Source organism: Pholcus phalangioides, unplaced genomic scaffold, assembly GCF_987345545.1.
Source record: "Pholcus phalangioides strain wild (caught in Gottingen) unplaced genomic scaffold, Ppha-v1.0 ptg000040l_1, whole genome shotgun sequence".
NCBI lineage: Eukaryota > Metazoa > Arthropoda > Arachnida > Araneae > Pholcidae > Pholcus > Pholcus phalangioides.
Genome location: NW_028301626.1, coordinates 688559 through 815457, shown reverse-complemented (window position 1 = coordinate 815457; position 126899 = coordinate 688559). Strand labels below are relative to the sequence as shown.

Here is a 126899-nt window from a genome sequence, read left to right as displayed (position 1 = left end):
GCAGCATGACTGTTTTCCTACAGAGCGTAATACGCCTGACGACAGCGCTTTACGTCAGGAGTGATTGGCCGACTGCTTCTGGAGGAGTCAACTGCGTCGTGCGCCGCCGTTTTGCCGATATTCTCTTCACTCTTGCGTGTTTTCTTTTCTTTCCCTTCAACCGGAGCATGCAGACGACGGAGTAGCTGATGCCAAGCCTATATACTATAATATAGCCGCCCTGATCTGATGCGCCTCGCTAGGAACACACAAACGCGTAGCGTGATTATGCAACACGTTTCTGTCGGCGCGAAATAGTCTAATTCGGTTAACGCTGCGCAACAAACCTATTCCTAGGAAAACCCGGCTTTAAGCCAGGTTTTCTTAGAAGCAGGCTTTCTGCTGCGCTTCCAGCGTGAAAACTGTGATTGGTCAAAAAACCTGAATTTCAGGTTTTAAACCAATCCAGTGGCGTCGGAGCCGGGGGTGCTGTGGGTGCTCGAGCACCCACAGAAGTTTGTAGAATGGGTCCGAGCACCCACAGAATAGATTCAAAAATCGAAATTTCCTACATGAATCTCAAGATGGGCACCCACAGATTCGAAACGCTTCCGACGCCCTTGAACCAATCAGCGTTTTCACGCTGCACACTGCGCAGAAATTTTACTCCTAGGAAAACCCGGCTTCAGGAGATGGTCATAGCATAGGCGGAAATAGATTTGGAAGTCTGGGGGGGGGGGACCAAGGTCATTATTGCTGGGGGGTACGATGATGATGATGTCAATTCACATATATAGATGTACATTAGATCAGTCCACTCCACCTTTGATTGCTGGGGGAGCAATGCCCACCCCCCCCACGCACCCCCGTATCTCCACCCATGGCTCATAGTAGCCAAAAGCCCTGTATAATTATTATTATTGTATGCTCTCCCCCCCCCCCCCTAATACTAGAAGCATGAATGTGCAATGTCCTTGGGAAAAAAAGAATGCGAAAAATTACCTTTCAATGTTTACTCTGCAGTTGTTTTCTTAAAATGTATTATAACGTGTTTCAAAGGGGATACACACTCGTGTTTCAGGCTAAATTTAGCAAGATAAGGTATCCAACCGGCTGATAAGGGGAATTTGCACATTTATGCTTCCGGCACAGAGGGCTTCAATCTTTTTCCAGCAACGAGCACGCAAGTTTGACATACGAATACACGAAAATTTGAATCCTTGAATACAATTTGTACAAGGTAATCAGTTGGAACGTTGATCGTGCTCGCGAGCATCAAATCGGACATGATTTGCTCTTCTGGGTGCTTCAGGGGAGCAACATGGTGCTCGCGAGTAACGGATTGAAGATGCCTGTTTTAGCATACCTTTTACCTCTTAGATACACGTATCTCTAGGAGGTAATGACGTGTGCCCCAACCCGTAAATGTTCGCGCTTTGGGAATAACTTCCTAACTCCATGCCTCTCAGGATTTTGGGGCGGGGGGGGGGGGGAATACAATTGAATATGTGTTAAAAATATTTCTTCTAAATTCTTTACAGAATTTTCTAATAGAGGTAAAAAACAAAACCTATACCGTTAAGAACTGGGCCGCAACTACAGCGAAGCTGGTGGGTCTGGTGCCCCGGGCGCTAGAGTACAGGGAACACCGAATTCATCCTTTAACTACTGCTTCTGCGTTACCCTGGTGACAACGTATCTAGTTCTAGATACCGCAACGTTACGGCCCTGGTTACGAACGGGGTTCGAAGAGCATTTCAATTAAAGCTGAGGAATTTCTTCAATGTAATTTGTGGGCCGTTATCAGTAACTTAGATATTTTGCTTGCTTTTCACGGCAGTAGCTCAATTATCCAAATCGTACTTATTGTTTCTAATTTCGGTATTTAAAATGCACCCGTAACGGTATAACTTCCCCACTTATTTCCACCACTCGCCCCTCCCCACTTATGATAATACAAGATATCCTGTAAGTGCTAGTGCGGCCTTTATCTCATCAACCGTCCGTCGTAAAGGTATGATTCCAGTTTAAAAAATGCTCAAAAGACGTTGAATGATTACCCTGCATTAGTTTTCAGAGTGAAAATAAAGGGTGTGTCACACAAAATAAAAGAATCTAAACTTTTATACGCCCTCCGTCCTCTAGTTTCCAATTAGAAAGTTGTTGCCCTGTATCTCCTGATGTCAACAGAAAAAAAAGTCCATGTTTCTAAGTACAATATTCGGTAAGATATTTGAATTCAAAAATCGGAGAAAAGTTATGAAAGAACAGCAAAAACTAACGGACACCTTTCCCTACTTTTTTCGATTTCTGAATTCGAATATCTCTGCGAATATTACACTTAGAATTTTTCTGTTGGCCTCAGGAGATGCTAGGCAACAACTTTCTAATTCGGAGTTAGAAGACAGGAGGGACCGTATAAAAATTTAGATCTTTTTATTTTGTTGCACACTGTATTTCCACTTTCGAAATTAGTACAGGGTAATTTTTGAATGCTTCTTGAGCAGTTCTGAAATTAAAACAATACCTCTAGGTCAGAGGTCTTCAACCTTTTTCTAGTCGCGAGCACTGCCTATATCCATCATCAAAAGCTAAGCACCCTTTTGGGCAAGTTCGACATACGAATGCATAAAATCAGGATGATTGCAATCCTGGAACGCAATTTGTACAAAGTATTTGATTGGAACGTTGACCAGTGTTGGCGACCATTCCGAGTGCTTCACGGAGCAGTGGTGCTCGCGAGCAACGGGTTGAAGATGCCTGTTCTGGACGGTTGAATGATATAAAGGCCGTATTAGCACTTACAGGACACCCTGCATATACTAAATGTATATATAGATATTTTTCCCATTTCACACATATTGCTTTTTTTATATATAAAAAACTCATCATCGACTCAGTATGTGACTATCACGTTCACCTTGGATGACCAGTTCTCTACATTTGTGTATATGTTTGTAAATTTAAAAAAAATATTCAACTATAAAATATATGAATTGATGCAGTTTTGTGAATATTAAAAGACAATACGGAGATCGTAGTTTTCACTTTATCTTCTCACGAATGAGAAGGGGAAAATAAGTTGAAAATCTATGTTATTGCTTGGATATCCAACTCAGAAGTAGGTCCGGCTGATTATTTTACATTTACTTTTTTTGTGATTCGTTTAAGTTTGCTAGAGAATTCTCTAAACGAACTTAATATTTTGGAAATAAAGCATTCAATTTGGATTTTTGAAATTATTGATGTTGCAGAAGATCCTTAGAGGAGAAATAAAGTTATATTTCTTCTCGATGAGAAGATTCCACTACATTTCCTCGTTTCTACAGTGAAATAGGAAATTTTAACATTGATTTCTAGTGGTGATCGTCCTGTGCCTGTCCAGGGCAGTCTCTATTCTACTGGTAGAATAGACGGCCCTGCTCTATTAACCCCCGGCTTGGACTGTCCCTGAAAGCAATGCTGATGATGATTATAACGTCTACGCGAAAAGCTTCATTGTTCAATTTTTTTATTGCTACCATCAAAATATGAGCTCGGTCAGTCCAGCGTCACCGCCACTCCAGGAAAATAAAATATGACATTATTTCAAAAGTTTAAATGTTTGTTGACGCTTGAGGGGATCTGTCGTGGAAAATTTGAAAGGATGGAACCTTTCAAAACCGAGCGAGAGCTTCATGGCGTCCCGGGCAAATTGATTTTTCTGATGCCCCCCTTACCTGACTATGATTTCTTACCAATTTGCACGCTTTAGTCCCGAAAATATTTACAAGATCTCATTATCATGAGCCCCGCACTTGAGGCACCTAGGCAGTGCCCAGGTGGGCCCATAAGTTAAGAGGGCACTGGTTGGAACCATCTGTGGAGAAAATCTTGCATGCAACTACTTCCTTGAAGTACCGTCATGGCTACTCACAAAGGCGGAGCTGTACCGAGAGCACGGTTCAATTCTCATTTTTTTTCCATATCATAAATTCACTATAGAGAGACCTGTGAAAGGTCTTAAGGGGGGTGATCCGCCAAAGATCAAGCGGGTCGTCACTGGAAACTACTATGAGCGAAAGGAGTGTGTATATGCACAAGACTAGAAACGAAACAACTCTCTGCCACTGAAAGCCAGTACCAATTTCGGCAGCCCTCGAAATTTTTGACGGAAGAAAGAGTGAATCTAGCGCCCTTCCTTGGTCCAGCAACAGGGCCACCAGAACATCCCCGTTCAGATAGGGAGGAGGTATATGTTTACCTTATAAGCAAATATCTCATCCTAGGGGGACAGAGGCGGATAAAATGGCAGGCGCACCCTGATTTCTGAAGGCCTCGAAAAACCCAAACTTTTTTCTAATTTAAGGGGCCCAATATATGTATTTTTTGCTCCCAGGGCCTCAACCGACTTTAATTCTCCACTGCTAGGTGCCCTGTTGCAGGATGTGGAGGAACGAGCACGAGTACCGTAAAGGCCAACAGCCGATACTATCATATGGCGATGGGGCTTTGGCAAAGCTGCATTAATCATCTGCATATTCATCTTTCAAGCGGCTTTGGTGCCTCTTTTTCGGCCTCAAAAGTATTTTTCTTTGCCTCCAGGAACAATCATGGATTGGCGCAAAGCTATTATTGGAACGTCCAGTGATAAAGAGCAATCACCATTTTACGGACCATTCCGCGCTCAGCGATTGGTACGATCAAAATCCGCGGAATATTCCGCTCTCGGAATATGGATTAACAACAAACAAAGAATATACAATTTATTTGAAAAGAAAAAGATTAACAACAAGAATAAATCCATATTGTTCCGCAATATTTTTTTTTGAAACAAATTAATTTATTTCACTTGGAAAGAAATAACAATCCAAACATATATTTAGTGCGACTAGCGAATTTTTACATTCCCGTGTCTGTATGACAAGCATAAACACTGAAGGCGGAAAAAATTTAGCATATATGAAATTATTATTTTTAAGAGTGTTTACCTCATGGGAGCACAAACTTGAGGAGTCATATTTCGCCCAGGATTACTCTTGTGGGCTGTATAAGAGTTCAATTACTTCTTTCATTGCCAAAATATATGAGTGAAAAATAGCTCATGAAAAGAATTAGTTCAGAGATCTTTTCAGCGTAATTAGCATTCATATAGTAATCATAATTCATATGCATATTAACTTCTCGACCTACATCATACTTCAAAATAATGAAATGTTTTTAGAATTAATTGCTTTAGCGGTGGGGCGTTTGATGAAATACTTGAAAGGTCCAGTTTGTGTACTCATAATTTACAGGGCAACTCGTATCTTCTGCAGTAAAATCTATATTCAAGCAGTGGAAAAGCTTTATGGCATAGAATAAACTTAAGGATGAACTTGGTTATGGTTTATACGGCTTTACATGAAACGAGTGATGATGAAAAATTTGTGAACAAGCTCAATCCAATATGCAAGTCATTTTTCTACAATTGTACACTGCCTGGCCAAAAAAAAAGAGCATATTCTGATACTCCACTGGATCAGCTTTAAAACGAGTAACACTCCCATTAATTGTAACGATAAGTTTATGAAAGGTCATGCCCTATATAACCAATTTTTCATTATTAATCTCATGGCTCACATTAGTGTTGAATTGAGTTCTTAGACTTCTTTCTGAACAATTCATAGGGGTAAACTTGTATCTGGTTCATGGGCTTGGGCCTCCCCCAATAATTTTTAAAGCCCTCTCAATATTTCAAATAACTTTACACCTATGAGAAAGTACCACAGATTTTGGATCAAACAGGTCTCGACTTAGTAGTGGCTAATCCAAGTATTACATCAAATGAAATACCTTTTTTTGCAGCTGATATATCATAGTTCGTGGCTAATAGATGTACAGTGAAACCTTGCTACATTGATATTCCATATAACGATAAATCCTTCTACTACGGTATAACTTCATTCACAATTGCTTTTCTAACTCTATCGCATCTTTAACAATTTCTAGTTGAAGATGTGATCTTAAAGCATGGATAACAAGAGAAATGATCAGTGACACAAGGTTTATCATTTTTGCCAAAATTAGTAAAGGAAATAAACGAGCTGTGTAAGAGTTCTCATTTACTAACTATGGTATATCACCCTCAAATGAATGGCCTAATGGAAAGGTTAAAAATGCTGGCAGATATGTTATCCATGTATGTCAACACAGAACAAAGAGATTGGGACTTTATTTTACCAAGTTACGTTTGGGTCTAATTTGACAAACAGGAAACAACTGGCTTTAGTCCATTCTTCTTCGTTCATGGACGTGATGCAGGATGCCATATTACCGGATGATCCCAACTGCACTCCCAGCGACTATACAGCCAAATTAATAAAAAATGTGAAACAGCTCGAGAACCTGCAACACTATAGGTGAAAAGATGCGAGACATTACGATGAGGCTCATCACGATGTACAGTAGAAGAAAGGTGATCTCGTCTGAATTTTTACACCAATCAGCAAAGTAGGTTTGTTTGAGAAGCTTCTAAAGAGCTACTTTGGCATCATGTTTTGAAAAAGCTGTAAGAGGTCACGTATGGAGTGGAACCATGCGAGGAGTTCTGAAAGAAGCGGAAATTAAAGGATATCATTCATGTGTCACGAATGAAGTCATATCAGGACTCAAAAGAGCAACAAGATGATCTACATCCAGAGGAGCCAAGCATCACACAAGGAAACGTGAGCCAACATTCAGATATTTGTAATCTTCCTGAACCTGTGACGAGGTGTCGGACCAAGCAGTTGCAGTGAGCCACTGAAACTCTTGACGGTAAATAAATGCAACGAAAGACAACACAGACCGGTATAGCGTTGTGGTAGTGTAGGTGCCTCTTATCCGCAATTTTTTTTCCAGTTGCATTTGTGTTTTTTCTAGAATGTACAGTAGGAACTCTCTACAGGAAACCCTCTCTGTAGGAATGTACAGTAATTGTCTCTCAAACCGGAAATATGTTTGATACTGATTTATATACTAGTTTCTGGAACATTCCAAGAGCCATATATAACCCAGCACTGAACGATTACTAGCACACTCAATTGTTCTCTCCTCTAACGATTTCTTGAGTGTTTGAAGATTAAATCCAGTTCAAATTAATACATATTTCGTTGTTAAGCCTCCGTTAATTCACGAAACTTCAACAATATTTTTTCAAATCTTGTTTGGAAATGTCTATATATTCTAAGGTTAAACTGCTGCTTCTGAGATAATGATAAAGCTCTCTACAACAATATTTTTCCTTGGTCCACAGATTATCGTTATATATCAAAGTTTCACTGTATTTTAAAAATGCAATCACATTTAGGATATCAAATATTGATTAATAGATAAATTTTATTAAAATATGCGGAGATTCTTGACTGACTTGATTCAGTTTCTGCACAGCATTGCTGAACCTAAATCAGGCTGAGATCATATTACTTACATCGGAGGCTTGCATGGTACAAACATTGGCACAGCCCAATAAAACTCACCTTTTCATTTTTTTGGCCACACAGTGTAATTGGAATGCATATACACAAACAGTGTGTTATTAGCTAAATCCATTATAGTGTTAGATTTTTTTTTCTTCTTCCCATATCGATCACACTTATTCGAATAAAAAACGGTATAAATAGCACTGTTTATCTTTTTCTACAGCCTTTGATTACCTATAAAAATACAAGTGAGGTTGAGTCAGTACAATAGAATATTTCTGAATATAATTCTTTTACTTTTTGTTCCCATTGCAACCTATAATTAATCACAAGAAGGAAAATAGTCTTCAGATTACCATTTTCATGTAAAGTAGACTATCGATTATCGGACACACCCTAACACTTCACCGGTATGAAAAGCTAAGAAGTAATGGACAAAATATCGTATTTATAATCTGAGTATTTGAAAAAAAATGTAACTATATGTTTTTTTAAATTTCATTTTACAGTCAAAGCCATCTACAATGAACTCCAAGAGAACAAAATTTAATTTGCTATATCTGATGTAAGAAGAGCACACCCCTATGAGAAGGCACCAAACATTCCATGTGCTATATCCAGAGTCCCAATACGAACTAGGGTTCACTGCAGCAAGATTTGACTGTGCATTTATTCATAATATTTACACTTACAATCTAATGTTAATACACTTAGAGAATTGTAAGTGTTCTTGTGCCTTCCCGTACTCCCAATTTCGAAAGTGTTGGATAACGTCCACTGTGTATGCAAGCAATTTTTTAGATATAGAATCTGTAGATCAATATCTTCACTGCATTCAATAAGATGACCAGGTTAAACTGATCTTGAAACAGGATCATGTTTATGACATAAAAAACAATACGAGTGTCTTTCTAAAAAATATCGACAAGAGAAGTATGTGTGGACAGTCCACAGCAGTGCTTGCATAGCATACTGTCATAAAGTAATTTTTGCACGCCCCTGGAAGGTAAAGTCTCACCAGAATACAAGTTACTTGCAGCGTATATCACAACAAATCACATTAGCATGAAACATGTAAAGTTTAACAGAAAACATTACCGTACAACATACATGCTCAACCCAGGGCCTGTGGACCAAATATGGCTCCCTCAAGTCATTTGATATGGTCCGCAACAAATAACCAAACCACTCATGTGGCCCATGAAAGATTATTAAAATCACTTAAGTGGCCTGTGGCACATTTCTGTATTTTTTCAGTGGCTCACTGCACATTTTGAGATTACTTTGGTGGTTCAAGGCACATTTCTGGATCATTTAATCTACAGACAGCATGTATCCAGATCACTTTAGCTACACGTGACAGTTCACTCAAGTGGCACATGATACATTAGCAGATTACTTAAGTGTCTGGCCACCACATTTACAGATCACTTGAGTAGCCTGCAACGTACTTCAACATCACTTTAGCAGCCAGCGGCACATTTACAGTTCACTTAAGTGGCCCTTTGACACGTTTGCAGATAAATTCAATTCAATTGCCCGAGCCCCATTTCCAGATCATTTAAGTGGCCAACATTCAGATATTTGTAATCTTCTTGAACCTGTGACGAGGTGTCGGACCAAGCAGTTGCAGTGAGCCACTGAAACTCTTGACAGTAAATAAATGCAACGAAAGACAACACAGACAGGTATAGCGTTGTGGTAGTGTAGGTGCCTCTTATGCTGTGATTCCCTGGTATGGACAAAAGAAATTTTTTTTTCCAGTTGCATTTATGTTTTTTCTAGAATGTACAGTAGGAACTCTCTACAGGAAACCCTCTCTGTAGGAATGTACAGTAGTCGTCTCTCAAACCGGAAATATGTTTGATACTGATTTACATACTAGTTTCTGGAACATCATTTTCACATTTTCACATCATCCGACCGGTTCGAGGCATATTTCCAAATAACTAAAGTGGTTGTGGCATACTTTCAGATCACCCGAATGACTCGTGGCACATTTCCCGATCATTGAAGTGGCACAAGACACATTTCCACACCAATTAAGTGGCACAAGACACATTTCCACACCAATTAAGTGGCCCACAATCTCTCAAAGGTTGAGCACCCACGCTGTACAAATATACAGTGCTAACACCATAACCGCTTTGAGTTATCAATAATAACAGAAAAAATCCATTAGATAATGGCAAAATGCATCACTTTAGCAGATAGTTTTAGGATAAAATATTAACCAGAATAAAAAGTTTTCAAAAACGGAATAAAAAGAGCTTTACAATGATATTCAATGTTATGCGACGTGAAGAAGAAGGAAAATGTGATGAGTAAAAATATTTTGCAAATCCGGTTAAAGATCATTTTAAACCTATCAAGATAGTTTCCCAAATCTTATTTTTCAAGGTGAAGGATATTCGAGTAGAGTTTTTAAAATGGTGACCCCACAACCAGAGAAAATTTAAAAAAAATTTAAAGAACAAAGTGAATGGGATTATTATCCCCCTATTTTCGCCCTTTCTTTGTTAAAGTTTTTTGGAAATGTGCCAATTTAATGTCAAAAAAATAAAATTTCACTAAAAGCTTATTTTAGAATGTGAGGATCAGTTGAACAAGACACAAACACTGCGGGTACTAAAGTCCTCTTCTTCCTTTCTTCATAGCAGCCAAATCAGTATGCAAGTACATATATACATATGGGGTGTTCCTAAACTGTTTAGGAAAAATTGGAAGGGTCATAGTAACCATCAAGACAAATAATACGCACAATGAAAGCTATGGTCCCAATCCATTCAGAGTGTCAGAAAAGCGTAAAGTAAATTTTCCACATTGAAGTTGCGACAGTGGAAAAAAAAAAAAAGAGACAAAATGAAATCACAAGTTGTACAGCCCTGTGCAGATCAGCGAAGGAGGTACTCAAAGTGACGGTCCGAGGATTTGGTTGTACAGTTCACATCGGCAAACGAAAGACTGGCGCACTATCTTGTATAGAGTCCAGGTGTCATATTGATCTTGTCTGCTGCAACAAAGATTCTTAGATAGGATTCACTATAAATTTGCAGTCAGGGGAATGATTGACTATTGTTTTGGATAAGTGCGGTTTCTCTGGAAGATCAGAAGTGAAGACTTGTGCTTGTTGGACATGCTTCTAAGTTTTGCTTTTCTGACAATCTGAATGGATTGCAACCATAGGTTTAATTTCAAATATTGTTCTATATAATGGGTACTATCACCCTTCTAATTTTTTCTAAACAGTATATGTGAACACCCTGTATACAGTACAGTAGAACCTTGATTATCCAAAGCTAGTTTATTCTGATTTTTATGCACTATATTTTCTTTTCAAATGAAAAAATGTTTAGCTCTGAGTCGTTCTAATCAAAAAGAATTCTGTATTTTTGTATTTCCTTCTGATAAAGGACCTCTTTGAACGTTGACCAGAGACCAACACTGCTGATATATGCCTCTGCTCTTTGATGACCTTGCATAGCAATCGACATTGATTCTGTCAGACTGGCAGGCAGAACCAAAGTGTATTGCTGATCTCAAGAGCCCATGATTCTGTTAAGGTGTTCCTATAAGCATCGTAAAGCATGTCTCTTTGATGTATCAACTTTCAATGTATACTTGCAAGTATGACTTTCGTTGCTTATCTCATAAAACTGTCGTCACCTGCCATCCTATTCCCACATGAAAGCCCAGCAAATTTCTCAAAAACAACACATCGTATGTAGACATACCTCACCAACTTCTATTATATTACTTATCACAATTGGAGCCAAAAAAGGCACTATTTGCGGTCTCGATCAAGTTCATGCAGGCTTCCAATTCTTGCATCATTTTTACAGTAGAACCATTCGAACCATCGAAAAAGTGTAACATTCAAATTTTAAAGTATAGCTTCAATCTAATATATGAAACCTGTATCAACAACTTATTCAATTGTGCTCTAAAGTGTGCATAGCTGTAGGAGGTGATTATTTAAAAGAGTATCATATGTAATTTTACTATTTTTTGTTATTTGTTTAATAAAACTAACATTAGTCCTGGAGCAGAGAAAAATATGAGAAATTTTCTGGAACAGATCCAGCTCATTAGCCGAGATACCACTACTTACAGATCCTTGGCTAGTAAAAAGCGATATTAAATTCACATAGCAATAATACAAGCATTTGCATTCTCTAAAATGATACTGTACAATATTCCTAATACAGATGAGAAACATTCTGAATTGATTCCATTCTTTGAACTAGCAATGATACAACCTCAGAATAAACTATGTTTCTTAAAAAAAAAAACCCTCTGGAAGATCGAATGGAAAAATAGTTCCAGCTATTTCCCTTTATTTAGTTTACAACCATTTCAAATTCAGTTTATAAAATATGAGAATCTTTTTGTACATCATCGTTAAAATATGTGGAGAAAGAACCCACCATTGTCGTAATAATCACATAAAATATGTACCACAAAAATAAAAGACAGTGAGGTGTTACGTTCTTACCTCAACTTGTTTTGTGCATTTTATGAGCATTAATTCCTACGGGGGATAAAATTAAAGATGCCCATCATAAATAAGAATTAAAACTGACCATAATTTTTCTATACACAAATAATAAATGCATTGCATCCTGAACATATGGGTAAGTGCATTGAGTACACATGAATAAGATCAGCATCATTTTTTTGCAAAAAAAAAATAAGAGACCAAATCAAAACTTTGAAATGCAAAATAGGAGATGGTAAGCACTTTATGCCAGTGGTTCTATGTGTCACGACTCCTGGGGAACCTTACTCGAACGAATGATACTGAAATTAGTCCTGTTCACTGCTTTGAGCAGGTTCTTTTCTGGTCTATTTCTGGGAAACCGTGGATAAGCAAATGACTAGGGTAAGAGAGCTATGGGTGACAGAAGTTTGAGAACTATTGCTCTATGAAATCATTGAAAACATCTGCAGGTCACGTATGTGCCACAAATATGCAGGAAAACCAAAAATAAGTACAAAATAATAATAACGTCCACATGCGTGTACAAGCATGGATCCAGAAGGGGGGAAATCGCCCTTCCCAAGAGCCAAAAATATAATAAAAACTGGTCTGTAATCTATAAAACACTGGACCATCTAACAAACTTACACAATAAGTTACTCACTCCTGAAACTATCGCCCTGGAACCTTGCCTGTGTATAAATAAAAAGTTAGGCCGTGCAAATGAAAACTATGTTTCTCCCTCCAATTTTCGGGAATGAATTAAACTCAAGATACCACTATGCATCCAATGTAACTATTTAATTAAGGTAATTTCTTTTTCAAAGATTTGGTAGCTGCCTTCAAATAACAAACATTTCGAAACTATTGCTTATTCTTAACAAGTGATCAACATGTAAAATTGAATGTTGTGACAGACTCTGTATCTTCGCCTGCACTAGACTATATAGAAATTGACCGAAAACAGCATAAATCCTATGGGCTTGATAAAAAAAGTTACATTCTTAATTGTGGGGGGAAATAAATCAGATTAAAGCAGTATATATAAATAACAATGCACGTTTTCCATTACATTTAAATCCTAGATGTCGAATAACAAGAAATATCAACGGAATATATTACAGTGGAATGAAAACTTTCTGTATGTACAATACTTCTTTTTACCCTTTTCTAATAGCTCATATATTTACAACCAGATATCTAAATCTCACACAAAAATATGCTTCATATTCCAAGTGACATAATTGACAAACAGTCGTGATCGGGGGGATAAAAAAGAAATCCTCCATTATAAAAAATTTTTTCTTGTGATCGTAGTCTCAAGGAATGTTCTCTCTTTGGTGACAGCATGAACGTCTTTACTTACAGCACAAACAAAGGCATTCTCTGAATGATTTGTTTCCTCTATACTAGACATGTTTTTTTTCTCCTGTCGTTCCCTGCATGTGAATGAATGCAAGTCCTTTATAAATAAGGTTCATTCAAATCAATCCAAAGCCTTCGGATCCTTCTGTGATAGCAAGTTGTAACGCTTTCTCGAATTGTTCGAATGAATCATATCCTGGCAGACAGAGTTGGTTGAAACTGAAAATAAAATAAATAATAAAATACACAAGTACTGCAAAATCAGAACGCATTCACCATAACAAGAACAACAAATTTTTACAAGCATAAGTTTTTTTCTTCAAAAATTAAACTAAGGATGGGTTACTACCTCTTAGTAAACAGTTAATTACTTTTACTATTTTGTGAACATAACTTCAAAGCATTATTGACAGAGACTTTTCTGGTTATTATATCAAGGTGAACGCATAAAGTAAAGTCTACTATTCTCTGCCGGGAATCACACCCAGTTCCTTTTGCAATACAGGATAACTAATACACCATGAGAAATACACACACACAACCTTGTTTTTTTTATGATACTCAGAGTAGTGCAACACACTGAAGCAGTAGGGTTGGGTTTGTGCTGTCAAAAACTGTGGTTTTTAAACTGTTAAAAACCTAAATAAATGCTTTCAGATAATGTATTGAACAACTGATATATAACATGATGAAAAACTTACTTTTTTGCATATTACAATGTTTTATTTTTAAGCATTAACTTATTACATTAAAACAACATATTTATTTAATTTTCAATTTTGAATTTTTCGACGAAAAAAAAAGAAAAAAAAAAGTCTACTATCTTTTAATATATGTCTAGAACAGTGTTTCCCGACCAGGGGTGCGAGAGAGCATTTTTGGAGTTGCGAGATAGAAAAAAAATTAAAACATGTTAACTGATTATTCAGGAAAATGAAAATGATGATAAAAATTGAATTTTTCAATTCATAAAAAAAAAAAGAATTGTACCAATATTTTGATGTCTCATCTTCTGCTCGCAGAAATGTGTCATACAAATTTTGCTTTGTAGACGTTTCTTTTTCGATTAGCGATCGTATGTGTTTTCCATTTTGGTCGAGGGAAAAAAACCATTATTTATCTAAACTATTTCGTGGTTTGTTTGCATTGGTACCTCATGTTATTAGCATGTTGTGCTTAGATTTGATATTGTCGTGAATACACATGACTCAGGATAAACACAAAAATATTCAGTCAAGTGCCAAAGAAACATTAATTTATAGCTGTTGCGGCTGGAATCAGTGATGAACTATTCAATGAATCTTTTTTTTTTCCAAATCTAAAAAAAAATATTAAAAAATAATGTTTTTTTTAGTTTGGTTTTTTGAAGTATTTTCAAAAAACAAAAATTAAGCCTTAAGTATGGTAAAAGAATCCATTTTCTGTAATCAATTACAGAAAAAAAACCCTGAATTTTATAAGGGATAAAAATATCCACGAGGTACAGGAAGGTAAGCCACATTACTCTGGGGGTGCAGGAAGGAAAAAAGGTTGGGAACCAATGGTCTAGAACAGTTTCCAAACCTTTTCGTCCTATCGCCCCCCCCCCCCCCCAACGCAATCTAACCCATAGGATCCTATGTTATACTAGCTGCTTCTAACGCTCTCCAGGAACATTCCATCGCCCCCAGGGGGCATTAATGCCCACGTTGGGAGTCACTGGTCTAGAACATTAACTTAACGGTTTCTTTATCTAAACTACTCATTACCTGTGTTCAATTTACTAAGCAAAATAGAACTGCTTATTCAAAAATATGTGTAAGGGGCCATTCAAGTATTATGTAAGCAGATTTTTAGCCATTTTTGACTCCCCCCCCCCCCCTTCTTGTCAGCAAAATTTCGTCAGCAGCTTAGAATATTTCATATCTTTAAAAAGGGTGGTTGATGATGTAAGCAACCTCCAAACCCCACTCCCCCCCTCGATGCTGACGTAATACTTGAATGACCCCAGATGGGGCATCAGGGTTAGGTTTTTGACTTCAGAAACCAACTCAATATTGAAACATTCAAAAACTTATTGCCAATGTTGTCAAATAGTTTTTTAACCTAATAGATATGTTGAATAAGGAAACACTTTTATGTAGATTAAAGTGTTTTACATTTTGAATTATATATAATTACTGAGAAAAGATATCTATTTTGATATTTTAAATTTTCTGATCTGCCCAAAAATTACCATGTGTGCGCAGTTGGCAAGTCACCAAATGATGGCATGGCTGAAATCTGGAACTTTGGATTGAGTTCAGCAAATCCGCCAGGCGGTAACTGTGAGCATCCTGTAGTAAATTGCAACAGCCTTGCCATTTCTTCTTCTGTGAAATTTGACACTGCAGTCCAGAACCAGTCTAGAACCTAAATTAAAAAAACATTTCAGGTATATGCCAATCATACACTTGGTTGCATACTAATATTTCAAATGACAATTTATTCCAACTCCCCAGTTGCCCCACATGACATTCAAAGATCTGACACCAAAACCAACTATGATTCCTTCCCCTGCCCAGTCCCCCATATGGCAGTGGTTTCCAAACTTTTTGGAGTGCAATTAGCTTTTGACAAGAATTTTATTGGTCTCCCTGCCATATTTGAACTTCATTCGAAAAAAAATCAGCGACTGCACACAGCAGAGTTTTACAATTTATTCAAGAGAGAAGCTGTTAGAGAACCTTCCGGAAATAGTGGGATTTCCAAAAAGTCAGAAAGAATTGGTCTTGAAATCAACCGATGATGTCTGAAAAAAAAATTCAATGATTAAAAAGTTGATGATCGCTGACATAAGGCAAGGGGGATATCCTTATATTCATATGTACCAAGAAAGTATATAATTACCTTTCTAAATTCAAAAGTAGAACCAGTAACACTATGATTGGCTTTGAAATCAGCTATACTATAAGTATCCGTACCACACATGAGCAACTGAAATAGAAAAATAAATTAACAACCTTGCATGTATGAAAACCGGAAAAGAAAAATTGGAGAAAATTTTACAAAAATATATGTTCATGGACTGAAAGGCTTTGGTACAAGAATAGTCAAAGTGAATCTTAAGTTAACAAGTTTTGACACATTAACTGAGGTAATGAATATACAGTCGAATACAGTTAATTAGAAGATGGTGGAAATACAAAAATAAATACAGAATTCTTTTTCATTAGAACGACTCAGAGCTATACATTTTTGCATTTGAAAAGAAAATATATTGCTATATTGCATAAAAATCAGAATAAACTAGCTTTGGATAATCAAGGTTCTACTGTACTGTATACAGGGTGTTCACATATACTGTTTAAAAAAACAATTAGAGGAGTGATAGTACCCATTATATGAACAATATTTGAAGTTAAACCTATGGTTGCAATCCATTCAGATCATTAATGATTGTCATTATGGCAATGACAGCAAAAAAGTTCATATCATCTAATTTATTCATATATGGGTAATTCTCACAAAACTGGCTTAAATTGTGTCCTCAGCAGTCAAAGTTTATTATATATTTGGCACAGCATTTTTTTTTTCATCACTTTTTATTTATATTCCTGTTTCCATATAAAAAGTCACAACTCTATTCATAATTTTTTCATCGAATAGACACTTATGAAAATTTATTCAAGGAAATTTACATTCTTAAGGAAATGTTCTTATCTTGGCTGGCCCCAGAAATTTTTTTTTTAAATTTTAAAAAATGGTAGTTTTTTAACTTAAAACAAATATATTCTTTTTCTCAATAATATATACTTTTGGGACCAGTATATATATTTATATTTCATCTTTTTCGTAATTATAAATATTTCCCCACATTTCTTTTTCCACTGGTGACAATTTGAAAACAAGTCCAAAACAATTTGGTTCAAGTCATACAACACCAGTTGCCACCTAGGCATTAGGCTGCTTTTCTTCTGTCATTGATAACCAGAAGGAAGGATTGATCATAAGGGGTCATTAAAGTATTAAGTCAGCATCTGAATTAAAAAAAAGGGGGTTTCCGTGTTAGTTGACTTTAGATGACGAGGGGGAGGGTTGTTCGGATGATGATCAATCATCATCATGGTTGATGGTGATCATCAACCACCTCTTTTATAAAAATATGAAATATTCTTAATGACATCTTTACTGGATGTACCGAAACCGAGAAGAAACTTTCGTTAGTTTGTGGGCACCTGAACTAACATTCTTCCCATTGATAACTCCTCTATAGAACCACTTTAGTGATCTCTAAATGTCCTGCTATTCCTTGAAGTGAGCTGGAAATGAATCAGGATGCTCCAGTATTCTAGGAATGTGTGGTGGGCTGCTTAAAGTGCTCTGGAACTGTGCAGTGCATCACTCAAATGATCTGTAACTATGTCGCTGATCATTTAAATAATCTGGGAATGTCCCACAGGTAGCTTGAGTGGTGTAGAACTGCTCTGCAGGCCGCTTAAGTGCTACAAAACTGTGCCACATTCCTCATTAGGGATCTCTAAATGTGCCATAGATTGCTTAAATGTTCTGGAACTGTACCGTGGATCACTCAAGTGATAAAAATTAAGGAGTGTTGATGATGGAGGCAAAAGAGGTATAGTGCATGTTTTGTACATTTAAAGGGTACATTTAAACGGCTAAAGGCTCCTTTCCTTTTGCTCTTTATTATTATTATTATATAAAACAGGAAATCGGAACTCTCCCGCATCATATGAATGGCTATCGACGCCATAGCACACAAGTCACTTAAGCAATCTGTAAATGTGCTGCTTAGTTCATTTTTACAAAATTAGGTTTGCGATGGCAGGCCGATTCAGATAACCCCAAGGGTCACATTTGGTTTGTGGGCCATAATTTTTACACTTGTAGCTTAGAGGGTGGGTCGCAATGAATTTCTTATAAATTTTGAGCTCTTAAGCCTTCAAATAGCATTGGAATGAAAAGAAATTTATTATAACAACATATAACGATATTTCTTCCAAAATTTTATTTTGTTTTTAGATGTTTTTTGCATCAAAACAAAATCATGGGGGCATAGCAGGGCTTGCGCCACCTCCCCCAGCGTATGTATCTGATCCCAATATGCGTTAGGAGGTGGGGGAAGTGCTTTCGAAAATATGCTGGCGGGGAGGGGGTTAAAATGGCTAAACATCTGCTGATGTAATACTTGAATGGCCTCTAAGTAGGGATATGCAAATTTTGTACACTCATTGCCATAAAAATTTGCGCACCAAGAAATAATTGTGGGATCGAAACGAAAGTTAGCCTGAAGGTACATGTCGGGCAGATATGCAAATGATTAGAAATGCAGCGTGATTGCGCATTGCGTAATGCCACTAGAGGGCGTTTCTCCTTGGAGTATAAAACAGGTAAGCAGAGCTTGCTGGAGTGTATTTAATCGTTTGCAAAGGAAATGCTGAGGTAGACATGCCGTTACGCCGCCGTCGAAGACCATATCAGCAGTTGTCTGAGTTTGATAGGGGAAGAATCATCGGGATGATGGAAGCTGGGTGGTCAGCTTGGCGAGTAGCTCGTCAACTAGGCCGTTCTGATTTTACTGTGAGGAGTTGTTGTAACCAGTGGACAGAAGAGACGTCATTTACACGGCGACCAGGTTCAGGACGCCCTCGACAGACCAGTCGTCGAGAAGACCGTCACATCATCCGAAACGCACGCGTAGAGCCAACTGCCTGATTCGCCGCTATCCAGACACAGGCAGCAGCTTCACTACGGGCCCCTGTGTCTTCCCGAACCATCGCAAGGCACCTGGCTGAAGGACATCTGGTATCGTGGCGCCCATTACGTGTGCTGCCAATGACACCCACCCACCAACGCCTCCGTTTGGAGTGGTGTCGAGCACGACGGGATTGGACTGCAACGGAATGGAACCAGGTCGTCTTCAGCGACAAATCGAGATTCAACTTGAGCAATGATGATAATCATGTTCGTGTGTGGAGGCCCTGTGGTGAATGCTTCACTCCTGCCTTCGCTTTACAGCGACAGACCGTTCCCACAGCTGGTGTCATGGTACGGGGTGTGTAACGTATCGGGATCCGATCCCTCTATGTTAATGGTGATCTTGTTGTTATGTGGGAAATTCCTTCTTATTTTAGACCCCAGGGACCTCTCAGTTACCGGAAACCACCCGAGGACCCGCTGGCAAACCGGTAAGGGCCAGAATGTTCGCTTAGTTCGGCAGTCGACGGGTGGGGTCTTTCGGCTGTCGAACGAGAACGGGCTACTGATGTCCCACATAAATTAATTTCCCTCATGGCGACGATGTCGCTATTTTCGTGGAGGGGTCTGGTCCAGATTATGTATAGTTTGGGCGAGGCTTAAGGGTTTGCCCGGTTAAATAATTTTATTTTTATTAAAGAACCTCCCGGGGGAGTTGTTACAAGTCTCGTTGTACGGAAAATATAGTGTTGTACTCACTTATTTTCGGCGGGGGGCTGCAGACCTCCGCCGGAACATTTCATTTCTTATTGTCTTGTTGGTATTGTTTACATAATCGGGAGAGTCTGATCAGCTCTCCGGATTGTGTTATGTTGCCAGATTCCAATGTAATAATTCAATTGTAATGTTTATAATATAGTGACGCATGAATATGTAAATCCGATATTTTTGTTGAGGCGAAAAGGCCTTGCGAGGACATGTGGTCCCATATTTCTTGTGAAATGGGAGTATAAATTCCTCCCTCTTTCTCTCTCACACCGCGTTCATCCTTTGTTTGTTCTTTTCTACTGAAGCCCTCTAGTAGGACAGTTCACCGTCTTACTACCGTATCCATTGGCCTTAAGCTGATAATTAGTTAAAATGCAATAATTTACAGTGTTTGAATCCGTTTTCCGGCAGGTCCGGAATCGAAAACATTAATTAATCTTCACAGTCAAAGTTCTTCATTGCTGATCAAGGTGGTCTGGCCCTCAACCGAGAGGCCCCCTGGAGCTGATGAAGGTGGTCCGGCCCTCAACCGAGAGGCCCCCGGAACTGATCAAGGTGGTCCGGCCCTCAACTGAGAGGCCCCCTGGAGCTGATCAAGGTGGTCCGGCTCTCAACCGAGAAACCTTCTCTGATACTTGCGGGGAAAGGCTACGTCGAAGTGACTAACATCGGATGCCCGATCAATATAAAAGTTTGACTGTTAATGATCATCAATTGGTGAGCCAGTATCTTTCTGTTAACGTCAAATAGAGGGCTCCACATTATACTAATCTATTGTTAAAATTGATTAACTTTATAATTGAATTTAATAAATAATATTTCATGTGAAAGTTTATTTGCAATCATTTTCCACTTGTCGTTTGCCACCTTATTACTGGATATTTCGAACCGGGCAAGCAACTCCCATAAGGGACGTTGCAGGTGCCATTGCTTACGATACACGGTCACCCCTAATATTGACCATGGCACAATGACAGCCCAGCGGTACGTCCATAACATCCTTCAGCCACATGTGTTGCTACTCACGGCAGGGCTCCCAGGAGCCATTTTTCAACAAGACAATGCTAAGCCACACACAGCAAGGATGTCACAAGACTGCCTCCGCCACATTACCACCCTTCCCTGGCCTGCTCTATCCCCAGATTTGTCACCAATCGAGCATATCTGGGATCATTTGGACGGCAAGTTGGACACGCTATGAGGTTGGTCGAACTAGAGGCGCATTTACAGCAACTGTGGAATGAGATGTCTCAGGACATCATACGGAACTTGTATGCCTCAATGCCCGCTCGTATCGCATCGTGCATTCGCGCTAGAGGGGGTCCAACAGAGTACTAAAACTTCTGTTCATCTGTACTTTTTTCTGCAATAAATGATCCTTTTTCTTGGATTTTCTAATCACTTACTTATATCAATGTAGTACTTACATGTGTAAAATTTTGTTTCATTTTGACGACTTCTTCTGGGTGCGCAAATTTTTATGGCAATGAGTGTATTTACGAAATGGATGTAATAAATGAGAAATTTTTGTAAAACAAATGTGAAATTTGCAAAATAAATGCAATTAATGCAAAATTTGTGAATTTTGACAATCAAATGTGAAAATTTTATTTTTTCACTGCTTTTCCGTGAAATAGCGATAACTGAGTTTTGAAGCGAAAATTTGTCATAATTTTGCTCAGTACATGCACCTTACGTCCTTATGTGCTTAAAAGCCAATATTTTTTTGCAAAAAACTAGATCACCTTTTTGCTACAAATGCGGCCCATCGGGCCTATGGACATGTATTCACCTTTAAAAAAAGCACAATGTGATGCTGAAGACAGCAGCAGATAACTAAATCGACTCTACACACACCTAATGCTACAAATGAGGCCCATCAGGCTTATGGATATGTGATTGTTCTGCAAAATATGTGATGCCTGGTTCATGTAACTTCCTTCCTTCAGTTTTGAAAATGATGTTCTAACTCATATACTAATATGTTTAGTTGGCTTTTGTTTCTGAGTTCTGTAAGGCTGGGTACACACTCTCTTAGGAAAATTATGGATTTAATTGTCAATTTGGAATGACCAAAACACTTATTTATGCTAGTTTTGTGGAGTGAGAGTTAATGGTCTTGAAATATTTTGAGTGTCAAAATAAGGTCAGTTTTGAAAAAAAAAAGGCAAATGAAAATAGTGAATGCTGCCTGGCAGTCGAGTGGTTAGGGAACTAGCTTCTCACTGTGCAGATCTGGGTTCGAATCCTGGTTCAGGCACGGATGCCTACTAACCTAACACTAAGAAATTCCCTGGACAGATCATGCTGATTCCTTGGGAATATGTTAGATCACGTTATTTTAAAAAAAGCACAATATGATGCTGAAGACAGCAGCAGATAATTAATCGACTCTACACACACCTAATGCTACAAACGAGGCCCATCAGGCCTATGGATATGTATTTTGGACATAGTTCATATACCAAAGTCACCTCAACACCAACATCTTTGTACCCAAATTTATGACCGGAAAAATTGTCCAAAAAATATACTTTTTAAAGATGATTCACAGGATGGGGGAAACGAGTATGTTAACAGACAACTACTCTAGTGGTAAACTGATAGAGTTTTGGTTACGTCATGCAGGCTTCAAATGCTATCAGTATAACCCAAAACATGTGTAGCTTCAGCAACATAAATGTATTAGGGCACACATTATGTTCCTGCACAAACCAATCCATAAAAATTTCTCAGAGGAACGTTTGCAAATTGCATGTATGGTTAAGCGGTATTTTTAGTGGATTTCAAATACAGTAAAATTTTAATTAACCATCACCATCTAAACCAGGGCTGTGACGGATAACTGAAAAGACGGATAACAGAAATATCTTAATACATATGTACAATAACAGTAACGCAATTTCACTGCGGGCTTGGGACAAAAATTAAAATCCTTTAAAAATGAATGCATACATATTGCACTTAATTTTACAAAACGATCAATATAAGAGTAGTAATGTACAGAAATGTATTGTGATACTATAGTCTAGCGGTTCTCAACCTTTTCAGACCCACAGACGCCTTTCCGGTATATAATTTCTATGGCGGAGTCCCTTAGGCCTATTTGTTATTTATTCATCAAAGTTACTGACTTATTTTTATTATTAAAAAATATTAATACTTTTTTCCTTCAAATTTACTGGTTTTTTATTTTCCTCAAGCAGCTGCAGCGCCCCTGGAAGTTCCCGGTTGAGAACCACTGCTGTAGACCTACGTTACTTCAAAATAATCTGTCATCTCCTTCTGTGTCTTAATTTGAAGATGTCTGTCTGTTTGTTGATACTCATATATGTTTTTTAGAGGATGATGAATAACAGAAACTGATGGTTAATCAAAGTTTTACTGTATAAAAAATAATGTTGGCACTTCAGTTTCTAAGGGCCGCTATTAATTTCAATCACAAATATGTCATAATCAAAAAACAGCCATAATTATACTTGAAAAAAAATCAAGTTGTTTTTAGCTAACAAATGCAGAATTTTAGATTTGAAGTTGTCTTTTGTGAATAAATGCAAAATTTGCTATTTCAAAACTCTTTTTTTTTTTGAAAAATTTACTTATCCCCCAATCATAAGTAAAAGGCAAAAAAAAGCAACCAAAATTTAAATTTCTTGGATGCAACATCAAGCTGCAGTAATGTTTCCTCTTAAGACTTTGCTTTGAACTCTTTTGCTATGCTCTAGCAACACAGACGCAAATTAGAAATCTTTTGTCTCCATAAAATTGATGGAAAAAGGAGAAACGCAAATAAAAAAAATGCAATTGAAAAAAAAAATTATGCAGAGTATCAGTGCTTGTCCAAGTTGTAAATAAAGGATGGAAATATATGGAACATGTTGCGAGAGTCAAGCAAATAAATATCAAGTTAAATGCTGAGATAAGTAAAATGCCATGTCTCTGACAACATGGTTGTGAACTTAAATGAATTTTTTTCACCAGTAATTTTAAACAAACTTCACTGCTGATTTTATTTTATTCATCAGCAGGTAAAGAAGTGCCCCTAAGAATTGTCTTGATTTTTTGATTGATATTTCTTTTTTTTTTTTTTTTTTGTCCAATTTCATGAGAATGGTCCATATAGGATAATTATAATTCTCTCTTAGTAATTATAAAACTCTATTGAATGGCATTTACTATGCCAATTTCTCCCATTGATGAGACTAGTGTTTGTATAAGATGTAAACGATCGTGAAGACTATTTTGTCTGTACATTCGTTTTATTTATTTATTTTTTCTAATGGATGCTCTTAAACACTGCACCAAATCTCTTCAGTGTTTTGGAGAATGAAAGATGTGATTTTCAAACTTCAAAAGCCTTGTTTTTTCCAACATTACCCATAGCTTTCAACAGTCAAGTCCATTAAAGTTGCTTTCCATATACTTATTTTGGAAAAGAAAGTGCAGGAAAATGATGTAAAAACACTTAACATTGCAAAAAAAATTATGAACACAACATTATCAAGAGCTTTGCGTGTTTAACAAAGGTACTGCTATAAAAAAATAAGCAGTAATATTCGGAGTGTTGAAAATTGTAAGTACAGTACAATTCTTTATTTAACGTAATTTCACACCGCATTCGTTTGATATGTTCATTGCATTGTACAGTCATTTGAAATAACCTTTCTGCAAATGCATAATTTCCATCATTCCCATCTTCATAAATTTTATTTAACTTCAAAACTCTGATGAAGTTCATACTATTTGAGTTTTTGGTGAACTGAGGTAAATTTGGTTCACATTACCTCTGATAATTATTTGGTCTAGATTAATATTTAGTAAACTCAGTATTCTACTGTAATTCTTGCATTTACCATAGTGTCTAAAAAATCAATTTTTATTTTTTCATAAATAAATTTTTCCCATGTGATAATTTATTTTTAATTTTTCACATTCTCAGGAATCGTCTCTATTAACCAAGGATCTTATTATCTGAGGTGACTATGGACCTATTATCTCTTGGTTGATCAAGGTTTAACCATACACAATATGAAAGATGTCAGCCATCTTAAGCCAGCCATCTCATTCTTAAGTCAGCCATCTCGTTGAGCAATCTGCCTGTTGTGGCGTTGTATTTGTATTTGTATGTCTTAAATATGTCTCAAGCACATATTTTATAAAACGTTAACTAAATACAAAAGCAAATATGTAAGTTTTTCTCTTATACAGATGCTAAAAATGAAGTTTTTAAGCAATAAAGAATGAAAAACACAAGATTATTAGGGGTCGTTCAAGTATTACGTAAGCAAATGTTTAGCCATTTTTGACCCCCCCCCCCTTGTCAGCAAAACTCTGACCTCCTACCCTGTCAGCAAAATTTCGTAATCAGCTCTGCCTCTCTGAATCCTAATGCATATTGGTGGGATCAGAGACGTAACAGGGGGAGGGGGCATAGGGGGACTAGTGCCCCCTCCCACGATCAAAACATTATTTTTTTAATGCAAAAAAATATTTTTTTTTTAATTGAAATTTCGGAAGAAAATACATTTATATGTTATTATAATCAATTTCTGTTAATTTCAATGTTATTTGAAGGCTATAAACTCAAAAAATGTATCTTTAATAAATTTATTGCGACCCACCCTGTAAGCCATATAATGATAAATCGCATAAAGGCCCTTGGCCCGTGGGGGTTATCTGATGCGGCCTGCCCTCCTCAAACATAATTTTGTAAACAAAATGAACTAAGCACCACATCTACAGATTGCTTAAGTGTCCTGTGGTACAATTCCAGAACATTTAAGCGGCCCGTGGCACATTTTCAGATGTGAACAATGATCACATCAACACTTAAATGACCCGGGACACAGTTCCAGAACACTTAAGCGATCCGTGACACATTTAGAGATCCCTTGAGTGACATGTGACATAGTTTTAGAGCACTTAAGTGGCCCCCAGTGTGGTTCTACATCACTCATGTTACCAGCGGCACATTCTCAGATTATTTAAGTGATCAGCAGCATATAATTACGGATCCCTTGAGTGATGTGGGGCACATTTCCAGATCACTTGGATCCGCGAAAATTTTAGAGATCACTAAAGTGGCTCTGTAGGGCACTTATCAATAGGGGGATGTCACTTCAAGTGCCCACAAACTATCGAAAGGTTTTTCTCGTTTTTGGCGCACAGAGTAAGCCGCTCTTAAAAATATTTCATATTTTCATAAAGGGTGATGGTTGATGACGTAAGCAAAATCCAAACCCCCTCCCCCCTGTCATCAAAAGTCAGCAAATCGGAACCCCCCCCCCCCAATCGATGATGACGTAATACTTGAATGGCCCCTTAACCACAAAAGCATATTTTTCAATGGGGGAAAACTAAGAAAAATAACTAACCTCTAGCTCATTTTCATCAAAAATGCATAAGTGATGGATGGGAATCAATTCGCTTAATCCCTGAATAAAACCTTCGATTTCTGGCTTCGGGCAGATGGCTAATCTATATTCAGCTAATGCATTTAAGTATTCTATTTTGTTTTCATTTGTAACAATTATATTGGCACCATTCCCAATCAATTCTTTTTCCTGAAAGGTTAAAAATAAATATATGTTATTTCAATATCCATCGATTTTCTTCCAAATAAATAAGTGGAGAAAATAAATTTCATACAACTATATTGAATACCAGTTGCCCACCTTTACCATACATTTTCCTGCCTCCCAAATTGTTATTATTAGTATGCAACTTGAGCACTGAATTCTTACCTCTATTATTTGCCCATTATGATAAGCTACATCTGTGAAGGTAAGCTCCATTTCTTGGGGATCATTCCGCAAAATATAATCAATTTTTCTAATAAAAAGGTCAGGATCATCATATTCAAAATACTAAATAAAAGAAAAATGGTAAAATCAACAAATCAGTGATAATAATAAATTTGTATGTCACAAGATCATGACAAACATAATTATAATTGATTAAATTTTCAGGAGATACTGACATTCAAATTACAGGTAAAAATAATACTTTTCTGAGTAAAAATGAGTTGAAATTTATGAAGTTAAAATTTTGAATTGATTTTTATTTCAATTCAAATGAAACAGCAGAAAAATTTGGAGTCTTTTCTCTATTGGTCCACATCATCTTTTTCTGGCATGCAATAATGAAATGTGGAAAATTACTATTATGAATCACAACCAAAATTTTAGAAAGGGTTGATTGGTCATATGTACTAATGTTACTTAACCACATACACATATCATAATTCCTTTCTCAGGAATTTCTACCCGATTGGCTTGCACTGGAAAACATTTCTACGTGTGCATAACAGTATCTATGATTGCCTAAGGTGTGAGTATTACGGTGCTATCTATCTTCTCAACTAGAAGTGAAAGTGGCAGGGGTATAAATTTAAAGTGTTTTGTGATGATTTTAATTTTTGTGGGTTTGCTTGCGGCATGAAAATAGATACTACTAATACTAAACTGCACATGAACAAATCGTGCATTACTCTGAAGAATTTCGAATGAATCGGTGCAGCCTGAAAAACTGTTATGTGAGTATATGCATGAATATGATATATTTATAATGTTAGAATTATTTAGGTTTCATGTTTGAGAAAATTGTCAACCATACTGGAAGTGAAAGTGGCAGGCGACTGAATTTTCAGATACAGAATTCTTGTAAGGAGATACATACTGGTAAAAGTCTTGAACAGCAAAAAAAATTTCTATCAGTGTCGAAATTTTGTGCATGGTGGAAATTAGGATTATTCTATTCATCAGTAAGCACACTTGATTCAATAGTATATCGTTATGATGTAAGTGAAGTAGGCTTTTTCACTTTTAATAAATAACTTCTAGAAATATAGGGGAACAAAGATCTACGCTAAGTGCTGCAACTGATATCATTGACTTTTACATTGCATGGCTGTTTCCATTTTTCTATTTAGAGAACATTAATTTCACAGACAACTGAACAATTAAGTTGTGAAATCAGCCAATTTAAATGAAGGGGATGAGATTGACATTTAGATCTGCTAAATGAAGTAAATTCTTAAATCAGGTTGAAATGGACAGATATACATATAGACAGTGTTATCCATAAAAACAATTGTGAAGAATAATTTTACTTCTCCCCTGAATTTTGAGGGGTATTTTTGTAAAAAGACAGGTTTCTTTAAAGGTGAAAAATAACTTTCAATTACCATGCATGTTGTGCATCAAATGGTGAAATATTTGATTTTTTTAAATCATAATTTTTAAATGATAATTTGCATAATTTATGGCTGATTATGAAATTATGACTGTAAATATAAAACTCATTGCATGTATTTTTCATATTCAATGATTTTTTGGTGAATTACATTCTAATTCGCTGCATATATTTAGGGTTATTACTGGCCAAAGGTAGTTTTTAAGCAACTTCAGGAACAATTAGTGACTTTTTTTGGCCAAGTCCAGTGTTTGAAATCTATAGTAAGTGAACCCTTTATAACAGCTAACACTGTATCATTAAAAACGATAGATGGGGGAGGATAATGTTGAACGTGTGAAGTGTGGATAAGGAAGCCTATGTACAAGGGGTTACAAGTAGCTTAAAGTGCAGTGTTATAAAATAGGAACTTCAAATCTCACAGCCCTCATCATGGTGTCTTTTCACAGCATGTTTGCCTTAATTTAAAAAGTTCAACCCTGAATCTGGAGGAGCATTTTCACCCCTTAAAGAAATTTGGATGGGTAAAAATTAATTTTGATGCATGAAATATGCGTTTAGATGCATATTGAACAAAACTGTGAAGGAATCTATTGAACAGCCACTGAAAAGGAAGAAATGCAACGTGACTTTGTACTCGAGCGAACGAGTGATTTTTTGAGGAACGCTAATCAAATCAGTGAGACAGATGGAGAATTGATTGAGGAATGGTGTAGGAAGGTAGTTGTATTGGGAATGCCCATGTTAACGTGTTAAGTTCAAAAATAAAGTTTGCTTTTGTAATCGTTAGAGAGAACACCCGGAATACATTGATTTGAAGCTGCGGCCCCTGCATTAGGAGCCAACAATAGGAACCACAAAAAAATTTTGAATTAGAGGTCCAATGTATTTGATTATTAATTAAATGTTCAGCTTGAATGAACTGAAACAGAAAAAAGAAATAGCTGAAAAATGGTTGAAAAATCTCAGCTGAACTGCTTCAGAATAAACATCCATGTTATGTGTGAATATTCTCCACACACAAACACGATCCATCAACAATACCGTCTTAGATCAGGTCAACATTTTTGAGAGTAAGCGTGTAAACTGGTGGGAAGGTATTTCTAGCTCCAGTAGGAACCTCAGAGAAATCACTTAGCTCAGGAGCTATGATGCTCTGAAGACAGTCCTACCCATCTAGCTAGTATTCCAAGAAATTTAAAGCCTGTTTTCTTAAAACAAATTTAGGGCAACATTGAATTTTTTTTATTGACATCTTCGATTGCTGAATAAGAGAAGATAATAAATTATCACTGGTTTTTTCTGAACTGACCTTGTAGTGAACTGACAATCCAATGAGCTGAGCAAGGAATGAACGTGAAAACTTCGCTTTGACTAGCTGTCTGTAAGAACTTCCTAATGAAGACTCATAAAGGCACTTGCCCACAACTTTTCCAGCAAACTTGAAACATTCTATTGATTTGTAGGGTTTTGATCTCATCCATGTAGGTCGGGGATGAACCTACATCAAAATGGAACCAGATGTAAAAAAATAAAGCAACAAAATACATAGCTATTTTGTGATTTTTACATAGATTTGTGAGATGTTACTGTTTGCTATAACCGTATAATAAAGTCATTTGAAACAATATGAGGAACAGAGAATATAAGTAGATACTGGCTATTAAAAAAAGAAAAGTAGTTTATTTAAATAATGGAAATTAGTAAAACTTGCAGCAAAATTGTTTAAAAAAAATTTGTAATTCTGCATTTGTATTTAAAGAAAATTTAATAAAACAATGCATTGTAATTTTCAATATCAAAGAAAAACCTCAAGTATCTGTCACAATTGGGATAAACTTACATAGGTAAATCTACATTTTTGAACAATTAAATACACATCAATTTGAAGAGTTGTTATTAACTACACCAGATCTGACCAACTTTTTTCCAAGCCATGACACTATTAGTGCTAATTTTGATGTGTGTGTGCTACAATTCAAATATTAACTCATTGACAATATATCCTGTTTTTTAGGGGCACAATCACACACACCTACTCTCCCAAAATGTTTTGGCACAGCTTCTTCTTTTCATAGAAATGCTTATTTTGTCACTTTCTTGAATAAGACAAGGTCTTTTTCGACTTAAAATTTCAATTACTGTAATGCAAATCAAGTTACATTCATCGATAAAATTTCCTCTTACATACATGATGTTGAGCATAGGCACTGGAATCTGGTGGCTTGGAATACTGGGTCCTCCAATAGACTTTGTGGAGGGGGGGGGGGTAAGCATCAGGGCTGTATCATCCCTTTGAAGTCATGCCTGCTACCTTGACTCAGTGGGTGTGGTCTCAGAGATGCTGCGTGATGTTCACTGCCCTGATACTTTTTAGCACACAACTTCAATGTGATTTTTGACTTATTTTTATTGTTTATTTTACATTTTAGTCACTAATTTCACTATTTTAACTGAGATTTCTCATTCATGGCATTGTTTTTGTGTCACGGGTATGCACATGTAGTATTTTCACAATCTTTTTTATAATCTATATGCTAAGAAATGGATTAAATCTAGGCGAGTTATAATATCTTTTGATATTAGCATTCAAAACAATAATAAATTTAAACATTGTAAATTAGGGGAATTTCTTTTATATTTGCTTCCCACAGGGCCTCAGAAGTGTTTGGAACTTGTGTGGGTGTTAACTTCGATCTTTACATACATAGAAAATTTAGTTTATAGACTCTAGAAATGACGCTAAAAAACCTCATAAAAACACGCAAATCATACTTTTTAAATTGCAAAATAACAAATACAAATAATATGCAAAATAAGACAATAGAACAAAACAAAAGAAAACATACACTCTGCAGCTCTTAGGAACCCAATCGGCCCGTCCCAGAGCTTAATAAATTTTTTATATAATCAGAAAGCAACAGTAATTATATTATGTGTAAAGCTAAATGCATTTCAGATTTTTTTTTCTTTTCATTTATCATTATTTTTCAGTTTCATTCAAAGCTTGCCTTGAGCACTTATTTTATACTTTCAATGAATGCCTTGAAATTTGAGATAGAATTTGAAAATGTAAAAATTTTTTCCTTGAGACTTTTATTAAGTACTACTTCTGACAATTTTTTTCTGAATTTGTTACAAATGGCTGGTCCCAAGCAATTCATACTTTCTTGAATAAGGTATTTATGTGTTTTTGGTGTTGAATAAAAGAAATTGTACCTAGTTGAAGTTCTATCGTTGTTATTTATAAAAACATTTATGATTCTTTACCATGAAAATTATTAATTTATACACAGACTTGCGTCAGTTCAAGTGTTAAAACATCTGAATTAAATCGGTTTGGATTATTAAATGTTAAAATATTGCGTTTTATACGATTGTAAATGTTATTTAAATTTTTGATACTGTCCTCTCTTGTGATCGCCTCACTATTTATAGGTACGATCGAAACTTTGAGAAAAAGAATATTTCATAAAATTCTATTTTAGTTATCCTAATTAGGAGGGGGGGGGAAGGAGAGGGAGAAATCCCCTGGAATGTTCTCCTCCAATCACACTTCTTTGCGATAAACAGAAACCGGTATCAACTCCTGTTGCCAACAGAAAATTGCAATATTTTTGAAAGACCCTCTAAAAAACAAATTGTGCCATCTATTATCTATAGGTCGTAACAATATTGTCGTGGTAAGCACCTCCCCATACAGTTATTGTGTAAGTTACTCTTGATTGGATCCATGCATGGAAGACTGTCATAGGGAGTTCTGGACTTATGTTTCTCAATCTATATAATACTGCTATTTGTTTCCTAATTTTACAACATTGTTCGTGTGATTATTCCATTTCAAATCATCTGGTATAATAATGCCTAAATATGTATATTCTCTTACTCTTTCTATATAATTGCAGGAACAGCTTTGGGGAGAATATTCACAAGTGTGTAATTTTATTGATATTGGGGGTTTCAGGTTTTATATCTCTAGTTTTTAGACACATGAATTTTGTTTTCTCAATGTTTGGGAGAAATTTGTTTTTTGTTCGCCACATGTTGATCTGTTTAAGGTCATCTTCAACTTTAGTAATCAAATGGGAATATTTTTATCTTCTAAATACAAAATATAAAGATTTTTATCTTCTAAATACAAAATATAAAGATTTTTATCTTCTAAATACAAAATATAAAGATTTTTATCTTCTAAATACAAAATATAAAGATTTTTATCTTCTAAATACAAAATATAAAGATTTTTATCTTCTAAATACAAAATATAAAGATTTTTATCTTCTAAATACAGTATCATCTGCAAAAGACACTATCTTACCATGCAATTTTAAACGGCATAAATCATTAATGTAGATCAGAAAAAGAGTGGGACTGAGTACTGTTCCCTGAGGTATTCCTTTTTTTATTTCAAGATAATTGCTATTTTTGTTCATTATACTAACCGCCTGTGTTTGTCCATAGCAATACATCTCGAACTATCGTAAAAACTTACCACAAATTCCAATTTTCTCTAATTTATTCAATAGTAGAGTTAAGCCTACATTATCAAAGGCTTTTTCAAATCAATAAAAACTGATATAGAGTAACTATTGTTGTTGAAACTTTGACTTAGGTATTCATTTACTTTTGCGATTGCCATTTCAGTGCCTTTTCCTGTTTGAAATACATATCAATTCTCAGCAAAATAGTCTACGAGTTTCAAATAATTAATAAATTTTATTTTCATACTTTTTTCAACTAGTTTTAAAAAAATAGGGAGTACTGAGATTGGCCTATAGTTAGATAAAGGGATTTTGTCACCTTTTCTAAAAATCGGGTATACAATAAATACTTCAAGTTCTGGATAAAAAATTTCTTCAATTAGCGTGTATTAATCAGATACATTTGGTGAGGATCATTATTTCCAACAATACCAGTTATCATCATTGAAGACATTGATGCATTATTTTCAAAGTTTAAAGAAGCTCCTACATTGGACTTTTTATTAACTAAATTTTTATTTATAAAATTTAGATTAAAGTTTTCAGCCATTTGTTTACAATTTGCTGTATCTGGCAAGGTAATTTTTTTTAAAAATTTGTTATTGTTTGGTTTATGAGCTCTAATTGTTTACGAATATAATTATTACAATTTCAAAATTTTTTCCTTTTCCATTTTCAGGGCTCAGCACAGATCATGGCCTCAAAACTAGTGAAAATAGTGACCAAAATGTTTAAAAAAGTGACCAAAATGTTTAAAAGTGACCAAATAGTGACCAAAATAATTTTAGAAAGAGACCAAATGGACATTGAATTTTGATTATTACCAAATTGAATGAATTGAAATTGAATTTAGTTTTTACTAAACTTTGTATTTCAATGGAACTCATCGAAATTGCTTTTTTTTACATAATAGTGTGAAATAAATCAAACTCAAACGCATTCTGCTAACCAGAAAAGTTTTGAATTACTTATCAAATTTATCAACAACTATGTGTGAGAGAGTAACATTACATCCTTTCTAAGTAACAGTAGCAATGCCTTTCCCCCATGTTGCTTTCCACAACCCATCTTAAAATCAATTTAAGCAGGAAAAACGTCAAAACGGGAAAAAGTTTTCACATTCAAAAAAGGAAAAAAAAATGAAGTAACACAAAATTTGATGAGAGAATTTGTCCCATCTATACATTCTAGTGGATTTTTCATTCATGTTATGCTATGAATGACAGTATACAAAATGTACTCAATCTTTTTTTAACTAGTACAAATTTGATTTACATACCTAGGTTTGTATAATACGTACCAACAAATTTTAAGAAATTTACTATAATGATTTTTAAAAAAAACTATAAAATTACATTTTTAACAATATTTTAAATTATTAAAGTATTACTTAAATTACTGAATTAAATAAATTATTTAAATTATTAAATTGAATAAAGTATTTAAATTATTAAATTAACTAAATTATTTTAATTATTAAATTAACTAAATTATTTTAATTGTTATACGTTGAGGGAGGGCAATCCACCCCCCCCCCCCCCCCCAGCGTCAATGGCAGAGCCTACTGATGTATACATGATGTATATCAATTGTCATCTGCTGCACCCCTAAAGACCTGCAAGTCTATCTCCACCTATGGCTGAACTGGGAAGGGTGGGTGAGTCTACTCTTTTACAGGCGGAGGGGTGGGGGGCACCGAAATAATACTGCCCTTGGATGAGGGAGAAAATAAACCAGTTTCGAAATTGTTTGGTTTTTGAGAGAAAAATACGTAAATATATATTTTTCTTTTTTTCACACACAACATACACCCCTGCAAAACAAACATTTACTCCTTTACCCAGAAACAGTATAATTTTGGCCCCTCCCCCCTAATTTTTAACAGAAAAAGACTCGCGGCCTTCCACGGTAAATTTCCCAAGAACCTTGTAAGCACCAACGTGGCAACTTTTTTCCGCACCAATCCATCACCGTTTTGCGGTGGTCAATTCAAGATGGCTGACAAAGGGCACATAAATTAAAAATATATATATAATTTGTAATATGAATCAATCTAATATGTGCGAAAATCGATAGAAATATATCGAAAAATACGGAAAATTAGGATAAAATTAACACAAAAATCGAATCAACGACATACAGGGTTTATAAATGCTGTTGATACAGAGTTTATGGATGCTGCTGTCAGGGCTACCTATTTTAGCGCGGAAAAAAGTCGCCACATTAGCTCTGACTCCTCCCGTAATTTTTAACGAACAAAAACAATGAATTTGCTCCCCACCCGGGGCACCCGATTTACCATGGCCGTAATACGATATTTTTTTCTGGAGGGGAAACGTAATTTTACTGCCCCTTGACTGTGAAATTCGATAATTTTGCAAAGGAATTTATTGCCTTTTCTTAAATACACCATTCCATCAGAAATGCCGTTCGAGGCATTGCCCCCCCCCCCCAGTTTTGGATCTGATCACAGTATGTAGCAACCCGGGCCGCAAGTATGAACGAAAATTTACTATCGCCTGGGGCCGGTATCCATTTTTTTAACGGAAAAAGAGTAAACTCGGCACCCTTCCTCGTTCAACACCCATGGAACCAGACCCCGCCCTCTCCTATAGCGGTCATAACAGCGACTCGAGACAAAAACGTTTTAATAATTTCCGAGGTCTAAAAAGGGGATTTTTTTACACAACACCAAGAATGGAGCGCAATATGTCGATATTAAGTCAACAATCAGTATCGTGAAAATGCTCTAAATTAAGTTATGGCCAGAAGCGGATAAAGGTCAGTTGTTGACGGCCCCGGGCATAAAAAAAATTAATATTAGGCCCCTTAAATTAGGAAAAAAGTGTAAAGTAGGGGCCAAAGGCGAGCTCGATGTGCCCACCGCTAAATCCGCCTCTATTTACGGCTCGCATGCACGTTAACTGAGTTTTTATCAGCCTGATAACCAATTTTCATCTGATTTGGAAACCCTTGTGTTAAACTAAACGTTTAATTGCATGAATGAATGAACGCCAGGGTCTCTGCCACCGGACTTATCCCATTGTCGAGATCTCTTCCAGCCCAGCTTCGTGGTAGAGTCTGGAACAAAGTGAGTGTGTACACCTAACAGTCTGAGTGTGTAGCTAGTGTTGTGTATGATATTTCAGTGCTGCCATCTATACTTCAAATTGTGAGTGAAGTGCAATGATTGAATATTTGTAACATTGTAGGCCTGTTGCTCTCTGTGGCGAGACTTTTTAACAGGGATATCGGGTCGCATTCGCACCTTGAAGTTGGGAACCACAGAAAACCAACTTCAGCCGACCACCACTGTGGGGTTCGAACCCGGATCCTCGCATCACGAGTCCGTCACTATAACCACTCGACCACCACAGCGGCAACGTTTAATTGCAGGATTCTGTGATCTTTTCATAAATAGTTCTCCTTTCGATCATATCTGGGGCTACGGTTTCTTGCTGAGATTTAAATCCAGTTAGAAAAATAGTACGAATTTTATTTCTAGATAGATCGCGATTTTCAGTCGGATGATTTTTTTATTGTAAGTAAATTCAAAATACTTGTGAGCTGCTTTAACCTCGGCCAGCTACAAGAGTATTCTCCAAAGCGTATTAATACTAATACGCTTAATACGTATTAATAGTACGCCTCTTTAATATTCGTGCTTTGGCATTCTCCCGCTGCGTGTAAGTTAGTTTCTGCATGGGCTCTCTTAAATCGTCATTTCAAATATTAAAAAAAAAATTAACAAAAGTAACGATAGAACAAACAACAAATGTAACTTGCTCGATGCTCCAAGAAAGGAATTCGGCCCTTACTAAAAACATAGGACTAAAACTTTTTAAAACAAATAAAATAAAGGATCAATTTTAAAATAAGATGGAAATGAAAGAACGAGTGAACACGCGTGGGGAAATAAGAAAGAATGGTAGTAGAGGAGGGGAAAAAATTCTTTGTTGTAAATACGCCTTTTAAGCTACCTTTTTCTGACCAGGTTATGGTTGTCATCTTTCCCATAAAATGACTCTTTAACCAAGGAGCTTTCTTTCCAAGCGCCTTGAAATCAAGTTATGCTGACGTCACACGGTATGCTCCTCGGAAGATAAGACACCTTCATGTATAGGAATTCTATGGGAAGGGAGCTAACGATCGTAGTTCAATGAAGGGAGGGAGAAAATTAGCGACCTTGAACCGGTAAAGTTCCTCCTTGAAGAAAAGAAAAACACTGACAGCAGAAAAGCGTGCGACACCGAGTTTTTTTTGCTAAAAAAAGAGGAAAAAGTGACCTGAAAATACGTAATAAAAGTGACTAGTTTCTAAAAAAGTGACTTTTAGTGAAAAAAGTGACCCGTGCCGAGCCCTAATTTTTCACTATTGTAATCTCTTGTTTCAGAGCTTTGTCATAATTTTTATACGTATCTTCATAATCTTTAACATGGGGGTATTTTTTATGTTTTTTGCATAATTTTTCGTTGATATTTAATTACGTCTTTAAGTGTTTATCAAATTTTTATCACTTTTGAGCTTAATTTGTTTTTCTGTTTCCCATAGGTTTTTATTCAAAGTAATAATGTCATGAAAACGTTTATAATTATTATGTATATCATTTTTCTCATATATTAAAGTTTATATTTACGATAAATTTCTCAAATTCTTTGATTTATTTTGATTTTCTTATTAATTTTTTGGGGTATATTCATTTAAGTTTTTTTTACAGATGTGCCCTGGTATTGGGAAATGATCAGTTATTTTAGTATCGTGTACAATGAATTTTTGATATGTATTCCTTTTTGTTCTACAGTAGACATGATCTATATAAGTGCCACCAGCTTCAGATTCTCTTGTGATTTGATTTATTAATGGATTTAATCCATTTATGTACATTGTATCATTGTAGTAATTTATATCAGTGCTATCGGCAAGTATATTTATATTATAGTCCCCAATTAGTAACATGCTGTTTTTATTTTTTGTGAAGAAGATATTTAACTCTCAGTTGAATTCATTTGTAGTATACAGACATGATCTATAGATCAACACACAGGAGATACGTATCTAGTTTTATGTTATAAATATATACATTTATGGCTTCTGCTGTATTGAATTTCACTGATTTTTCGATAGCCCTGATTTCGTTTCTAATAAACATAACACCACCTCCAGAGTCTATTGTAATCCCTAAATTTGAAAAAACAATCATAATCATTTGTTATATGCTGATATTTCATCTTCTTGAACCCATATCTCTGTGTGAGGCATATTACATCAATTTCTACTTCAAGCGATTTTAAAAATACCAGAATACTTTGAATATTTAAATTTAAAAACGCAATAACATCTCACTACCATTACCTTCATATTTCAATATTTGGAAAAATTTATGTCTGTTTGAAAATCTATTTGTTGGATCAACATCATCAAATTGATCAGTATTAAACGTTTGATTAGCTGACATAATAATAAAATATATGTGTATTGTTTTCTGAAAAATTTTTAGTACGTTCAAATATAATTTAAAAAAAAAAGACGTATCAAGCATAACCATAGAAAAATTCAATGTCTTTTCAAAATTTGATTAAACACCTAGTTTTTAGTTATGGGGGGGGGGGGAATATATCAACAAAAAAAAAAGTCTGAATTATCATTTATTAACTTGCAAGGGTGTAGTTTGTTCCGATTGTACAAAAGCATAGCTTTCATTATCAGTAATTTGTAATTGACTCAAAAAATCCTCGTTCCATACTCGTATCACTCTGGATGATAAAGTTTTCCTAATGAAAATCTTCTTGTCCTACATCCAGGCAAAAGTATAGTTGTTTTTCACTTTGAATTGTCTTGCACAGTAGAACAATTTCTTGACAGCCACGGTAAATGTTCATTCATATATATCCTACGCAAGCCGAACTTTGGGTCGATATTTTCAGCAGTCAGATTCCCTACCTTTACTCAACTTATCAATTGAATTCTGGATTGCTCAGATGAGAATCGCACTATAATTGGCTTAGGTTTATTTTTTATTTGAGTTGAAACCTGGTGCATAACTTGTATAGGTGTTGATCAGGTATTCCTAATTCATATTTAATGGTTTCAACAATGTGTTCAATATTTTCATCTGTCCTCTGGCACTCCATTTATTTCGATGTGTTACATCCTCTGCTTTTAGTTTCCAATGAAGTTAATCTATTGTTCGTCTCGTACAATACTAGTTTGAGAGAATTGTTTTCGGCTTGTAAATGCAAGCATTTTTTTCTGTGTTATTCATCATTGTTTTTGTCCTTTTGAGCTCCTTTTCGAGGTCTTTTATGGATGCTGCATTGAAATTTATTGATTCCTTGATATCCTCAATATCCTTTCACAAATATTCTTGGCTTTCAAGAACATTGTTCATGGATTTGTCTAACTTGTAGATCATTTCATTCCTAAAGTCCTGTATCTGAAGTGCACTGAAAGTGAAATTCCTAGCACATGAATATCAACAATTTTCTTGACAGCTTTACTAATAAAAAATATTATACATTTATTAATAACTAAGTTAAATGCATAATGAAAAACATAACTTGGGATATTAAAAATTCATGGATTGGATGGAATTACTCACCAGTCCTTGATTATCACTCTTGAACGAATGGAAAAGTTCACTATTTGGACCAAACAATGCAGGACACAGTAAACTGAACCATTCTCTTCTAAGGCCTCCCCAATCTAGTCCTGAGTCAATAATAAGCAACAGTGAGGCCAAATTGCATAAAAACAAAAAACAAAATCTATTGGAAAGTTATTTGTCACACACGCTATAGCTTTTTAGTAAATAATAAAAGTTCATGCACGGCCGGAAAAAGATCATGCAAGAACGGGACCGATGAGAATCATTAAACGTGACAGACATGCAACCCTTCCGCAAATTGCTGCAGATTTCAATGCTGGGCCATCAACAAGTGTCAGCATGCGAACCATTCAACGATATGGGTTTTCGGAGCCGAAGGCCCACTCGTGTACCCTTGATGACTGCACGACATAAAGCTTTACGCCTCTCCTGGGCCCGACAAGACCAACATTGGACTGTTGAGGACTGGAAACATGTTGCCTGGTCTGACGAGTCTCGGTTCCAATTGCTTCGAGCTGATGGACGTGTATGGGTATGGAAACAACCTCATGAATCCATGGACCCTACATGTCAACAGGGGACTGTTCAAGCTGGTGGAGGCTCTGTGATGGCATGGATGGCACATGGGACGTGTGCAGTTGGCGTGATATGGGACCCCTGATACGTCTAGATACGACTCTGACAGGTGACAGGTACGTAAGCATCCTGTCTGATCACCTGCACTCATTCATGTCCATTGTGCATTCCGACGGACTTGGACAATTTCAGCAGGACAATGCGACACCCCACACATCCAGAATTGCTACAAAGTGGCTCCAGGAACACTCTTCTGACTTTAGACACTTCCGCTGGCCACCTAAATCCCCAGACATGAACATTATTGAACATATCTGGGATGCCTTGCAACGTGCTGTTCAGAAGAGATCTCCGCCCCCTCTTACTCCTACGGATTTATGGACAGCCCTGCAGGATTCATGGTGTCAATTACCTCCAGCACTACTTCAGACATTAGTCGAGTCCATGTGCCACGTCGTGTTGCGGCACTTCTGCGGGCTCGCAGGGGCCCTACACGATATTAGGCATGTGAACCAGTTTTTTTGGCTCTTCAGTGTACTATAACTCTTGAGTCACCGATAACTGGTTCTGTTTGTTTTTTAATAACCATATACTGCCTGAACCAGGGGTCTTCAATGCATGATCTGCCAAGCACTTTGATAATATATGTTTAGTATATATAGTGGCTAGAGCAAATGCTTCACAGAAATTCCTAATGTGGCAAATGTTGTTCGAAAGGTTGAAAAGGTGACTTGTCTAAACAATGAGGGCACAAACTTTTTGGATTTTAGTCAATTTTTCAAACACACATATACTTTAATGTGGATCATATAAGAACTATGTAGAGCCAATTTGCTATAAGTTGAATTCATATGAATCAAATATCTGTATTAAGCTGAAATTTTCATGCAACTTCAGAACCTCCCCAGTGTTATTTTAATATTAAAAATTCTCCTTAAGTTGAAGTTTTAGGGTATGAAATGGATATAAAACATTTAATCTCCAAGTGAGCAATAAAAGGTGTGAGGAAGTAATTCACAAGGAGAATTTTTTCCTTCTTCCTTCCACCTTTTCCAGTTTTCTAGACTCTACATAAAAGCTGACTGATGACAACTTGATCACCTGTACTTGAAATCTTTTGTTTCACATCTGGTCATGTCGAAATCACAATTTCGATTTTGCTCAGTTTTGAGTGAATGCAATGTTGAAACATCAGTACAAAACTTGATTGTGTGTAGATTTTTCAGAAATATTGAATCAAAAGTTGAAAGAAAAAAAAAAGTTATTAATGAAATTGGAAGAAATTAAAAAAAAAAAAAAAGACAGTTTGTAGTTAAAAAAATAAGGCAGCATCTGAATACCCTATCAATGATTAAAAAAAAGGAAATTATTTGTGCAATACTCTTTTTAAATTTTTACTTAAGTAGGTAGGCCTACTTATTTAAATATTTCTTTTTAAAAAAACATATCATGAATAGCTACATACGGCTCATACTCATGATACAGTAGCGCATGTTTTTTTATAACAAAATTCCTTTCAATAATCAAATAATATGATTGCATTAGCACAATTCATCTTTGTTGATTTCTTTATCCTCAGTAGTTTGATACTTTTTACTGATACGATAGTCATAAATAGCATTTTCATTCTGACAAGTCTTTTTCTCCACTGCTGCACATTCAACAAATCAAGATTCAACTGTATGCTACTTTTTCAACTGCCAAATGATGACAAAATCAATTTAAATACGTCCATTTTTACTACTTTGCAAATAGCTAACATTTAATTTTATGTCCTGTATTGTAGTTTGGAGCATTGAAATGTTTTTGAATTGCTTTAAAATGTAGATAAAACTTTTAAATGGGGAAGAATTTTTGCATCCAATAAAACTGTCAACAAAAAATTAAGAAACAGTCATTTGAGAATATATTGATAGCTTGTTAGTCAAAGTAATTAAACAGAAATTTTAAGGAAAAAAAATTATGACTTTTTTACCTTCTTCTCCTTCAAATTGAATCTCAAAGTTTTTGCACCAATCAGCCGTACGAAAGCTTTTCGTTGCATTGTATGACTACATAGAAACAGACATTTATAAAAAATATTCTGGATCACACTAACTTCAAAATTTCAAATTATAAGAATTTCAATTCAAATTATAAACACATTTTCTTCAATTCTTTGGTGAATAGGTAAAAATAAAGAAAGCACTAGATCTGCTCTTTCGTAATTAATGGTTGGCAGTAATAATTTATTTTAATCATTCTTTAAAATTCAAAAAGAAAGAAAAAAAAAAAGAAAAAAAAGGAGAAATGCATTTTACTTTAAAGCAGGGGAGAATTAGCGTTAATACTAGAAAAATTGGAATTTCCATCCCTCTTAGAAATACCGGAGCAGCCAAAAAGACCGCTATTGTAGAAATACATGATGCAGCTGTAAATGTACATTTATTTTTTGATTAAAACAAGTACTATAAGAACTAGGGTTGCCAGTAATGAAATATTGTCCTATGGGGGTTTGGGGGGGGGGGGAAGGGAGGAACCCCAATCTCATCAAAAAATATTATGTTTATATATTTTTTCAAATTTATATTGTGTATTATTCATTGATTTCAAAATTTTGGAATTTAAGCTGTTTCATGACAACCAAGTGATACCCCCTACTATTCAGGGGTTCCGATAAGGCAAAACAAGGCAGGGTTACTAGGGATACCAAACTTTTCATATATAACAAAATCAGTAAAACACAAGAAATAGGGTACGTGAATTGCTTTGAGTTTTTAAAGACTCAAATGACCTGAATCTATAGGGTTTTGCCACCTTCCCCTACCCCAACCCCAGCTGGAGGTCGAGATTTTGCTTTAAGCTGATATTCAATTTACTAGCAGAAAGAACACTAGATGTTATCACTGCAATTTTGTTGCTTTTGTTTTCAAGTTGTGCAATAGGCAAACCATTTTAACACTTCACTCATAATGGGAATTAACATCATGAGACTGAAATATTAGTCCTTTTTAAACAAATTCCCATTTTATAAAGGTTCAAAAAAAAAAAAAAAAAAAAAAAAAAAAAACTTCAATCACTGAATAGACTATATTTTGATTTTGTTTGAGACAGGTTTCCGTGCAAAATACAGTGTGCATCTTAAACAGGTTTCACTGCATAATGATGTCAAAATAGTTGTATTGTATACATGTAAAAGCTTATACATATGCGCACAAATATATTCAGTTACACTTGTTTTACGCTAATTTTTATAAAGCCGTTTTATTGTGCACAGAATACTCAATGGATGGTGCTTAATATAATTTTTGTATTCAGCATTTCTGGCTGTGTGTGTGGTCACGTATGAGGAAAAACTCAAAGAAAACACTGTTTATGAGTATGGTCACGTGTGATTTTATTCATATATGAATATATATTCAAAAGTCTATATATCTTTAGTTTAAATTATTTTGATCAGAAATTAAACAAGATATATTTTCACGCTGCCTCGTAGGAAAACTCAGAAGTATTTACAAAACGGCGGGACCAAAAGCGATCAAGCGATAGAAATGGAACAATAATTTTATATCACAAAATGCCTGGCATAGTCATCATAAAGAGAGAGGTGTGATTGGTTGGGGGTAGCTCCAACCAGATGTGAACAATAATATAGAAAATAATGGCTCTGTCCGATAAAATACAAAATTCAAGGTTATTGTCCAATAAAACAAGGCACCTGAGTTTACTGTACAACTTTCACTCTCCCTCCCCCACCTTTTGGCACATCAGCCTGGGGCTGTAAAATGCATGGGCAAAAATAAAATGTGATTCACCTCCTTGTGGGTGTGCCCTCATAAACTCTGGCACCTTTGTGTTCTATTTACCACCAAGTATTTGTACAATAAAAAATAGATTATTTAAATGCATTCTACCTCCTCTTTTACAATATCTACAAACTAAATATGGATCCTCCATTTTAAAACAATAATTCAACCACGTTATAGTTTTAAAAAAAATTTAAAACTTTCAACTTACGCTTTCTAAAATTTTGTCCCTGTTGATCTTGACCACTAGTTTGTCATGAAATCGCTTCTGGTGGTGCTTCCGCACTTCATGATGGAAGAAGTCTTGTTTATCTGAAAATGTTTCTGAACCACCTTCAATGAAAAAATACATATATATACGATTTAAATATTATTAATCACAGCATTAAATATCATTTTGATTATTGATAATTTTTTTCTCACCACTGTCATTTTCTGCACACAAGGGCTGATTAGACCAGAACTTACAATTTATTGCCGATTCTGAATGGCAGGCTTGTTTTTCTAGAGGTTCTTGTTTCGAGACGTTGGTGCACTAACCCTTTGATGGGGGACTCCCTATGGTAGAGATTTTTTCTGCGGTCATGCCACCGTTTTTGTTGTACCCCTGTGTCAGGAAAGTTTTCTGACAAGGATGAACCGGGTATTAAACTTGCGACACCTCTAAACATCTTTTGGTACTTTAGGTGAGTATCTTATCAACCTGGGTAACCACGCCCCCATTAAATATCACTCTAGAAATCAAAAAGATAATTTAAGTTACTACAAGTAAAAAAAGTGTCTAAGTTAGATACCTACAGCTTTATAAAAACAGTCCAAGTTAGAGAGGTGTACGTAAGATGTAGTAGAACTACGCTTTGTGAGCATAATGTGTTTCCTAAACATACTCTTAATCTGAAACATTCGCATATTGAATCAAACTTCCCCATAAGAAATAATGAACACTAAAATGGTTCCACAACCACCTTTCTCACACAATCCTTTTCAAAGATAAAGTGTAGGTTGATTTGTTTCATATTACAGCATTTTAGTTATCTCATATTTAAAGCTCGAATATTTTCGAGACTTGCATTAACAGACAACAACAGGGCAACCACTACTGGGGAGGACAGGGCTCTGGTGGCTTGGGCACCGGAATCAGAAGGGGGCTACTGCTTCCCTGTTCAAAATTACAGAGAGGAGAGCCAAAAATTAACACTGACCCAGGAGGACAGAAAATTTTTGTTTCTAGTTGTAACCCTGCACAACAAGAGGACGAGACAGTCTTTCGTGTGTGTGTGGGCATATGATATAAATTGTAGTCCCACAATCAGCGACATCTTAACAAATGGGGTTTATTTAAATTTAAGGGATCATAAAACAATTGAAGTTTTTAATTAACATGTATATGCATACAATATATATATTTTACATTTAGTTTCACGATTAAATTATAAAATGAGCCCAGAAAAGTGTTTTGGCTCACCTCTGAGCTCGTCAAGACAGCAAGAGAAAGCAAAAGAGCAATTTTCAAGTCGTCATCATGTAAAATCCAACAGATAATAAAAATATGTAATATTTACCAATGTTTCTCAACAAAAACTGAGTAAAAACTGCAGCAATAATATCAATATTCTTTGATTGTAGCTTCACTGCTGACTGACACCCATCTCTTATAATCAATGTTGTGTCTTGATGATTCGTTGCAGCATTTGGCAAGAACTCCAACTATTAACATATTAATAAAAATTCATGAGCTGAAATATATTAAACAAAAATAAATCTCTAAAAACAACAAAACAATTAAATACATTATTTATTTTAATGAATGGTCTTTAGTGAAAATTGATTCATGTCATATCCTATATTTGATTATTTAACAGTATGTATCAAGATCTTAGGGGAACCATTCAAGTATTAAGTAAACAACAAAGGAATGGGTTTTTTTTCTGTGCTTACTTTCGATTATAAATGAGAGGGAGGAGTTTGAATAACAGTTGAACCTTATTTATACATCACTCAGCTATATGAAGTTGACTTCGTCACAATTGGTTCCTATGCATTTTAATGTTATAATAATTCATTTACTTGACACAAAACCTTATTTATTCAACTTTTTAACTTTTACTTGAACTCCAAATACTAAAAAAAAGTCATTTACATTCATCAAGTGAGCGCAATTTTTGTAGACAATAAAAATGAGTTGCTGAAACAGTTCTTGTATATTATCACTGCAAAGCTATAAATTTTTGGGAGACTGTTGACACATATGAAAATAGCCATTGATGACCATTCAGAAGGACTCTTATGTGATCTACCTTGCAGCTTGATTCTGGAAATGTGCAGATGCGGTGAGCCCCAAAGAAACAGGGTTTAATTGCTTGAAAGACGGCCACACTTCATTTAGAATTTTTTCTCAAAATGTTTTTAGTGTTAGCCCCAGAGGGTGGGAAAGTTCATTGTAAGCACTTGGAAGGTACCAATGTGCCAATAAGGGGGCGCGGTAGCCCAGGTTGATAAGATACTCGCCTAAAGTACCAAAGGATGTTTAGAGGTGTCGCGAGTTCGATACCCGGTTCGTCCTTGTCAGAAAACTATCCTGACACAGGGGTACAACAGAAACGTTGGTCATACCACAACATACAGTCATAAAACCACGAGACAATCTCTCCACAAAAAGTCACGCCACAGAGAGGAACAGGCCTACAACATTAAAAATTATAAAATAATTACACTTCATCCATAATTAGAAAAAAATTGATGGCAGCACTACACATAACAAGCATTACACAAAAACAAACTTCACGTCAGGTTCACCACACATATACCCACATTCCAACATGTACTAATTTGTTAGAAGTTCCGCAGAGGAATATGGATGAGGTGCATGTCTGGTTCAATAATAATAATAATAGTCATAACACATAATTTTAGCACAGCAACGGTTTCTATTTTGAACCGAAACTTAATGATAAGTAATAAAAGGTTAATAATAGGATATTTAATGATATAATAATAAGTTAAAGTCTCTAACCTTTGTTGATGGACACACTCGAAAAGTCACCAAAGTAGTCCCCCACCAGCGGCGATAAAAAAGCCGCATTTGATTTTCTATAACAAGTTGCTGAAAAAAATATTTAATTTTTATGGTAATGAGAAGATACAACATAAAAGAAACATGATAAAAGTAAACCTAGAATGAAAACCAAAACATAATATCAACAATAAAACATTAGCGAAAAACATTATCTAGGATGAAACCTTTCTTGGCATCCGTCATGATAGTCAGAGTTTTTGGGTCTCCTCCAAATATGACCATTTTAGATCAGAAAATTTTTGCCCCTATGAAAACAGAACCTATATTGTTCTGAAATCACTTTTTTAAATGTCACTTATGTGGGTATGTTCTATATTTAATGAATTTTACAAATTTTGGCAATAAATGATAAAAATGCTTATGGGAAATTTCTTTCCCAAAAATAGGAACACGATAAATTATAATTATACGAGGTTTGTTTCTTTAACCCTTCAACCGTCGAAGACGCGCTGATGTGTCATGAAAATTCTTTTGAAAACAGGCAAGGACGTGTTGACGCGACCAAAAAATTCTCTCGAAAACGGGCGAGGATGTGTCAACGCGTCCTGGTCAGAGCAGTGCCTTCCCCTAGCTGCTTTGTCTGAGACTTGTCACCTATGCTGTTTGCGATCTCCTCCCTCTGCATTCAGTAATGCTGATCTCATTGTAGGAAGCTCTTCACTGGCATATAATACAGCAAGCAGACGTGAATAAAGGACACTGTGATCTCTATTATGTACTGTAGTTATTTTGAATAACAAAATCTCTCTGTACGTGTATGGGTGTGTTATTTGGGAGCATGATTATAACTGTGTGTTTGAGAAAACTTGTTCCTTGTACTTTTTTGTATAATATACCCAAAGAACTTCGGAAACATCGTAATATAATTGATTGCACTTGTTAAATACAATAATAGTTCTGACAAGTTGAAATTTTTAAACTTTTAAAATTAACATTCTTTAGAAATTTCATTAATATCAAGATTTGTTTCGCTAAAATTAACATTTCTTGAATAATTGTAATAACATGTATTTTAATATTTCTTTGATAATATTTCTTAAATCATTCTTGAGAGTTCGAGAATCATTTAAGAATTCACTAAATAGGTAATTCAGTCAGCGCTGCAGCCAAAAAATCGGCCAGCCAGACAACATGAATTTTGGCAGCCTCTGGTCCGTCACATCTTACTTGTTTCATCTTCCCCTCAGGTCCGTAATTAGCATTTTTCTCCGGGGAGGTGGGTGCACTATGATGATCAATTAGCAAAAAAAAATGTTTTTTACATTACGCGTTGTGGGAAAAAAAATATTTTCTTTTTAATTTTTTTACCTTAAAAATTGTCTCCCTTTTCAATCCCGCTTTTGGCCTGAACCCACTTTTTTTGTGTTGAAAATTATGACTTTTTCCAGAAAAATGGCTGATATCATAAAACCCTTGATATTCAATTTCTAAATCACTGCAAATTTTTCACCTTTATATACTGTAGTTTTTTAAAAATCGATGTAGTTTCATTACGTATGATGTTCTGATCGTATAAAACAATTCTTCCTTGATTTATACTTAATATATTCTACTATGTCAGCATTAATCCTGTGATTATGTTTGAATATCAGAAACATGTAACTTTTCATAGAAAACCATGCAACTCGTGGTAATGTAAGTTGCCGTATTACTCTATCATTATAGAAATTACACAATTGCATTATAATTTATAATATTATGAGGTAATAAATATAATGGGAGGGGAGATGTTGCAGCTTGTTATAAAAAAAAAAAAATAGTAATGTGCTCTCTCAGTTTTTATCTTTCATGAAGGAAATTAAGAGAGGGCTCCAGTTGCTCCAGCCTAGTTACCCGCCTGCACAATAAGTTATTTTAGTGTAAACCACACCTTTTTAAGACAATTTTTGATTTGTTATTAATTTGATATTTATTCTTTAGAAGTGCAGTCGTTGCGTGACGTCATTTTGTACACGATAGGATAATGAAATTCAAACAAATCCTTGAACAAAAGAAGTTTCTACAAACTATATTTCTGTAATTTTTCATGATTCACTGTAGTTTCATATTTTGTGATGGAAATCCGTAGAAACTATGGAAATTTCATAGTAGTTGGGAAGTATGCTTATAACTAGGGCTAGGATTTTCATGACCTAAAAACTGATAGAAAATGCTCTATAAAAAATGAATATACCCAGACAGACCGAAAATTTGACTTATGAAGTAAAAAATAATATGAAAAATTTATATATTTTTCTATTACAGTAACATTAATTTTAACAAAATAATATGAGAATGAATAATATTGAGATGCAATTAATTAATATTGCACAACACTGTATATAAAACAATGTTTTATGTAAAATTATCTGTAATTTTCTTTCCAGTGTGGAAAGAAAATTGCGGATTCCAAGAATAATTTGGATAATCGCAATTCTTTTAAATTGGGAAAAGTTTTGTACAGACGTATTTGTAGGTGACTAGCCGTGTATTGACAGAGAAAATGTCAGATAGGTGTGTAGCTAACAGCCATACCATGCTGAAAACACTGGTTCTCGTCTGATCACCGAAGGTAAGCAGCATCGGGTGCGGTTAGTACTTGGGAGGGTGACCACCTGGGAACACCGTGTGTTGTTGGCATCACTTCAGGCCCGAGTGGCATGGTGGTAAGATGCTCGTCAACCATCGTGAAGGTTGTTGTCAGGGTCCCGGGTTCGAACCCAAGGGAGGATATAGATAAGATATTTCCCCAAACGAACTCGAGGCGACCACCGATAGACAGCACCTTCACTTCCAACCCATCTCACTAATGGCAGTAAATTGCAATATAGCGATATGGCCAGAGTTGGTGTTTGGTGAAGTAGATAGGTGTGTACCTCTGTAATAGATAAACCGTTTCACAGAAATTTTTGAAAACTTTGTAAATAACACCCCCCCCCTCCCAAGTACATACCAAATTCTTCTATTGATTGGCTTATCCATAAGTCTATACAACATGGATTGAAAGTAAATGGAATTTTCTTATCCGTTGATCTGAGAGCTGTGTGTTTGTTGTCAGCAGCAAAGAGGAAAAACATTCTTTCATTATTATTATAGACGCATTTTACAATATAGTTTAGTGTGCTACAAAGCTGAGTTGAAAATACCTTTACTAGGGTTTGGTGTGCGAGTTTTCTACCTTTTTGAGACCATGTCCCAGTGTAATTAAAACAAACAAAGTCAGGGTTCTAAACCTTTTCTGTTTCACAGATCCTTTGTGCCAATAAAGTAAAGGTGGCGATATAACACTGTGAATATGAATGATATACAAAGGCCACCAGTACAGTATACAGCCAATGGCGGTCTTTGGACAGTGCGACCAAATTATAAGAGGTGTTGAAACAAATTGAAATATTAGATGTACATCAGTAAAAAATAACCTTTTTGGTTTTTTTTTTTTAAATTACCGTACAAAATAATGTATACATGTAAAATGATTAAAGATGGGGGAAAAAATTAAAAGTTTGAATAAATATTCAGTTTATTTTTTAGAAAAAGAATCTGTGAGCGGTACACCTATATATATATTACTGCCAAAGTCCGATTTGCGACAGTGCCGGCCAAGTCTCTGTCAGGGCCGTCATTTTAACTTTTTCTGGGGGGGAGGGGGGCAAAGAACATGTACTCAATATGTGTGTGAGTGTATATATATATGTATGTATACCATTTTTTGTGTATTTTCAAAAGCCCCCCCTCCCCCGAGACCCCCCCCCCCCCAAATGCCGGGCCTGGCCAAAATCCGTCTGAATTGCAGAAATGATTCGGGCTTGGACTGGTTATTTCGCAAAGTGGCCGGAGATCCCTGGTCAATGCTTGATGTGCTGATGTAAGACGGTCCGGTAGGAGCCAAATTCATTCTTTTTCAAATATCAACGTGTGGTACATAGTTATCTATATTGGATTAGTTCCATGCGATGAGAGAAAAAAAAGTGAAATTTTAGAGAAACTATAAAAATGATGGGATCCGGAAATTTCGTCCCTGATTTTTCTCCCCTAGAACGTTTCTTCCCATCACATTTGGTACCTGGTACGTTTCGCACCTGATACTTCACCTGCCCTGAACGCATGAGTGACCATATGTGTAACCGTAATAATGACCAAGTGAATTATCGGATGAGTAGCCAAGCAGGTGACCATATGAGTGACCGCAATAATGACCGTGAGTGACAAGTGAGTGATCACATGAATGACCAAGTGGGTGGCCTAATTATTGACAGAGTGAGTGTCTGCAAAGATAAGATGACCCCCCCTCTTCATCCCCCCTTATATGTCGGAGGCAAAGATTCTGTGAATCAAAAATGATCATATAAACATATAGTTTTTTTCTGCTAAAAATTTTGGAGACCTCAAATTACCTCATCATGACTGTGGTTTTATGGGTTGCCACGACTAACGTGGACATAATTACATGGTCCCCACAAGGGGTGGTCTGACAAGGCTCCAGCCCTGGGGTCCGGGATGATTTTAATAATTTTTTTTCACGCCATAAATTCATCATAAAGAAGCTTGTGAAAGTCTGGTTGGGGGCCCCGTAAAAGATCCCAGCCTATGGGCTCTGCGTCAGGATAAGGGGGTCATGCATAATTATCATGGAAAAATACGCCAACTGGACGATTGTTCCGAATCATGTCTTTTGTTGACCAGGGATCACCGGCCACTTTGTGAACTGGAAAGCCAAATTCCAAATTTCGGACACTGACCAGGTAAATATTTAACGTAATTGGCCAATTTCTGGCTTTGGTAGTAACATACATACAGTATAAACCATTTCGGTCGTGATAAAGCACACACACACACACACTCTTGAGCTCTTTTCGTTTACCCCTCAAGGAGATATTGGATAGCTTTCTTTTTCTTTTATTTTTCTGTGAAAAATAAAAAGAATAAAGGAAATCTCCTTCCATCAGAAAAAGACGAATTCTGTAGATATTTTCTGTCCTGTAATTCCACCACTTTTTTAGAAAAGGGTTTTGGTGTGTGTGTGTGTCCCACCTCTGCATTCTAAGCTGTTATCAGTCTGATAACAGTAATGTCAGTCTGAATGCAATCCCATCAATAGCCTACTTTGGATGAAGGAGAAGAAACTTGTTTGTTGAGGGATGTCAAGCTGTGTTCTCTTATGATACCCGAATAATCCTCTTACCAACGCGTTTAGTATTCGGGTTTGTCCTATCAAGTTTTTCCTACGAAATATCATTTATTCGTTTTGAAGGGTTTAAATAAGTTATATTTGTGTAGTTTTTTTATTTCATACCATTTTACACAGTTAAAGATGGCAAATGAGAAAGATATTGATCCTGAATTGCTGTCCAGTTCCGAAAGCGATTGCTCTTTTCATCGCTCTCAGAATCAGAGGATGAAATCGTCAGTGCAAGAGACTGGTGCCGGCTAAGCGTTGTAAATCCAACACCTCCACCTTCTTGATTTCCTTTGACCAGTACCCCTGGTGTTTGGGTTCCTCTATATAATGTTTCCAACCCGCTGGACTATTTTCATCTTTTTTTTGACGAGCAGATAGTTGGGAATATTGTAAAATGAACAAATCAGTTTGCTACAGAATACATTGAGAAAACTGACGTCACTCCTAAATCAAGAATTACCAGCTGGAACGCTAATAATCAGGAAATGGAAAAGTTTTTTTCATTACTAATGCTCCAAAGGATAGTGAAAAAACCAGAGGAATCACGCATGTGGTCTCAAAGGCCCATATTGAGTACGCCTCTGGTTGGCAACATCATGTCTCACAGAAGATATAGTCTACTGATGAAGTTTTTGCATTTTGGGAATGACGACGACTCTGAAGATACCAGTTTCCAGCCCAAATTGAGGAAAATTTGGTAATTTGCTGAATCCATGAGGGAAAAATTAACGTCAATCTATGCACCCGAACGCGACATCAGTATTGACAAAAGTCTTTTGTCTTACAAAGGGAGACTTAGTTGGAAGCAATTTATTGAATCAAAAAGAGCGAAGTTTGGGCTGAAAAGTTTTCAGCTGTGTGAATCTAGCAGTGGATACATTTCAAACTTTAAGATCTATATCGGCAAAGATACCTTCGGAAAAATGGAGAAAGGACTCTCTACTGAAAGTGTACTTTTTTTTAGTTGAAGATCTCCTAGACAAGGGGTACTGTTTAGCCGTGGACAATTTCTACTGCTCACCTGAGCTTGCAGAAATTATGATTTCACGAAAAACTGATATTATCGGAACCATACGCCCAACAAGAAAACTTTTACCGAAAGGATTTCAGGCGGAACGTTTGAAAAAAAGGTGAGATTGTCGCTTTCCAAAAAGGAAAAATGTGTGCCATGAAGTGGCAGGACAAAAGAACAGTTTGCCTTTTGAGCACTTTTCATAACTGTGAGATGAAAGTTGCCTCATCAAAGGGAAAAATTCAAAACAAACCACTCGCAGTGACGGATTACAACAACAAAATGGGAGGAGTTGATAAGGCAGATCAATACTTGTCTTATTATCCTGTGACCAGAAGCAGGCAGCGAAAATATTATAAAAAACTCTTTCGTCACATCCTCAACCAAGCAGTTTGGAAATCATTTGTATTGTACAAGAAAAATGGAGGTGAGTATAAACATTTGGAATTTCGCTTGGAATTGATAGAACGTTTGGTAGAAGAAAATTGTGAAATTATTCGTAAAGACATTGAACAAAACAGGTCGCACAAGCATCACTTTCGCCTAACTGGTCGGCATTTTCCCGAAATCATTCCTCAGAGGGAAAACCAGAAGAAATCTACCATGCGAAAATGTGTTGTTTGCTATACAAAAACGAATGAAAATGGGAAGAGGTGCAGAAGAGAATCGAGGTAGTATTGCGCAGAATGCAACGTAGGAGTTTGCGTAGCCCCTTGTTTCAAAATATTCCATACAGAGGAATATTATTGATTTCTTGTAATTTATGCCGTATTTACTTTTTATCATGTTCCGATTTTTTTATAGCGTATTGAAGTTTTTATTCTTCTTACTATTTGCATTAATGTATTGTACTATATATTTTTGTTTATTTTTATTTTTCAAACTTCCCTGGAAAAACAAGTTAAATATTCATAAAAATAAGTGAACAAAATTTAATGAAAAATTGTTATCATTATTTAGATTTTTTTTTAAGAAATTATTTCAATGAATTTCACTGTAGTGAAATATAAAATAGAATATCGTGGATATTGATATACACAATTGATCTTGAACAATATTGAACTGTTGGTCCGTGATCGACAAAAATCTCTTCCCGCTCCGTGAAACATTTCATCCAATTCATGTAGTCGCTACATAATTTTCGATTTAAAAGTTTGAGAATTCAACTTTAAATACTTAGTACTGGTATATTAGTTTTTACTCCTATTTTGACCGCCAGCAGAACTGCAAATTATTTCTTCCATTAGTTTATTTGTCGCAGGTGCCCAAATTATTCCTGCCTATTACTTTTATACTTTTTATCTATCCGTAAAATTATTTTACATATTTATTTTCGGTCGCCCCACAAATTATATCTCCCACTTGTTCTTTTTTTTTCTTTTAGCTAACACAGTAAAAACTGTATTGAATAAAATGAGATTATGCTTATATTTTAAACATGTATTGTCCTCATTAACGAATTGTACTTGTGAGAAAAGAAATATTTTTCTCCTTTTTTCTTCAAAGTTGTACACGAATAGGTACTCCTTTCTGTGTAAGCTCTTTTCCCCACAAAATACTTTCATTCGCACTGAGCCAGCACTCCCTAAACGAAGACCCCTCCCTCCTCTGTTCTTTATGGGAGGTGTTGATTGAACTCTTGATTCTTGAGTCCTGATAACAGGTAACTTTTAACAATGGCAAAAATGAACCGGTACTGTATTTTTATTTTTTTAAGACGATCGATACACGTGTGAATTCTTCACGTATTCAAACTTTGGACCAAAATGGGTAAACGATATACCCAATGTTTTGTACTAAAGATATTTTGCCTAATAGGGTGGAAACGCATAATAATAATCTTTGTTTTTGTTAATTTCGGTAATAAGCGTTGAAGCAGCAGATTCGTTTCATTGAAATCATTTTCTATTGAATCTTCTTCATATTCACTGTATATAAACGAAAAATTCAGTCAGGTTACAGGAGGGGTTCTCAACCGGTGCTCCGCGGAGTCCCAAGGTCTCCGTGTGCACCTTCCGGGGCTCCATGACTACTCGAGGAAAATAATATAAATCAATAAATTTGATAGATAAATAAATAAAAGAGGGCCACAAGGTTCTGCCATATTATATACAGAAAAAAGACTATTTGAGTAACACAGGGCTCCGCCATAGAAATTATATATTGGATAGCGCTCCGCGAGGTTCTCAAAAGGTTGAGAACCGCTGGGTTATAGCAACGTGTTTTTTTTTTGTTTTAACGTTTTAACCGTCACAAAATTCAATAACTAACGAATGTATACCAGGGTGAACAATCCATTCACAGGACAAATAAGCGAAACGAATACCGTTCGCGAGCTCTACCCCTCTCCCTCACACCTACACACATAAACAACGGTAGCGTATAGCATTCTCAAAGTGTGCTTCGCGATGAGCTCGTAATTTTTGTGCCTATTTATGCACTTTCAGGTGGCTCTTTAAAAAGTGAAAAAATAAAGTATCTACTAAATTAGTGATGAGCAAACTACGGCCCACCACAATATTCAAAATAATAGGATATAAATTTTCAATTTCAAGTGTTTTACAAAAATTCATTCCAGGGGTTGTTCCCTTTTTTGCGTGTGGAAAATATAGTTGTGAGAATTTTAATAGAAATTGACTCAAAAACTTTACACATGCAAAATAATGAAATATAATTATTTGTTTTTTCACAGTTGCAAAGAACAAACCATTGCCTCTCATTTAGAATAAAACCGCGGGAGTCTTCAAAGTCTACAACGCATTCCGCTACTTCAATTTAAGCGTAAAATTCCAATTATGAATCTATGTCCGAATATGTCCGGCCTACCAAAATTTTTCCTTTGTGTTTTTTGGACCGCTCCTGAAAAAGCTTGCTTAGCATTATACTAAATTATTCTGGGCAGCTGCAGGTGAACCATGAATTTCGGGCACGAGTGACAAAAATTTGAAAACCCACTGTCTTCAAAAAATGTCTGAGAACAAAACAAACTTGAGAAAGGAGCAAATGCTAAAAAAATAAAACTTACGTTAAATCAATCGAGTCAAAAAAACTGCAAGAAACGTTCGAATTATTCTATTAGCTCATTTCAAATATAATCATATCGTAACTATTGTTCAATAAAATATATATTTTTTAAACTAAAATTTCTCACTGAAAAGGAAGCAGTGACGAAGAAGATGAGGGCTTTCAGTTTTGCATTGTGATCAACGGGTAAAAGCATTACTGTTGAATTATTTACAGTAATAATTGAAATATAGCTTAAATTCTATTAAACGATTTAATCAGGTGTTTTACCAAATGTGTTAGTGGCGAAACAATTGCACTTTTGTTGAATAAAAACCATAATTGGTGTTATTCAGCGATGATATTCAGGAGTAACCAACACTTACCATAGAGATCAAATACCATAAAGCAGTGGCGCTCAAACTTCTGTCACTCGCAGTTCCCTTGCTGTACTCGTGGTTCATTGGTGGCTCCCGGGAAGAGTTTAGTAGATATTATGCATTCATAAAAGAACCCCTTCAAAACATTCATTGGCACACATATTGATACTTCCATCTCGTCGCAATGCCCCTGAAAAAGGTTACAGATGCCCAGGAGCGACGGCGCAAAACTTTGAGAAACTCTGGCATAAAGGCCTTACTTGGTCACTCACTTGGTCATTATTACGGTCACTCACTTGGTCATTATTACGGTCACTCACTTGGTCATTATTACGGTCACTCACTTGGTCATTATTACGGTCACTCACTTTATCACTCATACAGTGAACCACACAGTCACTCACTTGGAAACTCGAATAAGCACTCACTCTGTCACTCATTCGGTTATCCATATGGTCAATCAATCAGTAACTCCCTTGGACACTCATACCGTCACTCACCTGGCCACTCATACAATCATTCATAGGTCAATCACACGGTCACTCCTACAGTCACTCGGTTAGTCACTTGGACTTGTTCACTTATACAACTACTACACCACACATGTACCTCGTACATATTCCTCTGCGGAACCTCTAACGAATTGGTACATGCGGGAATGTGTGTGTACGTGTAGTGAAACCTGACGTGAAGTTTGTTTCTGTGTAATGCTTGTTATGTGTAGTGCTGCCATCTGCCACCAGTTTTTCTAACTATGAGTGAAGTGTAATGATTGAATAATTAATTGTTGTAGTGTTCACTTATACAGTGAATCACTCAGTCACTCACTTTGGAACTCGTACAAGCAATCGCTCGGTCACTCACTTTGGAACTCGTACAAGCAATCGCTCGGTCACTCACTTTGGAACTCGTACAAGCAATCACTTGGTCACTCATACAGTAAATCACTCTGTCACTCACTTGGTCACCCATGCAGTAAATCACTCGGTCACTCACTTGGTCACTCATACAGTAAATCACTCAGTCACTCATACAGTAAATCACTCAGTCCCTCATGTGGTCAATCACTTTGTCACTCATTCAATCACTCGCTTGGATACTCAAACCACCTCTCACTTGGTCACTCATATGGTCAATCACTCACTTGGACACACATACGATTACTAATTCATACAGTCAATTCCACACTCACTGTCGCTCACGTGGTCAGTCATTCTGTCACTCACTTAGTCATTTGTACGGTCACTAACCCACTCCTAACGTCGATTTCACACTCACTTAGTCAGTCACTCATACAGTCATGCGTTCAGGGCAGGTTAAATATTAGGTGCGAAATTTCCAGGGGTGAAATGTGACAGGGACGAAACATTCCAGGGGAGAAATTTCTGGATCCCCTTGTGGAGACCATGCTTCTGGTTCCTTTAGGAATTTTATACTACCGATTGAACATTAATCAATATCCTGAGGTAAAAATGTTCATAAAAATTTATTAGAATCATCGAAGCTTTAGTACTATAAAAAAAAATATTGGATTGGCCATGAGACGTAGAATTGGCCTCTAACTGGAGCTAAAAATTACAGGTAAAAGTTAAATAAAGCCCCGCTCTACCATGGGAAATTACAGCTAGTATTTATACATTTTTACATACGAATGTGCGTATCAGATATATCCATACAGTGATACATAATTTAATTATTGTTAATCGATGTTATACGAATATCAAATCATAGCAGATTTTGATGCTATGATATTACTTTAATTTTTATAACCAATATAAATGGGAATCATTTTGTGTGAAGTCAAAAAACAGGTGGAAATAAAGATTTTCACTGATGCAGGGGTGGGAAGTGACAAAGTCCATTTCGGAGCAGCAAAATTCAGGATTCGGAGCAGTTTTGGAGCAGCAAATTGAGGATTCTGAGCAGTTTTGGAGCAACAAAATATAGGATTCGGAGCAGATATTTTTAAATTGGAGCAGCGAAATTAATAATATTTTCGTTAACCCTCACCCCTTTTCAAAATAAAACAACTGCACTGTCTTTTGTTATCAAACATCTTTTCATCAGCTTGTTTTTTGTTTTTGGTGTTTCAGGCTTTTGACACCTTGTGTGAAAGAGTGGCTGTGATAAAATTTTTCGCACCATTCTATTTAAGATGGTTTTTGCTTACTCAGGGCACTATTTGCTGTCTGGAACAGCAGCCCTTCAAATGGGCTAAACATTTTCTAGTCTTTATAGATATTATAAATTTTTCTATATCAAGTTTTCAATTTTTTTATACTCAGAAAGTAATTGTTGCAAAATGGGAGAGAATTTCGGAAGAATCAACACGATGGTTGGCGATTCAGCACTCATTATTTGGCGAGATTAGCGATCTGACACTCGTTATTTGGCAATTTAACGCTTGTTATTCAGCAAAGTTTCTAAATTAGCAATCATAATTCGGCGGACATGCTCTTTTCACTCGCGGAATATTTTTTTCATGAAACATCGGGATTTGACGCAATGACGATCAACTACAGTAATTTCTGCTGCTTCCAGTGGAGACTTTTTTTTTTTGAAAACGGAAACTGACTCGCATTTGCGCTTTAAAGCTGAAAGATCATTGCAAACCATCCTCAGTTGCACGATCACGGATATTATTGAGGTTTTGCGATGGAAAGCCCGATGATGGGCCGATAGTTTAAATACGGCGATGGTTGAAGTACAGTGGAATAAAACAATCTCTTTTCGTAAAGAATCATTTCGCGGCAAGCAGGTTTTGACGCAAAAACTTGACGTCAATTTTTTGAAAAAATTGACAACAAAAATTGTAAAATTTTTTGACGTCCTTTCCGAAATTCCGGGCATACTGAAGCAAAATTCGCTATTTGGCGCAGAAAAATACGAAAATGCCATATTGGAGCAGGATGGCGCAAGATGTTAATTTTGGCGCAGTGCGGAGCAATTGGCGCAGAGTTCCCACCCCTGCTGATGGTAAACTTATTTCCTGAATTTCATAGACCTTAGAAAAACCTTTATCATAGATACTCAGTAAGGCTATTATCCATGAACTTACAAAAGACCTATTCATACCTTTGATATTATTGTTGCGGTGGGAGGAATCCTATCAGTGAAAATCCGGCACCCTACTGTTGACAGGTGGGGGAAGGCATCGTCTTGCCTCAGTAGGCCCTGCCGTTTTTCGAAGGATTTTAGTGAAAAGGTGCGTCCGTTTTAAAAGGATTTTTGTGAATATGCGTAACTGCCGAAGGGTTAATGTTGCAGAAGCCTTTATTACGACTTACGAAAAGTATAATACGTAAAAAGAGTATTGTGGTGTAAATGCAGCAGATTAAGATTTCTAAAAACTGTAGAATAAAAATGACTATGACTAAAAAAATTAAATATTTTTTACGGAATTGAAAATAAATGCTAAATGCCTGTTGTATAATCATCAATTCACTAATTTGCACCATCATTTATGAGTGAGTAAAACAATGCAGTCTATTAAAAATTAGGGGAAACTTTCTTTTTTAAATGAAGAAAAAATATATAAAATAAAACAGTTGAAAGTAGTTATGAACTAGTTATTTTAAGAACTAAGAAATTAAAAAATGACGTACCTTTGGTGTAATACGGCAATACAGTGCCTGCTCCTGCTTATCAATATTTTTCTGATTTTGAAAAATCACTTGGCAGTTATACTCAGCTGATTTCTTTGCAACATGCTTTTGTACTGTGGCAGATCCTGTTTCTGTAATAATTATGGAAAAAGAATTGGCTTATGAAACATTTGATCATTTTTTTCACAATGTGTTAATTTTCTTCACATGAGGGCTAATTAGACAGGGACCTACAATTTATTGCTGATTCCAAACAACAGCTCTTTTATGTTTATGAAACAGGGTGATGAGAAGAATACGATCATTTATCTTGAATTTTGTCTTGTTATTGAAAATTAAAGGACCTGAGATGAGAGTCTGGTGTTTCTCAGTCTCTCATTTTCACTAAAAAAAACAAACAAACAAAAAAAACCAGTCTACTACCATAAGGTATTTCACTATAACTTTATTCATGGTTTATATACAAACACATACCTTCAAAATAACTTAAGAAAACCTGAGATGGGAACTGAAATTATTTTTTTTCCTTGAGTAGGAAGTTTTGAATTAACTGCATAAATCCAAATATTCATGAAAACAGTTTCATGCACCAATGGAATAATATGCTTCTGCTGAGATTGGTCTACTACTATGGTTATGTAAATGTTAGATGGTTTCTCTCTTGTATAAAAGTCAGCTGAGAGTCAGTGTCAATTCAGAGAGGTTTATTGTATAAACTTGACTGAAATTATAATACAACCCACCTTGTCAAGGGTTAAAGCAATAAAATTTTCATACAGAAAATAAATCAGTATGCTGGTACCAAAGAAAAGATATTTCATCATCAGGCAATTAAAACAAATGGAATTTCTTCCATTTTAAGACTGTGCATTTTATTATGTTATGGGGGAAAAAATCAAAAAATAGTGGCTGAACAGAAAAGCATAAATGAAATGAATCAATCAACGGGCTAATATGAGAATGGCTTGTTCACCCCAGGTCACAAAATTTGTTGGGGAAAATACTGATTTTAAATACTTGCTTTTTTTGTTTGATTTGTTCTGTATCAACAAGCATGAAAAAAAGGGAAATTCAAACTACACAGGGTGAACATGCCCTGTTCGGCTAAACAAAAAGGGGTGATAGATGAGGCCAAGCAGAATTTTTTCTGCTCTTTCCGAATAGGTACTTAGTTTGCATGTATGTAGCTCCTTCAAAAATTTCAAAAACTCTGTTTTTTTTCAGACATGACACAATTTTCTTCCATAATCGATTATCCACCATAACTCAAAAATGGTTTGAGATAGGAAGGGTTGGTAGGGTGTATTATGTTCCACTTGGGCCTGTTTATCAGCCCTCCCCCGGGTTGACACACACACCTCTTTATTATACAAAAACCTATCTAAAACGGAAAATAATTTTAATATTCTGGTGTGTATTATGACCAGAGCCAAAAATCAATATATCAAACCCTATGATATTATCCTAAGATTAGAATGATATCAATCACCTGAGATATTGCTATTCTGATTACTTTGATTGTTAGAGCTGCCATAGCCAGGGTTGGTCTGATTTTGCCCAACCCGAAAAAACCCAATGAAAACTACACCTGAAAACTGCATTTAATCGCAAACAATATACTTTCTAATGATGTTATTGCATTGTCATTCTCTATCTCAAAAGAAATACACAAATAAATCTGTGTATTCAATGCTATTCAGGTTATAGGAGTTAGAAAAACTCATTAAAAATTACACCTTTTTGTCCACCATTGTCCTTTTTTTACAAGTAGAGAAAATAAACATTTTCATGAATGTTTTCCACCTCACAATCACCAATCATTTTCAATAACACCTTTTGATTTCAGTGATCTCTTTCACTAATTTCTTTGCTTTTTCCCATCCAAGTTTGTTTCTCAGTTTTGACCATAGTAGTCGAAAAGTAGAAAAAATACACTCAATTGATGCAGATGTGAATGTAATTAAATGCAGGTCTTCCAAAAAAATTTGCAAAAGTCTGCATTTAAATCATTTTTCTGCCTTGCAATGCATGATTTTCCACGACTTTTTTGCTTCAACTGACTATCACGTTTTGTGAAAACATTGTTCCTAGATAGACATCTGCGTCTTGTATTTGAATCATCTGTAGTGCAATAAAAAATTCTGTATTTAGTTTTTCGATCCATTGTTCAGCGGAAGCTTCTTGTTCCTTAATTAATCTTTTTTCTCTCAAAGCAGGATCAGTCATATTTGCAGGGGTCAGCACGGATCATGGCCTCAAAATTAGTGAAAATAGTGACCAAAATGTTTGAAAAAGTGACCAAATAGTGACCGAAATGTTTAAAAGTGACAAAATAGCGCACGTTGGATTGTAAGATAAGTGGTTTTTTTTTTTATTATTATATTGCTCTCATTTTTTGTTAATTTTCGTTATGTATTTTCGATCGACTTAAATTTATTTTTCTCGTTCGCATTTCATTTTCGTTGTTTTTTCGCCAGGTTCGCTCGCTTCTTTGATATAAGTTCGTAGGTTTTTGGACGTTAGTGTTAGCAAACAGTGTATACTTTTTCCCGGGTACTCTCAATAATTTTGTTTTCCTTCCATTTGGGCCTATTGTTGTAGTGTTAGTGTTTTGAGATAGTTAGCTAATTCTAATAAGTATAAATTGTACTTCGTAGCTTAATACTTTTTTTAGAGGGTGGTGTTGTATTCTTTATATACATATTTATTTTATTCTTCGTGATTTAGTGCTGAGCATTCTACTTTACGTAATTTTTTCGTATAATCTCTTACGTATATTTTGCATAGTAATGTATTTTACATTATTTTAATTTCCAGTTAACGTTTCTCATTTTCCTATTTTTAAGTATTATTATTATTATCTAGCTTTAGCAATAGTGTTAGTATGCCTCGACCTCGACTAGTGTTGTGTAGAGCTTGCGACGGGAGGTTTCCCTGGTCTAGGGGTATAATAGCTGATAGTTTCAATTGTAAAGGGTGCTTGTATAGGAAAAGGCTGGAACTCGAGGTCGAAGCTTTACGGGAAAAAGTTAGGGTGCTAGAGGGCCCGGTTATAACGGAGCCTCTGGTCGTCGAGCCACCTGTTGATGAAGAAGCAATCTCCACGAACAACGACATTTTAGAGGGCGAATGGGTGGTCGTGGATGAGGTAGAGGGGGATAGTGATAGGGGTTTAATCATCAGCGATTCTATGGTTAGGGAACTTGGGAACCGAGTGTGTAGGGATTTTCGGGGTTTCGAGCGCTGTTGTCTTCCTGGGGGGAAGATTGGCAACGTTCGAGCCGTTTTTCATTGCCGAAAGCTGCCCTTGCGGGTGATTCTGTGGGTGGGAACAAATCAGGTAGGAGCGAATATTAGTGAGTCTCTGTCAGAATACCGGGATTTACTATTATCCGCTAGGGAGGGGGGTTCAGATGTGGCAGTGATTCCAGTGCTGCCAAGGGGTAGTAGGGGATATAGGAGTAGGATCCACCAATTTAATATAGGCCTGAAGGACATTTGCTCCTCACTTGGGGTCACGTTCTTGGAGCTTCCCGCATTTACCGATAGGTGGCTTCGTTCGGATGGGATCCATCTAAATAAGAGAGGGGTCTGGGAGGTTTACGATAGTCTTAGGTCAGGTTTTTTACTCCCAGACCACGTAGTCGGGAATGCGGGTTAGTTAATGATAATCACAACAGTACTGACTTGAAATTACCCACCTCTGACTTGGATGGCTTCTCGATTGACAACAAACCACCGGGCAAATTAAAATGTGTGTTAATAAATGCCAGGAGCTTGGGTAATAAGAAAGATTTTTTAGAAACTATGATAGTTGTGGAGGGCTTGGATCTTATAGCCATTACAGAATCTTGGGCAAACGATGGGGATGAATCTTTCTTACACATCTCAGGATACGATACTTTTTTGAGAAATAGATCTGATAGGAAAGGGGGTGGAGTGTTGATATATGTGAAATCCTGTTTGAAGGCTAGAGAGTGTAACGTGCAGAGAAGTGATATTGAAACCATATGGGTTGAACTTGAGAGCAAAAGACGTCATAAACTTATTGTTGGGGTTTGTTACAATCCACCGAATAGGGATCAAAGCTACATTGCCAAAATGCATGATGAAATTTCCTACATGTGTAAGCGACAGAGGGTTCTCATACTAGGGGATTTCAATTACCCGGGTATTGATTGGGAGAACCTTTCATCTGGAAATCAGTATGAAAGAGACTTTCTTAAGTTGGTGCTCGATAATTTTTTGTATCAGCATGTATCAGAAGCCACAAGGGGTACTGCTATTTTGGATTTAGTTCTTACTAGTTCTGAGGATCTAGTTGAACATGTTTTGGTGGGGGAAGAGTTTTCTTCCAGTGATCATCGTATTGTCAGATTTCACTGTAACTTTTCCTCGGGTAAGGTTGATAACAAAAGACTGGTTCCTTGTTTTCGGAGAACTAACTTTGATGTTTTGAGAGGAAGGTTAGCGGAAGTTTTCAAAGACCGGTTGGAATCACTAGGGGTGGTAAGTCAATGGGAAGAATTTAGTACGAAGCTGTCCTCTGTTTTGCACGACGTCATACCCTTTGTTCGAAAAAAGCGTGTTTGTACATCACACCCTCTATGGTTCACGGATAGCGTGCGGAACCTTTATCTTGAAAAGAAAAGAGCATTCAGAGAGTATAAAAGTGGACGTGGTGACCTATCATTGTTTACTGATAAAAGAAGACTGTTGAAGAAAGCGATAAGGGATAGTAAAAAGGAAGTTGAATCTAGGTTGGCAGATAACATTGGCTCTGACCCAAAATCATTTTTTCGATACGTCAATAATGGATGTAAGGGGACAGTTGGTCCCCTCTCGATAGGAGGCTCTAAGGTAGAGAGCAATGTAGGCATGTGTAGTGCTTTCAATGACTTTTTCGCGTCGGTTTTTAATGGAGATAATGATATTCGATATACGGGTGTTGCATGGGGTAATAAAACCCTCAACGATATTCAAGTAGAAGACGTGGAGGTCCTAAATCTTCTAAGAAATGTATGTGCAAGCAAAGCTCCAGGACCAGATGATATCTATCCCAGGGTTCTCAGGGAAGGTGCTAATGAATTGTTGGGGCCAGTCGCACAGATATACAGGAGTAGTGTTGCTGAGGGTATCGTCCCGAGAGATTGGAAACTGGCTAACGTTGTTCCGATATTTAAGAAGGGTAGTAGAGAAGTGGTGTCTAATTATCGTCCAGTGAGTTTGACGAGCTCCCTCTCGAAAATTTTGGAAATTATCATCAAAAGGCAGTTTGTGAAGTGGATAGACGAGAATAATGTATTGTCGGATAATCAGCATGGGTTCAGGAAGGGGAAGTCATGTGTAACTAACCTCCTTTGCTTCTATGATTACGTGACTAAGGCTTTGGGTAAGAGCAAAAATGTCGACGTTGTTTACCTTGATTTCCAGAAGGCATTCGATCGGGTCCAACATGGCAAACTCTTGAAGCGTTTACACGAGATTGGAATAGGGGGCAACTTGCTGAATTGGATAGAATCGTGGTTAAGAGATAGGTCGCAACGAGTTATGGTGAACGGGGAATTCTCTGGTTGGACAGACGTCACAAGTGGAGTTCCTCAGGGAAGTGTCCTTGGCCCCATACTTTTTTCACTTTTTATCGACAAACTCGATCAGGGTATCGATGGAATTACTAGCAAATTCGCAGATGATGTGAAGCTAATGGGGGTAATCGGGAATGAAAGCGATAGGGAGTTGCTCCAGACCAACTTAGACAAGATTGCAGCATGGGCAAATGAATGGAGCATGACGTTTAGCGTAGATAAGTGCATGGTCGCTCATTTTGGTTCGAACAACCCACGGTTCTCTTACGAGTTGAATGGTGTCACTATCCCGGATGCAACTAGAGTCACCGATTTGGGAATTCTCATTGACAAGCGACTTAAGTTTTCTGAACATTGTTCAGCGGTTGTCAAAAAAGCGAATAGAATGCTTGGTCTCATTTTCAAAAAGGTCTCTTCGCGTTCTCCTAAAGTCATTCCTCCGCTTTTTCGACGCTTAGTTCGTCCTGGACTGGAGTATGCGGTAAGGTTTTGGAGACCATACCTACAGAGGGACATAGACTTGATTGAAGGGGTGCAGAGAAGAGCTACGCGTGTCCTTATTGGCACACAGGGCTTGAGTTATGAAGAGAGACTTCATTTTTTGAATATGTTTACATTGGATGAACGCAGGTGTCGAGGAGATATGATCGAAGTGTTCAAAATTTTCAATGGGATGGATAGGATGGACCATGAACTTTTAGTACACCGCCAATCAACCGCTTTTACAAGGGGACACCAGTATCGATTGGTGAGGGACAATGCAAGGTTATGGTGTCGCAGGGAATTTTTCTCTAATAGGGTTGTTAATAAATGGAATAGCTTACCCCCGGAGGTAGTAAATTGTAACACAATTGACACGTTTAAAAAGAAATACGATAAACATGTTGGGGTAAATCGAGAAGCTATCCATTCTTAGAATAAGACAACCATAAGTATTCTTTATGGGCATTGTATAATATTTTATCATGTGTATATATTGTTTATAATTTGTGTTAATTGCATTTTTAATGGGGTTGCTGTATTTTTGAAACATATGACATCCATATTTTTATGGGCATCTTTTTATCAGCCACCTCGTTGGGCATTTCGCCTGTTGTGGCGTTGTATTTGTATTTGTATTAGTGACCGAAATATTTTTAGAGAGAGAGACCAAATGGACAATGAATTTTTATTACCAAATTGAATGAATTGAATTTAGTTTTAACTTTGCATTTCAATAGAACTCATTGAAATTGCTTTTTTTACATAATAGATAGAAATAATTAAATCAAACTCAAACGCATTCTGCTAACCAGAAAAGTTTTGAATAACTTATCAAATTTATCAACAACTATGTGTGAGAGAATAACTACATTACATCCTTTTTAAGTAACAGCAGCAATGCCTTCCCCCATGTTGCTTTCCACAACCCATCTTAAAATCAATTTAAGCAGTAAAAACTTCAAAACGGGAAAAAGTTTTCACATTCAAAGAAGGGAAAAAAATGAAATAACACAAAATTTGATGAGAGAATTTGTCCCATCTACATTCCAGTGGATTTTTCATTCATGTTATGCTATGAATGACAGTATACAAAATGTACTCAAACTTTTTTTAACTAGTACAAATTTGATTTACATACCTAGGTTTGTATAATATGTTCCAACAAATTTTAAGAAATTTACTTAATGATTAAAAACCATAAAATTAAATTTTTAACATTTTAAATTATTAAATTAAAAAATTACTTAAATTACTGAATTATAAAATATTTAAATTATTAAATTGAATAAAATATTTAAATTATTAAATTGAATAAAATATTTAAATTACTAAATTGAATAAAATATTTAAATTATTAAATTGAATAAAATATTTAAATTATTAAATTGAATAAAATATTTAAATTATTAAATTGAATAAAATATTTAAATTATTAAATTAACTAAATTATTTTAATTATTATATGTTGAGGGAGGGGCAATCCACCCTCCCCCCCCAGCGTCAATGGCAGAGCCTACTGATGTATACATATATATATGATGTATAGCAATTGTCATCGTGCCACACCCCTAAGACCTTAAAGTATCTCCACCTATGGCTGGACTGGGAAAAGTGGGCGAGTACTATTTTACAGGCGGGGGCACCAAAATAATACTGTCCTTGGGTGAGGAAAAAAATAAACCAGTTTTGAAATTTGTAAAAATATATATTTTCCCTTTTTTTACACACAACATACACCCCTGCAAAAAAAAAACAAAACACATTTACTCCTTTACCCAGAAACACAGGGGTGGGAAGTGACAAAGTCCATTTTGGAGCAGCTTTGAAGCAGCAAAATTCAGGATTCTGAGCAGTTTTGGAGCAGCAAATTCAGGATTTGGAACAGCAAAATATAGGATTCGGATCAGTTTTGGAGCAGCAAAATATAGGATTTGGAGCAGATATTTATTGGAGCAGGGAAATTAACAAGAATATTTTCGTTAACCCTCATCCCTTTTCAAAATAAAACTGCACTGTCTTTTGTTATCAAAAATCTTTTCATCAGCTTGTTTTTTGTTTTTGGTGTCTCAGGTTTTTGACACCTTGTTTGAAAGAGCGGCTGTCATAAAATTTTTCACACCAGTCTATTTAAGATGATTTTTGCTTACTGAGGGCACTATTTGCTGTCTTGAACAGCAGCACTTCAAATGAGCAAAAAATTTTCTATAAGTTTTTTATACTCGGAAAGAAATTGTTGCAAAATGGGGGAGAATTTCGGAAGAATCAACACGACGTTTGGCGATTAAGTACGCATTATTTGGCGAGATTAGCGATCTGACACTCGTTATTCGGCAAAGTTTCTAAATTAACATTCGTAATTCGGCGAAAACACACTTTTTACTTCCGGAATGGAAATTTTTTTCACGAAACATCTGGATTTGACGCAATGACGATCGACTACAGTAATTTCTGCTGCTTCCAGTGGCGACTTTTTTTTAAACGGCAACTGACTCGCATTTGCACTTTTAAGTTTTTTTTTTTTTTTTTTTTGAAGCCGAGCACAACTCAGGTCTATCGCCATGGGCAATTTACTACCTAGTGAGTTGTGCCGGAAGTGTAAGTATGTGTACCTAACAGTCTGAGTGCGTATTTAGTGTTGTGTATGATTTTTTAGTGCTGCCATCTATATCTCAGAAGTGAAGTGAGTGTAGTGTAATGATTGAATATTTATACTGTTTGTAGGATAGTCGCTCTCTGTGGCGAGACTTTTTAACGGGGAGATCGGCTCGCATTTGCGCCTTGAAGTTGGGAACCACAGAAAACCAACTTCAGCCGACCACCACTGTGGTGACGATGGGGCTCGAACCCGGGTCCCCGCGATGCGAGTCCGTCATTACGATCACTCGACCACCACAGCGGCGCACTTTAAAGCTGAAAGACCATTGCAAACTATCTTCAGTTGCACAATCACGGATATTATCGGGGTTTCACGATGGAAAAGCCGATAGTTTAAATAAGGCGTACAGTGGAATATATATAAAACACGCTCTTAGAAAGAATCGTTTCACGGTAAGCAGGAACAAAAAAATTTTGGCGTCCTTTAAGAAATTCTGGACATACGAAGCAAAATTAGCTATTTGGCGCAGAAAAATACGAAAACACTATTGGAGCAGGATGGCGCAAGATGTTAATTTTGGCGCGGTGTTCCTACCCCTGGAAACAGTATAATTTTGGCCTCCCCCCACCCCCCGTAATTTTTAACAGAAAAAAAGACTCAGCGGCCTTCCCCGGTAAATTTCCCATGAACCTTGTAAGCACCAACGTGGCGACTTTTTTTCGAGCCAAGGAATCGCCGTTTTGCGGTAGTCAATTCAAGATGGCTGACAAAGGGCACATAAAAAATTACAAAAAATATATATAATTTATAATATGAATTAACCTAATATGCGAAAATCGATAGAAATATATCGGGAAATACGGAAAATTAGGATGAAATGAACACAAAAATCGAATCAACAAAATACGGGGCTTATAAATGCGGTTGATACAGAGTTTATGGATGCTGCTGTCAGGGCTACCTATTTTAGCGCGAAACCAAGTTGCCACGTTAGCGCTGACTCCTCTCGTAACTTTCAACGAACAAAAATAGTGAATTCGCCCCCATCCGGGACACCCGATTTACCATGGCCGTAATACAATTGTTTTTTATGGAGGGGAAACGTAATTTTACTGCCCCTTGACTGTGAAATTCGATAATTTTGTAAAGGAATTTTTATTGCCTTTTCTTAAATATACCATCCCATCAAAAACGCCACCCAAGGCATTGCCCCCCATCCCCACTTTTGGATCTGATCACGGTATGTAGCAATCCGGATCGCAAGTGCGAACGAAAATTTACTATCGCTCGGGGCCGGCATCCACTCTTTTTAACAGAAAATGAGTAAACTCGGCGCCTTTCCTCGTTCAACACCCGTGGAACCAGACCCCCGCCCTCTCCTATTGCGGTCATAACAGACTCGAGACAAACGTTTTAATAACTTCCGAGGTCTAAAAATAAGATTTTTTTACACATCAAGAATGGCGCGCAAGATGTCGATATTTGTTGGGGGGCAGAGCGTACCGACTGAGCTGAAGAAAAACAATGATCAGAAGTTCATTTTGAACTCTTTTTCCATAAAAGTTGCAAAAACAAAAAACAAGATCATTTTCGTTCATCAAAAATACGGCCGGCAATCAAAAGGGAGAAACAAATCGAATCCCGACATACATCTATGCGGAAAAAACAGACATCTCACCTATAGAGAAAAAACCAGTCTATATATCCGTGCTCCCGTGAGGGTACGCCGCCGCCGATTTGCATACAGTGTCGGAACAACCGGTTCCCGCACGTGCATGGAGAGGGAAAAAAAAAAGGAAAACAATCCAACAATATTAAGTCAACAATCAGTATCGTGAAGATGCTCTAAATTAAGTTACGGCCCGGGCATAAAAAAAATTAATATTAGGCCCTTTAAATTAGGAAAAAAATGTGAAGTAGGGGCCAAAGGCGCGCTCGGTGTGCCCATCGTTAAATCCGCCTCTAGTTACGGCTCGCATGCACGTTAACTGAGTTTTTATCAGCCTGATGACAAATTTTCATCTGCTTTGGAAACCCTTGTGTTAAACTAAATGTTGAATTGCAGGATTCTGTGATCTTTTCATAAATAGTTCTCCTTTCGATCATATCTGGGGCTACGGTTTCTTGCTGAGATTTAAATCCAGTTAGAAAAATAGTACGAATTTTATTTCTAGATAGATCGCGATTTTCAATCGGATGATTTTTTTTTTATTGTAAGTAAATTCAAAATACATGCGAGCTTCTTTAACCTTGGCCAGCTACAAGAGTATTCTCCAAAGCGTATTAATACGCTTAATACGTATTAATAATACGCGTCTTTAATACGCACTTTGGTATTCTCCCGCTGCGCGTAAGTTAGTTTCTGCACGGGCTCTCTAATCGTCATTTCAAATAACATTTAAAAAAATTAACAAAAGTAACGATAGAATAAACAACAAATGTAACTTGCTCGATGCTCCAAGAAAGGTATTCGGCCCTTAGGACTAAAATTTTTCAAAACAAAATAAAGGATTAATTTTAAAATAAGATGAAAATGAAAGAACGAGTGAGCACGTGGGGAAATAAGAAAGAATGGTAGTATGGGGGGAAAAATTCTTTGTTGTAAGTACGCCTTTTATGCTAGTTTTTTTTCCGACCGGCTTTTCCATAAAATTACGATTCTTTAACCAAGGAGCTTTCTTTTTCCAAGCGCCTTGAAATCAAGTTATGCTGACGTCACACGGTATGCTCCCGGGAAGATGCCTTCGATCGTAGTTCAATGAAGGGAGGGAGAAAATTAGCGATATTGAACAGGTAAAGTTCCTCCTTGAAGAAAAGAAAAACACTGACAGCAGAAAAGCGCGCAAGACCGAGGTTTTTTTGCTAAAAAAGTGGAAAAAGTGACCTGGGCCTGAAAATACGTAATAAAAGTGACCAGTTTCTAAAAAAGTGACCCGTGCCGAGCCCTGTATTTGCAAAGAAAGGAAATGGAGTTAGTGCTTTTTCAAAGCGATGTGTAACACACTCCTTATACTAAGATAGTTCTTTACTTTCCAATACATCTAGGCATATTTCTACTGTCTGTCCAAGAGTACAGCTATCTCTTTGTAAATTATCTCTAGGGCTTTACAATACTTGATAACTTCACTTGAAATTTGACACATTCTCTTAATCCTATGCTATCTAAAACATCAATATACTTTTTTCAATTTCCTTATGTTCAATGGATATTTCTATGTATTTTTGGTAATTATGGATGAATGAAGATTCATAAAATGGGCTGAACAGCCAAAAGCAAGGACATGTGGATGGTTTTGAACAATTATGTCACAAATTTTTTTCATTTTGTTCTTGTTATTCAAAAATCAGCAAAAACACTATTATACTCTTGCTTGATAGTAGTCCTTTCAGCTATTTCTGCACAGAATTCTGCTGTTTTCTTGTGTGAGCCACATTCTACAGTATCTATTAAGTGGGTGTTCTAGCCAGTGTGGATACTCACTGCGATGATAGAGTCAGCATTTGCATTTGACAAACCATCCAACATCAGAGTGATAGTTGAATTTTTCAATTTCTCTGCCATTAGCATATTGACAGTTTTATCTGCCTTCTCTAATAATGATCCATCTAATTTCTTCCTATTAGGAGGGATATAACCCGGATGCAAAGCATTAACCATTTCTCTAAATGCATCACTGTCGGCTATGTTAAAAGGTATATTATTAGCATAAATAAATTTGGATACTTTTCAAGAACTAACCTCTGGCAGTCACTTGTTTTAACAATAAATTGTTCCATTGGCCTTTGGTTTTTGATATGTTCCAGCATCCACAATAATATTTGAACTTCCACATGTAGAAACATCATCTTCAAGAGGTTGCTCTCTTTTTAATGAAGTAGATGTCTCTTCACTGCATGAAGGCTCATTATCATCAGTGTTTGATGAACATGAAAACAAGGAATGAACTTCCGATTTTCTTGCATTTATTCACATGAGCACGGATTCTTTCCACTTTTGCACTAACTATGGTATTGCAAAAACTTACATAAGTCACTTGCCATTTGTTATCAGTTTTATTCACCATAGTCCATTCAATGGACTGTTTTCTTCCAGAACCTTCAGTCCTTGCATAGCTGACTAAATTTTACCACTGAAACTTACACTTCTCTCAAAGTAAAATTTTAGAACTTGGACAGTTTATACACATAAAGTAACAAAAACACTTGTCTAGCTAAGCAGCAGAAAGAAATGGTGAAATGCTGTATCCAGGAGGGAAAACATCCATTATTCAGTCCAGTCAGATTGATCTGTTTCAGAATTTAGTTGCTTAAATAATTTGTTAGGATTTTTGTTTTTTTAACCATAGTTCTAATAAATTCTTTACTACTTATTATTTGGAAACAGTGTTTCTCCACTAGGTGTTTGAACTCTGGTTATGCTTTAAGCACACATGAAACCAGCTAAAATTTTTATCAATACTGATTTAATGTTCTGTTCTGATTATTATTACACTGCTGGCCACTGTAAATGCAACACCCTGAAGGAAGCATGCAAATAATATGAAATTTACAACATGCATTAGCGGAGGTGAGATATGCAAATGATTAGAATTTCAGCGCCGACGCACATCACGCGCGCCTGTGGTGCCACTTCAAAGCGCTATTTAAGGCTTGGAGATTTGAAGTACGGCAATTGTGTTTTTCTTGTGGTTTTTTCAAAAAAACGATCAATTATGCCTCGTAGAAAACAGCGATCATCTTTTGATCAAGTATCCGAGTTCGACAGAGGAAGGATAGTGGCCTACCGAGATTGTGGATTATCTTTCAGGGAAATCGGTAGTCGTGTTGGACGAAACCAAACAACTGTAATGCGGATATGTGATCGTTGGATGCAGGAGGGTACGACGGACCGACGTGTTCGATCGCATCCACCTCAGTGCACCACTTCACGTGATGACAGGCGTATTGTGCGTATGGCAGTGACGGATCGCTCAGCCACATCACGAACCATAGCACAGCACATTCAGTCTGTACCGCATCATCCAGTGTCTGCGCGTACCATTCGACGCCGTTTACAGCAGAGTGGTCTGTCCGCAAGACGTCCATTGCTTCGTCTACCCTTGACGCAGAACCACAGACGTCTCTGCCGCCAATGGTGCGATGAAAGAAGGATGTGGACGGCACAATGGAATGAAATTGTCTTTACTGACGAGTCACGCTTCTGTCTGCAACACCACGATGGTCGGATTCGAGTCTGGAGACACCGTGGAGAGAGGATGCTGAACAGCTGCGTTATGCACCGCTACACTGGTCCTGCACCGGGTATTATGGTATGGGGCAGTATTGGATATCACTCTCACACTCCTCTAGTACGCATTGCCGGTACTTTAAAAAGCCAGCGCTACATCTCCGAGGTGTTGGAGCCAGTTGTCCTTCCTTACCTTCAGGGCTTGCCCACAGCCATATTTCAACAGGATAATGCGCGACCACACGTGGCACGCATTGTCCAAAGGTTCTTCGTCAATCGCCAGATTGAATTGCTTCCCTGGCCAGCTCGCTCTTTCGCCGATAGAAAACATGTGGTCCATGGTTGCTCAACGATTGACCCAGATTACATCCCCAGCTGCCACACCAGATCAACTTTGGCAACGCGTGGAAGCTGCTTGGTCTGCTGTACCCCAAGAACACATCCAAAGTCTCTTTGAATCAATGCCGAGGCGTGTGGCAGCGGTGATCTCCAACAATGGCGGCTACTCTGGCTACTGATTTTGGCAGGAACCACACTTCACAGAAGTCTATAAATTTAATCATTTGATGCTTGGTCAACATGTTATCTACAAAATAAATATTGTTGCGATATCTCTTGTCTTTCTTGGTGTTGCAATTTGGGTGGCCAGCAGTGTAATATACTTATATACATAATGATTGCCATAAATTACCCAGTTTAATATATTTATTTACAGCATATACAAATTTTTTTCCTTATACTTCAATATCAAAAGCCCTGAAAAAACCCGAAAAAGCCCAGTGAGTTGGGGCTTTTTTTTATAAAAACCCAGGTTTTTGCCAACCCTGGCCATAGCTAACCATAATTATCACAAAAATATTCAGGCTTTGTTGATTTTAGGCTTTGGTTGCAACATATATTGTATTTGGTTTTACCATAAAATGATTCAACTATGAATAAATTTATATGATAATATACATACGATTAAGCACAATGACATAGAAATCTCCATTCTGCACAACTTTGTCTTTGTATTTCACAATCACATGATAAATCCCATTTTTTGGTAACTCGAGTAACAGAGCTTTTCGTGAAAGAATGGGAAAGTCCTGCCACTTGTGTACATTAAGTATGTTTTGTTCCTTGGGGTCTCTAATCTGAAAAAAATTATGATTTGGTAATGAGATTGCTGAGAAATAATCATACATAAAACAATTCAAGCAGTAGTGTCTCTCAGATTTAGAATTAAACATAATGAATAATATGCAGTAAAATTCCTTTTTTGTGGACAACATTGATATTCTTCTTTCAGAAGGTTTTCGTAGGCAGAATAGAACCCCTTAAAAGGGGTGCATTTCATTTTGCTTGCAGGTCAACAGTTGTGAACCCCAGACACAGCAAACTATTTAATATATTACTTATACCAGTCATGAATGCAGGGATGCAACAAAGAAGGGAAAAGAAATCTGGCTGACTAAGTAAAGCTTTGCATCTAGTTGTTTCACATTTTGAATCAAGATTACAGAAATTTCCGGCCTACAATCTTGACGTGCAAACTTTGCTACTTTGGAGGAGAAAAGTCATCCTATAATCTGCAGTGGTATATAATCTGTACATGCAGTTATCTGTACCCTCACCATCTTAAGAAATGAGAGATTTTTTTGTCGCATTTGCTTCCATAAAAAAATGACGAACTGCCACCTGATCCTGCTGAAAAATTATTTTTTTTAAATATTAATTTTATTTTATTACAACTTCTAAGGAAGAAAGCTGCACATAGTACGGAGCAGTCTATCAGCAGCAGATGGATAATAAATTCAGATGTTTGCAACCCCATTTGCTAAAAAACCATATTTTATACTTTTTTGGTTTGAATTGGATTTTGGTTTTATTGGTGCGAGGACTTCAACTTTTTTAATACCCAAGAAATTACAATATATGCTTCATTTTTGTTAGACCTTTCTCCTTCTATTTTTCTGAGCAGCTTATTTTTTTAAAAATTGCTCCTCTGCCTTATATTTACATATAAGGAAGAGGAGCAATTCTGTGGAGCAGTCCCCGCCGCTTAATGAAAGCACATCAGGACTCTGTTTCTGATAACCAGTGCTTGGATTTTTATGACAAGTCATATTTTGAGCAGGTTCGAGCTATTAGTCATATTTCACACATTTTTGAGTGATCTGTCATATTTCACACATTTTTGAGTGATCTGTCATATTTTAGGAATTTTTTCTGCAATAGATAATTTTTTTTGGTCTTCTTGTATTACCGAAAATTTTAATCTGTGGACATTTTCTTCAGAGATATAGTATGCATTTACAATGAATTCTTTCCTTTCTTTTTTTTTAAAAAAAAAACTTGCATTCCCAGTGTAGCAACTTTGTTCCCGAAGGTTCCTTTTGCTGTGTTTCTGAATGCTAAGCACTTGTTAAAGATGTTATTCATCCAGATTCTCGAAATCTTCATATTCAATGCATTTTTATCATGCCTAACACAGGAATTTTTGTTAGGAGGGACAGACTTGTTTTTACCCATACCCAGTCACTGTAAAAATCCAAAACTCTATAACAATATTTTTGCATTGTTTTGAAGTTAAAATCATTTAAAAAATTTTTTCCCCTAAAGTTGTCACTTCCTCAAGTTTGGTAGTGCTCCCTTTTTTAATTCTGGCATCATCTAAAGTTGAGTTCCCAGACTAAAATGTTACAGAATTTTTTCCAGTACTTTGGGGAGAACATTTTCAGCATCGATGGTAGATGCTATGTGATCATGTGGGCACAGTGAAGGATTTACATCATGAGAACCTGGGTTAGAATCCCACAGGTGCTGCAGTGGTGGTTGCCTGAAGTGGGTTTTCAGTCATTTCCCAGCTTCAGGCACAAATGTGAGTCAATCTGCCCATTGAAAAGTCTCCAACAGATCCTACAACCATGACCAAAACCAAAAACAAAAATTGCAGCCCCGTCTACAACTATACAAATATTCAAACATTACACTTTGCTCACAATTCAAAATACAGATGGCACAACTAACTTCATGCACAATGCTAAATACGCACGCTAACTATTAGGTACATTAAGTATTACACACACACACACATACTATTGGCATAACTTATTTACCTCTGAAAGCAGTTATAATGGTAATAAATTGCCCAATGATGATAGACAAAAACTGTGCTCAGTTTAAAAGAATAAAGTCAGATGGGATACAACTCATATTTTGTTAACGATGTTGAAAGTTCCGGCACAGAACTGATTTAATATGCAGCAACATTACAATTCATTCCTGAGAAACAACCATCAATGTTCTTTAATTAAAGAGGGGGAGCTTTCTTCAAATTTTTGCTCCATCCGGTACATTTTCTCGTTGAAACTGCATCTCATAAAATTCAGGGCGATTCTAGAATGTACTAAAGAACAGGTTATTATGCTGAACAATTACCAGTGATTCGGCATAAGGTAGGCATGGCTTTCATTTGAACATAGCAAGTGAATTTTAATTTAAAAAGTAAACTGAGTTTTTGTTTATTTTTTCACTCAATAAGATAAGAAACAATAACTGAAAAAGAAGATATGAAATAATGGGAAAATTATAAAGCCATGTTTTTGAATTTTCAGGTCACATGAATCTGAGCTTTACTGATAACAATAACCGAATGATAAATACATCTTAAAAATGTTTTGTTTGCAAGTACCGTGCCCATACACTCCGTTTAGTCAAACGGGATGAAGGATTAAAAGGGTATTGATAAAATGCGACAACTGTTTTTTCTTTCCCACATAATTGGTTGAAAAATGTTCAATCATTTTTATTTTTTTTTCATTCTATGCTAAAACAGGACTTTTTCTCTTTTGAGCTAAAATTCTGCATTTTTGTTATTCTGGGCTATTGCAAGGCATTACAATGGAGCTGTTTAATGTTTATCACAAGTTACAATATTTTTTTAAATGCACACAATATGTTTCATAGATCCCTTGAGAAAGTCTCTCGGGAAAAGAAATTTGAATCTGGTCAACTGAAAGACACTGATCAAGAAAGAACTGAAGGAAAGCATTTTTTTCCATCATACGTTTGCCTTCACTATAGTAAGGTTACGTCAAAAGCATCTCTACACATATATGGATCACAGCGAATACTATGGACTGATCATGACATTAAGTACTGAAATGTTTGTCAAAGGAAAAAGAATGCACTCTAGCCTCCTAAATAGTCTTGCAGCCTGATAACTAACTAGCAGGGGAAAAGTTGGTTAATTCTTAGTTTCAGAATACGCAAAAAAAAGCTTTAGACGGAAAATTTTTTATAGCATTATCCTAAGTCTTGATAACTGTAAACAAATTTTTTCCCATGGGATGATATTGAAAAGCACCAGCTAGGTACAGGTTAGATAATGTACCAGAGAAATATAGAATTTAAACAAGAAACTGTTTTAATGAGCTTGATCTAGTAGATAAGGGGCCATTCAAGAATTATGTAAGCAGATTTTCAGCCATATTTGATCCCCCCCCCCCCGATTGTCAGCAGCTTAGAATATTTCACATCTTCAAAAAGGGGTGGTTGATGAAGTAAGCAACCTTCAAACCCCCCTCCCCCCTTGTCATCAAAAGTCAGCAAATCCGAAACCCCCTGAGCCATGAATGCTGACATAATACTTGAATGACCCCCTAAAGAACCAGAACTCTGGTCTGATATTAAAAATTCACTAAAGGAAAAAGCCAAGAGAAATATTCCATTAACAAAACAAAAGGACACCCTGGCTGTCAGAGAAGCTCTTTAAATTGCCGAAAAAAAGAATAGCTAAGGCTGCTGGAAAAGTAAATGAAAACAAGGAGTTTAATGCAAAATTTCAAAGACAGACAAGGAAAGATAGAGACTTTTCTTAATTCAAAATGCAGATGAATTGAAGAAGACAATAAAATAGGGAGAACAAGAGACCTCTACAGGAGGATTATTGAAATCATGGGCAATTTTAATCCACGTTTCAGTATCATAAAAGACAAGAATGAAAATGTCTCGAACTCTGAAAAAGACATTGTAAACAGATGGAGAGAATACACAGAAAATCTTTATAAAAAATCAGATGGAAAGATAATAAATAGAACTCATGAACAACCAGTTACAAAGGACGAAGTCAGATAGGCAACAAATCAACTAAAGAATTGCAAAGCTCCAGGTATTGACGATATTCCAGCAGAGCTTCTGAAAAAGATATGAAAATATTATAGATGCACCAACATCCCTCTGTCAACAAATCTGGGAGAAAATAGAGTGCCCAAAAGACTGGAAAAGATCTATATTCACACCCATTCACAAAAAAAGTGATCTTAGAGAATGCTCCAATTACAGAACAATCTCCCTAATTCTACATGCCAGCAAGATTCCTGCTAAAAATTGTTCAGAAAAGACTCGAAACCATTATGGAAAGAGAATTAGCAGTAGAGCAAGCAGGTTTCAGAAAAAATAGGGGAACTAGAGACCAAATTGCCAATATAAGATGGATAATGGAGGCAGCAAAAGAACATCAAAAGAAGTTATATTTTTGTTTCATTGATTATACAAAGGCCTTTCACTGTGTTGACCATGATAAGCTTTGGGATATTCTTGGAACAATGGGAGTGCCTAATCACCTAATCGTCTGCTTGATCAGAAATCCATATATTAATCAAGAGGCAAGTGTAAGAACAAACTACGGCTTAGCTGAATGGTTTGGAATTGAAAAAGGAGTTCGGCAAGGATGCATTGTTTCCCGAAGCTTATTTACTCTCTATGGAGAATATATAATGAGAGCATCAGATTTAGAGGAATTGGAAGGTGTTAAAATTGGAGGTAAAGTGTAAAGTGATCAACAACCTTAGATATGCTGATGACACAACTCTGATGGCAGAATCTGAAGAGGACCTAAAGAATATTATATCAAGAGTAAAAACAGAAAGTGAGAAGCTTGGACTCTTATCTAAATACCAAAAAAAAAAAACACAAACAAAGATCATGACTACAGCAGATATTCAGTTTTCAACTAGATGGCAAAAGTTTTGAGATTGTGGACAGATTTGATTTCCTAGGATCAAGAATTGTAAAAGAGAGAACATGCACAGAAGAAATAAAAAGACAAGTAGTTCTGCATAAAATAGCCATGAGAAAACTCAATATAATAACGAAAGACAAAGATATCTCAATGAAAACAAAAATTAGGGTTATAAATGCATTGGTCTTTCCTGTCTTAATGTACGGATGTGAGAGCTAGACACTATGGAAAGTAAAAAAATAATAATAATATAATTAATTCCTTTGAACTTTGGTGATGGAAGAGGATGTTTCCATGGAGAGCTAAAAGGACAGCTAAAATCGGTTATCAAAGAAGTCAAGGCTGACTATTGCCTAGAAGCACAACAGTCACTAAAATGAAACTATCTTACTTTGGTCATATAATGCATACAGAAGGCTCACTAGAAAAAATGGTAATGCTTGGAAGAATGGAAGGAAAGAGAGGAAGAGGCAGACCGAGCACCAGATGGATAGAGGAGGTGTTGCAAAGCACCGGAATGAAGCTGTCACAAACTGAGGCATGATGTGAATGACAGACTAGCTTGGAGAGCCATGATCTACATTCCCCAGGAGTCGGAATCGACTCAATGGTTCCTAACAAGAACAACATGATATATGTCTGTTCCATTCCTTGCAGAAGTCAGAACAATACCAGAATGATAACATTATCTGTGATTCTAATAATCAGCATTGACTGTACTTGTTTTTATAATTATCGCACAACATAAACTTAGGTAAAGATATTCAAATTGCAAATTTTGTTATATTAAAATACTTGTACTTACATCATTTATATATACACTGTACTTGTCAGTATTATCAAAGCCATTTTGAATATCACACAGATTTCCGTATTTATCACGAGGTTCCAAAAAAAGTTGTGAAGGCAATTTTTCACTACAAATCACAGTAGAGCAATGGTGTATGAATCCGGTCTTTTGGGGATCAGGATAGCCTGATAAAGTGAAAATATAATATCAAAAATTAAAATAAAAGGATATATTCATTTCACTGTTTTGTCAAAAAAAGAAACACCCCACCCACCCTTCCTTGCATGCACAAAAATTTGAGAATCCATCAAATTCATATGAACTTACCTGAAACAAAGGTTTTGCTGAATGGGCTACCTTTAATATGAACCATATTTATAAGAATAGAGATATGATATTCTCCAGAACGACGAACTAAAAACTGTACTTTGGCCTTGTTTACATCTGAGGAGTCTATACCACCGAGCTCCACACTGGAAGCAACTTTCCCACTATTTACTTGAGTGATTTCAACAATCAAATTATCACCGTCGCATATAGGGTATGGATAGCCGTTTCTCTGAAAAAACTGATAAGTCATGTTATGATTAGTTTGTCTCACAAAAAAAATACTTTAACATATTTTTTACAAGCTCTGTAGAAAATTATACAGAGTTCAATGAAAATCAATAAAAAAAAATATTATCAAATACTCGACTGCAGGTTTAACATATATCATAATAAGTACAGCTAGGATTTTTATGACATAAATTCTTAGAAATATGATTAATTAATTAGCATTAAGACACGGTTGAGTTTTTTACTGGTAAAAATAATGGTAAAAAACTAGGTATTTACCGGTAAATACCATGGTAAATTTTTTTACAGTTTTACCATATATAATTAGCATCTATTAATTGATAATTAATATCCAGAGTAGCTGTTTCTCTATTAACTAATGATTAATAATTATCATAAAAAATTCAAATAAACTTAAGCCTTAATTAGAGGAAATAAGAATTGTAGAAACAGAACTGTTGGAACGTGACCAATATTTGTGACTTACTTCACCTAAAAAGGCATTTATAATTTATGGGGGGGGGGGACTTAAATCAAGGTATTAAGGGCCCAAAAACTAGCTGAAAAGTTGGTCACATTTAACCCCCCCCCCCACTGCTCTAATTATTGTTTTATAATAACTGCATTATTATCAAAGTAATACTGATTTCAAGCCAAAAATAAAATGCTAGTAGACCCTCAGGATTAGGTTAATTACAGGGCCACCAATGTTACCAAATGTGGAGCCCATAGAGAAAATGATCTGTGATGCTCCTTCGAGTTATGGAATAATTCTTGTTTATTTGTTGAAGTATTTTCAATAATTATCATTTCTATAGTTGGAAACATAGCTACCTTGTTATATTGTAGTAAAAAAAAAAATCCTTTTATATTACCACATATGGGGGATCCCCTGCAAGGGCAACTTGGTCAATTTGATCGAATACCAAATATGAATTTAAAATAAATAGCCATGGTTGTTTGCAGTGCATTTATGGTGTAAAAAACCAAAATCAGAACAACATGGGTCCCAGAGTCCTGCCTGCTCCTTCCCACTTGTGTGAGCCATGGCGTCAACTGATGACCTCTTGGGACAGTCATTGGTACATACATATACAATGCAGTCCAATGCCTGAGTGAGGCGTGTTATGTGAAGCATGTGGGGAAACAAAAATTTGTAGTTTTCTTTTGCTTTTCTAACATGGGCTGCATTCATCTGAAACAAAATCATTCATGTCTAAGGAGGGCCGTTCAAGCATTATGTTATCAAATTTTTATTTAAAAAATTCCCCCCCCCCCCGGCAGCAGACCTCTAACCCCCTTGTCAGGAAAAATTGTCATCAGCTTTGCCCCCTGCCTCCTAACTCATATTGGTGGGATCAGAGACGTACGTGAGGGGAAGAACGGAAGGGGGGCTCGTGCACACCGATAAAAAATTAATTTTTAATTAAAATTTCGGAAGAAAATACCTTAATATGTGTTATTGTAATAAATTTCTGCTAATTTCAGTGCCATTTGAAGAGCTCAAAATTTCTTTTTAATAAATTCATTGTTCCACCTACCCTTTAAGCCATATATGATAAACCCTTGGCTTGCGGACCAAATTTGACCCTGGGGGTTATCTGATGTGGCTTGCCCCCCCAAAACTAATTTTGTGAAAATGAACTAAGCGGCACATTTACAGATCTGTTAAGTGACCTGTGGCACAATTTCAGAACATTTAAGTGGCCTGTGGAACATTTTCAGATCACTGAAGTAGGTCCATGGCACATTCACAGATCACTTAAGTGACCCGTGACACAGTTCCAGAACACTTAAGCGATCCGTGACACATTTAGAGATCCCTTAAGTGACATATGGCACAGTTTTAGAGCACTTAAGCAGCACCCAGTGTGGTTCTACATCACTCAAGTTACCCGCAGCCCATTTCCAGATCACTCGAATCCGCGAAACATTTAGAGATCACCAAAGTGGCTCGGTACGGGACTTATCAATAGGGAGAATGTTAGTTCAGGTGCCCACAATATATCAAAAGGTTTTTCTTGTTTTTGGCGCACTGAGTAAGATGCCATTAAGAATATTTCATATTTTCATAAAGGGATAATGACATAAGCATCATCAAAACCTACCCCTTTGTCATCAGAAGTCAGCACCCTTCAAACCTTCAGTCAAACCCCCTTCCCCAATCGATGCTGATATAATACTTGAATGACCCCTAGCACCATCCGGTCAAAGCAAAGTTAATGCATGCCAACACTGATCTCTCAGAGCACTTATTCACATTTAAATGGGGCTGGAAGTTGTAAAGGGATGATGACAACTTTCTGATGGTAATTAGGATAGAGAGGGAAAATTTTAAAAAGAGCAATTTTTCCCTTCTCAATGCTGAAAATATCCAAGTTTTAAAGATTATAGCCTCTGAAATTCACTAATAAACTTAAAAATATGTTAAAATAGGCATTTATGGCAGGAAAATTTCAAAAAAGGCATTTTTACAAAAAAGTTTGAAAGTAGGCAAAAAAAAAAGGCATTTCGCCTGAACTTGCAGGCTGTAATAAGGATACTCAAAACGACTAAAGAAACATATTGTTATAAAGGAGTTATGATTGTAAATGGAGTATATTAACATTATGAATGAGGACCAGAGAGTAAAAATTACTCTCTGGTCCTAATATATTTACAGCTATTATATATTATGACTATATTTATGGCACCGCTTGACAAATCAAAAAAAAAATTTATGCACTAGCCAAATTTCTTAGAAGTCGAGCATAATTGTTTGCTCAAGAGAAATGGTACTAAATACTGTTTTTTTTACTCTTACAAATATCCTTTTTTTTGCTAAAAGACACAATGTTATTAAATCAGAAAATTTTGTGTCGTCCATAGAATTCAATTGAACAATTACATAAAGAAAATTTTAGGTGCCAATACAGATTTTCTAGTTGCTATGGCGACCCACCACCTAAGGTCAAGCCCTGCTTTATGGCAAGAAAATGTCTAACAATATGATTGAATAAGCATATTATAATTTAATATACATGCTAGTAAGAATATAATAATTTTAGTGTTCTGTATTAGCACAACACTGTATCAAAATTATGAATTTTTCAGAGAAAAAAAAAATATCTGTGAATTACTTTTAAAAACTTTTTCTCAGAAGGTGGTAAAAACTGGAGGAGAAACATGTTTTCACCAAGGTGGTAAAAACCATCACTGGTAAATACCGTGCTAACCCTGCATTAAGACCTAAAAAACATGGAGAGAAATATGACCTTATAACTCCTCCCCCCTCTCTCTGTGTGTGTGTAGTCTTCTCTTCTCCAGTTATTGCTTCTTATTGTATTAAATCAAAAAATAAATATCAAATGCATCGATTCACCTCTGACTAAGAAGTTTCCAATGATGTTAATGGAAACTATCTCACACAAAATTCAAATGAAATGCTAACAATATGCAATTACTATTCTTGTAGTAGGTTTTAGAGTTTCACTGAATTATATGAGATGGTTTTGAAATGTTCAAAAACTGCTGCCATTTTGTTTCTTCAAAGTAAAATTTGAAGAAATCTTTATTTTGATAAAAAATCTTTTAAAAATTTGGAAAAATTTCTAAATTGAACAATATTTGAAGGAAACCTTATCATAAAGCAGACTGGTTTTTTCACTGACTTTCTTTAGCTGAATCGCAATGTTGTTGCACATAAAAACCTCTTTTATGTGCAACAACATTGGAACTTTTAACATATTTTACAAAATAAAGTACTGTACAGTAAAACACTTATCGTAATTTATTTGCTCTATGAGAAGCACATCGGGATAAAAGAGTAATATTATTATACAGGATTTTCACTGAAGTACCATCGGTGATGAAAATGTTCTCTTGGAAGAAATTCCTTGACTTTTTACTCTTTGAACACTCAACTTTGTGAGGACTTTGTTATAGACAGAGCCAGAGCTAGACAGGGGGGATGGTGGGGGGGGGATAATTGCTCCAATCGACAATCTTGAGAGGGCAGCAAATATTAGGGATGAAATTTGAAAAATGATTTTCTCTTCAAAATATAAGGCAAAAATCACTGTTATAGAGCTATGGAGTTTGTGATGGAGTCAGCAACAAAATCAAGTTTGTTCGTTTCGACGAGAATCCTAGTTACAGTACAGACTGCAGGTATGATGAAAGAGTATTGAGCTCGAAAATGCTTTTTGTATGCCCAAATGAACAAGACCTTTCGCACACACTTGGCATGACTTTCAGGGTTCTCCTTCAGAAACATATAGCACAGGGGTCATCCTCAGAGAAAGAACAATTGCATAAAAGAATGTACAACTATGTAATAATAACTCAGTGGCCAATTTTTTTATTGGCCACTGAGAAGCAAGCTTTTTTTTTTTTACCAAAAAAAAATAGAAAGACAGAGAATAGACAGAAAAACCCATTATAAATATTCTATGTCTCCGAAAAACATGCCAAGCAATTAAAATTTTTGGCAAAAATTACCAAAAAATTGACCGATTGCTAGAAAGTTCCTAAAATATTCCCAATTGCTCAAAAAGACTTAAAATATGACGAATAGCTCGAAAAAGTCTGTAATATGACTTGTTACAAAAAAATAAGACATGCCATAAAAATCAAGCCCTAATAATTAGAATGTCTTCTTCACAAGACTGGTGTAGAAAAATGAGAAAATACAGTTGATAATTACTTTATAATTATTATTTTTATATTTAGTTATTTTTAATCAAATTAAATTTTATTTCAAAAATATGAATTGTGTATTCCCCCATGGAAAATACTGATAGGGTTTATCATGAACATAATCATCTAAATTAAAATTAACAGGGTGTAATTAAAAAAGCAAAATTATTATACAGGGTGTATAGCTAACACCTTGCATCCCAAATTATTGGTGAACTGCTGATACTAGAGGCATACTTCCAATTAGAAAAAGTATAAAAATAACGTGTGGACTTCAGATAAGTAATTTATATTGCAAGGAGTTGTATAGTTATTAAAGTAAAAAAATTAACTTTTTATATGGACATCCTGTGCTGAAAAACCCAATTAGAAAGTTGTTTCCCTGTCTCTTTTGAGACAAAAAACAACAAAACACCACTTACTAAGTGCAATATCCGCCGAGATATTTGAATTCAAAAGCAGAGAAAAGTTGGGAAAAAACATTTTCATTAATTTATGCTATTTTTTTTTTATTTTAAATTCAAATATTTTAGCGAATATTGCATTTATAAACATGGATTTTTTTTTGTTGGCCTCAAGAGACACAATATAACAACTTTCTAATTAGGTTTCTGATTCACATAAAAAGTTAATTTTTATATTTCAGTAACTGTACAACCCCCTTGCAACATGAATGACAGACATATCTGAGGTCCACATGTTATCTAGATACTTTGTCTAACTGAAAATATGTCTCTAGAATCAATGGTTTGCCAGTAATTTTGCAGCACAAGGTGTTAGCTATGTATACGCCCTATGTAGGTGAGTACTGTTATGGGGGGGGGGGGTATCGTTTCAAAGGATTTTTTGTGTATTTTGTATGAAACTACATTTTTCCTTGGACTTCAGTAAAAAAAAATTGAATTTAAATGTTTTGTGAGATTGTTTTGAAAATAATTGAACTGCTATGGGGTAAATAACTTTCACATTGTTAAAAGATGAAATTAATAAAATTCAAACTAAAAAACATGACTTATTCACGTGTCTTACATTAAATGACATATCAAACAAAAGATAAAATATTATCATATAATAAGCAAAAGAAATTAGTGATTTTGTTTAGAATGAGGTTAAATTTAATTATAATAAACTATCAAAATTTCATTTTCTGGAATATTCTATAGGCATTCCTTTTCATGTTAAATTGGAATAGAATAAATAATAATTCTTGATACTAAGGCAATCCAAAATGTAAAACCAGCAGATTTGGTATCTGAAGTAGTGCCACTCAAATTTATAGTTTCAATGGGAAGACATGACAACTGGAATCAAAGACAGGGGGAGAGAGAGAGAGTTCTTTTTTGAATGATAATTTCAAAATATTGTTACCCCTATAAAACTTTATAAGGAATAGAGACAAAAATACATGGGTTGGACAAAACAATGTGAACACCTGTGCAAAAAACAACACTTGAGGGAACCTGTCATATACGCTTGCCCTCTAGTGTGGAAGAGTTCCACTTAGTGGGCGATAATGTGCACACATCAGGCTAGTCGTTGCAGTGATAGCATTCGGATGCAATGTATAGTGGGCGTTAAAATTTCGTTATGGCTGACCTCAGAGATTTCGAAAGAGGCATGATTGTTGGAACCCATATTGCCGGGGCCACACTAATGAAAATGCCCACCCTTGTTTGTGTCGGGAGAAGTACTGTGTCGATGATAATGACAGCCTATAGCAAACAGGGAAAGACATCATCTTCCAAGCATAACAGTGGCCGTAAGTTGAAGGTGGCTGATAGACCCACAAGAGTTTTGAAGCAGATTGTTTGACCAGAAAGCACAAGATAACAGCATCCCAGATAACATCTGAGATGAACACACATCTACAGGAAGGTGTATCGACAAAAACTATCCGCCGTGAACTGCATGCAGCAAACATACAAGGTAGAGCGACTATTCCAAAATCATTGGTGACACCATGCAATCCCTTGAAATGACAAACATGGTGTGACGAACATAAGAATTGGACACAACAATGGTAGAATGTCATTTGGTCAGACGAATCGTCGTTCACATTATTCCAGATTAACGGACATGTTTACATTTGGAGAACGCCAGCACAAGCTTATGATGTTGACTGTCCCCTTTCTACTGTTAAGCATGGGAGGGATCAGTGATGCTGTGGGGCGTCATGTCTCACCATGGTATCGGCCCACTTGTTGTCCTGGATGGGCGGGTTAAAGCATTGGGGTTTACATCAATATTCTGGCAGCAGACCATCTTCATTCAATGGTGCAATATTAGTTCCCTGATTCTCGATCTGTGTTCCAAGATGTAATTTGCCCATTCACACTGCTGGAATTGTCGGAGACTGGCTTGATGAACACGATGATGAGCTGTAACACCTCGTGTCGCCCACTCAGTTCCCTGTTCTTAATATAATTGAACCTTTGTGCGGTATTTTGGAGGCCAAACTGCACAGTAGGTTTTCACTTCCAAAGACATGTTCTGAATTAGTGACCTTTTTGCAGGAGGAGTGACTACGTATCCCAGTGACTGTGGTGCATGACTTGTATTTGTCCATCCCACGATGGATACAAGCTGTAATTAATGCAAAAGGAGGGCCAACAGCCTATTAATAAAGGACTTTGTCTCATTTCACAGGTGTTCATATTATTTTGTCCACCCCCTGTATATACCCTGCTTATTCAAAATGGAACACATGATTTTTCCTCCAAAATCCAAACTTTTATCTGGATGTCTGTTAGAAAATAAATGATAATATTAACACATCATCAATGAGAAACACGAAAAAAATTTAATTTGTTTAATGTTGATGATAGTGGAGGAAAGATGTTTTTCATTTCTAAAGTGCACAACATAGTCCTAGGTATGGCTTATCCCTGCATTATATTTCTAACCATGATACAATGGGAAATATTAAAATGGTTTTTATTAATTCAATAAAATAGCAGGGCGCATGATAGTGGATGAGATGTATCCAATTTCACAATCCATCAAGGTTTCACAGACTACCAAAAATGTTCAGAAATTGTGGATTGACATCATACCCTCAACAATGTATTTAACAATTTAAGTGACATTGATGAGACATCTTGCCTTCTTAAAAGCTCCTTGCTTTAGCATTGGCAAGCCCTGATATTTTTTTAAAGTTGATTTCTCAATGGAACACTTTTTCTCTACCCATTAGTCTGCACTTGCTGGAAATCAGAAGAAAGCTCGCTTCATTAAAAAAGATATAGCATTGTGAAGGACGTTTGCTGATTTTTGCTGTGCCGCTTGAAGGGCTAAGGGAAAAAAAAATATTTTTGTGTTTCTGTGGAAATAAGGAGTGCTTCAAACTCTGAGAGATGTTAGTTAGATTCGGGTAAATGTGTCCAGATGCGGTTTTAGATTATTCCTATTCTGTCACACAAAAGAAATATATGCACAGCAAAAATGAGAATTTTTAGCTTATACCTTGATCACGAAACACATTGTACTTCCAACAGGATGAGGGTCTTTCCACTGAAACTCAACTTCTGTACTCTTTGGTGAAAGAGACTTTCCAGTCAGAAGGGACAGAAAACTTAGTTTTGATGCACCAAATACTCCTCTTCTTGATGTTTGATACATGCTTGAGTACATACCCAGAAACAAAGCAGCAACCAGAGATAGCAACACCATGCCCACCGGAATGCCTAGGCAGAGAAAATATATATTTTTTTTCAGCTACATCACACACAAATACGTGAGAATAAAGAAAAATTTTATTTGAAAAAATTCTAAAATTAAAAATTCTACTTCAGTATTCTGCAACATTGCATGATTACAGATGGAATGAAAATGGGCGATCATTTAATTTATGTCAATCAATCTTCTTGTCAATTTACAACTTTTCAAAAAAAAAAAATTGAAATTAAAAAAAAATTCAATGCAACCTGTAGCCCATGATCTGGCTTCTTCAGCTAAGATTTCTTGCCAAAGTACTGAAGCTAACTGCTTGTACTCATCATCACTTTGAGGTAGAGTTGTCAATGCAGATGCTAAGATATCATATTGGTCATCGCTGATGAATCCCTTGAGAGGAACTTCTGATACTTTCTTGATCTTCCGAATGTCATCTAATTTGGTGATTCCAAGACCTATAAAACTAACCATGGGGGAAAAACCAGTCATCACCTTTGCATCAATTTATTATTTATTATAGATAAGGAATTGCTTGGATTTAAAAGACACGTGAAATACTTCAGATCATATAGATATGAGGCCAACTTCCATAAGCTAAGCTGTTATATATTTTTAAATAGTTACTGATTAACTTCCACCTCATAATCTCGGCACTAAAAAAATTATGGTTACATAAAATAACTGTAAAAATATTGAAATTTTCTAATATAATTAGGAAATGCGAAACTTGCACTCAATGTATATATATATATATATACACTATTTCTAGTGTATTTTTTAAAGCCGGGGAGAATACGGCCCCTCGACCCCCCCCCCCCCTCCAAAATAACAGGCCTCCTTGTCTGCTTGGTGTATGCTAATTATTAGGCATGAGCTCTTACTTTTATCCATCTAGGATTACCAAAAGGAATAAATAATTGCGCTATAAATGTAATCTATTAATCATGATGAGCTTGTGATCCTGATTCTATATAGGTTGGTATTCACAATCTTATTTTTTTAGACTGTTTATTTTGAAAAGGGTATCAATGCCCCTTGGTATAACAAAAAGAAATTTTTTCCTCTGTATTTTATATCAGCAGATGTGAACTAATAATAGTTCATTTGATACTAATTACTTGTTATATAAATATCAGAAACATGTTTGTTTTTTCTGTTTTTACATAACACCTATAACCCCATTAAATTTGAAATAATCTCATGTTAACGAATGCAAAATACAGGGTCTCTAATGAAAGTTTCCTGTTCCGAGTACAACTGTTAATCAATTAATACAACGATCAATTAGAAAATATAAAAAAGCTGAAAGACGTGATTTTAGAAAAGATAAACAGTACCGTAACTGTGGGGGGGGGGGGGGGAGCAGGCGGGCTGATGCCCCGGGCGCCAGACCAGAGAGGAGAAAGACAGAGGTGCAAATTTAACTTCTTTTTTAAACATTACAATTGGGGACGACAAAATGCGTGCTTGCCCCGGTTGACTAAGCATCTAGTTGCGGCCTTGAAAATAAATTCTCAATCATTTCAACATATTGCCATGCATTTGTTGACCAAATGCCTGAAATAGGCGGGAACGCAGAAAACTAACTGCTTCCCCCCCCCCCTTTTTTTATCGTCACCGGCGTTCTTGGAAAGATATGAAACTTTAGGAACACCTTGATGTTAGGGAAGAAATCGACAAAAATAAAGTTCGGACGTTCACCACCAGAGGGCTATTCTTTAATACCGCAAAAGGTAGCGCACATGCTTATGTTTTTGGAACCACGTGATCTCTTTCTCAAATTGCACGGCAGTGCCAATTTTAATGTCTTGACCAGTAAATATGACTTTGAGTTTCAACAGCGCTTTGCTAGAGAAACACTTTTACGAAAACGGCGATTCCGCATCAGAAGCTTGTCGAGATTTTCGGTCTTTGAAAGGTCTTCGAAAATTCTACACATTAACACGTTTCCTCTGATGAATTTCCGCGGTTGTACACCGCTCAGAACATGGGAAACGATGTTTGTAGACACACAGTACTTCCGTTCAGAATATTTGAAGTAGTCAAATTATAAACATTCGTTCGTTACTACGCTATCAATTTCAAAAAAGTTCACTGATCTCATGGATCTTTCATACTCGTCTCTTGGAGACCAATATTCATCAGAATCGGGGAAAAAAAGGAACATCATCACAAACTCTGAACAAACTGTATTACAAAAATAGAAGTTACGTCTGGGTAAAAATTCTTATAATTATTCGGACCCGAAACGTAAAGAAAACATATTTACTCACTTATGATCGCGAGAGAAATGTAATTTCTTCTAGTCTTTAAGCTTTCCCCCAGCTTTGCGGGACCTCTTCTTTCGATATCCCACCAATGACTTAGAAGCCAACAGCTCATTCTCACATTTGCGTTTAAAACCCAGGAAATCCCAATCAATTAAAGCGCCAAAATTGCACACGAAGCGCAGCGCTCACTTGGCTACTACAACGAGAAAAGCAACGAAAAATAGGGGGGGGGGGGAAGAAGGTGGGGAAAAAACCAAACAAACAAAAAAAAACGCCAGCAACCGACTGGCGTTTTCTGGCATAATATAGCTGGTTGCTGCGAAAATTCCACGACCATCTGGATTGAGAGAGGGAGCCAGATGGGGACGTAGGCGCAGAGAGCGCCCGTTGCTGTTTTCATTAAGACGGAAAAACGCCGTTTCTAAGGGTCCTTTCCCACCACCTTCAAACAAATCAAACTGCACTATAGTAGTATGCTGGCTGAGAGGGAGGGGGGGATAGAATAATGCCGTTTACTAGTGATAAGGCACTTTGCTCTTTCGATCGATTGCTCAGAGCTAGTAAAACACACACCCACGTTATATAACTAAGATCTTATCCCTCCAACGCATTATAACAGTTCGTATTGGAAACAGCGTAACAAGAGACATCATTACTCCAGTGGTTAACGACCCATAAATAGAAGATCAGCACTTACAGACACACTCGATGAAATGATTCAATTGACACAGATGAGACTAATTGAAAATAATGTGATTTTGAGAACAATTACATCATACAAGATTGTTGTCTATGATGTAAAGGCCACCATGAGCTGAACATCATAGATCTCCATGAACAGAAAAACCTAAATACGGGTTTGGTTCTTTTAATTGCGCCAGTTATAATGCGGATTAGTGAAACTTATAAAACTGCAGAAAGGGTTAAATATCTATCTCCACGGTCTTTTTTTTCTCGGTATCTGAACAATTGCTCAAGCGGGGCGGCTTAAGTGAGGGTGCAAGGAGTGCGGTGCACCCGGTAAGCAGGTTGTTAAGGGGCGGCAGCTTAGGCTTTGGTTAGATACAAACATTTTTAAAAATTTCCAATAGTTAAAGCTCGACATAAACGCTTTTACATAATACTCTGACGACGAAGATATTGAGAAAACTCAAGGGAACAGACAGGGCCTGGGACCGTAATACCAGAATGTACTCGGTCACAACGGGATAAGTGTATTTTCGTGCTCCACCTAGTAATTTTTCTGTGATTTTTCTTTACGGGACAAGTGTAAGCAATGATCACGGTCCCCGTAGAATGGGCGGGGCTACAGGGCTCCAGCCTGGGACGATTCTCGTCATTTTTTTTCAAGCTATAAATTCACTATAGAACAGTGGTTCTTAACGTTTGGAAGCCCGCGGTCCCATTGATTTTTTTTGAGTGGAATGCCAGTCATACACACGCCTAATGGATGGAGAATAAATGAGGAGAAATGAAACAGCGAATCACTCTGGACCCGGCTTGACTGATAACAGGGCCCGGTACGGGGCTGCAGCCCGGCGGTGGAGAAACACTGCTATAGAGAGAGGCCACCAAAGGTTCCAGCCCAGGGGCTTTGCTATAGGTTGTGAGGGACCATGGTTATGATGGCTTATCAATAAGTAATAGCGATCTGACGTAATTAAGAACAGTAAAATAATCCTGGACCAAAATGCGGGACAGCTTTTTTTTAGAGAGGAACTTATAGTCACGGACATTTTGTTCGGTAAACAGTAGCATGTGGCTTTGTACAAAAAAAAAGCAGATTTATCGCAGGTCCCCAGCCCTGTCAGCTTACGCCCGAGTGGCGTGGTGGTAAGATGCTCGTCTACCACCATGAAGTTGCCGTCACGGTCCCAGGTTCAAACCTGAGGGAGGATATAGATATTTTCCCAAACGAACTTTAGGAGACCACCGATAGATAGCACCTTCATTTCCAATCCATCTCATTAATGGTAGTAAATTGCAATACAGCGATGTGGCCAGAACTTTTGTTTGGTGAAGTAGCTCTGTCAGCTTCTCCCCCAGGTCGGGGTAGCACACGAGGCATTGCACCCGGGCGGGCAGCAGGTAACCTTGAGCCGCTTCTGAGCTCAAGTACCGTAATGAGCGCAAACATGAGGAGAGGGGAGTACACAGAATATAGAATATTATAATTGGAGGGCGAGGGGAGCGCGTTTGATCCCAGCTAAACAAAAAAAACAATAATAAAGAAATACATTTTTGATTACTTAGAATAGCGGATCTCACACTCCCCCTCCCCCCCCCCGCGGTCTCTTGCCCAATTCATGATTCATCTGCTGTTTTACATATTTTTTATAAAAGAATCTCCTCAAATCATAAACAAGCACACAAATCAATATCTTCAACTCGTAGCGACGCAGACTTTTAGAAACACTGCCTTAGGATGATTGTTTTCGACCCACCTCAGTCATTTTACGAGAACCTACAGTAATCTAATTCTATAAAATTAGTCACTGAATTAAAACGTGACACTGTCAGAGAAGCCATTGAATGTATGTCCATGTCAGAGCTTGACAAATGCCGGCGCAATATCATCATAGCGATTAGAAAATAAGTATTGAGTCAAATATTCTCTCTAAGCTGGGCGTGTGAACGGCCTGAAGAAGCACTTTTAGCGCTTAACCTTCATGATAAGATTTACTGTAGTTCACATATCTCAAGGAACACTTTTACTCCGTAATTGCCATAGATATAATATAACAACTTATCTTAATCTTATGTCTGTGGCATAGAGGGTGGGAATAGAGTGACTCCACCATCGAGCTTATATTACTGGTGGAAGTATGACGCAGCGGTCTCCGCCTTGGCAGTGCTGAGAACGGTGTCACTACCTCCTATATACAGTATATAGGTGTCTATATAGGTATACAGTGACGGTGTCCCCCAATATCTACGTCGGAAGATCACGTGACTCGGTGAAAACAAACATGATCCCTACAGAGATCAATGTTAAAATTGCCGATTTTAGCATAGAAATGCGGAAATTTAGTGGGGTTTTCCGCTATATCAATAATTTCAAAAATTGATGGGCAAACTACGGCTCCATGCGACTCGCTTAGAGGTTCTGTCCGGCCCGCCGCAAATTTAAAAATAATAATTTAGAAATGTCCAATTTCAGTTTTTAAAAAAATTCATTTCAGGGGGGAGTGGGAGGAATGATCCCTTTTTTGCATATGGAAAATATAGTTGTGAGAATTTACACAGAGACTGATTGAAAAAGTTTTGCATATGCAAAAAAAAAGAAGAAAAAGAACACATATGTAATATAAATATGCATAAAGTTGTTAAAATATGTTATGAGATATGTTATGTTACGGCCCGAAATATACTGAAAAATTGGATTTTCTGGATGTTATGCCGAAACGAATATTTGGAAAGAAAAGTGATTTGTCTCCTCCGCGAATTGAACTCGGGTCCCCATGCATACCGTATTGGTTAACGCACTTGTACAGTATGCAAAGGGATCCGAGTTCGATTCCCGGAGAGGAGACAAATCACTTTTCTTTCCAAATATTCGTTTCGGCATAAATTCGTTCGGAAAAAAATTCAATTTCTTGTCAAAATATACTTATTGTATTTATTTTTTCACAGTTCTAAAGGACAACCCATTATCTCATTTGCTACGAAACCATGGCAGTCTTTCTAAGTATTTCTGCCACCTTCATATTTCTAAGCATAAAATTCCAATTACTGTATTCTCCCTCTTCAGCCGGCACACCGGGAAACAGCGAGGGAGACCAGTATGCCGGGAATACCCACATTTTCCGGCATGTCGGGAAATTCGAGTCAGATTCTGGAGAAAATTCTTAAATATTGTATCTTATTTTAAAAATCGATTGTATTGGCTAAATGCATATTGTGATCCTTATTAAACATCGCTTTTCACCATTCTGGGAACGGACTAGGCCCCAACATTCAAAAAGTGATGTCTCTGAGTTTTGCCGGCTAACGCGGGGTAATACTGTATGAATTAATGTACAAATATGTCCAGCCCGGAATATGAACACTTTTTTCTTTTTGTTTTTGGGCTCGATCCTAAAAAAGTTTGCCCATCACTGGACTAGAGCATGGATAGATCAACTTTTTTTTCGGTTCGCTGGTCATATTTTTACCGGGATTATTTTAGTGCGGGTCCGTAAAAGAGCTAAAGTATTTCTTCGCGAACCAATGAAGAGCCCTGACAGAATAAATCTGAACAATTGAAATTAATGCTGAGGTACTTCCTGTGCACTGTCTTTCAAACTGGTGGTCTATTTTCTTCAAAGGGCGCTACAAAAATTTTTCGGATGGTCTAGATTGGCTCGCGGGCCGGAGTTTGTGCACCCATAACTTGTGCTTGTGATTCAAGATAAAAGATGGAGGACTTCTATTCTAGAAAAATTAAACCTTCACGATAATATTTACAGTCGAACCCCGTTGTGGGGGCAACCCCCGATGTCGCACCAACCCTGTTTAGAGCCAGAAACTACTTAGATCAGTGAAAAAAATCTTCCATTTCTAGGGATTACATGTGTTAAACCGCGATTCGATATAAGGCCAAATTCTACGAAATCGATGGTGGCGTTATAAATCGGGGTTCACATATTCCAAGGGAAACTTTTACTCGGTAATAGTCCCAACTTTAGGTTTTTAGGACCTAGGAGGGTGGGAAAATATAGATATTTAGTTATACCTTTTTCAAACACTAATTGATATACTAAACTGAAGAGCCAAAAAAATTGGTACAGGCATGCGTATGCAAATAAAGAGATATGGAACCAATCAGAGTACGGCGCTGCGGTCGACAACGCCTATATAACACAACAAGTGTCTGGCATAGTTGTTAGATCGGTTACTGCTGCTACAATGGCAGGTTATCGAGATTAAGTTTGAACGTGGTGTTATAGTCGGTACACGAAAGATGGGACATAGCATCTCCGAGGTAGCGATGAAATTTGGATTTCGACGTACGACCATTTCACGAGTGTACCGTGAATATCGGGAATCCGGTAAAAAACTAAATCTACGACATCGTTGCGGCCGGAAAAAGACCATGCAAGAACGGGACCAACGACGACTGACGAGAATCATTAAACGTGACAGACGTGCAACCCTTCCGCAAATTGCTGCAGATTTCAATGCTGGGCCATCAACAAGTGTCAGCGTGCGAACCATTCAACGAAACATCATCGATATGGACTTTCGGAGCCGAAGGCCCACTCGTGTACCCTTGATGACTGCACGACACAAAGCTTTACGCCTCGCCTGGGCCCGACAACACCGACATTGGATTGTTGAGGACTGGAAACACGTTGCCTGGTCTGACGAGTCTCGGTTCCAATTGCTTCGAGCTGATGGACGTGTACGGAGACAACCTTATAAATCCATGGACCCTACATGTCAACAGGGGACTGTTCAAGCTGGTGGAGGCTCTGTGATGGTATGGGGCGTGTGCAGTTGGCGTGATATGGGACCCCTGATATGTCTAGATACGACTCTGACAGGTGACAGGTACGTAAGCATCCTGTCTGATCACCTGCACCCATTCATGTCCATTGTGCATTTCGACAGACTTGGACAATTTCAGCAGGACAATGCGACACCCCACACGTCCAGAATTGCTACAAAGTGGCTCCAGGAACACACTTCTGACTTTAGACACTTCCGCTGGCCACCTAAATCCCCAGACATGAACATTATTGAACATATCTGGGATGCCTTGCAACGTATTGTTCAGAAGAGATCTCCACCCCCCCTTACTCCTACGGATTTATGGACAGCCCTGCAGGATTCATGGTGTCAATTACCTCCAGCACTACTTCAGACATTAGTCGAGTCCATGCCAGGTCGTGTTGCGGCACTTCTGCGGGCCCTACACGATATTAGGCAGGTCGACCAGTTTTTTTGGCTCTTCAGTGTATATGGCCATGGCATCAGCTACTCTGTCGTCTGCATGCTCCAATTTGAAGGGAAGGGAAAGAAAACACAAGAATGAAGAGAAAATCGGCAAAATGCACTGCGCACGACGCATTTGACTCCTCCACAAGCAGTCGGCCAATCACGCCCGACGTAAAGCGTTGTCGTGAGGCGTATTGCGCTCTGCAGGAAAACAGTCATGCTGCTTTTCTTATTGGTGAGTGCGAATCACGTTGCGCGCGGCACCGGAAACCTGCTCCTAGGAAAACCCGACTTAATATGTGAATCTGATACCCAGATTTGATTCATGGTAACGTAACCTTCTTTTGAGAACATGATGAGAGTGCACCTTGAACTCACCTTCACACTTATGACTATCAAGGAGGTAAGAATCCCCCTTAGAGTTAGAAATCTAACCTCCTTGCATGGATATTATGTACCGTAAAGAGGGAGGGAGTGACTCTAGTGCACACACAAATCTCTTATTTTAGATGCTGTCATAGCCAATGTAAATGAAACAGAGATGATTTTGAATCTAGCCGCCAGAGTAAGCCTCTACGATTAAAAATGGTGTCTAAATCTCTCACAATTATCCCGTTTTTTCCCGCCTACTTTTATCATAACCTGTGTCTTATGGTTTCACGAAAACATTATTCACAGTACTTAGTGGTTACAACTTAGTCTTGATGGGAACCACAGTGGTGGTCAGCTGAAACTGGTTTTCTGTGGTTCCTAACTTTGAGGAACAAATGCAAGCGATCTCCCCGTTAAAATGTCTCCCCACAGAGAGCAACAGGCCTACAACGGTAGAATTATTCAATCATTATATTTCACCCACGGTTAGAAAAATTGATGGCAGCACTACATATAGCAAGCATTACACGGAAACAAACTTCACGGAAGGTTCACTACATGTACCAATGCACATGTAGAGAACATTGGTAGAGTCACTACATGTCAACACAGTCACTACATGCACTCCAACATGTACTAATTCGTTAGATGTTCCGCTGAAGAATATGGACGATGACAATTAATCTAATTAAATTAGTTTGTTAAATACTGGTTCTTTTATTAAAGAAATATTTAATATTTGCAGGGTTACTTGAGGACAATATTTTATAATAGTTTTTCTAGAGGATAGTCCAAACACTGGTTCCCAACGTGGGGTGTGGGACCCACAGTTGGGCAATATGTAAGAGGGACAATTTTATTTGTAATAAAATTGCAAGTGTCTTTGCATTTATTTTTCTCCCTTATTATAAGTTAAAAAATAATTATCCTTGCTAATAACAAAGTAAATGCACATACTACAAGTAATTTTGAATTTCTTCTCTCTCACTAATGGTGCAACCTTTAGTAAAAAATATGAGTTTTAAGAGAGATAGTACAAAAAATGTCCAAAATCTGTACCCATGTCACCCCTAAATTTACGGTACATAAATAAACACATCATATCAATTTTCTGTGGGAGTTCTGTGTCATATATTTGACACATAGATTAGACATTTCGGAATATTTTCAGACACTCATCTGCAGTAAAATTCTCTAACAACTTACAAGTCTTTGGATTGTCGCAGCCCATTCTTATGCAACCAATATATGAACAATAGCTCCTGCTTGGTATCCCTGGCTGCTTTCCGCAAGCCAAAAGCCGTCTTGTCTGGGACTCCAGTGCGCAAGATTGCAGTATCTTCTACATCCCAAAGATCCACACAATCAACGACTGAGATGCAACCTGTTATGAGAATAAATACTAAAAGGAAAGGGAAAAAAACCAAAAGGAAAAGAAACCAAAAGACATGGGAGTGAGGGAGGTAGAGAGGAAAAAATGAACCAAAAATTCCAGTTACAAAAATTAAAAGGATAAAGAAAAAAGTGGTTTCATGCAGTCATTCAAATACTAATACTGTACATTTCACCACAGAAATAGACAGGCTATTTTCCTATACTCAACAACATGGTACATAAAAACGCAAAATTTTAACTAACATTCTTAAAAGAAAAAAAATCACTTAGTGAAAATTATAGAGATTTCTTCCAACACTAATCGAATCTGCTAGCTCTTAAAAGTGCAATGAGAGATGTGGCTACAGAAACTTGATAGAAGTTTCCGAAAACGAAAATAAAAAACCTTTCAAAATGCATTTCTAATGAGAGAAAAAAAAAAGATCATATGCAATACAGTTACTGAAAACTCAAGTGCAATTCTATCTGAAAGTAATATAATACTTACCTTTCATGAATGAATAAGTAATTAAAAACAAATGTTATTGCCAAAGACTATAAAAAAAATATATACATTCATTTCACTCATAAATAGTGATACCTCTCTCTTCTGACTTAGGCCATCACTTCCAAGATAAATGCATTCGGGGCCATTCAAGTATTACATCAGCAAATTTTTAGGAATTTTTGACCCCCCCCCCCCCCCCCCCCAGCAGCAAAATTTTGGCATCAGCTCTACTTCCTAACGCATATTGGTGGGATCAGAGATGCACACAAGGGGGGGGGGGGAAAGCTGCTAAAGGTCCCGACAAAATTTTATGTTTTTAATACAAAAAATATTAAAAATAGAAAATTTCGGAGGAAAATACCTTTATATGTTATTATAATCCATTTCCATTAATTTCAATGCTATCTGAAGACCTCAAAACTTTTTTTTAAAGAAATTCATTGTGATTTACTCTCTAAGTCATATATGATAAACCCTTGGCCAGCAGACCAAATGTCACCCTGGGGGGTTATCTGATCTGATGTGGCCTGCCCCACTCACAAACCTAATTTTGTAAAAATGAACTGAGCAGCACATGTACAGATAGCTTAAGAAACCTATGGCACAGTTTCAGAGCATTTAAGCAGCCCATGACATATTTTCAGATCACTTAAGTAGGCCCATGGCATATTCACAGATCACTTAAGTAGGCCCATGGCATATTCACAGATCACTTAAGTGACCCGTGACAGTTCCAGAACACTTAAACGATCCATGACACAGTTTTAGAGCGCTTAAGTGACCCCCAGTGCAGTTCTAGATGACTCACGTTACCCATGGCTCATTCCCAGATTACTTAAGCAATCCACGGTACAACCCTAGGATCACTTGAGTGATGCATGACACAGGGCCAGAGCACTTAAGTGGCCCGGACACATTTCCAGATCACTTAAATCCACGAAAAATTTAGAGATCAACAAAGTAGCTCTGTAGGGGCCTTATCAATAGGGAGAATGCTAGTTCAGGTGCCCACAATCTATCGAAAGGTTTTTCTCGTTTTTGGCGCACTGAGTAAAATGCCATTAAGAACATTTCATATTTTCATAAAGGGTGGTTGATAAAGTAAACATCATTCAACCCCCGTCGTCATCAAAAGTCAGCAAATCAGAAATCAGAAACCCCCTCATCGATGATGAGGTAATACTTGAATGATCCCTTATCCTATGCAAATTTCCAGTAAAGTGATACCCTGACTTTGTCAACAATTTGTTCCAAGACTAATGATGTAAGTTGAGGTAAATTTTTCCAGTGATAAAAATTTATTGTTGAAATAATGAGGCAATTATGAAGAATTGTGAAACCTACTGACCATAATCTATTGTACTTTACCGCAATTCTTGTCACAACAGTTGCCAAACATAGAAAACAAACAAATTATGACTGAAATTGCTAAGAAATCACTTTTGGACAGGAAATACAGAACTATCACTAATAAATCCTACATGCACCTCTTAACCATCCCTCAGAGGAACTTTTACCGAATAGGTACCATGCAGGAACATATTGTATGAGTTTAGATATGTGCTTAAAACAAAAGTATATCATTATTTTCCACATAATACACACTTTTTAGAATCTGTACGCTTCATATTTCATCTATTTTATAATTTAAAATATTTTCTATCAATAGTTTGCAGCGAAATGAAAATTTCCCCCAAAGCTTTTTTTCCCTTCCGTTTGTGGCATTTGAAAAACAGTTCAGGTCCTACAACACCAGCTGCCACCTATCGAATTTTGTGTCGAAAAGGTTAAGAAAGTAGCGATCATTTGAACTTCCCTTTAAATCAATTAGGCCTATAATTGTAAATTGAAGAAAGTGTGTAGTGTCTTTATTAAATGTGCTTCTTCTGGCTTATTCATCACATTAGCAAGATGTGTTGTTAAAAACTTTATTATTGATATATCATAGACCAGGGCTGTAACTAGACTGAGGCAACCGGGGCACTGCCCCAGCACCCTGAGCAAAATAGGGGGGTACCCAAAAATTTACACTTATTTTGCATAATAATAACCTTTTCAAAAAGGGCCACCCGGAAAAGTCTGTCCCGATGCATCGAAAAGGTACACTACAGCCCTGTAATAGGCTATGTAAGTCTCATTAACTAGCTCCATTAACTCATAAGATTTCAATCTGGGATTTTCTGTTTTGAAACACAACAAGTTAGTTTCTGTCTAAACTCAAATCATCAAAGTGACGAGGCAAAAAAATCTAGAGAGTTATCAAAATGCACTTCATTTTGCAACTGTGTTATCAGTTGGCATATGCAGGGGAAGGGCATAGGGTCTGTCCATTCTCCCCAAGCCGACCAAAAGTTAGGAAAAAAAGTTTGTATTTCAGTAAAAAAATTAATATTTTGAAACAAAATACCTTTTGCATGCTATTTTAAAGAAGTTCTGTTAATCTAAATGCTTTATGCGTACGGCCCTATCAGAGTCACTTTTGGGGCCGTGCAATAAGTAAGGCTGCTCTGAACCCAGAGGGCAATAAGGCTTTGCATTTGAGGTAATAGAAATGGTTTTTTTAACAATAAAACAAGGTGTCTGCACTTCAACAATGGAAATGTTTATGAAAACCCAAATAATGTAAGGAACCAGAATAAGTTAGATCTGTCCCATGAAGCAACCTATTAATATTTCCACATTAAGCCTAAGGATCTAGTAAGGACGTGTAATGCCCGAGTGGCGTGGTGGTAAGATGCTCGTCTACCATCGTGAAGGTTGCTGTCACGGTCCCGGGTTTGAACCCGAGGGAGGATATAGATAAGACATTTTCCCTTACGAACTTGAGGCGACCACCGATAGACAGCGCCTTCATTTCCAACCCATCTCATTAATGGCAGTAAATTGCAATATTGGTCAGAGTTGGTGTTTGGTGAAGGAGTAAGGACGTGTAGTAAGTCAACCCGGGAATGGGGGGGGGGGCAAAATGCCTGTTTGCTTCAGCCGAACAAGCATATAGTTACAGCTCTGGGTACATATACTGACATAAATCCCAAATTTTTCGGTTATACCCAGATTGTAATTTAATGATTACAAAGATAAAAAAAAAATTTAGACAGCAGTACAGATTTTTCTAGTCGCCACGGCAACCTGGGACTTGTCAAGCAGCGGTGTAAAATAAGATATTTTAGGTCTTTTAATTGAAGATTTCACTATTTAGGTCATATTTTTCTTTTTAAGTAAAAACCCAATAGTTTTCAAATTTTTCCTCTACCTCAAAACCGACGAGACGGGCCTACATTTATTTCTGACTATATCTCTATGGAAAATACCCTCATCCTAATCAGTTTAAAGAAACAGAGGTTCTACTGTGTACAGATGTCTGTAAACCCAGAACGAAAGCAATGACAAAAAATGAGTGGTTGTGAAGTGTTACAGTGGATATAAGATTTTGGTGCATGATTTTAGAATTTTATATGAATCATTTACCTTCCTTCATGGCCTCTTTTTCCCTTCCGATCAAGTTGTGCTTTTGAAACCATCTTTGCAAATCACCAACATCTTCTGGATCAAATACAGATGAACTGACAACAGATGATGACAACACCAATGTGAAAATTATGTGGGAGAGCACCTGCAGCCTGACCATCATTCGATGAAACAAGATGCACTATTAAAACAATAATCGAGTCTTGTGAATCATTTCCATCAAGCAAAGAAATAGACAGTCAAGTAACAGTAATTATGACAAATGTGAAAAACTTAGATTTGAAACTTGTAAAAACACAAAGAATCGAAACTTAAGCATGAGCTGATTCAGCCCGTCTGTACTGGTTCAATACAACCGATATATTTTTGAATTTGACAAACTAGTTGTTAAAACAGCACCTGTAATCAGGATTCTCCCTCAGCTTGGGCATCCACTCAATATGTTTATGAGCACACAAATTTAACAAAATGGTTGTGAAATTATTTGAATCTCACTGCTGCTTGCATACCCTGAATGAATGTACACCAGAACTTTGCCACTGGACTTATCCCGTTGCCGAGATCTCTTCCAGCCCAGCTTCGTGGCAGAGTCTGGAACACTTTATTTAGTGTAAAAAAAAAACCCATACAAACTTTTTTACAACATATTTTCCCCGGACAATTAGGTACTGTCGCCATTAACAAATTTTGTGGTGATTACAGATGAGATGGGATTAGGAGTTGGAGAAGTTTCGGGGTTTAGTTAAGATGAATAAACACATATTAGGATGGAGGTATGTTTTAAAAGCAATTGAGCCCCCCCCCCTCCATGCCATTCATTCATTCATTGCCTGCATACCCTAAGTTGTAGCCCTGGTATTATAAATGTTAAAACTGGCTTTTACTATGTATTAGCTGCAAAATTACATGGCTGCAAGTGTGTAAATGCCCTGAAATGTGAGAAAAAGACCGAAAAAAGGGAAAAAGATGGCCAAATTTATTGTTCTATCACTTTGGGTCCCCCCCCCGAACGAAATTTCTGGCTACGCCCCTGCATGGCTGCAAAAACAAATTGTGCATCAGTCAGTGACCCTATTTTATATTGGTAAATACATATGAACTGTGTCCCAGCGGCTTCACCTCGGAGTGCCAGGTGGAAGGCCTCGAGCACACAGTTACCACCATTCTCTGAGGAAATTACCTCAAACTGTGTTCTGAAGATCACTGGCACAATGTCCTTCCATCATAGGTATAAACGAAGCCCCTTCCAGAATAACCTTGATGATTGTAGTGTGATCTTTACACTTTTCTTGGCGCTATCACATCGATGTTGTCACTAGACTTGCCGAGTTTGTTGTAAATTTGGCGATATTTACAAAGAAATGCATTGATTGTTATTTACAGACAAAAAAAATTACATAATGCATGATAACTGATGACTATTTACATAATTTTTGTAACAGTATCATGCATCCCTAGGCCAAGTGATTTTTCAGAGACCCTGCCTGGCAAATTTACATGCTTACTCTCAACAATTTCCAGTTCTCATTTTTGCGAGGCCCCGGGCCGTGCAAGGGTAAGCCCACGCGTTGAGACGGCACTGCCCACAGGCGGCAAAACCATGTATTTTCCCCCACCCACTAGTGTTACACATTTGCCGTGAGGGTTCCCTCATGCATCAAGAGGCCTCCTGGCCGTGCATTTCTAAAACAGTGCTGCATCTTGGACCATAGATCAAGATTTTTTACCGCCCCCGACCTAATAAATGGAAATTTAGTGCAATAAAAACAATTCATTCATCCCAGGCTAGAACCCTGGCAGTCCAACCTCCCCCCCCCCCAACTCGTGGGAACCCATGGCTATCACAAACACTGTTTCAGCTCATGAAAGGTTCTTATAAAGTTTATAAAAATTAGTAAATTATCCCTTTAATCTAGTAATTATCTATTATTGAATGATGATATCATGGGAGATTTTAGCAATCCTTTTTTTTTAGCTAAAATCTGTCAATTAACAAAATGTTGAATATACATTAGTTTTAAAAATTCAAATGCAATAATTCCAATAGCTTTCATTCAAACATCGATCCATTTGATTTAATACCATTGCTATAATGTATTGAAATCCTCAAGGCCTCAAATAAAAATCGGGACTTACGCCCGCCGCAAGAATCTTCTTCGCAACAACTTTAGATCACGCTCCGAAGAAAAATATAAACAAAAACACACTCAAACGATACATACATACATTCACATGATAGCTGAAAGCACAGTTGCCAGATCCTTAAAAAATTTCCAGCCAAAACAAAACAAAAAAAAATAGCCCAAAACGTGTGAACTTGATATTGTCAGCTTTGTATGCCAATGCGATTTGAAGTCCGTCTCAGTCGTTGAGAAGAAATATAAGGTCCTTTATTTCTCCTCTAAAGCCTGGTTTTCCTAGGAGCAGGTTTCCTGTGCCGCGCGCAACGTGATTCGCCCAGCGAGACACTCCGTCCACTCACCAATAAGAAAAAGCAGTATGACTGTTTTTTCCTACAGAGCGCAATGCACCTCACGACAGCGCTTTACGTCGGGCGTTATTGGCCGACTGCTTCTGGAGGAGTCAAATGCGTCGTGCGCCGCGCGCTTTTGCCGATATTCTCTTCACTCTTGTGTGTCTTCTTTTTCCTTCCCTTCAAACCGGAGCATGCAGACGACAGAGTAGCTGATGCCAAAGCCATATACTTTACATAGCCGCCTGATCTGATGCGCCTCGCTAGGAAAACACAAACGCGTAAGAGGAGTTTTCCTAGGAATAGGTGTTTTGCGCCGCGTGAACCGAACAGTATAATTTCGTGTCGGCAGCAACGTGTTACATAATCACGCTACGCGTTTGTGTTTTCCTAGCGAGGCGCATCAAGGCTGCTATATAAATTATATGGCTTCGGCATCAGCTACTCTGTCGTCTGCATTGCTCCGGTTTGAAGGAAAAGAAAACACACAAGAGTGAAGAGAATATCGGCAAAACAGCGGCGCACGACGCATTTGACTCCTCCAGAAGCAGTCGGCCAATTACGCCCGATGTAAAGCGCTGTCGTCAGGCGTATTGCGCTCTGTAGTAAAACAGTCATGCTGCTTTTCTTACTGGTGAATGGACGGCGTGTCGCGCTGGACGAATCACACTGCGCGCGGCACAGGAAACCTGCTCCTAGGAAAACCCGGCTGTAGCGTGATTATGTAACTCGTTTCTGTCGCCGCGAAATAGTCTAATTCGGTTCACGCTGCGCAACAAACTTATTCCTAGTAAAACTCGGCTTAAGCCGGGTTTTCCTAGGAATAGGTGTTTTGCGCCGCATGAACCGAAATGTAATTTCACGTCGGCAGAAACGTGTTACATAATCACGCTGCGCGTTAATGTTTTCCTAGCGGGGCGCATCAGATCAGGTTGGCTATATTATCGGGTATATGGCCTTGGCATCAGCTACTCTGTCGTCTGCATGCTCCGGTTTGAAGGGAAGGGAAAGAAGACACACGAGTGAAGAGAATATCGGCAAAACCGCGGCGCACGACGCATTTGACTCCTCCAGAAGCAATCGGCCAATTACGCCCGACGTAAAGCGCTGTCGTGAGGCGTATTGCGCTCTGTAGGAAAACAGTCATGCTGCTTTTTTTTATGGGTGAGTGGACGGCGTGTCGCGCTGGGCGAATCACGTTGCGCGCGGCACAGGAAACCTGCTCCTAGGAAAACCCGGCATTAAGGTCTCAGTCGTCCGAACACCGCTCTTGCCGCCATCTATCCTAAAGCTCGAGAACTTAGTAATGAATCACAAACTAGGGTTCGCAGATTGTAAAACTGAGAAAGGAGGACGCCTGCGCGCGCACCCTTAGAGACGTCACATCCATGGAGGAAAGAATAACCCCGGGTGGCAAAAATCCTACCTACAGCCCTGTCAGTCAGCACCGTCTCAACGCATGGGCACACCCGGGCACGGCCCGATGGGCCTCACAAAAATTAAAATCCGGCTGAAATTTTTTAGAATTTACAAGGTAGGGCCTCAGAAAAGGACCCACGCTGCTGCCAGTAGGTGCTCGAGCACCTCAGAATTGGTTCAGAAATCAAAATTCCTCATGTAAAACTTAAGACGAGCGCAGACGGGCCTCAAACACTTTCGAAATGTCCCGGATCTATCATAATGATGAACGAAACAAAAAGGCAAAATAAACAGTTAAAAGAAAAAAATTATGAAATTGCATTTTATTGCAGCTTCATATTATTTTAATTAATCATATTCCCATAGACATTAATGGGATGCATCGAATTTTTAAAATAAATTGAAGGCACTGAACTAAAAACTTATGACGCGTTTAGAGTGAAAAATGATCTTACCCCTTTCAAAAATAAATTACAAATATAAAATCCCCTTATATTTACCCCCACATTTTATTTTTCCCCCTTTATTGGATCATGTAGACGTCACCTGAAGACGCATTAAACAGTCATGGTGCTCAAATTTATTTAGTTATTAATATTTTAAAAGAATTCGATCCGGCAAAACATATGTTAAGTATAGGGAAAAGAGCGGTTTGTTTGTGCTTACTTGTCAGCCCACAGGGTTGCCACAACGGCTTCAATTTTCGTGCCTGATGTCACCTCCTTGTATTCTTTCCTCCATGTCACTTATCCCAATTTTTTAGAATAGATGGCGTCACTATTCCGACTAATGTGAAACCGGCCAAAAGAATAATTCTTCCCAAGGACAGTTTTTCAGAACTGCTACAAAAAGTAGAAACAGAAAAATTCTGGGAATTTCGACGGTTATTGGTAAATGCGTGTGGGGAAAAAAACCCCCACAAAAACACTCATATCAATAAAGAAATATATGTTTCAAAGTGGGGGAAAAAACTTCTCCGGTGAAAAAGAACAATTCCGGAAACCTGAAAAGGAGGACAAAAGGGAGAACTTTCCGAAACGTAAGAGGACGCTTGAAATGACATCACAAACGAGGACGGTTGATAGCGTTATCAGGGTTAACCCTACCAAAAACAGAATTGTTTTTTTCAAGTCGCGTAGCCGTCCGGATTTTTCTGTCAACAAACATGGCGACCCGCTTGTTAGATATATGCAATCCGATGTAATCCGTAACTGAATGTTCTTGACGATACAGGCAGTGCCATCTTAAGGCATGGCCGCAAGAGAAGAGGGCCTCACAAAAATTAGATCTGGTTGAAATTTTCGAGAATTTACCTGGTAGGGCCTCACAAAGTCCCGATGCTTAGATGTTAAATTAATATTCAGGAACTGAGTGGAAAGAAACTATTGCTGCAGGGCCCCAAAATATAGTGACCTCCAATTTAAACAGCGAAAATTCAAGGATGACTATAACCAAAAATCTTGAACCCCTATATATATAGGTCACCCCCGTACACATCTTTTGTGTTTGCGGGGGTCAATGCCTCCATGCCCTTTCCCTCCTAATCTCTACTCATTGGGGGTCTTTTATATGCTTTCTTTACAGTACAAAGATTTTCATAGGAATAAGCATAAATTTGTATCCCCAAACAAGCCCCCTAACATTTGCCTCCATCTGCGTAGTAACCTAAAGAAATATTAGGTTAGGGCCCAACCCAACCTCCCCCTCCAATAATTCTGAGCCCTCAAAATACTCAAGATTTTCTCAGGGAGGGAGGTAACAATTTTTTGTTCCCAAGGAGGAGGGCGGGGGGGGGTTACGTTTTTTACTGTAAAAAATACACTTTCATTTCTTTTTTTCCAACCGAGCGTAACCTAAGTCTACCGCCATCTATGGGCAATTTACTACCTGGTGTATTGTGCCGGAAGTGTACATGTACCTACCTATCAGTCTGAGTGACTATTTAGTGTTGCGTCTGATTTCTCAGTGCTGCGAGCTATATTTCAGAAGTGAAGTGTAATGATCGAATTACATTCGTAGGTCTGTTGCTCCCTGTGGCGAGACTTTTTAAAGGGGACATCAACTCGCATTCGCGCCTCGAAGTTGGGAACTAAAGAAAACCAACTTCAGCTGACCACCACTGTGGCGACGGTGGGATTCGAACCCAGGATGCGTAATTCCATACCGTATATAGGATTGTTAACATGGGATGTGCCTCATTGGCTAAGATTACTATTACGTCACTAAATCGTCACACCCGATCGTGACTTCGGACCTCGATGTAATCCGCATGCGCGACATAATTATTGGCGTGCTTTTTTCCGGCAACTGTTGGTTGGCGTCAATATATATATATATATATATATATATTTCCTGGCAACGAATAATGATAAATATACCTAATTTTACCCACGATGTAGTAATTCCACCCACTAATTTTTACTATGCATGCGCCAGTTGGTGTAATGGTTAGAGCATGGGCGGCCTACAGGGGTATTTACTAATAAAGTAGGCGGAAACGGTTTTTTTTTCATTGTGATATTATATTGTATAAAAAAATTATGTAAAAGTATCGTTAATGAATCCTGATGTATGGCGATAACTTGCCAAACTTGTTGCCACCAGTTGCCGTTGCTCCAAATCGGTAATATTCGGCTCTTCGGCTACTGCGTCACGAGATAGTTCGGAGTGAGAATTTCTTAGAACTCCTTAATACACGTGATATATGAAGGCGTCTTAGAATTTCCCTCGATCTTTAGTGACGTAATTGTGAACTTCGCCAATGAGCGTATCCCATGGTAAAACCTGGGTACATTATGGAATTGTGCACCCGGGATCTCGCGATGCGAGTCCGTCACTATGATCACTCGACTACCACAGCGGCTGTGACAATACACCATAATCTCGCCTCGGAGGGCGGGGTGGGGGGGGGGGGGTTATAAATTGGTTCGGGAGAACACGCGTACGTAAGAAACACTAAAAATTCACTAGGGAGGGGCTCCCGTGGAAAGTTTAGCCTGGAGTCTTACCAAAAACTCCACCCTAGGGGCAGGATGTGGGTACATGAATTTAAGTGATATTTTCAATATTTATCATTTCTTGTTTTTCAGAAGATTGGTGATTATGCATAATTATTAGCGGTTATGGATAATCACTCACTAATAACATTTACCATAGCATATATATCGTATTAACATGATCTTCGTGCCCCCCCCCCCCTTTCCCGGCCATCAAGACCTAGTGAGCAGGAGACGGGTGAAGTTTTCTTCGCCATGCTCCAGGGCATAGTATCCCAAACGTTTTGTTTCATCGCCCCCTTCTTCAGAAATATTTTTCTCCAACTCAAGTGAACCCATAGGATCCTATGTTATACCCGTAGCTTTTATCGCCCCCCCCCCTCCGGACCCATTTCATTGCCTACTTTGGGAAACACTGCTCCAGGGCCACAAAGTAGCTGTGCTTGTTCACAGCCAACTCAATTCAATGTCAACGAAGAAAGAGATCTCACTACTTTATCCGTCAGATCCTCGGGTACGGTAGACTCGATGTGTTTCGGTCACGTGACACATAGTCTGACGCACATAGGGATGAATGCAGGGAATATACCTATATTCGTAGGGAATACACTCATACTCGGAGGGCCGGATTAACTCATATCATGGCCCTAAGCGTCCAAGTGATTCTGGTCCCCCCCGCCCTTCGCCCTCCTTTACTATTAATGTTATCGCATGGCCCAGGTGGCCTGATGATAATTAGACCTGTTTACATTCTCGAGAGTAAGTATGCAAATCGGTAAAAAAGTAGTTTGAGGTGAGTGGGAAGGGGAATTCAGAAAAGTCATTTTGCTTGGACCCTGTGATGCCATCGCTCGGTAGCTTGAAATGCCGTGGAGGCCTCATGCAAATTTAATTTGATTAAAATTTTGGTGAGATCAAGTATGTGAATTGGTAGGTCGGTATTCATAGGGGGGGGGGGTGGAAATAAAAATAATTGTTTCTACCGGAGGAGGGGCCTGTGATGCTTTTGAGACGGCTCTAGGCTAACTTTACGGAAATTGGAAATTGAGTGAAATCTAGATCCAAAAGCTGAGCATTAACGTGAGCTCTTGTTCGAAATTAGTTTCTCTGTTTTTGTGCCACCCCCAGGGCCGCAAACAGAAAAACAAAAAGGTACTGTGTCGCTTGGGGGGGGGGGGGAAGGGTGGGTGGGTCTGTATCCATTTGGACGCTCCCAACCAGTAATTTTTAACGAAGAAAGAGTACTTTCTGGTCAAATATGGGCCGCAATTGGGGGGGGGGGGAAGCAGGCGAGTCTCGTGCCCCGGGCGCTGAACCAGAGGAGGCTCAAATTTTATTCTCAAACCTCTCCTTCAACACTACAAGGGGGCGCCAAGATGCGCACTTGCACCGGGTAACCAAGCATCTAGTTGCGGCCGTGGAATCAGCTACTCTGTCTCCTGAATCCTCCGCTCATGCTACAGGGTATAATAGTACACCTGTAAGTGTTAACACGGCCTTTATCTCATCAACCGTCCGTAGTAGAGGTATGATTCCAGTTTAAAAAATGCTCAAAAAGCATTCAAAAATTACCCTGTACCAGTTTTGCGAGGGGAAAACACAATGTGTCACAAAATAAAAAAAATCTAATTTCTATATGGTCCTCTCTGTCCTCTAACTTCCAATTAGAAAGTTGTTGTACTGTCTCTTGGATTTGGCGCCATTTTTAACGATAATTGGCGATGTCCCGTATTTTCCCGTATTTGGAATCCCAATTTCCCGTATTTCTCTCGAGGAAATATGGTCACTCTATGTCAGCGGTCTCCACCTTGGCAGTGCTAAGAACGGTGTTCCCCAGCATCAAATGTCGGAAGATCACGTGACTCGTTGAATATCGGCGCAATCTCCGTTATTTTATAATGGCATCCACAGGAATTTAAAACAATAAACGAAAGATTTAATTTTTCAGCATCGATGAAATACAGTAAAACCTGTCTTCAACGGAATCGTAAGGGACAGATTTTTTTCCGTCGAACACAGGTTTCCGCTTAATACAGGTTCCGTTACAGACAGGTTTTTTATTGTAATTACAAAATTAATGAAAGAGATAATTTCATTATTAACGAAAGATAATTCCAAAATTAATGAAAGAGATAATTTCAGTATTAACGAAAGAGATAATTTCAGTATTAACGAAAGATAATTCCAGACTTAAGGAAAGAGATGATTTCAAAATTAATGAACGATAATTCCAGCATATAAAAGATAATTCCAAAATTGATGAAAGTGATAAATTCAGAATTAAGGAAAGGGATGGATTCCAAAATTAATGAAAGAGATAATTTCAGTATTAACGAAAGATAATTCCAGAATTAATATTAAATATAATTCCAGAATTAATATTAAATATAATTCTAGAATTAATGAAAGAGATAATTTAAGTATTATTAGAAGATAATTCCAGAATTAAGACGTGATATTTCCAGAATTAATGAAAGATAATTCCAGAATTAAGACGTGATATTTCCAGAATTAAGACGTGATATTTCCAGAATTAATGAAAGATAATTCCAGAATTAAGACGTGATATTTCCAGAATTAATGAAAGAGATAATTTAAGTATTATTAGAAGATAATTCCAGAATTAAGAAGTGATATTTCCAAAATCTATGAAAGAAAAAAATTCTAGAATTAATGAAAGAGCATTTCAATATTGATGAAATGATAATTCCAAAATAAATGAAAGCGATAATTCCAGAATTAATGAAAAAGATGATTTCAGCATTGATGGAGTGATAATTCCAAAATAAATGAAAGCGATAATTGCAGCAATTAATAAAAGATATTTCCAGAATTAATGAAGGAGATAATTTCAGCATGGATGAAAGTGATAATTCTAAAATTAATCAAAGAGATAATTCTAAAATTAATGGAGGAGATAATTCCAAAATCAATGAAAGAGGTAATTTCAGCATTAATAAATTTATAATTCCAGAATAATTGAAAGCGATAACTCCAGTATTAATGGAAGATCATTCGAGAATAAATGAAAGGTGATTCACAGAATTAATGAAAGCGATAATTCCAGTATTAATGGAAGATAATTTCATTATCAATGAAAGATAATTCCACTATTAATGAAAGATAATTCCATTAATTATGAAAGATAATTTCAGCATTAATGAAAGATAATTTCAGCATTAATGAAAAAGTGATAATTCCAGCATTAATGAAAAAGTGATAATTCCAAAATTAATGAAAGAAATAATTCCAAAATTAATGAAAGAGGTAATTCCAAAATAAATGAGATATAATTTCAGAATCAATGAAAGAAATAATTTCAGCATTAACAAAAGAAATTATTTCAGCATTAATGAAAGAAATGATTCCAGTATTAATGAAATAAATAATTTAATCTTTTTTCACCTTTAGAAAAGTTCTCTATCCTTTTTTTTAATTTTTAAAAACCCAAAGACCGAACTGTACGTTTGTATGGGTAACTTGCCAGGCACGAACTTTGTTTTCACCGAGTCATGTGATTTCCCTGCATTTGATGTCGCTGGATGCTTAAGTTCGATGGCGAGAACCAAAGCCTCCTAGAGAGACCTCCTAGTAGTATCTAGGAGGCTTTGCGAGAACTCCCAATGCTACCGCACATGGAAACGGGGCTATATAGTCTTTTTTTAATGTCGTTAGTGCTGCCATATAATGTCAAAATCAAATACTCTTCATCACTATACTCTTCATTCTACTCAGTTCCTTATAGACAATGCTCATAGACTGAACTGGAAGTTCAATCTAACAGTTCAGTTATTTTCGCAAGACATAAGGGAACGTCCAAAACAAAGGTCTTTCCAACGAGCAGACGACAGGTAAGAAGTTAGTTTCTTCACCTCAATCAGTAGTGTAGGTGCTGCCATCTAATTTCAGATTTAAAAGCGACTCAAGTGGTGATGATGAAGTTCAAAGTGAAAAAAACTATATTCTTTATTCCGCTCAGTTCCTTATAAACAAAGTTCGTGAACTGAACTGGAAATTTAAACTATAAGTTCAGTTATTTTGTTTGGGCATAAGGAGACATCAAAAACAAAGAACCTCTCAATGAGCAGACGACAGGGAAAAAGTCGCTTTGTTTTGTTCCTTACAAGCTAAGCTCATAAACTGAGCTTTCTATTTCAAGTAAAAGTTCAGTTATTTTTTCATAACACAAGGAGACATCCAGAATAAAGAACCTTATAAGTAGCAGACGACAGAAACTCTGAGGCTTAATTTATATACTGTTGGTGTTGCCATCTAATCTCAAAATTTTCAACAACTCAAACGATGATCGAGAAAAGAGCGAGAGATCAGTTTTTTTTAGAATATTAACATCATTGACTTCGTAATAAATTTGAACCAAAAAATCATTGATTAAAATGTGGAAAAGAAGCTTTTATGATAATTTGCTTACTCTAATGCATGTAAATTATCATGGAATTTTTTATGAGATGAAAATTTCGGCAACAAAATTTGTACACTTATAATTAATCTATTGATTATCATATTTTTAAATAAATAATTTTTAATAAATAATTATATTTTTTCTACAAAATTATTTTTTTGTAGATAGAATGTAATTATTTCTTTCCATAAAAAAAATTCTGACGATATGGATGATCAAACATATAAGTGAATATAAGGATTATGTGTTCTTCGGATAGGGTTACCAAATTCAAAACTGAGCAAGGAGGACACCTGGCGCTCACCTTAAATAACGCTACTTTACCAAATTTTTGAAAAAGATGGCGCCACTATTCTGACGGTAAAATTACATAAAAACGTAATTAAAGCCGGGTTTTACTAGTAATAGGTTTTTTTGCGCTGCGTGAACAGAACTGGATCATTTCGCGTTGGTAGAAACTTGTTACACAATCACGCTACGCGTTTGTGTTTTTTTAGCGTGTGGCATCAGCTTAGGGTGGCTATATAGTACATGGCCCTGGCCAGGGCCGCAACTCGGGGGGGAGTAGGTGGGCACTGGACCAGAGGAGGGTGCACATTTTATTCTCAAACCTTTCCTTCAACATTACAAGGGGGCGCCAAGATGCGCACTTGCCCCGGGTGATCAAGCATCTAGTTGCGGCCCTGTATATCAATTCAGTATATCAAGCTGAGACGCTCGCTATATTTACAGCAGCTAGAAAAAGGGCGCAGACTGTAATAAGATCGGATAGCCGTTCGAGTATCCAGGCCATTCTAAATCCTCAATGGCCAGAACCCAGAAGGATCAGGAGTATACTTGTATCTCACCCAGGACCGGACTTAGGCAGGTGCGAAGGGTGCGGCCGCACCTCAAATTTTTGAGGCAGCAAAAAGGAATAAAAATGTTTTAATTACATTTTGACTTCAACTTTTTAGCAAAGCAATAGCTTAAAATTCAGTCCAAGATAGAGAACCTTTAAGGTTGAGAGCATTGGTAGATAACCGGTTTTCTAGCCCTGAGAGCCCCAAATCTTCGAGTGACTGGGGGCGCACTTGCAATTTTTTCACTGGGAAGCGGACACTTTTGTAAATATTTATTGCCAAATGACATTTTTTTACAGTCGTTTTCGGGCACTAGCGTACCCATGAACATGCTGATGTATTGGAAAACCCCTGTTCAGAGGGGCCGCAAATGTTTTTTGCACCGGGCCTCAAAATACTTAAGCCCGTCCCTGATCTTCCCCTTCATTACTAATCTCCAGGGTAAACGCCCACAACGGCCAGTGGGGAAACGAGCTAGCGGATGCGGCGGCGTTTCCCCACTGGGAGCGACCAATACCGGAAACTTTTGTGACGAACTCTTATATCCAGCTTCTCACGCCTATTTTCTTTATAACTTCATGAGTTGATCTTCCTGATGCCTCCGGCATATCCTCCAGAGGAGAGGCATGATAGCAAAGTGGCAACTGGATTGGGATATGCCGGAAGCATCAGGAAGATCAACTCATGAAGTTATAAAGAAAATAGACACTAGGAGCAGAGGCTGATCACGTGAACTCATCTTATTTGTCACCGGTCGTGGGCCTTTCCCGGCAAACTTACATCGCTTTAAACTTAAAGCGATTGCCAGTGACAAATGTTCTTGTCTTGAGCCTGGCACGCCCCTGCACTACGCCACATGCTGTCCAGAAACGACGCCCTTTCACTTCCGTTCGCCGACTTCCCATCTACACAGACCACGGATCGAGTGGTTGATCTGAGGCATACTACGTCGATAGGAATCTAAAGAAAAGATAAGAAAAATGGTGAAATTCCTTGAGGAACATCCTGAGGAGATAAGGGATCCGTCTCCTCCAGCTCCTGTAACTCCGGTACCAGCGCCTCCGTTAAGGAGATCGCCGCGTCTTCACCCTGATAAGGCGCTGGTGGCACTGTTTGAAGGCGAAGAGCAGGATGAATCCTAAATATAATCAAGTGTCCCGGAGATATTTTAAAGATCTTCAACTATTATCAAAAGCGAATTGGAGTGAGTGTATTGAACTGCCCGAGCGCAATGGGGTGCTCTGCCCTTCTGTCATACAATCCTTGATCAATCAAATTGCTGATTGCGCCTTTTGCGATGTAATTTTATACAACTTTCTATGATTATTTATTATCCGTGCTCGTTGCACTTTGACTTTAACTTGATTAATTTGATTCTTCGTTTTACATAATTTTTAATTTCCTTGCACTGTATGTAATCTTTGACGTATCAATAAATATTGGTTTTGCCGGAGATTCCCTGAACCTCCCCCCTCCGGGGGGGGGGGGGGCAAAGAGCTTACGTTGCTTCTTGCGACAGAGCCTGGGTGTCTCGCGGTTTCTCCAGTTCTCCAGTTGCGGCCCTGGGTCCAATGCTCTGATTCGGAGTTCCCCTTCCTATGCCCTTCGTTAGTTGCGACCCTGGTCAACCTTTCAATTAAGATCTTCAACTGTACAATCAAATTCACTTAAAATTTTAGGATTTTCAACCGGATGGCTGATCTGAGACAAAAAAAATTTACATTAAAGAAAAAAGGAAAAATTTGATTATATATATGTATATTTTTTGTGGCGCCCTTTTTTCTCCTGATGCCGTAAACACGTGCTTAATGGTTAATCCGGCCCTGCATACTCGTAGGGGAATACTGTAAAAACCCACTTTTAACGGTCACCCCCTCACATACGGTCACCCCTGTTTCAAGCAGGGTTGTAATAAACCCGGGTTTTTTTTGTTTATTCTGCAACCGCTGTTTCATACCTTCCGACTCCAACGAGTGTTACGCACGATCATGCGTGTGTATTACAATTATTGAATGGTTATTTGTTTTGTATTGTATCAATGTATGTACATCTCAAATTTCATTAAAATCGGTGCTGTAGTTCTAGTTATAATCGACCAAGTCTGCAAATTCTCTTAATTTCTTACACCAATGTATATAGAACTGTAGCAAGAAGATTGTTTGTGGTAAAATAAATGAATTTGGATAATGAAAATTCTGGGAAATCAGAATGGTGCCTGAATTTTTTTTTCTCCAAATTTTTCAAACCCCGCAGAAAATGTATGCAAAAGTGTCCTGATCCATCAAAAATAAAACCTTTATAGCTATGTAACCAGAACCATATAAAGCTTTTTATTAATCGAACCCAAACTTACTAGAGCTAAAGTCTCATGCTTCTCTTTTTCTTGAATTCGTCACTGTTGAAGAATACCCCCCGCTTCATTAAATTAAATTCTGAAATATTTTTAAAGGAGCAGTAAGAATCAAAAATGATCTGGTTAAGAGGAGGAGATAGCAGTCATATTCTGAGGATTCATTACTCTGGAGGTGCTTTCTACTTGTCCAAATTATCCATTTTTGGGAACATAAATACAGAATAACTTGAATTACCATTAAACACAAATATCAATAACATTATTGTATATTAATATCACTTTCCACGAGAAAACCTCTCATGTATAGCAACAGACCTACAGAATGCCTTCATCTGGCTGACGATTTTAACAGGCAAATTTTCTGGGTCGGGTTTGTATTATCAGCATCTTGAAAAATCAAGCTAAGGCTTATTTTCTGCTTAGGTCTTATTTTTATAGAAAAACTATACTTTTTGTTCTGTTTCACTTGAAGATGTTCGTTACCAATGTGTAGTTCAAGAATCATACAAAGTTATTTTCTTTTTGTTATGAGATAATGTTATTTTTGTCTCTTGATATTTCAGTTATGAAAGTCTGATGTAGGTACCTGTATAAAACTTATAAAAATGTAATGCAAACATGTAAATATTTTTTGAATGAAAATTCAGTTTATACATACATTGGTTTACTTCTTCACAGAGGCTTCAGTTTATTTATATAAGGATTTGTGTGTGTGTGAAAAATTATTGTGTATTATAAATATGTATAAGCAATTTCTGTGGCTTATCACATATATCAGTTATATTTGTTAAACTAAGGTCTAGGGTTACATTTTCTGTTTGTAATTTTTTGTAACATTTTAAAGACGGGTTTTCCTAGGAATAGGAAAACCCGCCGACAGAAACGTGTTAATTAATCACGCTACGCGTTTGTGTTTTCCTAGCGTGGGGCATCAGATCAGGGCAGCTATATTATAGTAAACTGAAGAGCCAAAAAAACTGGTACAGGCATGCGTATGCAAATAAAGAGATATGGAACCAATCAGAGTACGGCGCTGTTGTCGGCAACGCCTATATAACACAACAAGTGTCTGGCATAGTTGTTAGATCGGTTACTGCTGCTACAATGGCAGGTTATCGAGATTTAAATGAGTTTGAACGTGGTGTTATAGTCGGCGCACGAGAGATGGGACATAGCATATCTCCGAGGTAGCGATGAAACTTGGATTTTCGCGTACGACCATTTCACGAGTGTACCGTGAATATCGGGAATCCGGTAAAAAATAAAATCTACGACATCGCTGCGGCCGGAAAAAGATCATGCAAGAACGGGACCAACGACGACTGACGAGAATCATTAAACTGACAGACGTGCAACCCTTTTGCCAATTGCTGCAGATTTCAATGCTGGGCCATCAACAAGTGTCAGCGTGCGAACCATTCAACGAAACATCATCGATATGGGCTTTGGGAGCCGAAGGCCCACTCGTGTACCCTTGATGACTGCACGACACAAAGCTTTACGCCTCGCCTGGGCCTGACAACACCGACAGTGGACTGTTGAGGACTGGAAACACGTTGCCTGGTCTGACGAGTCTCGGTTCCAATTGCTTCGAGCTGATGGACGTGTACGGGCATGGAGACAACCTCATGAGTCCATGGACCCTACATGTCAACAGGGGACTGTTCAAGCTGGTGGAGGCTGTGATGATATGGGACCCCTCATACGACTCTGACAGGTTACAGGTACGTAAGCATCCTGTCTGATCACCTGCACCCATTCATGTCCATTGTGCATTCCGACGGATTTGGACAATTTCAGCAGGACAATGCGACACCCCACACGTCCAGAATTGCTACAAAGTGGCTCCAGGAACACTCTTCTGACTTTAGACACTTCCGCTGGCTACCTAAATCCATCAATAGTTGTGATTTTGGTTCAAACTATGCTCACTGAATGGCAGCACAATTTCTAATGTAGTAAAACCCCTCTTAAATGGACACCCCTCAGATGCGGTCACCACTATTTTACGGCCAAATATAATATATAATTCCCCCTTTTATAATAAAAGTGTGCACATCAAACCCTACATTCACGGTCACCCCTTTTTGTACGGATGGATTTTTTTTTGTCCCGCCGGTGACCGCAAAAGAGAGGTTTTACTGTACTTCGCCCACTTTTTGTCTACTTTTCAATGAAATTTTTACTTGAAGTTTTTGTTAATGATTGGCAACTCTGATGTCAGTCTGATGGTTGTGCTTGTATATTTTACATGATTTCAAGCTGTTTAAAATGTAGTAAATGCTGTAGTAAATCGTCACTACCACGAATAGATTCCAAAGAGAAAAAATTGATGCCATTGAATACAGTGAAAAACGTAAAATGGGAGTTCGTGCTCTTGAAAATGAATTCAATGTCTGTAGGACCTACACACATTGAGAAGAAATATAAGTTAATTATTTCTCTTCTAAGGTAGGACCAGGGCCGTAGCTAGGATTTTTGTCATCAGGGGCAAACGTGATTTACTCGCCCGTGGCAAGCATTATCTTGCCACCCCGACAACTTTAAAATTCGATAATTTTGTGATATGGTGTTCTTTGTTACCACCTAAAACTGCCGCCCCCCCTAAATTTTTCCGCCCGGGTAGTTGTCTCCACCCCCCCCCCCGCTCCCCCTCTAGTTACGGCCCTGGGTAGGACACATATGTTACGCTTTGAAGCAAAAAGAACATTGACTAGAAGAATTGCTGAAAAACGGAAAGCAAGCTAAGAAAAATAAATTTCCGAAGACAGAAGAACTGTCATAGACGCAGTTGGGTACGATTGGTTTGTTTCAGCAACAAGCAGAACTTACCTGTTTCCAACTGGATTCTACAAGAAAGAGCTCGAGAAGCTTCAAATGGTTGGTTGGCTCAAAAGCTTCAAATGGTTGGTTGGATCGTTTTCGTAAGCGTCCCGAACTGGTATTTAAGAAAGTGTGCGGTGCTGATGTCGATGATGAAGTGTGCGAAGAATGGAATTCCAAAATTGCCAAAAAATTATGAGGGGGATATTCAGCTAATGATATACAACCACCTCCGAAGGTTACGATAATAATCACAAAATCTAAAAAGTAATTGAAATTCTTTGAAACGCTAAAAAAAGACAAAATCTAAAACATTGAGATATGAATTTTTAATGAATCGATGCCGCGATGAATGAACTTGACTCATATCAATCTAGTTCAGATGGTAGCATAATGCTTGCCCAGAGTGCAAGAGGGAGTGGGTTTGAGTCCCGAGGAAAACCAGATCACTTGTGCAAATACAACGCCACAACAGCCAAATTACCCAACGAGGTGGCTGACTTAAGAACATCATGGATCCCCGAGCCATTTTTTGGAGGCCCTACCTACTACTGCTACACCACACCCACCCCCCGCGGAACCCCCAACGAATCGGTACATGCGGGAATGTGCGTGTACGTGTAGTGAAACCTGACGTGAAAATTTTTGTTTCTCTGTAATGCTTGTTATGTGTAGTGCTGCCATCTGCCACCAGTTTTTCTAACTATGAGTGAAGTGTTATGATTGAATGATTTATCGTTGTAGGACTGTTGCTCTCTGTGGCGAGACTTTAACGGGGAGATCGGCTCGCATTTGCGCCTCGAAGTTGGGAACCACAGAAAACCAACTTCAGCCGACCACCACTGTGGGGTTCGAACCCGGATCCTCGCATCGCGAGTTCGTCCCTATAACCACTCGACCACCACAGCGGCTGCCGAGTTCACCTCGGAATAAAAAAATCCGAAAAATGTCCGTTTCCTTGTGCTGAGAAAAATAATCGTGATCGTTTTTGATCGCTTTTGTCGCACCACGGTCATTTTCTGCACACGAGGGCTAATTAGACCGGGACCTACAATTTTATTGCCGATTCCGAACGGCAGGCTTGTTTTTTATATTCATCGAGTGGTTGGGCTGAGAAAAAACCCACAATCTCCATGGTCCCACCTTGGGGCCATTTGCTAAAGTCACAAGATGCTACTAATGCCTCTACTTCGGCGCCTCAAGCCAAATTGCGTGAAATAAGGAAGCCAAAGTCGTGTCTCCAGTTGTGTAGATGGTAGTATGCTTCCTTAGAATGCAAGAGGGTATGGGTTCGAGTTCCGGTGGAGACCAGCTGACCTTTCTTTACGAGTTCACCTAGGCGTAAAACAAATCCAGAAAATAACTGTTTCTGCTTCAGATCAGATACTTTGAATATAAGCTTATCCCCCCGTCCTTAAACAATAAATCCACGTACACATGCCGCATACACGTGCCCCTCACTTTGAGCCGGTGATTCCCGAAGTGGACATTATCGCCCCCGGTGGGCAATGGAATGGTCCGGGGGCGATAGAAGCTTCGAGTATATTTGTAAAAACAAAGTATTTTTTGTATACTTTGTATACACAAAGAAAAATATATAAGATCTTATGGGTTCGCTTGAGTTAGGGGGCAAGGAGAGAAAAAGTTTCTGAAGGAGGGCGATGGAACAAAAAGTTTGGGAAACTATGCTTTAAGTCAGAGGTCTTCAACCTTTTTCCAGTCGCGAGCACTGCCTGTACCCATCACAAAAATAAGAGCACCCTTACGGCATGCTTGACGTACAAATTCATAAAGTTAGGATGATTTCGATCCTTGAATTTGTATAAGGTGTTTAATTGAGTGTTAATAAGGTGTTTAATAAGGTGTTAAATGAGGTGTTCAAGTGCTCGAGAGTACCAAATCGGGCCCGAGTATTGAGCGCTCCGTTTGCTTCAGGGAGCACCGTGTTGAAGATACCTGCTTTTAGCGATCAATTAGTTCAGCAAAATAATCGCGTCAGACGAAATCTCGTAAAGTGAGAGGGTGCAAAACGAAGGATACCTGCAACACAGAAACAGAATATGGGAACAAAATGTCACACAAAAAGACCGGAATCTATACCAAATACAAATACTACAAGGCCACAACAGGCAAAATACCCAATGAGGTGATCGATCAAATGGTCGACCTGAAGTTAGCTTTTCGTCAACCTGAGAGGGGGGGGGATGGTGGAGGAGAGACAGGGAATTTTAGAATGGATGATGATATGAACTTCGAAGGTAGTTACGGAGGCGAAATGTCAATAAAGAGGAGTGAACAGACCGCATGAGATAGCGCTAAACTATTCGGAATTTTCGATGCTACGGCAGTAAACTTGTAGCTGTTAGATGCGCGTACTGAGAAGTGCAAGCCCAACACTTCCAAGAATCGGAACGGAAAGTAGCCGTTCAGGCTGTTTGAGTACGAAAGTAACTGTACAGGCACGAAAATTGGAACTCTGGCTGCACAAACGAGTACGGAAGTAGTCTTCTTACTGGAAAGTGCCGTGTGTTTGTTACTTGGGATCGGAGTGGCGCTGTGGTCGCAAATTATTGGTTACCGTGGGGCTTCATTTCTTTAAAGAAATTTAAACGAATATTTCGAGAAGCCTCGCGACAAATCAGTGAAATATTTTGAGCAGCTGATAATAGGCACCTGTATGTTGTGTGCGTTTGACTACGCAGACAAGCTCTAATACACTCATGTCCATAAATTAAGGATAATTCAGAATCGCACAGAAATCGAAATCTAAAGTAAAAATTTCACGTGTAGAATTATCACACACATCTGCAAGAATGATATGCAAATTTCAGGAAGCCACCAGATGATGCCGATAGTACGTCACAATGACGAGAGTGTAAGAGGGTGGTATATAAGGAATGGTGGCAAAGAAGTGAAATTGTTCACAAGAGTTCTGTAAGGCGCTCAGTTCCATAAGCGAATAGTTATGACACAGAGGACGCATGTGGATGATTTTTTGGGGATTGAATCTTCCTAATTGGGTTTTGGGGCGCACGGTGACAGTATAACAAGTTAATATTTTTCATTTGAATTATACAACCCCTTGCAACATGAATAAATTTCTAAGTACTATTTTCATACTTTTTCTAATTGGAAGTATACCTTTAGGACCAACGGTTCGCCATACGCCCTACACCCTGTATCCTTTACGACGAAATGCGTTGGATTCGATGATGTAGCTGAGACAAATATGAGAGAAATTCTCAGATACATCAGATCTCACTGTTGAAAAGTACTGTTTGGTAACACATTGTCAATGCCGTGAGGAATTCAATCGGAAAAAAAAAAGCAGTTACAGTGAAACTAGAAGTTTCATATTTGCGAGAAATAGACTGTGCGGAAACGTTTTATATACGAATATACAAATACAAACACAACACCACAACAGGCAAAATGCCCAACGAGGTGGCTGAGAACTTTTTCAAGAACTTTATAAAGAATTGTAGAATTAATTATAAAGAATTTTAATATAAAATATCTTATTCATAGACCATCGGTAATCCCGTGAAGAGCAAGTATAATTTCAAATCCGGAATTATTCCCTGCATTTAATGCAAAATTTTCATCATCTCTGAAATTATTTCTTTCATTATCGGGAATATAATGATGTGTGCAATAAATCTGTAAATCGCAATGCTGCCAGCATAGGAGTGATCAAAAGAGTAACCTTGAGCGTGTGCAAGCATATATAGCAGTGTTCTAGAGAGCGTGGGACCAGGTCAGTGAACAATCAAAATATTGACCAAAAGAATGTGACCAAGGAAGTGTGCAACCACGGCGAGTGTGAAGAGAGACTTTAGAGACGGAGGCGTATTTTCGAGTGGAGGGAAGACATATAGGGATTATGTGTCAGGGAGTGAGTGACCCAAGGAGATGCCTATAGACTGTGTAAATCAGGGTGGTTAATTTCAGGGATGAGTGATCAAGAAAACTAATTAAGCAACTAAGACAAATAATAAGACATAACATATGTTTACTGGCTAACCAACAAACATCTCTGACATCATTCGCAGGTTCCCCAATTTCTGCTTTGCTCATAGTATCCCCCCAGATAAAAGTCAGGCTCTGCTGGCGGTGTCTTGTCTTAATTGATACGTGCAAGGGAGGGGACGAGAAGCGCCTCAATCAAATTATCATATAGATAGACACAAAATATTTGTGTAAAAGATATTTAATGCATAAATCCAGGGTCGGGGAAGAGTGTTCCCAAAAAGTATATTCTCCTTCCCGAACTAAACGACATTGCACAGGGACTGAATGTGAAACTTTTATATTGATTAATTAAAAAATTAAATTACGAACACAGTATTTTGAAAACACCAACTGGTAAATCGGATCGGGGGGGGGGGGGCCCAAAAAATTTCTTCAGGAGCACCACAAAAATAAATTGGAAAAAAAAATCTTATGTAATTCAATAATTTAAGGCGCAACTGTTTGGTATGGCTAGGCTGACCATGTTTGCTCGAGAAAAATACGGGAAATTGATCTCCGAAATATATGGGAAAATACGGGCCATTGCCAGTTATCGCCAAAAATGATGCCGATAATAAGCAAAGTCACCGCCAACTCATAATCGCAGAAAAGTCGTCAAATACGAATAATGAAGCTTTTTTTTAAATTCAAATTGCAGTGAATTAAAAAAAAAACTTCTCAAATTTGTCATAATTGTCAAATTTGTTTTTGTAAAATGAGTAATAATAAGTATTACACATTTTTAATTGTAAGATTAATACACTGTAAGATGAATATTCTCGTTTGTAGTGTAATGTCTGAGTTGGAAAGGCAATTTCAATCGTTGATTTGAAGAATAAAAATTCAAGTTGGCTCCGTTGGAAATACGTGAAAAACTGGGACATTCTTGCGAAAGAGTCACAACACCAAAAAAGCAGAAAACACTGATTCCTTTTCGGGAAATACGGGACGTATAGTACGTCACTACAAGCTCTAGTGGAAGGTCGAGGTTTGTTTACTTATATCTGTGACTGACTAACTATTTGCATAGCGCTCACATCTAGTGAGTCTCTAACATCATCATAAGCTGAAAGAAGGGTATTGGGCTTTTATTACTTTTTAATGAGGTCACAGTCCAGGTTTCTTTTGTTTTTCTGGCGGTCCCGATGTTTCTGCAAAAATGCCCCGGTTTTCGACGTAATTTCAAGGAAACCAACTTGACTTTTATTCTTCAAATCAACGATTAAAATTCTTTCCAACTCAGAAATGGCATTGCGATAATTACAACTGTGAATAAGAATATTTATTTCACCCCTGACGGCTTCAGCGTCCGACCCCCCCCCCCCCCCCGCCCAAACTCCTCCAATGGACCTAACTACTCGTCACATCTTTATTTATCAAGCAAAATATTCCTCAGGCACTGCGAATGCCGACCACAATCGGCAATAAAGCAAAATAAGTAATGCACTGCTATCATAGACGCAGCATAATACTCGATGCACCGCAATACATACGTTATACACAATGATAGGCAATACAGTAAGTAATGCACCGCTATATGCAGTGCATCACATTACGCAATAAGCACTGCGTTGCTATTAGAAATTACAGCATGGGAGGCGCCACTATTTGCAGTACGCCGCAATAAGCAATACACCCCGAATACCCAATATGCAATCATTAAAATAATCAATACAGCATGCGATGCCCTACAATACGCAATGCACTACATTACAATCAGTAATGCACCACTATTTGCAGTGCACCACAATAAGCAAGCAATACACCACAATAAGCAAGCAATACACCACAATACGCAATACGCGATGTATCGTGTTAAGGAAGCACAATAAAGCATTAAGCAATGCACCACAATACGCAATACGCGATGTATCGTGTTAAGGAAGCACAATAAAGCATTAAGCAATGCACCACAATACGCCGTAAGCACTGCATTATAATAAGCAATACAACACATATGCACTGCAATACGTAATGCATAACAGTGCGCAACCAGCAAAATCAGCAGTGCACTGCAATCAACGGATCATCGCAATAAGCAATTCATCATAATACGCAATACAACAAAATACGCAATATTATAATATAATTATATTAATAATAGCAATAATTATAATTACAATAAGCAAGCAATACAGCAGGCGATGCACTAGAACCAGCATTGTACCACTATTTGCAGTGCACTGCGATAAGTAATACAGCACAATAGCAATAACTACTGCATTATATTAAGCAATACAGCACAATAGCAATAACCACTGCATTATATTAAGCAATACAGCACAATAGCAATAACCACTGCATTATATTAAGCAATACAGCACGTGATGCACTACAATACGTGATGCATAACAATAACGATGCACCATAATCAGCAATTCACAGATGCATAAAAGTACGCAATGCACCACAATCAGCAATTCACCATATTGCAGTGCACCACAATCAGCAATTCACCATATTGCAGTGCACCACAATAAGCAATACAGCATAA

At 37.3% G+C, this 126899-nt stretch overlaps 1 protein-coding gene and 1 pseudogene across 4 annotated transcripts; one reads left to right on the top strand and one right to left on the bottom strand.

Moving 5' to 3' along the window:
- Positions 1 to 11705: 11705 nt before the first annotated feature.
- On the bottom strand, positions 11706 to 105302 carry LOC149065239 (apoptosis-resistant E3 ubiquitin protein ligase 1). Of its 4 annotated transcripts, none has more exons than XM_089254227.1 (20): positions 105205 to 105302; positions 103069 to 103249; positions 98925 to 99102; positions 89409 to 89620; positions 88948 to 89168; positions 80578 to 80818; positions 80266 to 80435; positions 74415 to 74589; positions 59563 to 59693; positions 46342 to 46431; positions 44891 to 45035; positions 43540 to 43661; positions 41519 to 41594; positions 38962 to 39071; positions 29195 to 29383; positions 26433 to 26555; positions 26064 to 26252; positions 16114 to 16200; positions 15461 to 15636; positions 11706 to 13464 (listed from the first exon to the last, which is right to left on the bottom strand). In XM_089254227.1, the coding sequence occupies exons 2-20, from the start codon at positions 103229 to 103231 to the stop codon at positions 13362 to 13364; spliced, it is 2901 nt and encodes a 966-aa protein (XP_089110353.1). In that variant the 5' UTR covers positions 103232 to 103249; positions 105205 to 105302; the 3' UTR covers positions 11706 to 13361. The 4 variants fall into 4 exon arrangements, with proteins under 4 accessions (XP_089110353.1, XP_089110352.1, XP_089110350.1 ...); XM_089254226.1 differs by having other exon boundaries at positions 11715 to 13464; positions 98925 to 99120; positions 105205 to 105293; XM_089254224.1 differs by having other exon boundaries at positions 11715 to 13464; positions 98925 to 99120; positions 105151 to 105288.
- Positions 48905 to 49023, top strand: LOC149065240 (5S ribosomal RNA; annotated as a pseudogene).
- Positions 105303 to 126899: the final 21597 nt, after the last annotated feature.

What these genes read in the sequence shown, in the direction of transcription:
- LOC149065239 (XM_089254224.1), bottom strand. An exon ending in ACAGTGTATATATAAATGAT is followed by an intron (nt 74,590 to 80,265) that starts GTAAGTACAAGT and finishes AATTTTTTTCAG; the next exon opens with ATTAGAGACCCCAAGGAACA. An exon ending in TCAATTTGAAGGAGAAGAAG is followed by an intron (nt 39,072 to 41,518) that starts GTAAAAAAGTCA and finishes TTATTGACTCAG; the next exon opens with GACTAGATTGGGGAGGCCTT.